The sequence below is a fragment of the Ascidiella aspersa genome, chromosome 1 (genome assembly GCF_963924565.1).
Source record: "Ascidiella aspersa chromosome 1, kaAscAspe10.2, whole genome shotgun sequence".
Lineage (NCBI taxonomy): Eukaryota > Metazoa > Chordata > Ascidiacea > Phlebobranchia > Ascidiidae > Ascidiella > Ascidiella aspersa.
In genome coordinates this window covers 20,589,931-20,734,109 of record NC_139447.1, presented here as the reverse complement: position 1 = coordinate 20,734,109, position 144,179 = coordinate 20,589,931, and the positions used below count along the sequence as shown (strand labels likewise).

The 144,179-nt window shown below is 38.1% G+C and overlaps 1 protein-coding gene and 5 pseudogenes across 3 annotated transcripts; 2 read left to right on the top strand and 4 right to left on the bottom strand.

Annotated features, from left to right (window-relative positions):
- Window positions 1-47,960: 47,960 nt before the first annotated feature.
- Window positions 47,961-48,860, bottom strand: LOC146168228 (uncharacterized; annotated as a pseudogene).
- A 5,577-nt stretch (window positions 48,861-54,437) lies between these two features.
- Window positions 54,438-102,038, top strand: LOC146168224 (RNA-binding motif, single-stranded-interacting protein 1-like). 3 transcript variants are annotated; one of them, XM_083380356.1, is made up of 15 exons: window positions 54,438-54,517; window positions 68,119-68,275; window positions 93,753-93,944; window positions 94,090-94,232; window positions 95,320-95,378; window positions 95,510-95,616; window positions 95,862-96,019; window positions 96,195-96,271; window positions 97,655-97,799; window positions 97,905-97,959; window positions 98,035-98,097; window positions 98,564-98,695; window positions 99,571-99,639; window positions 99,817-99,911; window positions 100,186-102,038. In XM_083380356.1, the coding sequence occupies exons 2-14, from the start codon at window positions 68,129-68,131 to the stop codon at window positions 99,898-99,900; spliced, it is 1,431 nt and encodes a 476-aa protein (XP_083236482.1). In that variant the 5' UTR covers window positions 54,438-54,517; window positions 68,119-68,128; the 3' UTR covers window positions 99,901-99,911; window positions 100,186-102,038. The 3 variants fall into 3 exon arrangements, with proteins under 3 accessions (XP_083236482.1, XP_083254134.1, XP_083236473.1); XM_083398008.1 differs by lacking the exons at window positions 99,571-99,639; window positions 99,817-99,911; window positions 100,186-102,038 and having other exon boundaries at window positions 95,510-95,601; window positions 98,564-99,559; XM_083380347.1 differs by lacking the exons at window positions 54,438-54,517; window positions 68,119-68,275; window positions 99,571-99,639; window positions 99,817-99,911; window positions 100,186-102,038 and adding an exon at window positions 92,340-93,441 and having other exon boundaries at window positions 95,510-95,601; window positions 98,564-99,559.
- On the top strand, window positions 56,570-57,461 carry LOC146168227 (uncharacterized; annotated as a pseudogene).
- On the bottom strand, window positions 61,003-62,220 carry LOC146168226 (uncharacterized; annotated as a pseudogene).
- On the bottom strand, window positions 81,624-84,137 carry LOC146168225 (uncharacterized; annotated as a pseudogene).
- A 10,212-nt stretch (window positions 102,039-112,250) lies between the features above and the next one.
- Window positions 112,251-112,458, bottom strand: LOC146168223 (U2 spliceosomal RNA; annotated as a pseudogene).
- Between the last annotated feature and the right edge of the window lie 31,721 nt (window positions 112,459-144,179).

The following is a 144,179-nucleotide window of genomic DNA, read 5'->3' as shown; positions in this document are numbered from 1 at the left end:
TGAACATCGTAATTTGCAACGTCTAATCTACGTCGTCTGGAATAGACACTTCTACGTAAAAACAACGTTCATGATAAACGTATAAATAACGTAGTTGCACAACGTCGCATCTAGGTCGTAAAGTGTCGACACTTCTACGTAGAAATAACGTTGGCTGCAACGTCGTATCGACCAAACTTAAACCAAAAATCTACGTCGCTGCGACGTCAAATTGTTAGCTGGGGTAATACTAGACGGGGTTGCGGTTGTTCTATATTTTGTCAGGGGATATTTTTCAGGGACTTATTTTTATGGGTGGTTTAATAATTGGGTCATTATAAATAACGTTATTTACCAGGTTAATTTTTTTAATATTATATATTAGTCTTTGGTTTATTCGTTTTACGGTTTACATTAAGTTGTGGGCTACTTTTTCTTGACTTGTTTCTGCAAGCAAAAACAGATATGGGCCGAAAAATTTCTTGCCTTCGCCTATGACTTTACAGATGCACTTTTGATGCTTTTGATGGACATATACAAATCCCAAACTTTTCCTTGACTTGTTTCTGCAAGCAAAAACAGATATGGGCCGAAAATTGGGCCCCCCTGGCTACGCCTATGTGTGTAGTGGGGATGCACACGAATTGGATTGGTTAAAACATGTAAAAAAGTGTATAGATTTCCCTGCGGAAAATACCCATATATTATGGCCGAGCTTTTATGCGAAACAAAGGCGATCTACTAATCTTAAAACATGTCTTACCGGATTATTACCCCTTTTGCCTGATAAGTCAAACAAATTGTCGACCATCAAACACTGCATGGATATTGTCAAACGCACCACATCGTTTTTACATCCTGGTCAAACACCTGTCATTGTCTTAGATCAGTGGCACTTTTTGGACCGCGACCCAAATCTGAGTTTTATGAGCATCTCACGACCCAAGCCTCAAACATCAAAAAATGTATTTTTTCTGTTATGCATGAAACAGAAAAGGACATAGACAGCCAGATGTAGTACACAGTATTGAAGAAACAATGATTATTACATACAAATGTTTGATTTATTTTAGTGTGATTGATGAAACTGAACTTTTCCCTTCATAATATCTTCGACGCACGGCTCTATTTTAGAGAGCGCAATGCGAAGATCGTCACCAGGATCGAGGCGATTGCGAGCCTTGGTTTTGGTAACCGTCAGTGCTGAAAATCCTTGCTCGCACAGATACGTGGTCGCAAACGGAAGCAGGAAAGCCATTGTTTTCGTTGCCAATTATTGGCTTTTCCTTTTAAACCGAAGTCCAGTATTCTCCCAGTGACGCTGTGGAAAAAAAGTTGTCGATGGAAATGATCGGGATGCAGTTCGATAAACTCTTTCTGTAGTCCTGCAATATCCTCTGATAGGTCGACAACTTTCGCCATAAACGGATTTCTGAGCCACACCTGAGAGCCAAATTTATATTCGGGATGTAGCGATCGAACTCCTTAAAAAGGTTTTCTAAATGCTCCAATAAGATTGGTTTGATGACATCAAATCTGCTAATTGCAATTTGATTCCATTCCTCCAGATACTCGTTCATGATGGAAACGCTGTTGTTCGTCCAAATTCCATTTTTTTCTGCCAGAGTTGAAGTTTTTCTTTGGAGGCAGACAGCTTCTTAGAGAGAATGATAATATTTTGACTTCTACCTTTGATGTGTTAAGATCGTTCACTGCGGTGAAGATGTCGTTTAAGTAACATACTTTTAACATCCACTCCTTATCTTGGAACCGAATGACATGGCGTTTTTTTTTTTTTTTATTAAGAAATGTTTGCAGCCCTGTTCGTAGATCAACTACCCGACGCAAGAGCCTACCTCGAGAAAGCCATCTCACATTTGAATAGAATAAGAGGTGTTGGAATTGAGATCCGAAGTCGACACACATTTGCTCGAACAGACGAGAGTTAAGAGCACTCGATTTAATAAAGTTGACAACACAAACCACCTCCTGCACCACCGCCTCAAGTTCTGAAGACAAATTTTGTGTTAGTTGTGCAAGGTTTAGACGGTGCAGAAAACAGTGGACTGCTTGGACATTAGTATTGACTTGTTTGGCTCGTGCAGTAAACCCATGTCGAGCACCAAGCATCGCGGGAGCACCGTCAGTGCACAGGCTTACACAGTTTTCCCAATTAATGCCTTATTTTTGTTGGAAATTGTTTATAACGTTGAAAATGTCGGCACGAGTTGCCGTTGTTGTCAGTTGTGTGCAAAACAGAAATTCTTCTTCGAGGTCCATGTCAGCCTCGTCGAGTTGATAGCTCTACTTTCCCATCGAGTTGATAGCTCTACTATCCCGCCTTCTTCATTCGGGAGACCACTTGATATTTTATATTCAGTGAAAGGTCTGTGATTCGACTTTCCACTGTGCTGTTCGATAGCGAGACGGACTGCAATTTTGAGGCCACGTCGTCGCCGCACAGGAGTCTGGCCATGTCAATGGCTGCAGGCTTAACAAGCTCTTCTCCGGACGTATGTCCTCGTAAATATTTAGATTACGGCACTTCCTTTTTTCATGAAAGTGCATATTTCCGCCCATCTTTGTTGATTGACGACCAAATAAGAGTTTGGACAAAGTCTAATTTAAAACGTATTATGATAGACTGTCTAGGAAATCAAAGTTTTTCCAATCCACATTCTCCTTGTGTTATTTTTTTTATAACATATCAAGCTGGTTACGTTTGGGGGCAGTCCTTATCTCCTCAGCAAATTTTACCAGACGCTACTCAATGGGATTGGTGTTGGAAAAGCAATCAGTTGGTTCCATTTTGGACTGAATTGCCTCCAGCACATAAAACAAAACACATGATCACTTGTGGCTGCATCAAGGGCTGCTCAATAAATTGCTCGTGTAGAAAGGCAAAATTAAGTTGTTCGCCTTTGTGCAAATATAAAAAGTCTTGTTTAACCTGAAAACCAGTGTAATAATTACACATTTTTTATTAACTAAAATGTTGTTTTTTAGATAAATAATATATCGTTTTTAGCGCAATTTCTTGTTTTACTATTTTTCTAATTTTATTTACTGACTTTATCATAAATGTATTGTTCTTTATTTACCAATATACATATATCGTTACAATTGTATTTTGCCCGGCATGCTGTTGATTTATCATTAATTGATATCTTATTTACACAGTTTTTTCATGTTTTGATTATTAAATTATACGAAATTGTGAGACCTTGATGTATCATTTATTGTTGCTTTAGTTACAGCCTACATGCGACTAACTCGAGCGTTTTTTAAATAATATAGTCTGCATTTATTGAACATATATTTTTGTCTATGTTTAAACCGTAAGACGAAAATTTTAACGTCTGCTGTGAAGTAATTTTGAAAATATGTGCAATTTCGACAACTGATGACGTCACTAATACGTCATAATTCAACTGGAGATGTAAAAAGAATTCCAGAAAACAAAAACGCGAAATCAAATCTTTAAAAGTGATAAGAATGAGGGGATATCTTGATTAATAAGACGAAATTCCTATTCTAGCGATGACGTCATCAAAACGTAAAATAGCCATAACTTTAAAATTATACGTCATAAAATTAAAAAAAATATATTTTTAAAAATAATTTTATATTCTCGTTTGTTTGAGACCAATCGCAGATAATTTTGCTGAAGCTAAAATTTAGGGGTTTAGGGGGTCATACGGGGGGGAAGTACACCGAAATCAAGTTGGTTTCAGGCAAAAATCAAAATAAAACGCCAAAATGAACATCTGTGCAAAAAATCTCACGTCTACATATCGTTTGCATGCCAGAAGGTTTTTTTGACACATAGCTCCCCCACTGCGGGTTCCAACCGGGTTATGGCCAGGGTCGTGCAGTCAGGGGAGGCAGGTGAGGCAGTACTTGCCCCCCCCCCCTGGAATTTCAAAATGTGATTATTAGTATTATTTGTAAGTGTACTATGTTATTACTTATAAAGGTTAAAAATAATATAAACTATCCATTGCCCCCAGTGGCGCATCCAGTGGGGGCGGGAGTTCTTACCACCCATTTTCGTAAGTGATATTATCGCTTTTGCTTCGTTTTTGTCATAGTTTGGGTCACGCGTCTTAATCTAATGCGAAGCCAAAATCGAGCGCAAAACGCCGTTTTCGTCTTTAGTTTGGTCGACCGTAAACGCTGGATAGTTTTTCTCTTTCGTTATTTGTTTAGGTCAGTGGTTCTCAACCTTTTTTCTTTCGTGGCCCATTTACCTTGCAAAAAAATTCTGTGGCCCAATAGAATTTGTATGAAAGAAAAAACTTTAAAATAGGTAGAACAAAACACAGCAGAACATATTTCAAAACAGATTATTTAATCAACCGTGCATTAGTGAGATACTTGCGGCTGAACAAAAAATTTACATTTCTTTTTAATTTCTCCCAAACCATTATTATTATTTAAAATGAAATATAATGACGCAAATGAAACTAAATCTAGCTTTTCAAATTGGTCTGTGGCCCACCTTAAATGTTCTTATGACCCCCACTGGTTGAGAAGCGCTGGTTTAGGTTGACTGATTAGTGATTAGCAAGTATTCGACAATTGACAACGCTAAGTCAAACCTTATTTATTTTTTTCTCGCTAAAAAACGTCAAGTTATACGCAGTATGTTTCTCGCTGTTTGGTCTCTGCGCTTATATCCGATGTTGGTGTAACATCGACATTTGTTTAAATGAAGCAGATTCTTAAAAGGAGGTATAATGGTGACTGTCGTGCGCGTTTTAAAGTATAAATTTTTAAGTAATGATAGTTAACGCAAAATTATGCTCTTTATGCATACTCTAAGACCACGTGCTAAGGTGCAATGGACACGACTTATTTCCCCTCAGCCAAAGCCTGTAATTTAGCTGACTTGGCACACAGCTCGGCGCAGATGTTGCGCCAATCGTGGCATAATAACAGCCGGTAAAAACGATCTTCGTTTAGTATTGCACGTGGTGAAAGACGTGCTTGTAATTTAGCGCTTGTTCCGTTCATGGAACTTGAAAACTGCGCTGCTGATAGTCGAATTATGTATGATTCTACCACAATTAAACACTCATATTTCACGGTCTTGGTTTGTTTTTTGCCTAAAGTTAACAATTGTACACCGTGATTTCGCAGCTGGCGCCTGACAGGATTGTCGACGACGCACGTGCTCGCTTTTGCTGGACGTATTTGGTGTTTCTGGGTTTTTTCTATCACGTCTTGCAATCACCATTCTATGACGTCATACTTTCACGGTTTTAATGACGTCATTATTCATTAACATCAGGCGAAAAATAGGGGAATTCCCTTAGTTGAAAATTCAGGTTCTGCGGGCGCCCCTGCCTGCCAACATCTGGCAAAGCAAAAGTTATATTAGTTGATCTCTACCGCAAATTTTACGTTTCTATACCTAAAGCGTACTTTATTTTTTTCTTTTAATTCTGCTGCGTTATTAATATCAAGCGTTCACGCGGTAAAAATCGTTGAATAAAAGTGAGGCAGTGCCAAGCCGTGACTCTCTTCAGATCACAAAACTTCAATACACTGCATTATGCGTGCTTTTTTCTTTCGCTAATTCTCTCGGAAAACATGATGAACGATTTAGCTATGAAACCTTTCTTTGTCCAGCTTAAATGCCGGCATAGTGCGTGTACATTGACTTCTTGTAGTGTAAAGCTCTAAAGTTGAAGTCATAAATAAAGGACACCTATTGCAAATTTATAAGTTTTCTTAAGCTAATGCGAAACCAAAATCAAGCGCAAAACGCCGTTTTTCGCCTTTTGTTTGGTCGACCGTAAACGCCGGATAGTTTTTCTCTTTCGTTAATCGTTATTTGTTTAGGTTGACTGATTAGCAAGTGTGTATTCGACAATTGACAACGCTAAGTCAAACCTTCTTTCTTCTTTTCTCGCTAAAAACGTCGAGTTAGGCGCAGTTAATGTTCCTCGCTATTACATGACGTCATACAGTCACTATCGTATGACGTCATTAGCCAAATATGGCTAATTTATTACACCACTTGAGTAGTGTGACGTCACGATATTGACATGCTATATGACATTAACTGTCAGGAACACAAACACATAAAGTAGAATATGTTCCAACGCCATTTGGACGTCTTACGCCACACAATATGTTCGGTAGATAAATTCGCCCGTATATGCGACATTATGCGAACGCCCGTATATGCGACCTTGCTAAATATGGGTAATTTACTACACGACTTGATTAGTGTGACATCACGATGATGGCATGATATGACGTCATACCTGTCAGGCAACACAAACACTTTATAATGGCAAACTAAAATATGTTCGAACTTCATTCCAACGCCTTACACCACACATTATGTTCGGTAGAGAAATTCGCACGTATATGCGACCTAGCCAAATATGGACAATTTACTACAAAACTTGATTAGTGTGACGTCACGATGATGACATGTTATGACGTCATACCTGTCAGGCGACCCAAACACTTTATAATGGCCAACTAAAATATATTCCAACGCCAATCCGACGCTCTACACCAGTGGTCTCCAACCTTTTTGATAAGTGACCCCAATTTAAATAAAATGTAATCAGAATTTACAGTGCGACCCCATTTCGTTTTCAGGCACGAATAAAAATGTTATTGCGCCTGTCTAGTATCCACTAGTTTTCGCATCCCCTTTGCATAAGCATAACCACATGTCATATTGTCATGCTTTACTTCCAAGCGATTACGATGTTTCGTTGTTAGTATGCTTATTGCGCTGAATTCCTCTTTACAAACCATGACTTTAGAAACGGAATGACGGTTTAATGACAAAATTTGATAGAGTCGGGTACTGTGATTGCATCGAAGTCCAAACGCAAATATTTGCTGAAAGTATATTTCACTTTTAACGAGTTTTAAGAAATGCGGTTTGCTTTATCCGCTGTCATAATTAAGAATATAAAGCCTAGTCCTTATATCTGCAACCACGTTGCCCAAGTTAGATAACAAAAAGTTGACGTTTTGAAAAAACAGTCCATTTATACCTTATGAAAAGAATGTCGCAATGAAACCATTTGAGAAAGTGCGACATTCGCTGCGCTAAATCAAAGAAACCTAATTTTGTCAAATGTCACTTGATTCAGCAGCTCTTAAGAGCTATAGCAGTAATTTTATGTAGAAGATACACTCGAGTTATGGCGACCGCACAAACAAATTAGGCGACCCCACTTGGGGTCGTGACCCACAGGTTGGAGTCCACTGCCTTACACCACCCAGTATGTTCGGTAGAGAAATTTGCCCGTATATGCCACATCACCGCCCGTATATGCAGTGTTTTTTTAAGGTGTTTTGTCCAGCGGTTTCCCAAATTTTGGACTTTTTGGTATTTAAATGAAACACTTGCGGTCTCTTAAAACTACTTAGCGGTCACCCAAACCAAACCTTAAAAAAACCCTGCGTATATGCGACCTACAGCCGCCCGTATGTGCCACATAAACGCCCGTATATGCGACATCGGCTACCAACCCTGCTGGAAAAACAAGCAACTAAAAGCATTTTGTTTATCGCTGTAAAACATAAAGGGTGGCAATCCTTTTAAGTTTAAAGAAATTAACAGCTCGCACTAAAAATTCTAAAAACCCTGCTGGTTAAACCATGCTAAAAAGCTTTCTGCGGAACTCCTATAATTCCATAAAAGATGCTGTAGCATTATTCGTGAGAATCCGCTTTTAAAAATCGTTTAAGAACCAGGCCAGACAATAACACTTAAAACAACGTATAGCAGCAAAATTTCGCATACAATTAACAAATAATTGAATATATGGCCCACTTGTGCATTTTGTGAGGATTTAGGTCGTGTTTGTCACCCGCGCGATGAAAAGGTTCGCCATCCCTGCACTTGGGGTACATCAGGGCAATTGTTGGCGCTCCACATTTCCGCAGGGGGGTTAAATCGTTTACATTATTTGGGCTAGGGTGCACCTCGCCATTATAACATAAGGTAAAACCTGGTGTATATTCATGTTCTAGGGGTACAGAGGCATGTTGAAGGTATACTAAACTTTCCATAGTGGGATTTTGGGATTTGGGACAACAAATCAAATTTATTTTTTAGATTTTAGCCCATGAATACAAAAAGAGGACATTTGGGCATTTTTGAGCGTTCTCGGAGGACTATTCACTTTTCTTGAGAAAAGAGGACAAATCCTCCTAAAAGAGGACTTATGGTAGGTTATTATTATAATTATTGTCCCATACTAATTTCGGCGCTCTTGGATAATATATTTTTGATACCTTTTAATTTTGTATTTTTTGTGATCTCTATGAAACCTGGATAGCGAAACTATAGTACGGTAAACATTTTATGCCAGTCAATAAAAAAAAGGTAGTTGTCGTAGACCCTTTTGCTTAGAAATGCGCTAATTCCTAACGGATCGGGTGAATAAAACAGATGATATACAATTTCCGTAGCCTTTTTGCAGAAGGTATACGTTAGATCAGTGGTCGGCAAACTGTGGGCCGCACAGCCATTTTTAGTGGGCCGCAAGCTACTTTTTAATAGTTTAGTTTTATCATGTAGTTGTGGGCCGCGTGAATGCTGTACATATATTATTGTATTTTAAAAGCTGGTAAGAAATTTTATATTGTCTCAGCGTGTGGCCCGCGTGCTAAATGTGGCCCTGTGAGTGCCTATCAAAGTCAACTTTAACTATTTAAAGATAACGCACATTTTTTTCGCGCTCCGCGTATACTTGGTACATTTGAAATAGTGGTGTGTTTCGGCATCGAGGCGCCGTTTAATATTTCACTATTTCTTCGTGTATACAACTTCTACAAACATATATATAGTTAGGGCCGAATGCACCAACATGGATCAGATCAAACTAAGATCAACTGATTCAAGTTTGATCCTTTGAGGCACTGGGTATGCACCAAATTACGATCAGTTGAGCCGCGCTTGATCCGATCAAAGTGAATTATGGAAACGAGATTTCGGTGCTTTCCCCGTTTAATTTTTTTCTTACATCTTGTCAGCTAACAAAGTTAAAGTAAATATGCCCCGGCAAATTTTAACGACTTCGAAAAGAATTTACTCGTCCAACTAATGGACAATTATAAAAATGTTATAGACAGCAAAAAAACTGAATGTGTAACAGCTGCTGCGAAAACTAAGGCGTGGGAAAAACTTAGCGAGGTCTTTAATGCCGAATCAACCAATACAAAACGGAACATAGGGCAGCTTCAGGTCCTCTGGAAAAACTTTAAATTGAGGGCTAAAAAGGAATCGGCTTTTGTCAGAAGAGAGCGATTCCTCACAGGTGGAGGGCCACCGCCCGCTGAAGATGCTCAGTTGCAAAAAGTTGAAGGTATGGTGATATTTTATATTAAAAGGCAACTTCAACAAAACACACCATTATACTATTTGTAGTGTTAAAGTTAGCGTATCTTATGATATAAAAACTTTCTGTTCAAATTAGGAAACTCTAAGCAAGATACATAATACTTTGTTGTAACTAGGGATGTTCAAAGTAGAATCCCAAGGTATTCTAGAATAATAGGTTTCGAATCTAGAATAACGAATCCAGAATAGCGAATCCTAGTATATTTTTATTAAATTATTTAACCTCGATTTTGTTTGGGGAAGGGATTAATCTTAATCCACCCTACAGGGCCCACAATCACCGCAATAAATCGCCCAAACAATTTTCTAGCATGTGTACATATTATAATAAAAAAATCTCCCATATGTTTAACATTCTTAACAATTGTCATTTGAAGCAGTTGTGTAAACTGTAATATGTCAACTGTCCAGGTTTTTGCCAAAACTTATATTTTTGCCAATAGTGAGTACAATGCAACACTGCACACAGAAGGGCGCTGGTCTAGAATCCTACCACTTTTTTTTAGCGGCAGAAGGTACAGTAGCAAAATTTAGTTTAAAATTTAAATTCCAAAGGTTACAATAAAGCTGGTTAGGCTGGGCACATTTTCCCCAAAGGTGACAGCATTTTCCCAATAAATTTGTACAAGGGGGTATTATCTTGCAAGTGACGACACCTGGCGTATTTTATTGCAGGTTCACGGTCATTTATGTTTGCATTTTGCCCGAATTTAGAATTGTGTAGTTGCCCTTGTGTTGGGTCTACCCTAATGATGAACACACCGTCAGAAAGAGCCAACCCTCTTCTGTACAGCGAGAGCAAAAATAAACCCCTATATGCTTGGTGCGACGCTTAGCGTACCCTATATTATAAAATACTTGTCACTAGGTGGCAGCACAGAGACTCTGGTCTAGTCTTGGGGTAGCCTTATTCTATTCCTAAAACGTAACTATGAGTGCTTAGTGCATTAGCCATTCTTTACAGAGTCCATCCTTTGAGGGTAATTTTGCTGGAATATATACGGCCGCCTAGCATACGAAATTGCATTGACGTGCGCAAGTCTAGAATCCTACCACAATATTTCGGCTTTTTGCCCGAAGTTAGAATTGTGTAGTTGCCCTTGTGCTGGGTCTACCCTAATGATGAACACACCGTCAGAAAGAGCCAACCCTCTTCTGTACAGCGAGCAAAAATAAACCCCTATATGCATGGTTCGACGCCTAGCGGAACTCTTAGCGTACCCTATATTATAAAATACTTGTCACTAGGTGGCAGCACAGAAACTCTGGTCGAGTCTTGGGGTAGCCTTATTCTATTCCCAAAACGTAACTATGAGTGCTTAGTGCATTAGCCATTCTTTACAGAGTCCATTCTTTGAGGGTATTTGACAAACCATCTGGTTGCAAATTTCTGGTTGAAGCAGTTGCTGAATTAAGCGTTCCGCCAGTAACGACAAAGGAACGGCGAGCACAACAAAAATGACCTGATTTGGTAGCAGCAAATTGAAACACTATCCGCACATACGGCACACGTGTTGTTTCCCTCAAGCTGGTTTCAGGCACACTTTGTTGGAAATTCATTTTAGCGAATGGCTCCCGCCCCCTCTTTGTCGTTGATTTTCTCAGAGCACACTCATTATTGGGGGAACTGCGGCGCCGACGCCTTGTAAATGCTATGTTGTCGCTACAATGACATAAACATGGAGTTTCCTCAGATTTCCTGTACAAGCTTTTTGCAAACCTTGACGAAACATGGTGTGGACTTTATATTCTTACCGCAGGACCTTCGATTTACGCAAGAGCACGAAGACTGCCACCAGAAAAATTGCAACTTGCAAAAGCTGAATTCAGCAAAATGTTGGAAATGGATGTTATTCGGCGTTCCGCAAGCTGTTGGTTATTCATCACCCTTGACCTTGTGGCGATTATCGTCGACTTAATGCAGTAACAGAACCAGATCGCTACGCAATTCCTCATATACAAGATTTTTCTGCGCTCCTGTCTGACGCAAATGTATTTTCAAAAGTTGATCTAGTACGCCAGTATCACCAGGTTGGAGTGGTGGCACAGAAAGATATTTCCAAGACCGCAAACATAAGCCCATTTGGCTTATTTGAATTCATACGAATGCTTTTCGGGATCAAGAACGCAGCGCAGGCATTTCAGCGTCTTATGAATACGGTTTGCCAAGAACTGACATTTGTCTTCGTCTACATTGATGATATACTTGTGGCCAGCTCATCTGTCCAAGAGCACAGGCAGAATTTGCGACAACTGTTTCGCCGTTTAGTTCAACATGGGTTAGGTATTAACGCAAGCAATGGCACATTCGGAGTCGCAGAAAATGACTTTTTAAGGCATCATATCAACAAGAATGGAGCAGCACCACTTACCAGTTTTATCATCGCTTTATCCAGTTTTATCATCGCTTTATACCGTCTGCAGCCAAAGTTATGAAACCAATTTATGAAGCTCTGGCTGGAAAACCATAAACAGCATTTTTCAATCGGCATTTTCCGCAGCCAAACACGCTCTCGCCAATGCTTGTTTTTTTTTGCAAATGCTTGTTTGCTAACCTACCTGAGGCAAATGCGCGCACAGCACTTACAGTGGATACTTCGGATAAAGCTATTGGAGGCGTTTTGGAACAGTAAATTGATGGTGTTTGGAAACCGTTAGCATTTTCAGTCGTTATTTGTGGCCACCAGAAACGAGGTACAGCCTGTTCGACAGGGAACTATACTTGCCCTTAACCAGGCGGTCCGATATTTTCGGTACTTTTTAGAAGGGCGTAGGTTTGCCGCATTTACCGGCAACAAAAATTTAACATTCGCGATTGCATAAGCACCATATCTATGGTCTGCGCGGCAACAACGACATATTTCTGTAATTGCTGAGTTTACTACGGATGTAGGCCTACAGCATATTTGTAAAAACAACTGTGTGGCCGATTCACTTTCTCGCTTGTCGTCCATAAATCTTCGTCAAAATGATGTACTTAACATCGATTACGCATATTTAGCTGCGGCAAAACAATGTCCGTAAGTTACCATTTGCACCAAGCTCCGCGCCTTGCAGCTATTCAGAGGCAGTACGTCACTTGAAGCCAACACCCGTGGCATGACATAAGGTGCGCTATAAGTGAACTTGCTTTACCAAAGCGTTGATAAACGTGACTAGTTGCTAGAAAGGGGTCAAATGGTTAACGAAAGCATAACAGAATACGATTGCGAACCGATGGCGAACAAGCGTACCCAGGCGGCGGCGACAAGCCTACAGTAAAACATGAGGTTATGTATGGTTCTACTGCGCGGCTTGAGCGACAGAACACTCGCCACTGCAATTAGTAAGGTCGCGTCAAAAAGCGCGACTTTACTAAATCCGTAAAGATGGCTACGCCCAGCATTGCGTGCCAGCCCTCACAGAATGTAGGCCAAATTAGCAATAATGCTACGACGGAGAGTGTTGCTGCAGACCCCGTCTTATCAGCTTTCCGAAAGGAATTCCAACGTCAAACAGGGGATTTTATGGAAACGATCGACCATTTAGGACAAGAGGTAGCCGACCTTCGCTCCGGCCAATACCAGCCACTGGACCAGGACGCTAGCAGGTTTGACCTCGGTGATTTACCTAAACAGTCTATCGTACAAATTGCATCTGGTCAAAGGCCTCATTCCTTCGTTAATATTATGATAGATAACCTGTCAGTGCGCGCCCTTGTTGATACGGGCTTAGCAGTTACCATCATACGAGAAAGGTATGGAACTGTTTGAAGGCTAAAGTTAAACGTAACCTGTCGAATTGTCCCGAAATCCTGTCATTTGCCCATGCCACAAAAGGCAACAAACTAAATATGGATGGTTTACTTCCAGTATCTGCTAAAGAGTTACGTATGAATGTTTTTGTTTGTGATTCTATTTCATTCGATTGCATTCATGAGATAGATTTCCTAGAAACGCTGGAGTGCGCCGTTTGTTACTGCAACAACAACAGCTTCGCACCTCTATTCGATATGCTATTCGTTAACACACCTATGTTATTTTAATGACCAGGGATGCGTGGACTTTTCTTGTTCAGAGAGCGTCAGCTCCGTATACCCAAGTGAAGAAAACCGCAAGGATTTTACAGACGAAATTGAAATTGGTGGCGGTCTTACAACAAGCTAGCTCGCACGGATACAGACCTTTTGCAACAGGGTCACAGATCGTTCGCAACCCACTCTGCAGAAATAGGACGAACTGATCTCGTCGAACATGTGATTAACACCAGAGATGCTCGCCCAGTGCGACAACCCTTTCGTCGGATGGCACCACCTGAGAAGAAGAAAGTGCAAGAAATCGTCCATGGTCGAGCCCGATCGTACTAGAGAGGAAAAGTCAGATGAAACTCGTTTTTGCATTGATTATCAGGGCCTAAATGAGGTGACAAAGAAAAACAGCTACAGTAGACCGAAGCCTCGATATTTTCTCTAACTACACCTATTTTAGTAGCCTACATTATTTAAAATCTGGGTATCGGCAAATTACCATGGATAAGACTTCCCGCAAAAAGGACCGCTTTCGCGAGCCACATAGGTATGTTCGAGTTCAATGTGATGCCAATGGGTCTTTGCAATTCCGCTGCTGGTTTCCAGCGACTAATGCGTATCGTTTTGAATGACATAGAACGGCAAGAAGTACTCGCTTATTTTTGATTATATCATTGTGTATGGGCGCACCATTCAGGAGCATATGGAGAGACTGGAGGGCGTGTTACAACGATCGACTCGGGCCTGACACTCAAGCCCAAGAAGTGCGCTATTTTCAAGAAAGAGGTAAAGTTTTTAGGCCGCATATATATCAAAAACAGCTCCTCTGGTAAATTTATTTTTAGGCCACATTGTTTCTGCCGAATGGTGTTTTGTGTGACCCCGAAAAAATTGCTGCAGTAAAATCATGGCCGGCCTCGAAGAATACAAAGCAAGTACGACAGTTCGTTGGTTTAACGTCTTATTACCGCAAGTTCATACGTGATTATGCCAACATAGCTGCGCCGCTTCATCGTCTAAAACAGGGGTCGGCAACCTACGGCCCACGGGCCGGATCCGGCCCGCCAGTGTAATTCATCCGGCCCGCCGCCTCTTTGAAAAACTAGATACGAGTCCATTTCACATACTTTTTGACAATTTTAACTAACTTGTGAGAAAAATTTTCGAGCTTTGCGCGAATGATCTTTATACATCCCGTTTGTTTAGTTTTGATGCTGTCTTTTAAACTATACGTTCACGCTTTACGTTGCGGCGTGAAAGCCTGAAAGACAAGGGCGGCGCGGACAAACGGAAAACGTATTCAAAAATATTGCACATATATTTTTAACATTTTACTCTTATCAGCATTGTAATAAAAACATGTAAGAAATTTAAAAGAAATGCCAGTATACCAAAAAAAACTCGCTCGCTTCGCTCGTCAGGTGCGACCAAACTTAACAAACACTAAACAAGTTTACCCATTAAAGTTATCGCGTTTTCTCAAAGTAGTTTTATTACACTTTTCATTAGTAGTATGGATGACGACGTGTGAACTTGAATTTTAAACCAAACAAACGCTTTTTTCGCGCTTTGCGTCAACACTTTACTGCCGCCTTAAATATAATTAAACACATTTTTAAGCGCAAAACAATCCGAGGCTCGCTAGATTCACGGTTGTTCTAACACTTTAATAACACAATTCTTCGTTAAGATTTTGTGCGGCCCACAGAGATCTTTCTGAGGTTGTTTTTGGCCCGCGACTAGAAAAAGGTTGCCGACCCCTGGTCTAAAAGAAAAGTTGAGGCCATTTGCATTGTCGGACGAGTGTCAGACAAGCTTTGCCAAACTGAAATCATTTTTGATAAGATCACCAGTCCTTCGCTACCCTGATTTCCAGAAGTCTTTCGTATTAGACACCGATGCGTCTTATTTTGCCATTGGATACGTGTTAGCGTAGTGAAAAGAGGGAAAAGAACACGTTATAGCCTATGGCAGCAGAACTAAAAGAGGACGAAATTATTCCACCACGCGCAAAAAATTGTTAGCGGTCGTTTATGCTACCAAGTTATTTCGCTGCTATCTCCTAAGACAAGGTTTTACTTTGCGGACTGACCACGCTTCTCTTAATTGGCTATATCAGTCCAAGGACCTCTATGACCAGTATGCGTGATCGGTCCAGCACCTGTCGCAACACGATTTTAATCTAATACATCGTCCGGGTGTCAAACATAAAAATGCAGATGGTCTTTGCGCACGTCAATGCAATTCTAAATTCGGGCAAAAAGTCGAAATATTGTGGTAGGATTCTAGACTTGCGCACGTCAATGCAATTTCGTATGCTAGGCGGCCGTATATATTCCAGCAAAATTAGACTCAAAGAATGGACTCTGTAAAGAATGGCTAATGCACTAAGCACTCATAGTTACGTTTTAGGAATAGAATAAGGCTACCCCAAGACTCGACCAGAGTTTATGTGCTGCCACCTAGTGACAAGTATTTTATAATATAGGGTACGCTAAGAGTTCCGCTAGGCGTCGCACCATGTATATAGGGGTTTATTTTTGCTCTCGCTGTACAGAAGAGGGTTGGCTCTTTCTGACGGTGTGTTCATCATTAGGGTAGACCCAGCACAAGGGCAACTACACAATTCTAAATTCGGGCAAAAAGCCGAAATATTGTGGTAGGATTCTAGACTTGCGCACGTCAATGCAATTTCGTATGCTAGGCGGCCGTATATATTCCAGCAAAATTAGACTCAAAGAATGGACTCTGTAAAGAATGGCTAATGCACTAAGCACTCATAGTTACGTTTTAGGAATAGAATAAGGCTACCCCAAGACTCGACCAGAGTCTCTGTGCTGCCACCTAGTGACAAGTATTTTATAATATAGGGTACGCTAAGTGTTCCGCTAGGCGTCGCACCATGTATATAGGGGTTTATTTTTGCTCTCGCTGTACATAAGAGGGTTGGCTCTTTCTGACGGTGTGTTCATCATTAGGGTAGACCCAGCACAAGGACAACTACACAATTCTAATTCGGGCAAAATGCAAACATAAATGACCGTGAACCTGCAATAAAATACGCCAGGTGTCGTCACTTGCAAGATAATACCCCTGTTACGTGCTTAATTAGCACTACAAAATTATCATCGGTTGCTAATTACGCCGACTGTAAATTCTAACATTCATTATTATTTAGCGCCTTTGCTTTTAAATGTAGGGCTAGGAATTAGGTTTTCGCATTTCGAGACATGTATAATTGTATATTAACATAATATTTTTGTGCGCTCTGGTGTTCGCCGTTAATTGGACTCTAGACATGTTTTTTCCTGTCTCTAAACAATTCTGCAAATCTCGCTTGTTTTCCGGCGCGGTTTAACTTCTCACGAAAAGGTCCTCCCAATGTTATCTTTCCACGAAACGGCCGCCCTGTAAGGCAGGCCTGGGGTTTCCGGGAGCGTGTCGGTTCCCGTGAAAAGGAGTTTTGTTTTAGCGTATATTACGAGCGGCTGACCGCCTACAGCTCAATAGACGTCTGGGTGTAGCCTTGTGAAATTATCGAGTAAAACGTTAAGTGTCATTATGCTCTGTCTGTCGGTTTGTTGTAAGTAATTGTGTGTGTCTAAGTGTCATTATTGTTTGTGGTGTGGTAATATTCTACTCTTGCAACCAATACACCTGTACATTGGGTTTTCTTGCTGTGGTCTTTAATATAAGTTCTCTTTGGTAGGTTATTTAATGCCCGAAAATAAGGACTCACTAACGGCTTTACAGGAGGCCTAGGTAATTTTCTAGAATTACTAGGTAAAGTCGTAACAACCCCCTAGTAAAAATTTATTGGGAAAATGCTGTCACCTTTGGGAAAAATGTGGCCAGCCTAACCAGCTTTATTGTAACCTTTGGAATTTAAATTTTAAAAAACTAAATTTTGCTACTGTACCTTCTGCCGCTAAAAAAAAAAAAAAAAAAAAAAGTGGTAGGATTCTAGACCAGCGCCCACAGAAGTCTTAAGCAATTCAGTCCTGTTTTTTCAAGCATTGTTGGGTCTTAGTGCTTATTTTTTTACTAATGTGATCTGTTATGCAGTCAAATAATGTACCTAAAAGTTACTATTGACTTAACGAATTCTTGACAATTACACTGCGCATAACTGCATAACCTCGCTGAATATTGGCCTAAAGTTGACCTTAAGTAACCCTATAGCGCATTTTGTGGACGGCCAGCACGTTTTACAACGTAATGTTACTTTTGCAACTTAACGCATTTAGCGAATTGCGAACTCCACACCAGACATTACACGTTTGATCGCTCGCCCAATAACGCTTGATTGACACTTAATTATTAGATGATCGTTATCGCGAGACGCCGTAATTGGTCGCCCGAAAAAACGCTGACGCTGCATTACCAGGTTACATTTAAAGCAAGCACTGTAAATTGGTCGCCGCAGCGAGAGGCCAACTTACCACACGCGTTTGTGCAATTAGGCGCAACAATCCGCGGTAAAACATTAAATTATATCGGTTCCAATTACCCGAAATAAACGGCAGAATTGGACAAGGATTCGATATTCTACTTTAAACATCCCTAGTTGTAACAATATTGTTTAACTAAACAATATTTGAACTATTGGCCAACAATGAAGTATATACTTACTTTACAAATAAAATTAACTATCAATTTGTTTTGTATTTGGCAGCAATGATATCAGGTCAAATTAGTCCTTTAAAAAAACAATTGGATGATGATTCAATACTCGATCTTACAGCGACAGACACTGGAGAACCATTAACTGTTCTTTACGTAGATCAAGGTATAAACTGCTTCACGAATTTTAGTTTGATATATTTTAGCTACAAGTCATAAATACAAATTTCAGTGAGTTGTTAAGTTTTATTTTATTGCTAATAATGATTAGCTTTGTTTTGGATTAGATATACAACAGCAAAGCAGTTCAACATCAGTACAAGGCAGTCCACCAATAAAAAGAGTAAAACAGTCAAAAAATATTATCACCCAGAATGATATCAATGCACTAAAAAAGGGATTTTTAGAAACAGTTCTAAAACAAAAACAATAAAGGCATACGATGAAGATGAAAATTTTACAGCTAAAACTTGAAAGGGAACTCAGAAATCAAGCAGATGAGACTAAAGACGGAAGAGAATTCGTTTAACTTTGGAAGTAAATCATTTTGGCATAGTAACCGGGACAACACTGATTATAAAGGTTAAAATGGGGATAATGATGGTCTTGATAATTGCATGTTGTGGAGCGAGAGACCCCTTGCGGACCAGATATTTGATAGTATTTGAATTTTTTCAGCAGTGGTGTGATTTTTTCTCAATTAGATCGGCATCGTTACTCGGGCTAGTGGGAATTTCAACGTCTATGTACTTAATAGTGGCTGATGGTCATAGAAAACTACTTTGTTCCATTGGTTTGTGACTGTTTTTACGATTTTTCCCAATGAAAAACGCTTTGGTTTGGACATAATTACTTTGCAGCCTGATATTTTGCCGAAGTTATCGATTATCCGAAAGACTTCTGTAAAATCCTGATCACCACCCGATAGAAGTATCGTAGTGTCGTCAGCAAAGAGGGACACTTTAAATTCCTTGCCATTTAGGCCTATCGTGATCCTGTTCAAACGGCCTTATCTTAAGGCAGCGACAAGGCATTCAATGCACAGGACGAATAAAGTTGGAAAGAGAGAATCTCCCTGGCGTACGCCACGTTCAACGTTCAACGATTGTGATAAAAAGTTATTGATCATTACGCACGACGGATTGTGAAAAAAACATTCGATTAATTTAATAATCTCATCAACGAGCTTGAAAACAGCTAATGCTGCATATATGAAGTCCCAGTTTACCGTGTCAAAGGCCTTGAACATATCTACGGACAGTATCGCGCCGTATCATAATAGTCGGCGCAGTCAATGATATCCAACAAAAGACGAATATTAGTGCCTATATATAGGCTACTAGACGAAATACCCGGCGTTGCCCAGGTTAAATAGAATATTTACCGATTAATTATTCGTAAGATCTTCGTAAATGACATAAATAATGCAAACATATTTTTTTAAATGTCATAACAAATTTGCTTATGCCTAAACGTTTGAACTAAGTGTCACTAAATAGAAATTTCAAATCATGTGATGTGAAGTCGGTTAACTATAGCGCACAACACTTGGCTACGAAAACCCGTGACGTTTGTCAATTGAGAATAACTCCCAAACGTAAAACTTTAGGTTGCAGCAGCAATTGCTTAGACTTGCTTGATAGCGTCATGTTTAGGCAAATACGTAATCCGGGTGCTAAACTGCGTCAAACGTGAGAAAAATCCTCATTGAAAAAACAAATGCTTACTGTTAACTAGTGCAATAAACGCAATATTTCGCGAACTCTGCTAAGTATTGCGTGGGTAAACAAATTGTAAGAAATCATTAGGCTTTGGCCTCAATCACTATCGCTAACAAACGGCTTAAAAATAAAAATTCAATTCTTCGTAAATTTGCGAACTCTACCTAAATTTTACGCGTAAACAGGCCTCAATAAGTTCCTAAGCATAATAGTCTTAGTTGGAAACATTAAAATTTTACTTTATGAAGGAAATGTACTAAGTTTTATTTTTTTATTTCCCGGCAGGTAAATTAAACTTGGACTATCTTTTACTCACTGCCATTTACTTGGAACGTTGCACACGTTTGTTAGCATAGTTTATAACAGTGGTTCTCAACCGGGAGTCCACAAAAACTTCTAAATATATTAAATTCACTAACGCTGGGGCTTGGGATACATGCTTAAACACAATCTTGGTAACATTGTACCATATTGTAAATCGCATTGAGTGTGACGTAACATTTCGATTGTGATGTAACACAAATATATTGTAAAATGACCGGGCGAACATGTTGCCACACACACACACACACACATCTCACAAATCTTCTCTTTTATTATGTAGATGTATCGTTTTGGAATAAAACCATTTTGCGCAGGCGAGATAATGTCGTTTAGTACACTTCGGACGCGGGTGTTAACTACTTTTGATACAATTTTGTAGTCTACATTCAATAGCGTTATTGGAATTTTTCTGGTTGAAGATATTGGTCTAAAATTTTTCGGTTGAGCTGACAGCCTCCCCGTAGGCTGTTTACTGTATGTCGCCAAAGCTGCTTTATAGACGCATTTGATTGATATTGTCCCAAAAAGTAATATAGTACTCTGCTGGAAAACAGTCTAGCCCAGCGGTTTATTTTTTACCCATGTTGCAGAGAGCAGTGAAGAATTCCGCTTCTGTTGTTTCCGCTTCAACATTTTTGATTTTTCTGTCTTAATTTTTGGAAGATCTAGTGTTTTTAATTTTGAAGCGTTTGAGGTTTTGTTCAATAGATTTTCGCTTTGTTTATAGATTTGCTAAAATGTTGTTTTGGTCAGTTATTATTTTATCATCGACCAACAGCCTGTTAATACCCTTTTTTTCGCTATGTCTTTTTTCCAAGTTTAAAAAGTAGGCTATTTTGTATTTTTCTTGCTCTCCTTTGCCCAGCGAGCCCTACTATGCGTTACGGCGCTTTTGGTTTGGCGCAGCATTAGTTGGTCAAGTTCCGATTTAAGTTTGGACAATTTTTTGTGCAAGGGGCCAATTTCTGTTTCAGATTTATTTAAAACAGCGTCTTATGTCTCCCCGATCAGTTTTTCCAAATCGTTTTGCTTAATATATAGGCTTCGTTTTAGTTCGGCCGCGTATCTAATAGTTTCTCCCCGAACCACTGCTTTCAAGGCATCCCATCTAACGTGAGGGTCGGTTGCGCCTGCTGGGTTAATGTCAGCCCCTATAGTCTAGATCAGGGGTCGGCAGCCTTTTTCTAGTCGCGGGCCAAAACCAAACTCAGAAAGATCTCTGCAGGCCGTACAAAATGATAACTAAGAATTGTGTTATTTTTTCGTGAATCAGGCGGGACTCGGATCGTTTTTGCACTTAAAAACGTGTTAAATTACATTTTAGGAGGCAGTAAAGTGTTGGCGCAAAGTGCGAAAAAAATGTTTGTTTGGTATAAAGTTCGAGTTCACACGTCGTCATCCATACTACTAATGAAAAAAGTGTAATAAAATACTTTGAGGGAACGCGATAACATTTAAAGTTAATCTAGCTCAGTGTTTGTTAACCTTTTTAAGTCAAGACAGAACTGGCGAGCGAAGCGAGCGCGATTTTTTTTTTGGTATACCGGCATTTCTTTCAAATTTCTTGAAAGTTTTATTACATTGCCGCAAATAAAAAAAATTGTTAAAAATATATGTCCAACATTTTGAATACGTTTTCCGTGACGTACTTGGCAGCCTTCCACGGCGCAAAGGTAAAGAAGCGCTGATCAACTTAAAAATACCGAATCAAAACGTAAACAAACCGCACGTAGAATGATGATTTGAAAATTTTTTGCACTTACGTAGTTAAAATAGTAAAATAGTATGTGAAATGGACTCGTGTCTAATTTGTCAAAGAAGCGGCGGGCCGGATGAATTAGGCTACATCGGCGGGCCGGATCCGGTCCGCAGGTTGCCGACCCCTGGTCTAGATCTAACTCTAGAGCAGTGTTTCCCAACCTTTTTTACACTAGTGCCCCTTGGGCTCAATATTATTTTATATCGCCCCCCTCATTTTGCTTTACAGTAAAGTATTATATTAATCGTTGCCTTACATCAGGGGTCGGCAACCTTTTTGTAGTCGCGGGCCAAAACCAACCTCAGAAACGTCTCTGCGGGCCGCACAAAATGTTAACTAAGAATTATGTTATTAAAATGTTAAAACTACCGTGAATCAGGCGGACCTCGGATCTTTTTTGCGCCTAAAAACGTGTTTAATTACATTTAAGGAGGCAGTAATAAAGTATTGGCGCAAAGCGCGAATAAAATGCGTTTGTTTGGTTTGAAATCCGAGTCCACACATCGTCATCCATACTAGTAATGAAAAGTGTAATAAAACTACTTTGAGGAAACGAAATAACATTAGTTAATCTAGTTGAGTGTTTGTCAACCTTTTAAAGTCCGGGCACGCGATTTTATTTTGGTATAACGCCATTTCTTTTTTCCACTTTTGTAAGTTTTCATTAGCCTACACTGCCGACAATAAAAAATAAAAAAATGCTAAAAAATATATATCCAATATTTGTGAATACGTTTTCCCTTTGTCCGCGACGCACTTGGCAGCCTTCCACGGCACAACGGTAAAGAAGCACTGATCAAAAGACAGCGTCAAAACGTAAACAAACCGAATGTAGAAGGATCATTCGCGCGAAGCGCGAAAATTTTTCGCACTTACGTAGTTAAAATAGTTAAAAAGTATTTGAAATGGAATCGTGCCTAGTTTGTCAAAGAGGCGGCGGGCCGGATGAATTTCATCGGCGGGCCGGATCCGGCCCGCGGGCCGTAGGTTGCCGACCCCTGCCTTACATCATAGTGTCTTCACTTTCGTTTCGATAAGCTATCAGTCATATTTTAGGTTGTCTAACATACATTCACTAAAGGAATTTATAGATTACCAGGAAATATTCAACTTTCTGCACCAAGACTTTGAATCAGGTGTCGGCAACCTTATCTAGTCGCGGGCACCAACCAAACTCAAAAAGGTCTCTCTGGGCCGCACAAAATGTTAACTAAAATTGTGTTATTGAAATGTTAGAACAAATGTGAGTTAGGCGGGCCTCGGATTTTTTTCATCCATACTACTGATAAAAAGTGTAATAAAGCTACTTTGGGAAAACGCGATAACCTTAATAGATAGTGTAAATCAGTGTTTGTTAAGCTTTTTAAGTCCGGGCGCAGCTGGCGAGCGAATCGAGCGCAATTTTTTTGGGATTTACCGGCATTTCTTTTAAGTTTCCTGCTAGTTTTTATTATATTGCCGAAAAAAAATCAAAAGATGTTAAAAAATATATATGTCTAATATTTTTAAATACGTTTTCCGTTTGTCCGCGGCGCACTTGGCAGCCTTCCACGGCGCAACGGTAAAGAAGCGCTGATCTAGTCCAAAGACTGCATCAAAACGTAAACAAACTGGACGGAAAACGATTGCCCCTACTAGGTTAAAATAGTTGAAAAGTATTTGAAATGGACTCGTGTCTATGTTGTCAAAGAGGCGTCGGGCCGTAGGTTGGCGACCATTGCTTCTAATATACAAATATTTTGCCGCGTATAAAACTGTAAAACGCAACAACAGCCAACAAAATTACATAGAAAACCAATTATTACGTAACAATGGTCGGTAAACTACTACAAGTTCGCAGTACGGAAGTTGTTATTTGGGGTAAAAGTTACCTACAGTGATGTTTGTTACTATTTTTAAGTGAAGTTTTTATAAAATTTTTCCATAAGTACTTTTATGTAACGCCCCCTTATGTGCGTTCAGCGCCCCCCCCCCCCCAAATTAGAAAAAGACCCAAAACGCCCTCTTGTAACTCGCCAACACACACAAGGGGGCGGTACCGCCCACGTTGGGAACCTCTGCTCTAGAGTTACCGTATTATCATTCCAAGTCTGGCGCTCGTGAGTGCGGAGCGAAAAATGGCAAGCAGAGCAAGTTACGCTCAGGCAGTGAATAAAAATGCAGCCAGCTTTAAGAGGCCGAATTGCTTAAGTATGAGGACAGTTAATTTATTGAAAAGAGACGAAATTCTGAATCTTATAAAAAGTATGGATTATCCGCTGAAGAAATTAGTTGGGATTGCAGAAATGCGAGGCCAAAACGTCGACATAACTTGCACCAATAGACAAAATGTTTTGGAACTTTACACAAAGCTATGCGTAGCAGAATCAGTGAAATTTGTTAAACTATACGAAAATGACAAGATTAACATCGCAGTTGGCTGGGTTCCTATCCCTTCCCCAGTGAACTCATAGCAGAGGAAATAACGGCAAAATATGGAAAAGTTAAAAAGGTGACACACAGGAAGGACAAGGTTGGGTTGCTAACCGGAATGAGAATCTTGACAATGAATTCAACGGACGTGGAAGAAAACCCTTTACCAAGTTATATTAGGATGGCGGACTGTGAATTTTACGTAACATATCATGGGCAAGTGTTCACTTGCAAGTATTGTGCCGAGAAAGGTCACAAACAAGCAAACTGTCCCAAACGCCAAAAAGATTTTCCTCGGCTAGTAAAAAGACAAGAAGAGCACAAGCAAGCCAAAGCACACGGAGAGACAAACGATAACGCAGTTGCCCCCCAATCTAGCGCTGGCGTCAACAACGCTGATAACAATCCACACTCTACAACAGCCGTAAGCAGCATTCTAAACGATGCTGATAAGAACTCCCCGGACTTCAACTCTGAAAACAACGCCAACATCAAGTCAAGCACACCGAAGCTTACTAACAACTGGTCAAGGAAAAGTCTGCAACGAAGCCCAGACGAGCTTCCTAACAGCAAATCTATTAGCCTATGTGCGACCAGAATTTCGCTGACATGCCCTGGCTGCCAAGCTGAAGCTGTGGTTTCGGCTCAGTCAAAAACTTTCGTTTGCTGGAGTTGTTCCAACAAGTATTCCGTAGCAATGAAGTGCTGCACGGACGAGTTATTTCTGGTCGAAGAGGGTAAAGAAACTTGTCAATGTCCTTCATGCGAAGGGACATTAAGACGTATGCCGTGTAGCGATGAGCTCCAGCCAGAATACAAGACGAAGGAAGATGTGCTTGAGTGCATACAGTGCGAAAGGTACTCTGTTGTCTGTAATTGTTTTACTGTTAACTCGCTACCTAAGGTTACCATGTGTAAAGCGTGTAGTAATACCCACTGCAAGTATAAGATAGTCAACTGTACTGGCGGGAAAAAGCATTCCTGTCTTATGGGTCCCAATAAAGCGTTTAGATGTGAATGTGGTATGGAGTACGAATGGGACATAGATATTGGTGTCCAACGCGTTTAAATACTATTTTTATGTCTTTAAATATTATTTCACACAACGTTCGAGGTTTAAACATCGCTATGAAAAGAAAATCGATTTTAAATTTTTTACGTTGTAAAAAGTGTCACGTTTCCCTTTTGCAGGAAACCCATGGTAGTGCTAAGCACGAAAAGTTATGGGGTATGGAATGGGGAGGGGAATCGTTTTGGGCGCACGGCACCTCAAGCAGTAGAGGGGTGGCCATACTAATCGACAAAAACTTATCCTATTCCGTTTCAGGCACACGGGTAGACCAAGAAGGTCGATACTTAATGGTTGAAATTACAATAAATGCAACCCCAATAGTAATTGTTAATGTTTACGCGCCGAATAAGGACGATCCAGAATTTGTCATCAATTTATTCGCCGTACTTGACAGCTTTTCCGATGCCCCAATAATCATGGGAGGGGACTTTAATCTAGTTCTGGACAATGTCTTAGATCAAAATGGAAATAAAAAACATCGTAACCGAAAAGCAAGAGATATTCTTTTGCAATATATGACACATTACAAACTAACAGATATTTTTCGCCACAAATTTCCAACCGTTAAAAAGTTCTCAAGGCTTCAGAAACTGCCAGCGGCATCATCGCGTTTAGATTTATTTTTAATTGACGGATCACTCGTCGAAAACGTTAAAAATGTAGACATAGTCCCCGGTATAATGTCCGACCATAATATGGCAACTCTAGGGGCTGACATTAACCCAGCACCACGCGGTAGACGCTACTGGAAATTTAATACATCACTATTAAATGACCAGCGTTACAAGGATAAAATAAGAAAGGTAATCACTAGGGCCATTTTTATTTTAACCTAAAAAAAATTTTTTTTAACTTTATTTTTATCAAATTTTAACTTTGTTTTAACCTAACGAAATTGCTTGTTTGTAGAGGCCACAGTTCTTCTTTGAATTGATGCCAGTTACCCAAGCATATTATTTTGTCGATTTCAGACCCAAACGTAATATTTTGTCGCAAAGTCAAGGTGTTTTATGGATTATAAAAGTGCATCAGTGTTTTTTGGCGATAGATTTAGCTTGCTCAGGCATTTTTGTATTACAGAATGTCAGTAGGCTATTCCTAAAATCCAAACGGTTGATCTTCGAAAAGACCACGTTTATCAAGATAAAGTGTTTTATAAGAATTATGTAACAAACGTAACAATAAATAAAAAATGGACAATTTGCGATAAAAGTTACTGCTGATCCAAGTGGGCATTGTGACATTTTTCCTGCTTTTATGGGTTAATATGGTTTAATTGTGTCGCAGTTCCTGATTTACAATGCTACCACGAAGATTTTTACAAAAAATACTCTTAAGAAACACAAAAACTTTGTCAAAAGCCATAATTTGACAAATATTTACTTTATTGAAAAATTTTAACTTTATTGTAAATTTTAACTTTATTTTAACCTATAAACTTCTTAGAAACAGTTCCCTTGTTAGCCTTACATACGAAATGGATCTCTAAACTACTTGACAAAAACGCGGAAGCTGATGGAAACAAATCGAAGGCCCCTTTATCCAAGGTAACAGATTAGAAGCGCTTCTTAATCGGAACATAGGAACAAACAATGCAATCACAAGGCGTATACTTCCTATGCGAACGTTACATTGCGCAATAACGCGCACAAACAACTCTTGGAAATTATAGATCCAAAGTCAAACAGTCGTCCGCTTTGGCTAAACCAAAAAGTGCAAACAACTCTTGGAAATTATAGATCCAAAGTCAAACAGCCGTCCGCTTTGGCTAAACCAAAAAGTAAAATTCCGCTCAAATGTTTTTTTATGCCATCACTTATAGATTCCAATATAATTTTTCACCAGGATTTATTGAATAGAAACGGCGAGTATCTACAATATGACACATTAGTAAATAAATTTAACTTTACACCTAACAACACAGATTTTGTCCAATTCATAAAATTAATATCGAGTCTCCCAGAATACTGGGATTCGGGTAGCGCAGCGGTTCCCAAACTTTTCTAAAAATTTTGCCTGGTGGACCCCTTGCAATTATTTTGATATTTCGCGGCCCTATAAAAATTCAAGGGTCAGTTCAACCATGTTTCTTGTAGTCCGCTAGTGTAGTCTCGATTCTTTCCAAATCTAATGTAACACTTTTCTAAATAATGCGAACGTTCGCTGATAGCAGGTAGTACAGCATATTAGATGCTTTATGATGTCACAATAGACATCAGAAAACACGCTATATGATGATAATAAAGCATGTAACTAAAGACGATAATGATAACAGATAATGTTTAAAAACATTCGCCGAAGCCTAATGTTGAAATACTTAAATACTAATTCTCCTTGCGGACCCTCTGAAACTGCTGTACGGACCCAGTTTGGGGACCGCTGGGGTAGCGCAACAACGTTCCGATCGTATAGAACCCAAACATTAAAATTATTTTCCAGCAGTATAACTCCACCAAATCGGTTTACGAAAAAATACAAACAACAATTCTCTTTCCTCCAAAAGCTCAATTAAAATGGCACTGGACCTTAAATTGCGGGAGTGCACGTCTGCCATGGTAGAAAATTTACCGCAACCTCTGCAATTCACCAATCGAAAACAAACTAAGAAGCTTTCAGATAAAGTTTAACTTGGGCGCAATTGTTACAAATGACTCCCTTTATTCGTTTGGTAAAACCGAATCTAACCAATGTACTTTTTGCAAAAAGGCCACGGGAACCCTGTACCACTTGTTTTATTTGTGTCCTGTTACGTGTCTATACTGGGAAAACGTGAGTGCGTGTTTAAGTACTAAACTACGAATATCGTGTATTTTTTCCCGCGATCAATTACTTTTTGGAGTGCACAAAAACGAACCGTGCAAAACATTTGTGAATTGTGTCCTTTTATGCGTGCGATATGTTATTTATCAATGTAAATATGCCGACACTGTCCCGACTATGTTACGCTTTTTACTGTTGCTATCTTCTGTGCGAACTTCCGAGCGATAGTCGGCTTTAAAAAGAGGAAGTATGACGATACACAAAATTAAATGGTTGTTAGCTGCTTGAGAGCTTTACTGTTTTGATTTGTTTTTCTTGTCCGTTTTTTTTCGCCATTTATTTTATTAATAAAAAAAAAAAAAAAAAGTTACCGTATTATGGTCGGACACTATACCGGAAACTATGTCTACATTTGTAACGTTTTCGACGAGAGTTAAATTTAATGAGGGGGTTGTTGTTGCCTTTCCTGAACTGAACAACCAAACTGTGGTTGAGTTTTTGACAATGCAACACGCATGTCATCTTCAACGTCCAGGCGATTTCGATGTTTAGTTTTTATTGTAACAAGAGCTGAGAATCCTGCCTCGCACAGGTTTAAATGGTAACAAAACCATAATCGCTTGCTTTACCAAGAATGGTTATGTTTGCAGTAGCAAGCACCAAAATTCTTGCCCAATTTTTGAATGAAATTCAATGCGTAATAACTCTTGATCTCAAATCAATTAGGTCATCTTTTTTTTCTGTTCAAGTAAAAAAAAAAGGATTTCGAATCCATGTTTCAGCTTGCCAATCCTGATTTGATCGACATGCGTTGTGGTAGATGTAGTATTGTAGTGTAAGGTCAATGTACACACTGTAGGCAGCAGCCTAGATTTATTTTAATGCATACCGGTACAGTTTATTCTTGAGCTTGACACATGTGCATTTAAAGAGAGAAATCTCGCAGGTGCACTGCCGAAAAAAATCCGGGCGACCGGGTGCAACAAACGTCAAAAAAGTACACCTCGGGTGCAGTTTATGATTTTCCAAAACTCTCTGTATTGCATACATTGCACTGTAAACGTATGCTCCACAAGCGTTTTACGTATGTGGGTTGCAGTTTCGATTATCTTCGGAGTGCACTTTTGAAAGGTTGAAAAAAACTTGTGGGTGCACTTGCCATAATTTCCACAGTTGCCTGAGTATATTGTATTTACAAAGTTGTATTGAACTGCAAAAGCAAGCTAAATATTAGAGTGACAGCTGGCTGATAAAAGTTTTTGTTTACCTGTCACTACAGAATATTGTAGTTACAAAGTTGTATTAAACTGCAAAAGCAAGCGAAATATTGTCGTGACAGTATTACTTGAAGTTTTTCGTTGTTTAACCTACCATTGCACAATATCAAAGTTTAAAACACAATTTTTTGACTGAAATAGGCTAAGTTGCATTACACAACAACAGGAAGCTAAATTCATAGTGACAGGCTGTTAAAAGTTGTTCACATCGGCTGAACTGTCACTGCGAGAGTTTACTACCTTCCTAACGGATAGTATTCACCTTTTTCGTACTGATGTGATCTGGGATGCGATTATCAATACTATTCCTTGGAAGTTTCGTTTTACTATAAAAAACTGTAATATTGTAGTGACAGGACGTTAACAAATTTCACCTGTCACTGCAGAACATTTACCTGTCACTAATCTCAAAACAGACGCATAAAAACTCTTTGGTCGTAGTGACAGTTTGCGCTCAAACTGTCAGTAGTTTACTGACACCTGTCACTGACAGGTAGTAGTGACAGGTGTCACTAAAAAAGTCACAATCCCTGTTGGGAGAGTTACGTCAATTAAAAAGAAATCTAAACGCGATGATGCCGCTGGTAGTTTCTGAATTTTTGAGAACTTTTTAACGGTTGGAAATTTGTAGCGAAAAATGTCTGTATGTTTGTAATATGTCATGTATGCGACATCGGCTACCAACCCTGATGCCGATTTAGGCTGTGTTTAATCGGAACAGTATGATATGGTTGATGAAGAATCAAGTTGTGCAAAGGGTTTGGGCACTATGACACCCTTTCCGCAAATTATTATAACAAAACTGCCAAAAAGCGCAAACCTGTCATTAATATATCACTAACTGGGGAAAACGTGGATGTTTTTCGCGCGAATTTGTATTATTATTATTTGCAGTATGATGCCTTTGCATTATGTGTCACCACACCTTTTGAAACACGATTAACGCAATGTTTAATTAGGGCGACATTTTTACGTGGTTTCTATGCAGCCCTATATCTATGGATATAGAGTCAATGCCTTAACAACATGTTTTTCAAAATCAGCTTGATAAAAAACAGCATATGGAGCACGAGCAATTTTTTGTGTGTCTCCCGGATTAACGTTTAGCCTATTTAAACCTAATAAATGCCATTTTTTCGTGCTTCCCTCGAGTAAGAGTCAACTTTTGTATTTTTATGTTGTCGCACTGATATGTCATATCTCAGGGGGGCGCAAGGCACACGACAATTACCAAAGGGGGCGCCATAGAAAAAGGTTAAGAACAACTGGGCGCTGGTCTAGCAGTTTTAGTTAATTATATATATTTACTGTTAAACTTTTGAGCTGCTAGATCTGAATGTTTTGTTGTATGCCAGATCTACATTTAAAACTAGGTTGCTAATCCAATTACCTAACTTGTGCTTATTTCTGGTATTTGGGAGAATAAACATCTAATACTATTTTGTTTAGCGCTTTAAATCTGCATGGAATCAATCATGGAGCCAAAAAAAGTGTCAAATCAAGAGTTGTTAAAAGAGATTAAGCTTTTGCGACAAGACATAAAGGATATGAATCAGCACTTCCTATTTAAAGTTAATCAGCAATTTATAAATTTGCAAAATCAAATACAAGCATTACGACAACCTAACTCTACACAAAACCAAAACAAAAGTGTAGATTTTCTGTTTGCCAAAGGTAAATCTCCAGGAACATTGATATATGATGAAGATGAGGACAGTGCCACAGTATGGACTGAAGAAACCAACCTTATTCAAGAGCAGATGTCAAGTAATTATATCATAAATGACGATAAAATTGTTGAATCTTTTTGTGATGAAACACAACAAAACACTCCACCAGTTGTACTTGAAGTTACTACTTCAGATAATCAGCTGGACAATATAAATATTAATGATAACCAAATAGAGTTATCAACAAACGTTAAACTCAATGCACTGCATGAAAATATGAACCCATACAGTTCCTTATCTCAAAGTATGTATGATGAGTCCACACACATTGCGAACTGCACAGATCGACACTGTCTGTTGTGCAAAAGTTTGTGTGTTACCAAATATTCTGATACAATACAGGATTCGAAAAGTCAGTGGAAATGTGCAGTTTGTCAAAGATATTTCAGAAGAAAATATAATTTAAAAAATCACATGCGGTGTCATACTGGTGAAAAACCCTACCAATGCAGAGTTTGTAAACATTATTTTCGGTCCAAGCAAGCATTAAATTACCATGCACATAAACATGATAAAAACTATCCACACAAAACAAAAGATTTAGAAAAAGAGGTAAGATTTATATATTAATATTTAAATAATAACTTATAATAGCAAAAATGTTGTTGATTTGGATTTCATTATAGTATGCACTGCTGTAATGAAAAGACGTTAAATTCATGAACTTGTAATTTAAAGCATTTCATGCTGCTTATTATGTTACCTTGATAGACAGAATATCCCAGTATAGCAGTGGTTCCCAACCTTTTTGTTTTTGCAACCCCCTTTTCAGGTTTCAAAAACCTATGCGACCCCCCAATATTTGTATTACACAAACCATATTACAATCATACGCGATTCGGTAAAATGTTTACATTTCTTGACAAATTGTTTTCAAATTAGGCACGAATGTCCCGATTTAACAAAAGTAAGTAGAAAATTAATTTTGCGGTTTCGTAATAATGGAAAATTAACATCCCATCGGTAGGTTTGTAAAGAAACTATTTGTATTATCTCGCTTTTCCCTGAATTGGGTCAAGTAAGAAAACCTGTTGTTACAAGAAAATTTGATTTTGTATAAATGTTGTTACATGGAGTTTTGAAGTGTCATGAAATGGGTCCTCAATTGTATCTAACCGTTCCTGTTTATATTAGACAAAATGTTTTTGTCAATTATGCGTTTAGCAAATAGCACACGGTGATCCCCAAACAACCTCTTGTGACCATCTTAGGGGTTGAGAACCACTGCCCTATAGCAAGCTTTAAATAAAAGAAGGACTTACAACAAAACTATTTCTAAGCAACAAATACATCCTAATTTACAAAGGTAGTGTCTAAAAGGCGGTGGACTAACAATTAGATACATGCTTAAATTGATGAAAATCTTAAACAATTAGATAATTACTGTTATTTTATTACAACAAAAATACTGATTTAAGTATAGGCTTTAACATGCAAACAATCTCAGTATTTTAGACAAATCATACGCGGTGTATCCATGGGATCCAAATGATGTAAATATTTGTGAAAGATATAATATATAAATTTAAAAGGACGTTTAAAAAAATGAAAATATATTCAACAGTTTTTGCGACTAGGGATGTTTAAAGTAGAATCCCAAGTTATTCTAGAATAATAGGTTTAGAATCTAGAATAACGAATCCAGAATATCGAATCCTAATAAATATTGATTTAGTTTACTTTTATTTTTGTGGGGATGGCTGTAACACGTTAAGGCAATACATGTTAGCGGCTTGCCCAATAAAAGACTAGGCAGAGGTTATCGCAAAGTAATTGGCTGCCCAAAAAAACAGTTGCGCTGCAATGCATGAATTTTAACGATAAACAAATAAATTATATCAGTTTCAATCACCTGATATAAACGCCAGAATTGGATATGGATCCCATTTGACTTCAAATCTAGAAATCCGATATTCTACTTTAACTTACAAAGCTCAAGTTATTTCACTGAAATTTTAACAGAAGCCAATTCCTATACTGGTTTAATTCAGAAAATCCTTCAATCGCTGCCGTGTTTTAGTAACAAACGGCTTGAATGTACATGTCAGAGTATCCTAAAATATTTACTTGATCACTATTTTGTATGAATTATAAAAAATAATACCCTCAGTACCCCATGTTTACTTTATCTTAGTTTCAAAGAGGTGCTCAAATTAGTTTTATTTGAGCTACATTTGAATAATAAACTGCCTGGATTACTTTTGTGTAAGTTACCTATGAACAAAAAAGTGTCCAAATTAGTTTTATTCAAGCTACAGACACAAATAATTATTTTTTGAGCTAGGTGCAAATTAAAAAGTGCTCCGATTACTTTGTATTTGAGTAACATACAACCAAAAAAATTGAAGATCAATATATATTCATACTTTGTATAGGCCTAATAACCCTATTGGCAAGTTTTGGTAAGTTTTATTTAGTCCAGGCGAGTGCTGATTGGTACCCAACTGGTGAGTGCTAATTTTAATTCAACTCTAACCCCTTTGTATCACTTACTATTTGATACAGCCCTTTATATTGTGGTCGCCAAGACTAAAGAAATCTCTAAGGGGGGTTGGGGAAATAAGGTTGAGAACAACTGATGTAAATCAATTACCTGCAAACTCGGTACACCGGCTGGATGCTGGAAAAATGGTTGTTGCAAGAGAGAGATAAAGCAATGTGCGCAATTGGAAAGAGAGTAATTTTCTCTATACAGTAATGCACTATCAAAATAAGAGAATTTTTGCACAATATGTATAGTACACTAGACCAGTGGTTCTCAACCGCCACTGTCCGCGTCAACTTTTCTGCCTGTCTGCCAAATATATTACAATTTTATATCTCAATTGCAAAATGCAAGATGAACTTTGCCAGTTCCGTAATTTGCAGCATTGTGACGTAACATAGTTAATTGTCTAATTTGGACTTCCCGTACGTTACAATGCGCAGTGTTGTGCCCAACTGTTTATAACTTTATAAGTAGGCTACACGTCGTTGAAGTCTTCTACTTTAAGATAGTTGTATGTGAAAAACTTTCGTATACCACATATGAAACTAATTTAATTGAAGTTTCCAGTCTTTGCTTTTAAGTTGCATGCTTACTTACATCTTGGGTTGTATTTTTAAGGGTCCACCGGTCCGCAAAATTTGTTTTAAAATTTCACCGGCCCGTAAGCTAAAATGGTTGAAAACCACTTCACTAGACGTTATACCCGGCGTTGCCCGAGGTTAAATAGGGTATTGCAATAAGCATGATATATTATGTGCATTCGGCCAATGCCCCGATTTTGCGTGGTTAAAAATGTATGAAGCCATCAAGCTGTTGATTGTTTATCACCATCGCATATTATGGTGAATCATTTCCATGTAAGTGTAAATGAATGTGTATTATAACATGTAACCGAAAGTAATGTTCTGTATTGTGTATAAAATGGGTCGAGTAAATACTTTCTCACAAATAAAGTAGGATGAAGCCCTTATGAAAGCAACAACAATATTAGGTCCCACATATTGCCAAAGGCACTGTGTCCATACCAAATGCGTATTCTTCCCCAGGTCAAATCATTCTCGAGTATAGGTTAAACAAAATGTAAGATTCCATTAGGCTGTGGTCTATTAATAACTATATAACATATTATGTCAAACCCTGCGTCACTTGCTTGAGTTGTGTGTTATTGCCAGTGATTTAAAAATGCCAATTTACCAACTGTTAAAACTTAACAGAGAATCGCACAGCGCCGTTAATATTTCTAATCTCACAACTTTAGCAAAACAGCAGCAACTACCAAACAAAACTTTATTTAGTTTTAAGTACTTAACCAAACAGCGTTTGCTTTGCAGCCTAACACATTTAACTGGTTATGTGTATTTACTCAGATTTATTTTTTTACCTCATTTGATACTGCATGTTGTAAGTTGTTCAATTTATCTGTTAAAGAAAACTCTATAGCCTCAAGATCATTTTTGTTTTTTGACAGGCTTGTTTTGACAAAGGTGTTGATTTCAGATTACTATGTGTTGATTTCAGATTAATGATGTCACAATTACTAATGAGAAGAAGTATGACATTACCTTAAACATAAGTGATCAACAACCAATCAACAAAAGTGTAAAGAACTTTGACAATATTGGCAAACAAGGTATCACATCAACTTACAAACCGGAATATTCCACATTTGCTGGTTGTAAAGCCTGGACATGTCCTATCTGTGGAAAATATTTTCAACGCAAGGCCAATGTAAAAAATCACATTCGAATTCATACTGGTGAAAAACCTTACAGATGTGATGACTGTGGAAGAGAGTTTTCTGTTTTATATAGTTTGAAAATTCACCAAAAAACTCATTCAAAAATGGATATCTTTACTTTAAAGTAACATTTCATAAAGACTGGATTTTTTTATTTTAACTAAAAGAATATTTTTAATCATTATATTGTGACAAAGTCAAACACTGTTGCCTGTTAAAAGGCTCCATATTTATGAAAGTTAAAGAATGGCAGCATTAACTTGTTCCTGGTAATTGTATTAGGACATATATGTCCCATTTTTACAGAAATATGTGCCTTCGTTTCTTTTACAATTAAGGTGTGCCAGTCGTTTTGCTGTATTGCATAAAAAAGTTGCACGAATTTGCGATTTTATGGGCTACTGTTTTTTTTTTTCAGTCCTGCATTGTTTGGGTTGTTTTTGATTTAAAAACAATCCACCACAGACAAAGAGTTTATACTTTTTAACAAATTATAAAACAGCCAGGACCATCCGACAGTTATTCAATATTCATAGCGGATTAATATTTGCTCAAAATTATCATCATTAAAATATCTTATACGGTATACCATCCATATTCAATGTGGTAAAACGAGGTAGGATTTAAAGAAACGTACACTAGATAAAATAATTGAAAACGAAATGAGATCTACGAAGTAACAACGGATCTGTCATTCAACCGGTAAGCCAACGGCGACAGTAACAATACGACAAAATGTTCATGCACAAATAGGTTACCAATTCAACCAAAATCGTATGTGGGGTGAAGAGTAGGTCGTAACTTCAAAAACGAGGACGTAATCTGGTCTTCGGTTTAGGGTTAATGGAGACGGTGATAGCGTTTCGACTGTTTAGTTGAGATATTCGGAATCAAAGCGGTATATACCCAATACAAGTGCTACTTTTAATAGTCGCTGTGCGGCTGTAGATCTAGAAAAAAAAATTATTAATGTTTTTTATAGGAGTTCGATTGCTGGCTAAGTTAAATTGCTTTAACACTAGAATTATCGCGAGCGGTCAAAATTAGCGTTTTTCCAATAAAAAAAACACAGATCATTTTATCTTAATTTTCATTATAAGTTTATTTTAATGAGAGGCTTGAATCTTCGTAGGTATGAGGTTAATATACCTTGTTAGACTCCATTATAATATCATTTTCTGCACCCGATCCGTTAGAAATCAGTGCATTTCTAAGCAAAAAGGTCTACGACAATCAGGGCATCCAATGGCAGAAAAGTCTAGACTTTTAGACCTTGAGGTCCTGGCAATGCACTGATTTGGACCTTTAGGTAAACTCCCGGCGTAGATAAATTAAAAATATTCATTAAAAGTTCAGAAAAGATAACAAAAAATGTGAGATAGGATTAATAACACTTGACCCACCTAAACCCTAACGCTAACCCGAATCCTAACCCAAATAATGTGCGTTATTTTAATAATTCTTTAAATCCTGAGGAAAAAAGCCCAAACTCGGATGGTTTCTCGTCCATTGTATTTAAGATTATTACGTCACAAATTGAGGTATTGGGGCCTGAAGCGTTATAATTATTAAATTATCGCACATTATTTGGGTTAGGGCGCTGGTTAGCGTTTGGGTTTGATTGGGTCAAGTATTGTTAAACTTAATCTTCTTATGCACATTTGTTAATGCAAATTAGTGCATTGTCCAAAGACCTCAAAGTCTAAAAGTAGGACTTTTTGATCCTTTGAATGCACTGATTGTCGTAGACCTTTTTGCTTAGAACTGCACTGATTTTTGACGGATCGGGTGTTTTCTGGAATATACGCCATATCAACCAATGGGATGGTTTCCACCACTAGAGGCGTTGCGTGAGTCAGATGAACAGTTGCGAGCGCCTATCTTTTCCAATGGTTATTCGCTGTTTTCAGTTACGTGTTTTCGCGCTTTGTTTTTGTAGAATCTATTGTGAAGCTGATTATTCGTTTTAAGTAAACTTTAATTAATATATATAATCATTTTTATTCGCAATTTCTTCAAATACTGGTAGCGAGAAGTTGTGAAACATGTACTGTTACAACTTTGATTTTGTACTTAAAATAGGGTTTCGGTTTAAACCAGGAAGCATTTGCGTCAACTTTAAATTATAAATAAAATGTAATTAGAATATTAAGGTCAGCTAGTTGCAAACAAAGTTGAAATAAGCATTTTTATGAGGGAATATTGTAGTTTTTGTGGTACTGCTGTTTTTTAACCATAACTTTGCATTTTGCAGGTTGTTTCATTCACACTTTTTAACAGACATTTATAATTCAAAAATATATCTTCTATATGGTATTCTAAACGACATTGTATTGCTTGTGCACTTAAAATTTTCACCAGATATTTATTTTGTACTCAACATTGATTTAACACCTTTTAATACAAGATACCTCACATCTTAGGAAAATATTCGAGTGATCCACATCCTTTTAAAACAACTAACTATTTGTACTGTTATACTGTTTTGAAATAGGTGTAATTTTGTAAATGTTATCTTATTATAGTGACCCCATGTGGTTTTACAAAAGTTGAATAAATATAGCCTGGAGCCCTAGAGCAGACACTATCATGCAAGCTTGTGCATTTGGCTGAAAAAATCAGGCACTTGCTGAATTCCAAAGAATATTTTAGAGTCACAAAGAAACCGTATATTTGTGGAACAACGCCAGGACAATGAAAGAAGTTTGTCAGTTTCCAATGTTACAAACAAGTCACAACTACAATGAATCTTATCATTCTTCAAACAGTAGTCAAATCTCTGGAATAATATTGTACTGATTTTAATATGAAATTCAGTAGAATGTTTTTTACTTGTGGTTTTGCAAGCATCAATTTAATTTGCAGCGTTTAGATCAACTGTTTCATTTCGTATCATACAAAAAATAAATGCATATTATGAAGTTTAATAAAACAAGCAAAACTGTTGACTTTTTGTTAAGTGTGAAATGTAGTATATGACATCAAGAACATGATTAAAAGTGTTTTTTAATGCAGGCTTGTTTGAAACTTCCCTCGTAGAAATTATATTTCCAGATTAGTCTGTTTTGATTCCAAACCTATAAAAAAGGTATAAATAATTTTTATAAGGTAATGATTATTATTTATTTCAACTAAATCAAACGCTGTTAAAGAATCCCACAACTTAATAAAAACTGCATATAACAAACTAATTCAAGAGCACTAGAGGTAGAAAATAAACTTTTACCTGTTACATCACTTGGAAAGCAGCATCTGCTTAAATTGCATTCCAGTATCAGTTTCTTTAGTTCCATAAATTGTTAACCCAGGGAGAGAATGCATAGCAGGTTTAATATTACCAAACAAGTATTTTCTAGAAGTTTACACAAAATTCTCACTAACTTCAGAAAATTATAAACAACATTATTAGTAAAAATTGACCAATATATCTAACTTCATTATGGTAAACCCTTTCACTTTGTAAATGCATGTTAGTTTAATGCACTTTCTGGATCAATAACTAGAAGCTTACCCCAAAACATACCACAGCTACCTTGCCAACCAAATTTCTCGTGAAACATTTTCTGAGTGTGACAACAAGCTAAAATCGTGAACTAACTTAAATAACAATCTAGTCTTTGGTTCGGGGAATGGAAAGAGCGTAAATTACAACAATTTATTGCCAGGACAATTTGATGACTGGAAAAAGCAATTGCGATAAAAAAAAAAAAAAAAAAAAAAAAAAATTGTCTGATAGTGATACAGGGATAAACTTACTAGTTAAACCGGTCAAAATGTCGCAAACGGCCCTGATAACTGAATTATCGACCAAATAGTGCCAGTCTCAGACCTATCGCCATTGTAAAAAAATGCGACTTCATCTGAGTCGGTCCGCGCGACCCCTAGTGGTGGAAACCATCCCATTGTATGGTAGTCCCCAACTTTTTAGCGGCGTAAAGGGAATTTATTTTTTTGTTTTATTTGCAACTAACATAAACATTGCACCCAGCCGTTAGAAATCAGTGCAGTTCTGAGAAAAAAGTACTACGACAATTAGGGCAGAAAAGTCTGGCCCTTTTGCTTAGAACTGCACTAATTTCTAACGGATCGGGTGAACAGTGAGAAAAACAATTTATTTTTAAAGCTAAAAATATCAAAAGCATACAAAGAACAAAAAATTAGCAGCGCTCAGCGCAATCCACATAAATCAACTTTACACAACTTGTAGGCCTACACTTTCCGCAACCTCGCCCCCCTCCCCCCAAAAAAATTAATATAAAAAAATAAACACAAAATCATGAAAATATGCCGCATAAAATATTTATGATTCTACACCCCTAGGGGCCTTTGATTGGGGGACAAAAAAACAATAGTGTGACGTCATCTTTTAGTTCTTCACAGCTATCTACCCCTATTTAGTGGTAGCAATATTTCTAATGCGAGATTCGTTCATATAGCCTATGCGTGTTTGTTCTGCTGGCGAAGCGACTGCATGGACGCCTGCTGCGCTTTATAGGCCCGCGGTGCGACTTTCGTGATGCGCAGTGGCTCGTCTTATCGCAAAAATATAGTATACCATAGGCGTTAAACCATTTTAAGAGAATGCTTAGATTTGCCTTTTAAACATGTTAGCTCAGTCAGCAACCGCTGGTCCGTAGCAGGGTTGCCAGGTTAAAATTTTGATGTAAACCCAAACCGTTCGTAAAAAGACGGAAAAAGCTAGGAAAAAGTAAAAAACAAATAACTGCACTTTGTATTTAAACCTTTCGTTTAAATATACTCCGTGGTTAATTGGTATGATATAAATCACAATTAGTATCAAGCAGTCGTGAGGTTAAAATCAAACCAGTATATGCTGTGGCCATACGAGTTATACATAGCACGTGCACAACATACTAAAATGCTTTTTCTCCTCCTCGTATAGACAATATATCGAAAAAGGTCAATAAATAATGGTTTTTCGATGTTCAAGCATGCTCACCCTAAATTGCAATCAAATTAAATAATAAAAACAATGTTTATAAAGAATGTTCCATAATAAAATGATTTATTATTTTGATGTTCAGGTAGGAAAGTTTTCGAAAAAACGTATGAATTTGAATTAGTTTATTGAAAAAAAAACGCGTCAAGCTAGGCAATTCTTCTTGATTTTTATATTTTTTGGGGGAGGGGAGGGGGGTAGTTGACCGTTATGAATAGCGTTACTTAGCAGGGTAGCTTTTAAATATTATTAATTTGACTTTGGTTTGTGGTTTAGTATGAATGTTGCATGTTCTATATAGTTTCCTTAACTTGTTTCTGCAAGCAAAAACAGATATGGGCCGAACAGGGTTTCATTTTCTTATACCTTAGTTTGGTAAAGACTAATATTTTTGCAATCAAAATATTTTATTTATTTATTTTATCCTTGCCGTTACAAAGCAAAAATCCTATTTCCAGAGACAGTGGCACACTAACACTTGTCGCCTTAACGCTTTACGTTCAAGAATTTTTTCAGGCTACCCGCTTGTTAGTTTTGTAGCGTCATAAGTAATAATTAGTGGATAATTTGGAATTTATGGTATTGTGTATTTTCTGATGTGTTGCTGTGTACGTTGTTTGGCGCTGTTATGTCCCTTTGATTTGACGTCACGGAAAATTTTAAAAACTTTTTAGCATGCAGAAATCCTTTCGCTGTCACTCTGAGAACAAAGCTTCGGCTGTTTTCACACATGACAAATGTTTTTGTGTAACACATATTTCCGTTACAGATAAAAGTATTTCACCTGTGTGAACACGTTGCTGTCACAGTTCCCGGCTGCCAAAAAGGCTTCGGGTTATAAAACATTTCCGCTTTTCCGTGTCGCCTTTCTTTTTCATGCAAATTCTCAACTTGTATGCGGGAGCGTTATATGATTATAGCCCAGTTGGTCGCCAGTCCATAAACAGAACGGTGTGGCTCGCTGGCTGCTTTGCCTGCTGGCTTTGAGCCATTGAAAACCGAGTCAATTTATATCAGAATAAACAATGGCTGAATGAACAATTTTCCACAACTTCTCTACCTTGAAGGAGTGAGGTTGATTCATCGGGCAAAAGACACTAATGAGAACTCATAATCAACCACTTGCTTCAGTTTGTCTTAAGCCAAAGTCTAGTTAGTTTGGACTTAGCCAAGTTTAGCGCGATTTAACCACCCAATGGTTAAGGCAATTATCGCGCGTATTACAGCGGTTTAAATAGTACGCAATTTTCACCTTTGGAAAGGTTACGGATTTTTCTTATGTTGATAACTTTCAATGAAATGAGTTTTTTTTTCTTGTTTATAATAACAAAAATTCCTGCTGGTCATTTAGTTGATCCATGTAGGACACAACACACAACATTGCATTTTTTACGTACCCTGACAAAATATTTTGGGAACTCGATATCTTTTGTCCGTACGGAGCTCAAACAAACTAATTTGGGCATATTTTTGTCGTATGTATTAAATAAAACTAATGCGGGCACTTTTTTGGTCGTACGTAGCTCGAATAAAACTAATTTGGGCTCTTTTTCGAAACTTTGGTGAAGTTAGGTAGTTAAGGTAGCCTACTATATTTAATAATCCTTGCAAAATAGTAATAATGTGGGCTTCAGGAGACGACTGGAGATCGAATTTTAGTAAAGAAATAACTTTTAATTCTGTTTGCTTGCGCAGTTCCGTGTAAAAAAGCGCAAGTGCCCCCCAAAAATGAGTTTATCGGGGGAATCCTGCATCTAAGCTATAAGCAAAGGCGGGAAATTTTCGGCACATATCTGTTTTTGCTTGCGTGAGCAAGTTAAGGTAACTATATAGACATTCAACGTAGGCTATATACTAAACCAGTGGTCGGCAACCTTTTTTGCTCTGCGGACCGGTTTAAAACTGAAATTTTGTCGCGGTGGCCTTAAAAACAACAACAAATGTTCAGTAAAGGAAATATATTACAATTTTTTTAATGCGAATTGTATGCTTGCAAAGAGAGGCATCCATCTAGAAATTATTTAATTTACTGAAACCCGCGGGTGGCATCCGGCCCGCCAAGCAATTGGATTTAACCCAGCCTGCAGCTCATTTCAATAAAACCTTTTAGGCTACGTTTTTTTTCTAAGGCCTTCGTTTTTTTTCTAAGACGTTTTTCTTAGATTACACTTGTATGCCATTAAATTATACTTGTATACCATTATTTCCAATTCCTACTCTTACCAGCTTGTCAAAATAAGGATATTTAAAGCATTCTTTTAAAAGAAGTTACACTTTGTAGCCTATAACATATAAAAATGTAGCCTATTTCAGATCCAATTTTTAACTATTCTTTAGTTACGTGATATAAATACTAAAAAAAATAAAGGCAATATGAAAAAGTACGAACCACAGACCGACACCTAAAAAGCAGCCTATAGAACAGGGGCGGGCAACTTACGGCCCGCGGGCCGGATCCGGCCCGCGACGGGATTTTGAGCGGCCCGCAGACAGTTTCCCGTTTTACATAATAATGTGGCCCGCGGCAACAGTCTGCCGCAATCCCCCACTAAGCCTACTTGCTTACTACGTCAAATAATAGTGATTGTTAGCTATTCTTTAGGTCTTTGTCTTGGGTTAAAATTATAGGACTCTAGCCATAATATCGAAATAAGAACAACATTAACGTCGGAATAACACACGGTTCGGAATAAGACCTAAATGGCCACAATTAGGCCTATAAAACATTTTAACTAACCCTAAACCTCCCCGTAAGTAAATCACAAACTCCACTAATAATTTCAACCCTAACTCCACCCATTACACACCAATAACCCCAAAGAGGGCTAGAAAATCAGGTGCCAAAACAGCGGCGCCATAACGGCGCCCTTTAAATTAAAGTAAAGCGCCCAAAATTCGACACCAAAACGGACAATGCCATTATGCCTATGGCCTCCGGTCGTCCCATACCTCTCTCCCTACAGTTTCAGGCGTTGTTTTGGGCATTTAGGCCTTATTCCTAAGAATTTAGGACTTATTCCGACAGATTTATGTCTTATTTAGACGATGCAGTTCTTATTCTGTCGTAGATATTACTGCGTGTTTGGCTTTATCATGTCGTTGGTCTTAATACCATGGTTTTATTGATTGTTCTGCTTCAGGTCTTGGTCCTTTTTAGGTCTTATCGTGTGTTCCCAAATTAGATTTAGAATTTACAATCAATATTTTCCATTGGATTTTGCCAAGAAACGTAAAGTAGCAAATTTAACAAGGATTGGATGCCTAAGTACTTTTTCACTCAAATCGGCAAGAAAACAGTATGTTTGCTGTGCAATGAAAGTGTTGCCGCCAGTATGCGGCAAAACATGTATGCTATGGCAGTACAATTAATTTATCGATTAGGAATCCGGCCCGCCAAGAACTTTATTTTCCCATGTCAGGCCCGCCGACAGGAGAAGTTGCCCGCCCCTGTTATAGAACCAACCAAAATAAAATGAAATAAATTAAAATAACTATTTTTTTTTTCTTTTTTTTATTAATAAAATAAATAGCGAAATAAAAACGGACAAGAAAAACAAATCAAAACAGTAAAGCTCTCAACCAGCTAACGACCATTTAATTTTGTGTATCGTCATACTTCCTGTTTTCAAAGCCGAATATCGCTCGGAAGTTCGCACAGAAGATAGCAACAGTTAAAAAGCGTAACATAGTCGGGACAGTGTCGGCATATTTACATTGATAAATAACATATCGCGCGCATAAAAGAACACAATTAACAAATGTTTTGCACGGTTCGTTTTTATGCACTCCAAAAAGTAATTGATCGCGGGAAAAAATACACAATATTCGTAGTTTAGTACATAACCACGTACTCACGTTTTCCCAGTATAGACACGTAACAGGACACAAATAAAACAAGTGGTACCGGGTTTCCGTGGCCTTTTTGCAAAAAGTACATTGGTTAGATTCGGTTTTACCAAACGAATAAAGGGAGTGATTTGTAACAATTGCGCCCAAGTTAAACTTTATCTAAAAGCTTCTTAGTTTGTTTTCGATTGTTGAATTGTAGAGGTTGCGGTAAATTTTCTCCCATGGCAGACGTGCACTCCCGCAATTTAAGGTCCAGTGCCATTTTAATTGAGCTTTTGGAGGAAAGAGAATTGTTGTTTGTATTTTTTCGTAAACCGATTTGGTGGAGTTATACTGCTGGATAAATAATTTTAATGTTTGGGTTCTATACGATCGGAACGTTGTTGCGCTACCCGAATCCCAGTCATCTGGGAGACTCGATATTAATTTTATGAATTGGACACAATGTGTGTTGTTAGGTGTAAAGTTAAATTTATTTACTAATGTGTCATATTGTAGATACTCGCCGTTTATATTCAATAAATCCTGGTGAAAAATTATATTGGAATCTATAAGTGATGGCATAAAAAAAAAACATTTGAGCGGAATTTCACTTTTTTGTTTAGCCAAAGCGGACGGCTGTTTGACTTTGGATCTATAATTTCCAAGAGTTGTTTCCACGCCGTTATTGCGCAACGTAACGTTCGCATTGGAAGTATACGCCTTGTGATTGCATTGTTTGTTCCTATATGTTCCCATTAAGAAGCGCTTCTAATCTGTTACCTTGGATAAAGGGGCCTTCGATTTGTTTCCAATCAGCTTCCGCGTTTTTGTCAAGTAGTTTAGAGATCCATTTCGTATGTAAGGCTAACAAGTAATTATCTATATTGATCATTCCTGCCCCCCCATTTGCAATACTCGCACTCAAAGTCTCTCTTTTCACCCTCTCCCATTTTGACCCCCATAAAAATGTAAAGAGGATTCGTTTAACTTTTGAGATAAAGCATTTGGGTATATTAACCGGGACAACACTCATTTTAAAGGTTAAGATTGGTATCATGAGGGTCTTGATAACAGTTATTTTTCCGAGAAGAGAGAGACCCCTCGCGGACCAAATATTTGATACTATTTTAATTTTTTTCAGAAGTGGTGTGAAGTTTTTTTCAATTAGATCGGCGTCGTTACTCGAGCTAGTGGGAATTTCAACGCCTAAGTATTTGATAGTACCTGATGGCCATAGAAGGCCACTTTGTTCCATGGGTTTGTAACAGTTTTCACGATTTGTTCCGATAAAAAGGCGTTTGATTTGGACATGTTGACCTTGCAGCCTGACATTTCGCCGAAGTCGTCGATAATCCGAAAGACTTCTGTAAAATCCTGATCACTACCCGATAGAAATATTGTAGTGTCGTCAGCAAATAGGGACACTTTAAATTATTTGCCATTTATTGTGATGCCGTTTTGGCGGCCCTGTTTTAACGCAGCGGCAAGGCATTCAATGCACAGGACAAATAAAGTTAGAGAGAGAGGGTCTCCCTGGCGTACGCCACGTTCAACGTTAAACGATTTTGATAAAAAGTTGTTGTTAACAATTACGCACGAAGGATTTTGATAAAAACATTCGATCAATTTAATAATCTTGTCCCCGAACCCGAAAGCAGCTAAGGCTTTATATATGAAGTCCCAGTTTACTCAAAGGCCTTGAACATGTCTAAAGACAGTATCGCGCCAGGTATATCGTAATAGTCGGCGCAGTCAATGATATCGAATAAAAGACGAATATTGGGGCCTATGTATCGTTTTGGAATAAAACCATTTTGCGCAGGCGAGATAATGTCGTTTAGTACCCCTCGGATCCTGGTGTTAACTACTTTTGAAGCAATTTTGTAGTCTACATTCAAAAGCGTTATCGGTCTAAAATTTCCCGGTTGAAGATGATCTTTATAAGCTTTTGGAAGTAGAGTTACCACTGCTTCTGACTGAGAAGCTGATAGCCTACCTGTATTTACTGTATGTCGCCAAACTTCCATATAGCCGCATTTGATGTTGTCCCAAAAGGTGATATAAAACTCTGCTGGAAAACCGTCTAGCCCAGGGGATTTATTTTTACCCATGTTGCAGAGAGCAGTGAATAATTCCGCTTCTGTTGTTTCCGCTTCTAATAGATTTGATTGTTATGCCTTAATTTTGGGGAGATTTAGTGTTTTTAATTTTGAGGCGATTAAGGTTTTGTTCAATAGATCTCCGTTTTGTTTGTAGAGTTGCTTGTAAAAGTCCAAAAAATGTTGTTTTGGTCAGTTATTATTTTATCATCTACAAAAAGTCTGGTAATACCCTTTTTTTCGCGATGTCTTTTTTCCAAATTTAAAAAGTATTTTGTATTTTTCTCGCCCTCCTCTGCCCAGAGAGCCCTACTTCGCGTTATGGCGCATTTAGTTTGGCGCAGTATTAGTTGGTCGAGTTCCGATTTAAGTTTGAACAATTTTTCGTGCAAGGGGCCTAATTCTGTTTCAGAGTTCTTTAAAATAGCGTCTTGCGTCTCGCCAATCAGTTTTTCCAAATCGATTTGCTTAATATTTAGCCTTCGTTTTAGTTCGGCCGCATATCTAGTAGTTTCTCCCCGAACAACTGCTTTCAAGGCGTCCCATCTTACATGTGGGTCGGTTCCGCCTATATAGTTTTCTGCTTTATAATAAGTGATTACCTTTCTTATTTTACCCTTGTAACGCTAGTGATGTATTAAATTTCCAGTAGCCTCTACCGCGTGGTGCTAGGTTAATGTCAGCACCTAGAGTTGCTATATTATGGTCGGACATTATACCGGGGACTATGTCTACATTTTTAACGTTTTCGACGAGAGATCCGTCAATTAAAAAAGAAATCTAAACGCGATGATGCCGCTGGTAGTTTCTGAAGCCTTGAGAACTTTTTAACGGTTGGAAATTTGTGGCGAAAAATATCTGTTAGTTTGTAATGTGTCATATATTGCAAAAGACTTTCTCTTGCTTTTCGGTTACGATGTTTTTCACTTCCATTTTGATCTAAGACATTGTCCAGAACTAGATTAAAGTCCCCTCCCCCATAATTATTGGGGCATCGGAAAAGCTGTCAAGTACGGCGAATGAATTGATGAAAAATTCTGGATCGTCCTTATTCGGCGCGTAAACATTAACAATTACTTTTGGGGTTATATTTATTGTAATTTCAACCATTAAGTATCGACCTTATTGGTCTACCCGTGTGCCTGAGACGGAATAGGATAAGTTTTTGTCGATTAGTATTGCCACCCCTCTACTGCTTGAGGTGTCGTGCGCCCAAAACGCTTCCCCTCCCCATTCCATACCCCATAACTTTTCGTGCTTAGCACTACCATGGGTTTCCTGCAAAAGGGAAACGTGACACTTTTAACGACGTAAAAAATTAAAATTCGATTTTCTTTTCATAGCTATGTTTAAACCTCGAACGTTGTGTGAAATAATATTTAAAGACATAAAAATAGTATTTAAACTCGTTCGACACCAATATCTATGTCCCATTCGTACTCCATGCCACATTCACATCTAAACCCTTTATTGGGACCCATAAGACAGGAATGCTTTTTCACGCAACTACAGTTGACTATCTTATACTTGCAGTGGGTATTACTACATTTCGCACTGTATGCACTCAAGCACATCTTCCTTTGTCTTGTATTCTGGCTGGAGTTCATCGCAGCACGGCATACGTTTCAATGTCCCTTCGCATGAAGGACATTGACATGTTTTTTTACCCTCTTCGACCAGAAATAACTCGTCCGTGCAGCACTTCATTGCTACGGAATACTTGTTGGAACAACTCCAACAAACGAAAGTTTACGACTGAGCCGAAACCACAGCTTCAGCTTGGCAGCCAGGGCATGTCATCGAAATTCTGGTCGCACATAGGCTAATAGATTTGCTGTTAGGAAGCTCGTCTGGGCTTCGTTGCAGCCTTTTCCTTGACCAGTTGTTGGTAAGCTTCGGTGTGCTTGACTTGATGTTGTCGTTGTTTTCAGAGTTGAAGTCCGGGAGTTCTTATCAGCATCGTTTAGAATGCTGCTTACGGCTGTTGTAGAGTGTGGATTGTTATCAGCGTTGTTGACGCCAGCGCTAGATTGGGGGGCAACTGCGTTATCGTTTGTCTCTCCGTGTGCTTTGGCTTGCTTGTGCTCTTCTTGTCTTTTTACTAGCCGAGGAAAATCATTTTGACGTTTGGACAGTTTGCTTGTTTATGACCTTTCTCGTCACAATACTTGCAAGTGAACACTTGCCCATGATATGTTACGTAAAATTCACAGTTCGCCATCCTAATATAACTTGGTAAAGGGTTTTCTTCCACGTCCGTTGAATTCATTGTCAAGATTCTCATTCCGGTTAGCAATCCAACCTTGTCCTTCCTGTGTGTCACCTTTTCAACTTTTCCATATTTTGCCGATATTTCCTCTGCTATGAGTTCACTGAGGAAAGGGATAGGCATCCAGCCAACTGCGATGTTTATCTTGTCATTTGGATAGTTTAAAAAATTTCACTGATTCTGCTGCGCATAGCTTTGTGTAAAGTTCCAAAACATTTTGTCTATTGGTGCAAGTTATGTCGACGTTTTGGCCTCGCATTTCTGCAATCCCAACTAATTTCTTCAGCGGATAATCCATACTTTTTATAAGATTCAGAATTTCGTCTCTTTTCAATAAATTAACTGTCCTCATACTTAAACAATTCGGCCTCTTAAAGCTGGCCGCATTTTTATTCACTGCCTGAGCGTAACTTGCTCTGCTTGCCATTTTTCGCTCCGTACTCCACGAGCGCCAAACTTGGAATGAAAATTGAAATAACTAAGCCCCGAAAATATATCTGTAACTATCGACTCCCATCTAGCGGTAAAAATGTCAATACAGAATTCGGTCATATTGTCTTGCTTTGTTTAGCTCGCGAAGCGACTTGACACCATGCTGTCTGTTTTATTGTCACTGGGGGAATATGCCGCGCGTGCGACTTGTGCTGTATAGAAAGAGGCTTCTCTTACTATAAAAGCTTATTGCTTTTACAACACAACATATCCACTGGCGAATTTAAATGTGAAATCTGGAGGCAGTGTACACCTCTCTGTTAGCACCTGTTGCGCATGTTGCTCCAAACAAATATCAACACCAGGCCTAAACAAATATAAATTGTACAACGGCCTCAAGTTGAATGCATTTTTAGGGTCGACGTTATAAAGCTACGTCACTACATGGCGTCATACAAGAATAAATCTTCGAAACAAATGCGGTCCACTACTCTCGAAAAAGTTTCCCTTTTTTAACTTTGCAAGATGCCGGTAGTCAAGTTTTGTGATTCTTTGTTGTTTTGCTATGATGTCATAAAATAAATTTGCATAGATGTTCCGGAAAGATAATAATTTCTATCATTGATAAAGCATAAAATATTTAACTATACAATCATTACGATGAATGTATAGTTTATTAGTAATTGAAAAAAATGCCTAACCTTTTGGTAAAACTGTAATTTTACTCAAAAACATACTGCGTACCACCCAAAATGACTAGTGCGTACTCGTACCACAGGTTAAGAACCTCTGTTCTAAACATAGGAGAAGATCTATAAGAATGACCACTCTCACTTCCGGGCATTGTGGGCAATGCGGCTTTATTCTTCGTTTTGGCTTTTAATGATTTACCGTTAGTTCAAAACGTTTACAAAAAACGTTTCGAAAACTTCGAATGTAGCGTCTATACTTCTGCGCCCAGGCTTGCGCAGACGCCCAATCGGATACTTCAGGTTTAACTATTCGAAAACGCGCTCTTCTACACGGTTTTCTACCCCGAAATTCACAAAGGTATCTGAACAAAATGTATTATTGGTGTCACGTTTTAAATGCTTCAATTGGCAGGACGACCAAGTATAAGTAGGCGAGTGAGCGGTTTCCTTAAATGGCTCTTTTTATTAAGAATATTGCATTTTTTGTTTGCATGCACAAAAATATAGAAAAATTGTTGATATCAGTTAAGACCCGGTACATTTAGCACTATAAAATACAACGACGTGTTCGAAATTGCCCTTGGATTTCGTCTCTACGAGCAAAAATACTGCCATTTTTTGACTAATATAAAGCTTCGAAAAAGTCATTTCGTTGTAAATTGTTTAATTAGGTGAGTGGGACCAATCTAAATTTGTTTCATGTGTTCTATAGTAGCAGCATAGAGATTTTTTATAAACTTCCTCAAAGAGGGTAGTTTTCAAAATCGCCCTTGATTTCTTTTCTATACGAGTAAAAGACTGACATTTTTTGGCGATAATTTTTTTTTTTATATAAGTTCTTCACAGAGAATAGTTTTTAATATGGTCCATGATTTCTTCTTTATACGAGTTCCGTAAAAATATTACATTTTTTGATGATAATTAGGCTTCGAAAAAGTCATTTCGTTGAAAATTTCCCAGTTAGGTGAGTGGAAGACCAATCTTATTTTGTTTTATGTGTTCTGTAGTAGCAGACCAGAGATTTTTATAAACTTCCTCAGAAGAGATAGTTTTCAAAATCGCCCTTGATTTCTTTACTGCAAATAAAAATACTGCCATTTTTTTACGAATGTGACTTCGAAAAAGTCATATCGAAGTAATTTTTTAATTAGGTAAGTGGGAGACCAATCTTATTTTGTTTCACGTGTCCGATACAAAGAGATTATAACATTATAATCTCTTTGGTTCTATATTAACAGCATAGCGATATTTATAAACTTCCTCAGAGAGGATAGAACTTTTCAAAATCGCTCTTGTTTACCCCTTTAAACAATAATTAGCTTTAAAAAAATATTAAGAGAATAATAACTAATTTTAATATGTTTAAAGCTTTGTTATATTGAGTATCAAGGTTTATTCTAAGCATTAATGAATTGTCAGACCGTTTTGCCCAAAGAGATTATAAAAGGTTTAAATCTCTTTGGTTTTGCCTAACAAGTTTTCTATGTGGTAAACAGTCGAAATATATTTTGAAAAGAAAGGCATGCAAAAATACAAAACAAAAATACCGCATACCACAACACACCCTATTTGGGATAGGGTGCGAGTTAGCGTTTGGGTGAGGGTGGTTCAAATGTTATTAAAGCAACCGGCGCTGGTCTAGAATCCTACCACAGTTCTAAAATCAACGCACAAAATTTGAGTTAGGTTGCGGGTTAGCGTTTGGGTGTGGGTGGGTCAAGTATTATTATATTCTTTATTTAATAATAATACTTGACCCACCTTTACCCAAACGCTAACCCGCACCCTAACCCAAAAGGTGTTTCGTTGTGGTAGGATTCTAGACCAGCGCCAAGCAACCTAACTTAGCAAGCAATCAGATCTAAAAAAATCTATATTACAATTTTAATTTTCATATTTATGATTATTAATATTCAGGGGTAACACTAATTTACGGAATGATGAATGGTCGGAATTGTCGGAACGGTCGGAACGCTCACTAATTTACGGAATAGTCGGAATTGTCGGACTGGAATAAATAGGGCCAAAACTAATTTGATGAATGATCGGAACGGAATGAACTGTCGGAATATAATAAACTGTCGGAATGGAATGAATGACGCTGTAGGAGCAGAATGAACTGTCGGAATAGGTTTTATGCACACCTGAGGTTTACAAACAACTTAACTTATTTCAAATTGCGCGCTGGTCTAGAATCCTACCACAACGAGCATTATTTGGGTTAGCGTTTGGGTTAAGGTGGGTCAAGTATTATTATTAAATAAAGAATATAATAATACTTGACCCACCCACACCCAAACGCTAACCCGCAACCTAACTCAATTTTGTGCGTTGATTTCATAACTGTGGTAGGATTCTAGACCAGCGCCCAAAATTGGAATTTGCAATTAACTAATTCAGGTTCATTTCATTCCGACAGTTCATTGTGTTCATACAGCTTCGTTCATTTCATTCCGACAGTTCATTGTGTTCATACAGCTTCGTTCATTCTATTCCGACCATTCATCAAATAAGTTTCGGCCCTATTCATTCCATTCCGACCATTCCGTAAATTAGTGAGCGTTCTGACCATTCATCATTCCGTAAATTAGTGTTACCCATATTCAGGCATATTCGACCTTAAAATCAAAATGTGTCCTAGCCCCTAAGTGACTTACATGCACTGCTGGAAAGTATGGCTGATCTCGACGAGATCTCGCGGGTGCCGGCCGAAAAAATACGGGTGACCGGGTGCAACAAAGGGCAAAAAGGTGCACCTCGGGTGATTTCCAAATGTATACTGTTTTGCATACATTGCACTGTTAACGTATGCTGCACAAGCGTTTTACATATTTCGGGTGCACTTTTAAAAGGTTAAAAAAATCTTGCGGGTGCACTTGCCATACTTTCCGCAGTGGCTTACATGGGGTGATAGCTACGAGGCTACTCTTCAAAATAAGATATGACTCAACCGCTAATAAAAATATGAAAAATTTCTAACTGCGTTCTTCTGGTGTTAGGGGGGGTGGTACTAAATACTGAATGGTACCGAACGGTACAGAACGGTACCGAATGGCACCGAATGGAATTGGGATCGAATGCTAACGAATGTCAACCAAACTAAACGTCTGCTTTACTCCTAAATCTGATTTAATTTTACACTGAAGCATATCTTGTCGCATGAGAGTATTTTAAAACGTACGAGGCCTAAGGAGGGTTGCAACGAACATGGTACCGAATGAAACCCAAAATAACCCATTGTAACTCGTAGAATAGTCACGAAATACCGAATGGAACCCAAAAGATTCCAATAGGACCTAATGTAGCTCGTTCAACCCAATGTAACTCGTGAAGATTTACCGTACTAAATACTGAACGGTACCAAATGGTATTGAATGGTACCGAGTGGAACCCAATGGAGCCCAATATGACCTACGAAACTCGTAGGATTATCACTAAATACCGAATGGTACCGAATAGAACCCAATGCAACTCATAGACGAATCACTTAATACCGAATGGTACCGAATAGAACCTAATGGAATCCAAATGAACCCAATAGAAGTCATAGGAGAATCACTAAATATCAAATGGTAACAAATGGTACCGAATGGAACCCAGTGGAACCGAATGATATCCATTGGAACCCAATTGAACCCAATAGTACTCATAGAAGAATCACTGAATACCGAATGGAGCCCAGTGGAACCCAATTATCTCGTAGGATTATCGCTAAATACCGAATGGAACCCTATAGAACTGTTTAGTGATTCTCCTACGAGTTACAATTGGTTCTATTATGTTCAATTCGGTATTTAGTGTTCCTATTATGAGTTACAATGGGTTCTATTCGGTACCATTCTGTATTTAGTGTTTCTATTACAAGTTACAATGGGTTCTATTGGGTTCCATTCGCTCCCATTCGGTATTTAGTGTTTCTATTACGAGTTACAATGGGTTCCATTCGGTTCTATTCGGTACCATTCAATATTTAGTGTTTCTATTATGAATCACAATGGGTTCCATTCGCTACCATTCGGTATTTAGTGTTTCTATTACGAGTTACAATGGGTTCCATTCGGTATTTAGTGTTTCTATTACGAGTTACAATGGGTTCTATTTGGTATTTAGTGTTTCTAGTATGAGTTACAATGGGTTCTATTGGGTTCCGTTCAGTTCCATTTGCTACCATTCGGTATTTAGTGTTTCTATTACGATTTACAATGGGTTATTTTGAGTTTCATTGGGTTTCATTCGGTACCATGTTCATTGCAACCCTCCTTAGGCCTCATACGTTTTAAAATACTCTCATGCGACATGATATCCTTTGTGTAAAATTAAATCAGATTTAGGAGTAAAACAGACGTTTAGTTTGGTTGGCATTCGTTAGCATTCGATCCCATGTGGTTCCATTCAGTGCCATTCGGTGCAGTTCGGTGCCATTCGGTATTTAGTACCACCTGTGTTAGGGTGCGGCTTAGAGTTTAGGTTTGGGTAGGTTAAGCAATATCGTTTAGGTAGGTTAAGCAATACCCTAACCCAAATATTCTACCTTGCTTTAATAATTGTTTCAATGCTGTGGTAGGATTCTACACCAGCGCAAATCTAGGCCTAATTTTATGTAAAATAAGATTTCTATAATTAGATAACATAAAGTGAATGTAATATGCATTATATGTTCAAAAAACAATTGGCATAACGCATAACTTTATCTCTGGAAAAAGGTATATATCTCCGTTATATTAAAAAATTGGGTTATCGATTGACAAAAACAAAGAATTTGTAATCTGTATCCTGGTATGATTCCAAAAGAGTGTTATCAGTTGATCACCACCAATAATAAGTGTAAAAGCTTGTTTGTGAAAAATCTTGGGTATCACACGTCCCTAATTTGTCTTTGCAGGGGTGGAAAGTATTCCTAAGTTGGTAAATTGTGTTGCTTCTGCTGTCAAACGACTGATTTACCTACCTGGCTTTAAAGGTTTGTGCAAAATGTTAAGTTGTATAAAGATAAGTTGTATGTTAATTAGGGATGTTCAAAGTAGAATATCCAATCCCATCTGAATTCGAATCCAATTCTGCCGTTTATTTTGGGTAATTGGAATAATTAAAGTTTTTACCGCCGATTGTTGCTCCTAATTGTAAAACTGCGAGTGGCAAGTTTGGATTAAGGCCTATCTCTGCGGTGACACATTTATAGTGCTTGCTTTAAATGTAGCGATGTAGTGTAGTGTCAGCCCAGATTGGAAACTTTGGATATTGCGCGGGGGAGATGTTTTGCAGCTAAAAAAATGCGCGGCTGAAAATAAAATTTCGACTTGAACTTGCGCGGCTGAAAATAAACCACCAGACTACCGAACGTTGCGACATTATAATAAACTTACAAGTTGCGACATTATAATAAACTTACAGGTTTACAGCGTTCATGGAATACTTTGAAGCACTGAGGTTAGTGTGCGGGCGCAGCTAAATATTAAAAAAGTTTGATAGTGTAGCATTTAATATGCAATATTACTCGATATTGCCTAATTTGATGTCACTAAACACGTGACCGTTGTCCACTGATGCGTGACCAAAACGCTGAACTGCGTTTTTAGCATTTCGCAGGGGATTCTATATGATGCATTATATTATATACTTCTTATAGACTAGCGTTTAAAAATGTTATGCAACTTCAGTATGCGGCCTGCCAATTTTTTTTGTGCTTGTTGTGGCCCTTGTACCATTTTAGTTGTGCAGGCCTGATGTGATGAGTGAATAAATGTGACGTCAGTAATGCAGGAGCCATACTAACGTTTGTATTACGTTGATATACTTCTTGTAAATAGTAAATTTTGTTAAAGCCTGTATTTATATTTTAGTAGTATTACTTATTTTTAGGTAATTTAGTTCCATACAGAAGTTTGCGTGTCTGAAGCTTTGCGCGTTTGCTCGAGTCAGATTTGCGCGGCTGAACACATTTTCTACAAAATGGGCACTTGCCCCCCCTGGAATTTCAAAATGCGATTATTAGTAATATTTGTAAGTGTGATATGTATTTATTATGAAGGTTAAATATATTATACTTTATTATCCGTTGCCCCCAGCGGCGTACCAGGGGGGTTGGGGCTCTTGCCACTTGCAGGTGGCGAAAGGCGTGCTTGTAATTTAGCGCTAGTTCCGTTCATGGAACTTAGGAAAATACGCTGCTGATAGTCGAATTATGTATGTTTCTACCACAATTAATCACACATATTTCACGGTCTTCGTTTCTTTTTTCGCTTGAAGTTAACGATTGCACACTGTGATGTCGCAGCTGGTGCCTGACAGGATTGTCGACGACGCACGTGTTCGCCCTGCGTCTAAAGGTTTGCTTTTGCTGGTCGTTCTTTGGCTGTTTCTGATTAGTTTTTTTGTGACGTCTTGCAACCACCATTCTATGACGTCATACTGTCACTGTTTTATGACATCATTATTCATGAACGTCAGACGGAAGATAGGGGAATTCCCTAAGTTGAAAATTTGGGACCCCCCTTTTTGATTTTCTGGTACGACCCTGATAAAAAACTTAATTCAGATCAACTCAAGAAAATCCTGGAAGCTCTAGTAGTGGAAAGTGGTAGTATCATTTTTTGTATAGGTGATAATTGTAATTCAAATGCAGGTAATGGTAAATTACATGGCCCTGGTACAGTCTTCATTGACGCTATAAATTCTTATGCTTTCCTCGTTTTTGACTACGTTTATTCTTTTAAAAATATAAGAATTAACTTGATAACGGTGCATGTTAAGGAACTTTCTTTCACAAAAGATGGAAACACGTATATTGCACCATGGAAGGACATAGAAGCACTGTACAATAAAGCCCCCCCCCCCCCCCCCCTGTCTTACCAAGATCACATACACAGCTTTGTACCCAAAATCTTTGCAAAGACAAAGCGCGCCTTTTGTATGCCAGATATTCAATGACAAGACAGTTGCTGCTCTTTCAACTCAAGGATAAACTTGGCATTAACTAGGGCACCATCATTTTTGTCATCATCACTGGTTTCAAATGATGAATGTGAAAGGTCGATATTCCGGTATTAACATGCGTGATGACTGTAGTTAGCCATGGACCACGAACTGCACTAGTTTCAAAAAACTTAATGAAACTTGTGACATTATAGCCTCTCATGCATGGCCAGGTGGTCGGTGTCGGACGCAGAAGCTTATCAATCAAACTGCAGAAGCATTTGTACTGTCTCCAAGAGCCGTCGAGGCCGCAGAGTTGCTACTGACTCAACACAACTTCATCTACGTTCTACCTGGTGTGTTTGCTGGTGAGGCCCTTGAAAAGTTCTTTGGTCAAGCTAGACAACGAAATGGAAGTAATTTCTATGGTGAAATTGTAGATCAAGACAGCTGCAAAAACCAAAAACCTCCATGCGTTTTTCAAATATGAGTCAACTCCGTGCGAGTCTCATGATGCGCCTTGCACCTCTAACATTTGCATTGATGATGATCAATTTTACATCACCATTGCTGACACTGAAGACCTAGTGCAATCTAATGACAGTGTCAAACATAAATGTATTTTTGTAGCTGGATATTTGGAACATAAATATTGAGCTAATATCTTGCGTATCGAAACTGAAAATGACGACGACCATCGGATTAATTCGGAGTTTCTCACAAACTTAAATAGAGGTGGACTAACTGTACCTCTACTCTGAACAGTGCATTTCGTACACTCAGCCTATAAACTGCTTAGTAAGTGCAACTTGCATTGCTGCCGAGCTCATCGCCATGCTTTGCTTCTTATCGATATTCCAATGGTTGTAATTCAAGGAGCATGTCTTACTTTATCAAACATTCTTTTAAAAGCATTTGTGCTTGACAACAGTGACAAAGAAAGACAACTCGGCTGTTTAAGAAGAAAATAAAAAGCCTCTACTAAAAACTGAACAAGTATCTTTAGAATGCCAACAAGTAGTTTGATTACTCATTTCTACAAATTTCATTATGCTGAGTCCCTTGAAATAACATTGTCCTAGGAATTTTTACCTAAAAATGTTAAATATATATTGTAGAAAAATTAACTTTCAATTGTGTTATTTCATAATTAACTAAGTTGTTCGTCTAAGATATATTTCTGTTGAACTATCCAGGCTAAACTGTCCATGTATAAATTTTTTTTAATTCAGTCACAGGGTAACATACTGTGTGTTTCAGTTGCTTAAAGGAGAAAATATGCAATATTTTGAGTGATTTTGCGCTATTTTTATGTGATTTGACCTTTAAATGACCTTCATATGACCTCGTAGAAGGTTAAAAGTATGAAAAAGTAATTCCTCACCCTTCAAAACCCCCCAAGAGTCACCAGAATGAAGGTTCTACCATGTATTTGACACAAATTATGGGGGGACCCAAGTTACAACTTGGCTGGGACCCAAGTTTCAGATACCGAGCATAGAAGATACCAGTCCTTCTATTTAAAGTGTCTATGATTTCGCGTGACAATTTTAGTCGCGCTCAAAGTAAGACGGCTCTCTTGTATACAATTCAGTGTACTAATGGAAACAATTCGAAAACTTAAAATATAGGCCTCTATTATTAAGGCTTTCGCGACCCAAACTGAATGGTCCCGCGACCCAAATTGGGGTCGCGACCCCGTATTTGCAGACCCCTGCCCTACAGGGCCCACAATCACAGCAATAAATCGCCCAAACAATTTTCTAACATGTGTACATTATACTAAAAAAAATCTCCCATATGTTTAACATTCTTAACAACTGTCATTTGAAGCAGTTGTGTAAACTGTAATATGTCAAATGTCCAGGTTGTTGCCAAAACTTATATTTTTGCCAATAGTGAGTACAATGCAACACTGCACACAGAAGTCTTAAGCAATTCGGTCCTGTTTTTTCAAGCATTGTTGGGTCTTAGGGCTTATTTTTTTTACTAACGTGATCTGTAATGCAGTCAAACAATGTACCGGTACTGCAAAGAATACAAAGTTACTATTGACTTAACGAATTCTTGACAATTACACTGTGCATAACTGCATAACCTCGCTGAATATTGGCCTAAAGTTGACCTTAAGTAAGTAACCCTTTAGCGCATTTTGTGGACGGCCAGCACGTTTTACAACGTAATGTTATACTTTTGAAACTTAACGCATTTAGGGAAATTGCGAACTCCACACCAGACATTACACGTTGATCGCTCGCCCAATAACGCTTGATTGACACTTAATTATTAGACGAACGTTATCGCGAGACGCGGTAATTGGTTGCCTGGAAAAAGGTTACATTTAAAGCAAGCACTGTAAATTGGTCGCCGCAGCGACAGGCCAACTTAACACACGCGTTTGTGCAATTAGGCGCAACAATCCGCGATAAAACATTAAATTATATCGGTTCCAATTACCCGAAATAAACGGCAGAATTGGATTCGAATCCCATCTGGATTCAAATCCAAGGATTCGATATTCTTCTTTGGACATCCCTATTCGTCATCAATTTTTGATATGTCTATTTTTGTAATCACGTCCCTAAGGATACTTAATATGCAGTACTATTTTCTCTAAACCTAATTTAAATTGTGTGGAAACGATAACTGTCTTAATATTACGATTATTCTTTTCTGCAAATAATATTATCAACACCCAGTAAGTAATGTGTCGATATACCGGGAACACACAATAAAATCTAAAAAGCAACAATACCTAAAGCAGAAACATCTATAAAACTGTAGTGTTAGGACCAACGTAAAAATAATCCCAAATACGCAGTAAAATCCAGTATAGCATAAGAGCTTTCCGGCGCCGTCAGGGTGCCGCTGTTTTTATCCGCTACTGTCGTCATCAGCTCTGGGTCAAATATTGTCACTTTGTTTAACTTCCGATGAGTGTTGGGTGTCTGTCAAGTTCTTGCCGTAACTCACGTCGTCCACAGTTCCTTTCTCGGAAAATGAACACAGCTCCAGTAAATCGTCATCATTTTCTACTTCATCTCATCTGTCAGCATTGCCGAACACGCATCAATATTTTTTGGCTTATTAGTTGGGTCGTCAATTGCGCGATGTATTGCTTCAACAAATAAAGTCCGGTCCTCTTTTCAACAAATTGACCTTTCCGCTGCATAAGCAGTTTGTTGTTATCCATTGGCAACAACACGAGAGCCTTATCGCCTTCTTCCAAACTTCTGAGCTTTGATTTTTTTGTCAAAGTACTTTTTATACCGCTCGTGTGATTTTTCCAGCTCCGTCCGAGCGATTTTCAGTGTGTCCTCCATACGCTGCTTTAAATCAAAAACATACCTGTAGATGCTTCGCAGATTTGGTTCCGTTGACTCGTTCGTCCACAATTCCTCCAGAATAGACATAGGTCCACGGACAGTCCTCCCATACAGCAATTCAAACAGCGCTAAACCTGTAGATTCTTGCGGCACCTCACGCTAAGCAAATAACAGCGCGTTTATGTATCAATGCCACTGCTTAGGATGGTCGCAGCACAGGCGCCTAAGCATTCTCTTCAATGTTCCATTAAACTTTTCCACCAGCCCGTTACACATCGGGTGGTACGGAGTCGTTGTCAGATGATGTATTCTTAACAGTCTTTCCACCTCGTTCATGCAGTCCGATATGAACTGAGTTCCCAAGTCGCTTAAAATCTCATCGGGTATTCCGAGGCGACTGTACATATCAACTAAAGCTTCCGCCACCGCTTCGGTTGTGATCGCTTTCAATGGAACCGCTTCTGGATAGCGAGTCGCTTAGTCCACTAGAGTAAGTATAAAGCAGTGACCGTCCTCACTCGCTAGGTAGATTGGACCAATCAAATCAACTGCCACACGTTTGAAAGGTCAATCAGGGGCATCTTTTCCATCGGCACCCTTGGAACGTTACCTTTGCTCACTGTCCGTTGGCATATGTCACACGACCTGCAGAACCGCTTGGCGTCGTCCTTGAGACCAGGCAAATAGAAGTCGGAAAGGATGTTATCAGCCGTCTTTTTAATGCCCATGTGTCCTCCCATCATGGCGTCTTGAACGAGCTCCATTATTTTCCGGCGCAAGCTACTTGGTACAACCAGTTGTCGGATCCACCTTCCACCATTACTTTTTGGGTGCTGATAATTCCTATACAGTAACCTGTTCACCTTTGACCCTTTCTTCATCCATTTCTTTCAAAGCTCGCAAAGTTGTGTTGTCGTTTTATGCGGACTCGAACCCGGCCCTATCAATAACAGACCACTCTTCACAACTTGGCACTTTTAATGGTTTGCCCTCCCGCTGCGCTTTCTGTAAACGAGTCTTTGCGGCACAACCTTCGTTCCACATTGGATAGGGATCGTCAGGGTCCCTGGCACCCGGTACGTTTCCTATTATCAAATCGCGCAAAGCGTCTGGCAAGCACAACGCATCCAAATCTCCTTTAAGGTATGGACCACATCTGCTTTAACCGTACTAGAGTCCAACAGCGTAACAAAACCACTGTGTCCTGTCAGTTGACCGTCTTCAACAAATTTCCGTTTAACCACAACTCCAGTGCAGCCCATATCATGCAAGTGTCAACCATATGATCTCCCACAAGTCCTTTACGCACTGATAGCGGCCCGACTTGCCCGGGTATTTCTTGCGGCGTCACAAACGGCTGTACACCTCCTTCCGAGCTTAATTTGCTAATATCAGGTTGAACCAGCTCCTCCACTTTGCTTAACTGGCCGCGACGGCGCCACACATGATCTGCAGTCTCTCGCCAAATGCCCAGTTCTATCACAAATAAAACATTTTCTTGAATTACGGGAATCCCCTTTCAACCGTGGACACTCTCTCGCCAAATGCCCATGTTGTTTACAATTAAAGCATACGTCATAACCCTGCTGATCAGCTTGCGTTAAATTTCTTCCAGCCGAAATTGACAAGTTTTTCCCGTGTGCAGCAAGAAACTGATACGCTACTGTGGCTAGCAATTTCAACGATTTTGGCGCCTGCTCACGCAAATAAACTGAAAGTTCCTTAGAACGCGATTTTATAAACTGTTCTTTTATAAACAAATCGCGAACTTCCTTCCATTACGTAGAGAAACCAGACATTTCAACCCATTTTTGCAGGTAATTTTGTAAGCGCACGCAATTAATCGGACTTTAATCGGACTGAGGTTTCGCAGAACGGAATTTTGACCGATAACCCTCCTCTGTGAGGTCATATTTATTTAACAATGCCTGCTTCAGCACCTTATAATCAATGGCTTCAATATCTGTCAATCGAGAATACACGTCTAGCGCTCTACCTGATAACAAAGCACTGAGAGACATTGCCCACTCGCGTTTGTCCCAATTACTACTAGCAGCAAATCGTTTATACCTCAGAAAGTAGCTGTCCAATTCATCTTTTCCGTCGACGAACGGTGGTAACTTTGGAGCCTTAGCCTTACTTACTGCTGCCACATCCTTAGCGTTATTTGCTTCGGCTAGTTTAACTCCAATCTTTTCATTTCCAGTTGAAATTCACGCTCCGCCTGAGCGTCAGCTATTTTCTTTTCTTAAAGCCTGTTGGCTTCAGCTATTTTTAGTTCCTCATTTCGCTTAGCCTCAGCCTCGAAGTCACGTTTCTCTTTTCGTTCCTCGCGCTCAATCGCTTGCTGTTCGTTTACCCACTTTAGCAAGTTTTCACCAGTTAGGCCCATGGGTTTACCAGCTTCTGCTAACTTTTCCATGGCTAACAATCTTTGTCTGTTGGTGCTGAAAATCTGAAGAGAAGCAATCCCGGACGAGCCCCCAGTTGTCACGACCACAAATATTGTGCGCGTTATTTTGAGAAATACTTCAACGTTTTTTCACGTCTGAATTACTCAAGTGTTACCTTGGAGTTAGATTTCTGAAGCACTCAAAAACACATGTTTTCACTGCCACATTTAACCGGTTTTAACCGGTAAACATCACGCCAGTTTTGGGGCATTATGACATAACATGAAGGCAATTCGTAAACAACATAACAAAGTTTAACGCATAAGGAAAGGTTACATGTTTAGATATTAATTTGTAACACCCTGTTGAAGCACTGCCATAATCTATATTTTTTGTTTGTATTACCTATATGTAAATGCAAACAATTCATCGCTTTTGCAGGAACTTTTGACCAGTTTTGCTATGCTTGTGTCTATGTGTTACGCAAATCTAACAAAAAAAGTTGTGCTATAGTGCTGTTATTTTGAACACAATGTCTCATTAATTTTTTTGAATATTTTTTTTTAATTTAATATTTTTGTTTTAATGTTTTTTTTTTAAAACTGAGATCAACATTTAACTTGTTTATCGCCTATACATGGCAAGATTACACATTTGTTTGACAAACACACTATTCAACTTTGGAGGCCAAGCCCCCCAAAAACGAAAAAATTTCAACAGAAGCCTGGCAAAGTCTTGTTGCGAAGTAAAAAAAACAACCTTAGTTTACTTGAAGACTGCTATGCTTCAAATTAAATTGACAGAGTTTATAAGGTTTTGTTGTACCATTTAATAGAATTTTAAAGCATGCCTAACATAAGCGACTTGGCAGACTGTCTGTTAAAAGGAGTTACAGAAAACCAATTCTTAGTATTTAAGTGATACTTTTCCTGCATTTTAAAGCTAAAATTTAGGTAAGTCAACTTGGTAAGTGAGTCACTGTCTGTAAGCATCATAAGCTAAAACGGAAAACGCGATACATTTAATCCATCCACTTATGGTTTGATCTTAACCATTTTATATTTTACCATGGCACTAATAATATTATACTTTTTTCTATTATGCACTCCCTGCAAAGACAACATTGCATGCAAAAGTTTTTTTTTTGTGGTCATTTAATATACCCTTAGTTGCCAACATAATGCAAAAAATCTGAAGAATAGGATTTTTTAGGGTGGACCATAAAGTTTAAGGGATGACATCACAAAGTTAATAAAATGCATTTATTAATTTAGTTAAATCAGCAAAACAAATCAATTTAAAAAAATGCATGATGCTGAGGTACATAAAAATTTTTAGCCTCTTTTAAATACTAAAATGGAAGTTATTTTCGCGATTCGCTTGAATCCCGAAGTATATTCCGTCTCGAATGTATTATGTCTTTAAATTATAAACTAAATACCAGCCGTTTTCTAAACTCTGAAACATGTTTATTTCTATGTTGTCAACCTAATTTAGTTAATGAACCCGATTTATACCTTTTTTGCAATATGGCCGTTGTACCACAAGTAACACATCGGTAACTTTAGATTGAGTTTTTTGTAAGAAATTATTTCGTTTTTAATCTTAACTTTTAGGTCAACACGCCCCACAACTTGATAAATGCCAATATATCAACAAGATATATAGTCTATATTTTTTATCTGTTCTCAATGCGTCACATCCCCCTATAAATCTAAATCAAAGTTGGCAAATATAGTCGCAATTATTTCGCGCTTCGCACGACTTCTTTTTCAAGTTAGACTTAAATTGCATATTTTAGCACAACTACAAACATAATAACAAGTTCGTTAGCTAATTTGTTTTATCCCGTCAGAGTATGACGTCATATTGCGTGTTTTTGAGATCTTATTTTTGACCTGGCCCGCCACAGCATTTTAAGTTTCTCATGCGGCCCGCGGATAAAAATAATTGCCCACTCCTGGGTTAGGGTCTTTACAGAATTTAACTTATGAAATTAGGTTGATGTCAGATCATTCGTGAATTAGCAGATCACAGCAGGGCTGCGGAGTCGGACTCGGAACTCGAGTAAGACTGTGTGTGCATGCACAGTACAAATTTCGAAACTGATGGTGGCATATTTTCCATGAGCCCTACGAAGGATTGCTGAATATCAATCTTATTTTAGTTAGGTAAATCGGTTAAATACAGGCTGTAGAGTCTGAGCTGGACAGGGGACTTGATGAAATTATGTTTTTAATAGCACATTAAGCAGTGGCATCCCTTCTTCGACCTGTACGACAAATTATGGTGAATGCTTGGTCACCTCAAAATCTTTATATTCATCTACCCAGTCAGGCACAGTTGATGTTCCTTGCCATTTGCGCTGATATCTGATTTTGTTGTAACAACGGCCTTTTTTGTGTTTCCATTTTTACTGTATAAATTGTTTTGAATTTAAGCAAATTTTAATACCATGTGATTTATGAGCTTGAATTTAAACTGATGTTACAAAAATTATTGCATAAGTTAACTGTTAACACCAGGGTCATTCCATCCTTAATTTAAAGTTTTCAGAAATTTGTCCACCCATGTTTTCAGATTTTCTTTAAATTTTAGGTAATTGAAGATTTTAATAAAAAAATAAGAATGCAAAAAATTTGAGCGTTCTGTGATAAGCGGTTTTAAAGATATGACATTTTGAAATATTTTACCACTAGGTGGAAATGGGTATTTTTTGGTTCCGCTTGAGCGCTTTTTGCTCTGTTGTGGCTTAATTTTGCAGTAGAAGCCTGCAGTAAAATGCTATTCCACCATTTATGAGGTTGCTAATTTCAAAAATGATAATAAAAACAATATGTGACAAATTCTTCTACATGTAATTTACATTTAAAGTTTTCTGACTTCCGAAGACTTTTCCGAAGCTCTCTGCAATTTTTTTTTAATTTTCATGCTGGAAAAGTAATCTTGAGACATCATAGTATTTGGAATTTTTAAAGTGATTCTTGGTTATTTGCAATTAGTAGTTGGTTATTAAGTTTCAAATTCATGCAAATTGTGGAACAAATTAAAATGCAACAATAAAAAATGGTGACACTTTAAATCAATTGATACGCTACACTGTCACAACTTTGCGTTCAACTATTGTACTGACATACAATATACATTGGCAAAAATATTTACATTTAACATTCTTTACAGGATTCTAGAAAAAAATAATAGTTACAATTCTATTCAGAAGAAAAAGTATGAAATTTAAAAGAGATTTTGTCCTGATGCTGATACAGTAATACATTGTTTTGGTTGAAGGCTATAAAACATGGATGAACGTAGTTTGAAAGAGGGATGTTTTTGTCTAAACAATACATATAGTTCATCAATATTACACAGTAAAAGGCGTTTTTGCTCATGTATGTTCGGTCTTATGCTAACAAAATCCTTTTGGCCAGGCAGGATTCTAAAAAATGAATGGTTAATATCCAAATAAAAATCTTTAATCAGCTGTTTTGTTTCATCTGTTAGTTTATATTTAGCTCCAAAGGGGTCTGATTTTGCCAAAATTCCTTTCTCCAGTTTTAAATTAGCGGATTGCAAAACATAATAATAAGACACTTCAAAAAATTTACCAGTTTTTTCAAAATGCCAGGAGTGCGGCTTTAATGTCAAAATGGAAATTTTTTTGTCACGATTAGCAGTTACTATTTTTTCTTTAAGCTCGTTCATTAAAATATCCAAATCATTTGCTTTAATTGCATTTTCCTCTTGTTGTTTTTTTTACTGTGAAGTTGATGCTTGTTCTTCATCTTCTGTTGGTATTGCAAGTGACAAATTTTCTTGGAAGTTCCGGACTACATTAGATACCGTGTTTTGAACATAAGATAGGCGTTGTCGTTTTTTGAGGGAATGTAGTTTAACTGGTGATTTTCCCAATAGCTTTAGTACTTCATTTGACCTTTTTAATAAATTAGATTCGTTAAAAGAGTCCTCTATACTTTCTGTTGTACTTGAATCTGATGACTTACCAGAAGGATCTTTTTCAACCTGCATATTTTTGAACAACAAGCCCCAGCAATTTCGACACAATTTGTCTCCTGGTATGCTGTTAATTTCCCGTGATTTCAGGTAGAGTGCCATATCCAAACTGATAATTTGGCTACCTGAAGGCTTTTTTTTCTTACGTCTTCCATACACATCAGTGCACTTTATCTTCCTAGATAAAAAGTAGTCCACTAACTGCTTTTTGTGGTGGTTGCAAATTTTGCTATCTCTTCCACAAATTGCTGTGCAAAGTCCAGCTCGCCATAAATAAATAATTCTTTCCTCATCGCTTATTGTATTGAAATTAGTCATGCCTTGTTTACTAATTCTTAAGTTGCTGTGACACTCTTTTACTGCCTCTTTTAAAATGCCTATAGTACACGGTTCCATAATTTACAAATCTGTGTAGTTATAAAGCTCAAAAACAGATACTACTAGGCAAGGCTAAATGTACACTTAGAGATTGCACAAATTTACTAAATCCTGAAAAAGGCACTGAGAAATTAAATACACTATTGAGCTGTAGGCTAAAAACTACCCGGAGCTCTTAAGATCTTAACATTGGCTGACCATAGAAGTTATAACTCTGATCTAACTGACTGTACTAGCTGACCTATGGCAAGTGTTTATAATATTCAACACTGTGTGTTGCAAAACAATGTGTCAAGATGATGTCACAATGTAAATTGTAATCAAACAGTAAGCATTAAAGAACAGAAAACAATGAAAATCATGCTTTAAATGCTTCATGAAATTCAGCATGAGAACTCTCATTGCAATACTTCTAGAGGGGACTGCTTTAACTTTATCTACAAAATTACTAGGACCAAATCTTTAAAGTTTTAAGTAAAATCAATAGGTCATATTTTATGACCTAAAACATAGAATATGACCTTAAACCTTCTTACATGAAGCTCATAACAATATTTTTTTTATTTTACATCAAAAAAGTATGACTTTTACTGCCTCTAGTTATCAGTTATAACTTTTTAGTGTTTTAAATTTGTTATAACTAACACAAATTTAAAACATAAAAAACAATTACTAATTGCAAATAACCAAGAATCACTTTAAAAATTCCAAATACTATGATGTCTCAAGATTATTTTTCCAGCATAAAAATTAAAAAAAAATTGCAGAGAGCTTCGGAAAAGTCTTCGGAAGTCAGAAAACTTTAAATGTAAATTACATATAGAAGAATTGATCACATATAGTTTTAATCGTCATTTTTGAAATTAGCAACCCAATAAATGGTGGAATAGCATTTTACTGCAGGCTTCTACTGCAAAATTAAGCCACAACAGAGCAAAAAGCGCTCAAGCGGAACCAAAAAATACCCATTTCCACCTAGTGGTAAAATATTTTAAACTGTCATATCTTTGAAACCGCTTATCACAGAACGCTCAAATTTTTTGCATTCTTATTTTTTAAAAGAGATCTTCAATTGTACTAAGTTTAAAGAAAATCTAAGAACATGGGTTCCGGGCCTTTAAATTAAGGATGGAATGACCCACCATCAAAATATGATCTTTCTATTGCAGGTGTGTCACATGTTTTCACCTCAAATTGGGAACGATTGTATATTTAGTAGTTTGGCACTTAGTAGTAGAATTAATGATGCACATGTTCGCTTTGCATCCAACGGTTAGCTTTCACTGTAAGTTAACTGGCTGCTTCCCAATTAGGCTGCTTTTTTACTTCCAGACGTCATGAAAGTCTGATAATAGGGATTTCCCTTGGTCAGATAAATAGGAATTCCGTGGAAAACCCTTTTAAATTTGGATTTCAGTATTTGCCCTGCTCAGGTATCTCTAACACTACAATTTCTTGGACCCTTTTGTTTTTGACAAATAATCAGTGATTATTTAGCTCTACCAATCGTTTATTACATTTGCATTAATTCTGTTTGACAGACTATCAAGAATGCCAAGTGTTCACACCAGGATCTCTGGAAACCCACAGGTGCAACTACTCCATCCTCACCAGAGTATCATCTCTGCATCATTTCCTGTAAACCAGAATCATTATAATATCCCATTCAACATGCCAGCTACAATTGCGGCTCCTAAGGTAATTTTAAACAAATTTTTGTGCCATTCTGAAAAAGTATGAAGCCTCAGGGTTGTTCCGAAGAAAAATTTGCACTCGCCAGTCGGCAAGCGGTTATCAATCAGCACTCGCCCGGACCAAATAACACTCGCCAAATTTGTTGGCACGCAGTGTGCAAATTTTCGTCCTAGCGCGGTCATTTCTTGGGTTATAGTTAAGCTGTCTTAAAGTTTCTGTACGTAAACATTAGTTTTTTATAAAAGTCTGATCGTTTATTTCAAAAACAATGTTTTTTAGCCGGAATATTTTTTACAATCGTTAGTGAAAATAAAACACTAATAACTTAGTAGCCACGGCCAGCCTGTTTTGCATTTTTCTAAAAATCCTGGCGCTCTCTTTTTTTCGTATTCTGTTTTTTTCTGTGCTTGAAGGAAGTTTTAACGCAGGTTGCTTCGCGCCACAAACAAAGTGACACATTTCGCCTAACACTATAGTTACTGGTTGAGCAGCTAATAATGACTAAATAAAATAAAAATTTACAACGTTTAAGGTAAACAATCAACCTCATAAGTAGGGATGTTCAAAGTAGAATCCCAAGGTATTCTAGAATAATAGGTTTCAAATCTAGAATAACGAATCCAGAATATCGAATCCTAGTATATTTTTATTAAATTATCTAACCTTGGTTTTGTTTGGGGAAGGGATTAATCTTAATCTACCCCACAGGGCCCACAATCACAGCAATAAAACGCCAAACAATTTGCTAACATGTGAACATTATAATAAAAAAATCCCCCATATGTTTAACATTCTTAACAACTGTCATTTGAAGCAGTTCTATAAACTGTATTATATCAACTGTCCAGGTTGTTGCCAAAACTTATATTTTTGCCAATAGTGAGTACAATGAAACATTGCACACAGAAGTCTTAAGCAATTCGGTCGAAGTCTTAAGCAATTCGGTCCTGTTTTTTAAAGCATTGTTGGGTTTTAGTGCTTCTTTTTTTACTAACATGATATGTTATGCAGTCAAATAATGTACTGCAAAGAATACAAAGTTACTATTGACATAACGAATTCTTGACAATTACGCTGTTCATAACTGCATAACCTCGCTGAATATTAGCCTAAAGTTGACCTTAAGTGACCCTATAGCGCATTTTGTAGACGGCCAGCACGTTTTACAACGTAATATTACTTTTGCAACTTAACGCATTTAGGGCAATTGCGAACTCCACACCAGACATTACACGTTAGTCGCTCGCCCAATAATGCTTGATTGACACTTAATTATTAGACGAACGTTATCGCGAGACGCGGTAATTGGTCGCCCGAAAAAAACGCTGACACTGCACTACCAGGTTACATTTAAAGCAAGCACTGTAAATTGGTCGCCGCAGCGACAGGCCAACTTACCACACGCGTTTGTACAATTAGGCGCAACAATCTGCGGTAAAACATTAAATTATATCGGTTCCAATTACCCGAAATAAACGGCAGAATTGGATTCGAATCCAAGGATTCGATATTCTACTTTGAACATCCCTACTCATAAGTCATAACTCTTTAACACTGCACGTCTTTTGATTGTTTGCCGGTAAGTGATTTTTTAACGGGACAAAGAATCTTTATTACGAGCTTCGAACGTGACTTCGATTAACCTTATTATTTGTGTAGTGTTGAAGGTTTTTGCGCCTTAGTGTTTAACGAAATAACTAGCGCTAAGTAACATTTCGCTTAGTAGTTGTGCTTAACACAAGTTGTCCTTCACCAACTAATTAAATTTTTCGCCAAATCCACTCGAAAAATTTTGCGCTTACTTCTTAATAGTTTTGTTTATTGTCTAAACATGACAAGGTTGATACATTCCTTTGACGAACACATCATTTAAGTTTTGGTGTATGACCAAAAAAACGAAGAATTTACGTCAAAAATGCTTGTCACCAGAAGGCTGGCAAAATTCTGGTTCATGAGCTATTTTTAGGCCTCTATTTGTTGACCAACGCAAAATAGGAGGGATGTTCAACTTAATTAAAATTAGTATTTTAGGGGCTTAGCCAAGTGTATGCATTAGAAAATATGTCTGACACACTAAGTTTAGAACACAATAGCCATTCAATCGTTAAACCAATTTTTTTTCACTTTTAAAGGTCACACATTCTTGTAAGTTGGAGACCTTAATCGCAAACCTAATCTGGGATGTAGTATTCTTGATAATTGCATTTTTCAAAGTTATGTAGAATGTAGGGCACTCTTTTTATAGAAGTGTCAAAATAAAATTATATTGATATGTTTTTTTTACAGATTTTAAACCGTATGTGTCTCCTGTAGCTAACACAATTACAATTTTTTCGATTATAATACCATTAGTGTTAAAAGCTGCATTCGTCCTGAATCGTTAATTCACTTTGCGCCTTTTACAATTCAACTTAAGAAATCATATTTAACATAAATATAATGGGAAATAAAGTTAACTGACACATCAGATATGTAAAATTATTATAACACAAACTGAATATAAACTTTAAGTAACGTCATGTAGTATTTTAAGAGGCAAAGTCATTTCTAAGTGAGTTTTGCCTTGTTAGCTCCCTATTTTTATAACGGACATTTACGGCGTGGCCGCTTTTCAGATTATGCTGTGTGCTTGTCTGTAGGCTAACATGCATTTCTGAAACATGCCAAACCATGGTCAAAACATGTTATATGCGTCGTGCCACAAGCCGTTTGGCGATGTCTATCTCTATTAATCCAGTTAATATATGCTATGTAGTAGAAATAAAAATGCTACAATGAGTTAGGATGTTCAAAGAAGGGTGTCCCGAATTTTCAACTATAAAACATTGATGGGTGTGACGTCATAAAACATTGTAATCATAAACAACTAACGTCCAGCAAATGTGAACGCGTGCGTCATCGACACTCCTGCCAGGCGAAAAACTAAACCAAGACTGTAAAATATGTGTGATTGATTTTGGAAGAATCGTAAACTATCAGCAGCGCAGTTTCTAAGGTCCATGTATGGGACTAGCAATAAATTACAGGCACACCTTTCGTCACCTGCAATACTAAACGAAGATCATTTTTCCCAGGTCTTATTATGCCACATTTAGCGAAACATCTGCGCCGAGCAGTGTGCCAAGTCAGCAAAATACAAGCTCGGTTGAGTGAAAATAAGTTGTGTCAATTGCACACTAAACACATGACCTTAGAATATTCTTATAGAGAATAATTTTGTGTTAACTATCATAACTTAAAAAAGGCGACTTTGAAATGCGTACGACAGTCATCATTATTCCACCTTTTAAGAATCTGCTTCAGTTAAAAAAAAAAACGGTTTTAGCTGCACCTAACTTAAACGTTTTAGCGAGAAAAAAGAAAGACGTCTGTCTTAGCGTGTTTAATTGTCGAATTTATGCTTGATAATATAACCAACCTCAACAAACAACTGTGTTTTACGGTCAACCAAAAAAGACAAAAACGGAGTTTTGTGTTAGATTTTGGTTTACGCATTAGCTTAAAACGCATGACTCAATCACATTAAAAACATTGCCGCTTCGGACAGTTTGCTAAACCCTGACAAAAACACGATAATATCACTCACAAAAAGGGGGGTCACAAACCCCAGCCTCACTGGATACGCCACTGTGTCACATGATCAGTAACCCGAATCACCTAGGGCAGGGGTGGGCAACCTTTTTAACAGGGGCCAGTTAGGAAATGTAATGCTTACAGGAGGGCCGCACATCAAACAAACACTACTTGTGGATTCGGAAATAATTTTTTCTGCAATTCCAATGACGCCTTTCTCGTATGGATCGGCTCAGTACAATTTAATTAATAGCCTTAATTCAAAACCAGCTGTTAAACATAACATCTGAGTCAATATGCATGGCAAAAGTCTGTTACACCTTGACCGTACCAGACAAGTGTAATTCTTGCAAAACAATTTTTCATCATAACAATTTGACACAAGTAAAACTTTATGAATGAAGATTGTTTTGTAATAGATGCTTTCCATTTGAGTTCAACTACATTAGTGTAGTGGTGTAGCCTATGGGTTACATCGCACTTCAAACAGGAAACTGATAGAGCAAAAGTTCCAACATGGTACACGCTTATAGCCTTAGGAAAAACTAGCTGGAAGAAGGTAAAGGGCCGCTCAAAAAATAAAAAATGGGCTGCATGTTGCTCAACCCTGACGGTCCCGAAAATGTTTACGTGTTGTGTATTCTAGACCAGTGGTTCTCAACCTTTACTAGCTTATGGACCGGTAAAATTTCAAAACAAATTTTGCGGACCGGTGGACCTTCAAAAATCAAAATCAACCCAAAATGCAAATATGACAAAAGTATGCAACTTAAAAGCAAATAATGGAAACTTAAATTCAATGAGCAATTTGCTGCTGTCTCTTTGATATCATACGTGTTATACGTGGTTCTTTTGAAGTTTTTGACATACAACTGGTCCTAAAAAAAGACTACAACAGTTGGGCACAACACTTGCATTGTGTCGTACGATAAAGTCCAAAGTAGACTATTAACTCTATTTTACGTCACAATGTTGCAAATTACAAAGCTGGCGAAGTTTTAAATTTGATGGACAAGCCTTCAGCATCTTGCATTTTGTAGTTGAGATTTAAGATTGTAATATATTTGGCGGACCGGCATGAGGTTGACGCGGACAGGCGGTTGAGAACCACTGTTCTAGACGCTAAAAACAGCGATTATTAGAAGCTTATGGCTGTTTAAAGTCGTCTATTTGACGTTAGAAAAATTACAACACCTAGTATTCAAATCCGGTTGTCTTATTCACATCCCATTGTCAAGTGATTTCAATTGCGTATCAATCACAAACATATCAATCACAAACTGTTGCACTTCGTTGTCAGCAAAATTAACGATGCTTATCAACAAATTTGGTGATATTTGTAGTAGTGGCTTCAAAATCGCCCTTTTTTAACTCTGTATAATTATTAAATTATTCAGCTGAAACTGTGCAAGAAAAACACAAACATGGCTTATTACTGAGGTTAAGAGGGTCATTTATTATCAGTTTAGCGGGAACCTATAGTTCGTCGACGTTTTAATCTTTTTCAAAAGGCGACGGTCAAGCGCTCCTTTTCGAGATTGAGGCCAATAAAAACATTCAATAGAACGTCCTGCGGTGAAGATGTTTGCTGTAGCTTACACGCCCGTTTTCTACGTTGTTGAGAAAGTTTGTTTCAACAATAAAATATATTGACTTTGAGATTACTTGAGTCGGTGCCAGGCGACTGCTAAATGAAACAACGATATTGAGCGGTGATTAGGCGTTGGCGGCGATAAATAACGATGACCGACGTGTTTTCAATGCCAGGTGCAATGTTGCCGATGTAACGTTGCAGCAATCGCGGTTTTAGTTTTGTGATAATTGTTTACTGAGATTTCAAGGGGGGGGGGAGGTGTCAAGACTCCTAGATACCCCCCCCCCCCACACACACACACACTACGCCCCTGATTGAAACCTTAGATTCAAATTGGATGCATATTCAATTATACCATTTATATCGGGTAATTGGAACCAATATAATTGCTTTGTTTTACTGCAAATTGTTGTGCCTAATTTACATATACCTGAGTGACCAGTTTTTATAAAGGCCTGTAGCGAACTAGCGGTTGAGCAACAATTACTGTTCTTTTTAAAGTAGCCATGTAATGTTGCTTTGGTTAATTACAGGCCCCCAATTACCTGCCGATAACCTTTGCCTAATTATTAAGTGTTAACAAAATGTTATTGGGCAACCCACTAATGTGTAATGCCAGGTGCAGAGTTCGCAATTTCCTTCAATGTGTTAAGTTGCAGAAGTAACATTCCATCGTAAAACGCATAACTACGTTATGGTGTTACTTAAGGTCAACTTTAGGCCAATATTCACCAAGGTTATGCACAGCATAATTGTCAAGTATTGGTTGTGTACTATTGGCAATAGTAATTATGTTTTCTGGGTAGCACATTATTTGACTGCATGTTATCTCTTGTTTGTAGTAAAAGATAGCTGATACACAACAATGTTTTATAAAATGGGACTGTATTACTGAAGAGTTTATTGTTCGCAATGTACTCAATATTTATGCAAAATATTAAGGTATAACTGCTTCAAATGGTTGTATGTTTAGAAAGTTAAATTTGGGAGAGTGTTTGTTCATTATAGTATACAAGTGTTTTGCGATTAATTGCTGTCACTCTAGGCTTTGTAGGGACCCCCCAAACAAAATACAAGTTGAATAAATCATACAAAAATACTCAATATTCTGAATTCGCTATTCTAGATTCGAAACCCCCTTTTTTCAAAAGATCCATTTCACAAAAAAATTGTAGTTGTATCGACACATGCCATCTGAAAAAAAGTTAAGTGCATTAGCCCATTTTTTTCGTGCTATTCAATCTGCTCTGTGTAAGCTGCATGTTTGTACATAGGTATCTGTAAGAAAAGCAAGCATGTGCACCACTAGGTTGTACTTTTTCATCCAAGTATTTCTTAATATTACAAAAGTGTAACTCTTCAGTCATTAGTTTCCTTGTTAATAGCCTTGTTAGGCAAACACAGCATTACTTCAAAGACCAGACCAAAAAACCTGAAAAATTTGGGCCAAGAATTTTTGTCTCAAGAAGGCTGGCAAGATTCTGCGGGCATGCTAAATCATAGATCCTACTTTTATAATATTCGACAGCTATTGAAGCACAACAGCTATTGATGTACATTACATTATTAAATTAATTAAATACTGTTTTTTGTCTCTACGCTTTAAACTTGTTTACATTAAATACAAGTTAGACATCCGGCCGTACTTCATTTTCCCATTTGGGTCCGCCTACTGGAAAAGTTGCCCGCCCCTGTTATATAGCAAGAGAAAGGCAGAGCAATGTCACTTTTGCAACATGATACTCTTATATAGAAAGAAAGTTGTTTTCCCAGCATAGTTTGCAAAAAAATTTTGCATAGTTTGCAAAATATTGTGTTCATTGCAGCAGTTTGAACAGCAAGCCATTTTCACTTTCAATTAGGTAACTGACTTTTCTTACGTTTGACACCGTTTGGTACCGGGATAACGTGTTTAGTTTGATATTCTGGAAGTCAAACAATTACTGTTATCACATGCATGGGTCATGCCATAACATAATTTGATTAGGCATTGGGACACTTACACGGATATCGTACAACAAACCCACTTTTTGCAACAAACCCACGAACAATTTGACTGTAATAAATTTAATGGCTTCCTACATTGGCGTTTAACAACGCATTAGTTAGGCAGAGTTCAAAAAGTATTATGTTCATTGCAGCAGTTAAAACAATAGGCAGTTTTTATTTTTAAAGGGTTTTTCTTAGTTTGATGCTGGGATTTTATATTTGCTTGTAATATCTCCAAGTCTAAAATTGTCCCCATAGCCGCCGAACATGGCCAAACTAATATGTCAAACTTGCAGCGTCAGGTGTCTGTTCGCACCTAAAGATATAATGACTGAAGTACCGGAACTCGCAATATACTGCCTGCAATGTGGGCTAAGTCATCCGGCCTTTAACTTTTTACAAACTGGTGACAAAGCTGTTCCCCATATCTGTGTAAATGTGTTTTTTTCACCCTAATCAAGTCACCATAATTACCCTAATACTACAAACAATCATAGTTTTGTCAAGTTAGTATATCGTCAAATTTTAATTGTAAACAAAATTGATCCAATTTTAGTTGTAAACAAAATTGATCCAATTTTAGTTGTAAACAAAATTGATGTCAGTTACATTTTATTATGGGCCCGCCCAGACATTTCAAGTTTGACTTTGACAACCCTGTAGTATGTCAAGCTGATTTAACTGTCAACCTGTTTTTTTTAACTTTCATACGCACACTGCTTCGTGTGACATAACATTTTCCTAATCTTAAAACAGCGTTCGGTTGCTTACTACGATAAGAAAACTTTAATCCAAAACATAAGCTTTCAGTAGCAATAAATATAAAACATGTCGTTCAGTACTTTAAAGAAAACAAAACAATGAGTCATATGTAGGGCGATTATTTTTTGACCTGAAAAATTGAAATTTTAACCTAAAAATATATTTTTTTGACAAAATTTTGACCTATAGTAATAAATTGATGTAAACAACATAAGTACTGCATTAGAGGCCTTGAAGTCGTCTCCACTCATTTTGCTTTTTACTGACTACTGGTGAAACAAAATTCAGTCATCTTTTTTTTCGGGTTTATGTAATACTCTTGGGAACGCGTAATTGATATTTTTGTCATTGAAAAAAAATACCAAAGAAAAACAAGACGCTGGTTATTTTAGAAAATGCTGTGTAAACAATTTAAATACAAGGTATAAAAATACTTATGATCAATGCATTTGTCCAAATCAAAACAAGTTCATGCTCAACCTAGTGCGATAAACTAGGTCTGGGTGGTTATTTCTACCAGCTCCCGTATACCGTGCATTGCTATAGTGAATGTTACCGTTAAAATGTTGTTTAAAAAAATTCAAAACTAATTTTTTATGATAAAATGTTAACTAAACGACAAATATTTTTTTAAAGTGTGACTAAAGTTTTTTTTTTTAATTTTGTAAACGATGTATGTGCATTTTTAATTGATTATTACTTGAAAGAACTTTGACAAATTTTGATTCAACGTGTAAATTTGACAAAATTTTGACTTTTTTTGACAAGTCAAAAAATAATCACCCTAGTCATATGTAATAAAAACTTGTGAACAAAAACATACTTGCTTGCTTTACTCGCTAGTCTTAATATATACTGCCATTTGTCAGCAAGTATGCATTTGTTATGACCAGAAGAGATTGCCACTATATGTTTTCCTTCATCGTATTAGAGTGAGCATTTGTAATTTGTTACTAGAAAATTATGAAAGACATAACAACGCTTCATTACAATGATATACGGAAGCACTAAATGTGTTTCCCAACTACTGTTACATTTTGTTGATGATTAATTATAACTTGTTAAGTAAGCATCTTGTATACTGATTAACAAAAAACTCCCTGAAATTTTAAAAGTTAGCGCCTATGATTGTCGCTACAACTTTTGTTATTGATCGGGAATCCTTGTCACAGGTTAACATCACTTAAAAGATGTGCTACATGCTTAGCTGTGTGCTATAGTCAAGTATTTAGTACCACCACTTCAGAAAAATAAGCAACATAACAATTTGGTTTTTGCACGCTAAATTGCCGCAATCTGTTTTTAAGTCATTAGCTGTAACCAGGGATGTTTAAAGTAGAATATTGAATCCTTGGATTCGAATCTAAGTGGGATTCGTATCAAATCCTGCTGTTTATTTTGGGTATTTCAAATTGATATCATTTAAAGTTTTTCCGCCATGGTTGCATCTAATTGTACATATGCGAGTGGCAAGTTAAGAAGATAAAGCCTGTCGCTGCAGGGACATATTTATAGTGCTTGCTTTAAATGTAACCTAGTAATGCAGTGTCAGCGTTTTTCGAAGGACCAATTACTTCGCATCTCGCAATAACATTCGCCTAATAATTAAGTGTCAATCAAGCGTTATTGGGTGAGCGACTATTGTGTAATGCAGGTACAGAGTTCGCAATTTCCTTACTGCATAAGTTGCAAAAGTATCATTCCTCATAAAACGTGCGGGCCTTGAACAAAATGCGCTACAGGGTTACTTAAGGTCAACTTTAGGCCAATCTTCAGCGAGGTTATTCATAGCGTAATCCAGGTATTAGTTATTGCAATAGTAACATTGTTTCTTTGAAGTTATTTTGACTGCATAACAGATCAACTTAGTCAAAAAACTTAGAACTGACACACAACAATGTTTTAAAAAAACAGGACCAAATTGCTAAGAGCTGAAAAGAGTTAATTGTGTAGTATTGCATTGTACTCACTATGTTGGCAAAAAAATTAGTTTTGGCAACAACCTGGGTAGACGCGTAGCGTGAGAATTTCAATGGGGTTGTCCCGAAATTTCAACTTAGGGAATTCCCATATTTTCTGTCTGACTTTAATAAATAATGACATCATAAAATAGTGATTTTAATGGCGTCATAAAAAACTAACCAGAAACAATTAACGTCTAGCAAAAGCGAACATGCGCGTAGTTGACAACATGTTTCGCGCCAGCTGCGAAACCGCTTAGTGTGCAATCTTTAACTTCCGGCGAAAAACTAAACAAAGACCGTGAAATATGTGTGAATGATTTTGGAAGAATCATAATTCGACTATCAGCAGCGCAGTGTCCTAAGTTTCATATACAGGACTACGCTAAGTTACAAGCACGCCTTTCGCCACATGCAAACGAAGATCGTTTTTCCCGGGTGTTATTATGCCACGATTAGCGCAACATCTGCGCCGAGGTATGTGCCAAGTCAGCAAATTACAAGCTGCTGTTGAGGGAAAAAAAGTTGCGTCAATTGTACACTAAAGTAAAGACGTGGTCTTGGAATATACTTACAATATTTCGCGGTAACTATCATAACACAAAAATGTCGACTTTGAAACGCGCAAGACAGTCGCAGTTCACCTTTTAAGAAACTGCTTCAGTTAAAAAAATGCCATTGTTACACCAACATCGGATATTAGCGCAGACAGCGAACAGCGAGGAACATTAGCTGCCTAACCCGACGTTTTAGCAAGAAAAAAAGAACGAAGACTTGTCTTAGCATTGTCAATTGTTGAAAACGCACTCGCTTATCCAACCTGAACGAATAACGAAAGAGAAAAAATAACCTGCGTTTACAATCTACCACACAAAAGACGAAAAACAGCGTTTTGCGTTTCATTTTGGTTTTGCAATATTAGCTTAAGACACGTGACCTAATTATATTAAAAACATTGCTGCTTCGGACAGTTTGTAAACCCTGACACAAACGAACAACAAACGATAATAGCATTTGCAAAAAGAGAGGTCCCGACCCCCCTGAATACGCCAGTGATTATCAGCAACCCAAATATTTTTTTGGTTTTTTGGTTTTTATAGCAAAATATATGTATTGATAAGAGATAATTATTACGCGATAATCAGTTCCCGGCGGAAGAAAATGACGCACGAGAGATAAAAGATGGATAGCACTTAATAAGAAGCGACAGGTATACGTTTACAGACTGGACCATTTAACTCGAAAAGCAGCAAGATTCTTATTTCCTAGCGCAATATGGTATTCTGATTTTTTTACTGCTTGAACATTAATAAAGAAGGAAAAGTTTTGGCGTATTTACATCGATAAATCACAAAGCGAGCACAAATCAGTAAACAGTTTAGCAAATCATCCTCATTTACAGTACCAAACAGCACAGTTTCTGGAATGGTTTGTAGGGATATAAAAAGTTTTGCTGAAATCCAAGCAGTGACTTCTTCCCAAAACTTTACAACATGTTCGCAATAGAAAAACACATGAGAAATTGTTTCAACATTTAAATTGCAAAAAACACACCGGTTGGTTTCAGTTATATCAAAAAAGAGAATAGCGCATCATTGGTCACAATCGCACGAAGATTAAGTTTAATTTGAAAGGATCGCAGTTTAGTTTCAATTGTGGCTTTACAAGTGTTTTTATATAACCTGTCCCAAGGAGTTGTGTTCGGTACCAGATTTAAATCCCGTTCCCACTTGCGTTGTTCTTTATGGGGACGATCAGTAGTGTATGTTTTTATCTCATTGTATAAAGTTTTTGATGAGTTATGTACCTGAAGTATCTGCCTTAAAGTGGTGACTAGTTCAGTATCGGCTGGGGAGCCTACCGTGGAGTGGTCCCACTCGGGTGGGAGAGCAGCGATCATTTTAATAAAGGTTTTAAAATCTATATTGTTTGGGTGGAACTTGTACTTATCTGCCAGTTGGTCATAGGTCATATAGTGTCCCGAGTCGTTTAGTAGATCATTGTGATCAAAAACTCCCGCATTGATAAGTGGCTTTGCATAAAACGTTTCTGTCTTGAGTCGGACGTTTTTGTTTACCCATAAAGGACGGGCCTTGAGTGTTGGCAATTGTGTTATTGTTATATACTTCCTACAGTCTGATATTGCCTTTCTAGTAGTGCGTAAAGGTATTAGTTTAGCACATTGCCTCGATGTGACAGATAAGTCTCCTCGCAGCCAACATTCGAGTTCTTTGTCTGTTAGAACGCCTTTTTCAAGCGTTTTCCACGGTGACCCCCATATAAACTGAAATAATTTCGTTTTTAGTTTACGCATCCATGCTTCGGGCAGGTTGACCGGAAGAACACTAATTTTGTAAATTAGTGTGGGAATCACTAAGCTTTTTAGGGTACAAATTCGTCCCAGAAGAGTTAGCCCCCGAGCGGACCAAATGTTTAAGACTGCGCTAATTTTATTTATAACTTCACCAAAGAAACAGTTCCTTTGGATTTTTAGTGGAATTTTTACACCTAAGTAATTAAATGAGTGTTCTGACCACTCGAGGCCTTTGTTCGCGTAAGGTTTTTCTGTCGAAGAGCGATTGGCTCCTACATGGAATGCAAGCGATTTTTGCATTTTGCATTTCGCATATTGATTTTACATCCGGACATGTCTCCAAATTTATCTAGCACACCAAATATTCGTTTGAAATCTTTCTGTTCGCCGCTTAAAAAGACTAACGTATCATCAGCAAGTAGAGATACTTTAAATTCGTCGTTATTCAGTTGTATTCCTACAAATTCGTCTTTTCGCAACGCCGTTGCTAGACATTCGATACATAGCAAAAAATGCGTCGGAGATAATGGGTCTCCTTGCCGGACACCTCTTTCGATTTTAAATTCGCGCTATAAAAAGTTGTTGTTGGTTATTTTACAGGTAGGTTCCGCATAACAACATTTTATCCAGTTTATTAGGTTATGTCCGAAGCCAAAATTTTCTAATGCTGCGTAAATAAAATCCCAACCAACAGTGTCAAACGCTTTGTAAATGTCCAAAGATAGTATGGAAACCGGAATTTTATAAAAATCGGAGGAATCGATGATATCAAAGAGCAGGCGAAGATTATCCCCAATATATCTACCCTTCATAAAGCCATTTTGGTCTCCACTGATTAGGAACTCGTTATTGGATTTTAACCTGTTGTTTATAACTTTTGACACAATTTTATAGTCCACATTAAGCAAAGAGATGGGGCGGTGATTAGTTATCTCGGTCGATTCTTTCTGCATTGCGTCTAACCTCGGCAGATTTAATGTCGATAAGTGTACGTTAATTTGTGTCTTATTTTAGCATCGCATCGTTTGTATAGATTTTCAAAAAAATGGCCAGTTCTTTCAGAATGTTCTTTCGATCTGTTCTTTCGATCTGTTTGGATTTGATCACCCACTTTTAGGCGGTTGATTGATTATTTTTGGACGTGGCGTTTCTCTAAGTTTAGAAAGTACTTTGTGTGTTTTTTTCACCTATCTCTACCCGGCGCGCTCTGCTTCTAATAATAGCACCTTGTGTACGTCTTTCAATCAAGTTATCTAACTCCAGTTTTAATTTGGCCAACTTATCGCTTTGAACCGTGTTGGGTTGATTTGTCAGCGTTAATTCTCGTTCAATGTCTTCTATCGCCCGTTCTAGATAATGCTGTTGACTGCGGTTTGCTCGTTTTATTTTGGCGCTGTGTTTAATGGACTCCGCACGGATTACTGCTTTAAGAGCATCCCAGCGAATGTGTGGATTCATCTCATGTTTAGGATTGTTGGCCACATAATCACGTATTGTGCGCCTCGTGTTTATTATGTATTCGTTGTTGAGCAAGAAATTTGTGTTTAGCTTCCAGTATCCTTTGCCACGAGGAGAACTCGAGACTGTCATCGAAAGGGTTACTATTTTATGATCTGATTTAATGCCTGGTGTGATATTTGCGGAATTTAGGTAATTTAATAATGACTCCGATATTAAAAAGAAATCAATACGCGTCGCGGTCAAGGGGTTCACCTGAAACCTTGAGTATTGGCGGGCTGCTGGGTGCAAATATCGAAACGCATCACTTAACTTGTAGGATTGCATGTGCGATACAACTCTGGCACGAGAGTTTCGGTTAGAATGAGAGGGACCCTGGTTTTTATCTAAGTTACCCTGCAAAATGTATTAAAATCACCCCCCAAAATTAACTCTGAGTTGTCAATAGATGCCAGTTTCGCAAATAGTCGATCAAAAAACTTAGGATCGTCGTTGTTTGGGGCGTAAACGTTGCACAATTTAAACTCTTTGCCTTCAACCGTTAACGAGGCAACTAGATACCTCCCTTCGGGGTCTATTTCTAGCTCCTTAATCGACATCGAGGTATTTTTTGTCAATAGAATGGCAACTCCTTTACTGCGAGTAGAGCCATGTGCCCATAATATTTTATCCCCATTCCATTTCCCATAATTTTTCGTCCCTTACTGAGGAGTGTGTTTCCTGCAAAAGGACAATATTAAAGTTTTTTTCTCTAAGAAAGTTAAATATTGGCTTTCGTTTGCGCGGATTTCGAATACCCCCCATTAAATGATGCAATATTGAAGCTCATTATACAACAACAACAAATATACACCAAAATAGTTACCATAATACATCTAATTGTTCATCTGTACTCCTAGTTCGATATCCCATTCACATTGGAACCCGTAACTGCAGTTATATGGCCGGCTCGGTTCAATAACCTCGGCGGACTTTTTCCCGCAACTGCAGTGTATCACTTTATATTTGCATAGATGATTTACACATTCCTTGGACATGGTAATGTTTGGAAGGGCATTTACAGTGTTACACACACAAGTTATTGCGTACCTTTTGCATTGGATGCACTCGAACATATCGCCGTCCTTTCGGAACTCCGGTTGTATTTCCTCACAGCAGGGCATAAGTCTCATTTTGGCCTGGCACTTGGGGCAGTTGGCCACTGTTTCCTCCAAGGGCACCAAAATCAAGACGGTGTCATCACAGCATGCGTTTGTAACTCTATATTCTTGTTTGCATTTGCAGCAGTAAAAATGACGGCATTGGGGATCCAGAAGACTGTCCGTGTGACAATTTGGGCAATCCAGTGAGACGGTAACTTCGCTCATGCTTCTTGATTAACTGTCAGGGAGAAAAGGTGGACTGGTGCGGAATCGCTTTCGGGATGTTTGTAGTTGTAAGCTCGGAGATTCTGCGTTGTTTTGGTTATCAACGGGGACTGCATCAACCCCGGGCAGTGATTCGTTTCTATTCTCGAGCGTTTGCACTGCAGTTTTGTCACCCGCTTTTGAGCGCACAGGCGTTGATGAGCTGGTAATCTGGCCTGGCGCAATTGCTGATTGGTTTGCTTTACTGTGAAGCTGTGGGTAATCAGCTTTCCCGCTTCGCGCAATCAGCTTGTTTGTGGCCAGTTTCGCCACAATACTTGCAAGTAATCTTTTGTCCGTGGTAGGTTACATAAAATTCACAACCGTTCATTCTTATATAGCTTGGTATTGGATTTTTTTCTACATCCGTTTTGTTCATTGTTGCAATTCGCATTCCTGTTAATAACCCTTCCTTCTTTGTCTTTTCTGTGTGTCATTTTTTTGACTTCTTCAAACTGTTCTTCAATCCGGCTTTCAATAGCTTCATTCGGGAGTGGGATTGGTACCCAACCAATTCCCACATTAATCACATCGGACTCGTAAAGACGAACATTACGAATGTATGACACATTCAGTAGTCTTCTATGAAGGTCAAGTACATTTTCCCTGGTCGTACACGTCACGTCTACTAGCGTCCCTTTCATTTCAGCAATTCCTATAATTTTTTTCAGAGGAAAATCAACCTCTTTCATTAAATTCCATAAGTCTTTTAAAGCTGCATAGCTCTAAAGCTTAAACAGTTAGGCCTTTTCAGTGCACTCACTGCACTTTCGCCTGCCACTTGTGCATAACTAGCTTTTTCGCTCATTTTGCTCCGTGCTCTAGGAGCGCCAATCTCGTATGTCAGCAACCCAAATAACCTAGGGGGTCTCGGGTTATGGTATAAACACCCCTAGCGGGTACGGGCTGAGCCAAAATAAATTTTTCGTTTTGTGTATTCTAGGCGCTGAAAATGGTGATTATATTAGGAGCTTGTGGCTGTTTAAAATGGTCTATTCGACGCTAGAAAAACGCATCACCTTGTTGACACATCCATGTCCGAATGTCACGTGATTTCAATTGTGTGCGAAAAACTATAGAATTGTGGTGTCAACCAGGGTTGCCAGATTGGCCTTTTCAAGGCCAAATTGCTTGAATTTGGCTTTGTTTAGAATCGGTTGGCCTTAGAAATTATACATTTGGCCTTTTTATAGATTTGGCCTTAAATTTGGCTTTTTTTTTTTAAATCCACTACAAGTAATGAAATATCGATAAATATGAATATTATAGACATCATTTTACAATTATAGTGTCAACGCTCAAAACTTAGTATACAGAAACGCAACGTGTTCACTTTTTAATCTATACGCTTTCAAAAATTCAGTTGCTGAGCAATACCTTTTAAATTACCGTTATTGTGATGCTTTGTAATGGGTAAATAACATTAATGATCATAGACTTGTTACAAAAGAATCTTTTGTTGACATAGCAGTGTCTATCATCTTCTTGGACACACCAACAGTGCGAAAAATCCTTTTTGGTTTTTCACAAAGGAATCTCGTTTGTGACAAGTATATTAATTAAGGTGGTAATAGGCTACTCACATAGTCCTAAATACAATGATGAATTTAGCTTGATTTATTGATGACGTTTTAATATCGATTGCTTTCATATTTGGCGTTCTTATAAAAAGTGTTCAGCTCTGTTCAACACAAGGACTCTTTCCTGTTGGACCTTGCTAAGATATTGCCTCCTAAGATAATTCCCACCGCATTTTTTTATTTTCCTTTTTTTTGGAATTTAACTAGGATAACAACCGTAATAATAAATATTAGAACTATGTAGATGCAGGTTAAGTTATCTAGTTCTATTATTTTAACCTAACCTATTTAATAGGCTACATTTAAAAGGCACAATTTTTATTTATTATTGTGGTTATTCTAGTTAACTTCAAGCTTGCACAAGAACTAGAAATTTACTATAATTTAAATTTGTAACTGGCGTCAGTGTATTATATTTACTTATTATTATATTTTACCCCGTTATGTTGAATACAAACGGGTAAATATTCATTTGGCCTTTTTTTTTGTATTATTTTGGCCTTAAAACCTTTTCATAATCTGGCAACCCTGGTCAGAACAGCCTCTGTGACGTATCAATCACAAACTGTTGCACTTCGTTGTCTGCAAAATTAACAATGCTTATCAACAAATTTGGTTATTTGTAGTTTGATTTCGCCAGTTATATAAAGCATGCAATGACTCTGTTACAACTGCAACGGCCGAGCGCTCTTTTTCAAGATTGAAGCTAATAGAAACATTCAATAGAGCACCCTGCGGCGAAGAGCGTGACCGGCTTACACTAATGCACGGTTGAATAAACAATCTGTTTTGAAATATGTTCTGCTGTGTTTTGTTCTAAACCTATTTTGCATTTTTTTCTTTTCATAAAACGGGCCTCAGAATTTTTTTGCAACGTTAATGGGCCACGATAATAAAAAGGTTGAGAACCACTGCTCTAGCGAATCTTGGGCTTCAGCTGCTTTGAAGCATGTGGTGCTTTACCATTTGGCAACAGTTGATGCTATTTGATTAGCTGTGATGTTGCAGTGCTGTTCATTCGGCTTGTTTCATTTCGGCTTTTATCATTATTCAGCTTTTTAATAAGGCTCCAGGCTTTCTGACCATATCACGGTTCTCCACAAGTGCTTACCAGGCACTTTGCCGTTGTTGCGATATGGCAGTGATCAATTCCTCCCTAGTAGTTTCGACAGCAAAGGGGTTTGCTTTTGTACAGATCGATGTACTTGGAGTACCGATCATTACCGTGCGATGTAATGCCTGGTATGTAATTAGTGCAGCAGCCTCTAGGAATGTTTCGGCGGGCTGACTTATACAATATTTCAGTAAACGTGTGTAGTTATCGGGGAGGGGAGCAATTCTTTGTATTTGGTGTTCGATCTCATTGGTGAATTCTTCCCAATTGGCCTCCCTGAAATTAAAACGACGACGAAATTAAATTGTCGCTGGACGAATGGCGGCATTTCACAATTCCGATCGGGCGATGTTGCGTCTTAGAAATGGGATCAAGGACCATCTTCGTGCTGAACCAGGCGAGATTGTGGCTAACAAAGGCTAGGGTTATTATAGCCGTTCTTCCACCTCCCACTATCGAAGGATTTTGGCAGCTTTGCATCGTGAACAAGACTTACCTGGCTTGTTTCAGCCCATGACTCCACTACATCACCATCAGGGTTTGATTCGTTATAGCCCCAGGTTACACTGTGGCTATTGAAATCTCCAATAACTACTTGTGGATGGAGGCAAGTAGAGTTGGCATCGGGAAACAACTTCCCGGCGGTCTGTAGACGGATGTAATCGCTACTCCACTAAGCTTGATCGCCAGAGCCACAATGTTATTGTCATCGGTGAGCGATATGGATTCGATGATAGTTCCAGCTTTGACAAATATAACGCTTCCGTACTTCTCATGTGGGCGTTCAACTGCCAGTGTCATACCACATATTTTTGGTCGGTTGTTACTGGAACCGCGGTGTGTTTCTTGTAAACACAGGATGTCACAATTGGTGTTCTTGCAGATATTGGCGAGAAGATGTTCCTCCTTTAACATTCGCAGATATAACTGTTAGCGCCGGCCTTAACAAAGAATTCCTGGTGTTCGCCGCGGGTCTCTGGAATCGGCGGAGCAAAGACAATAACATGCGGAAGGTCGACGGGTCGTCGTTTTATCAGATGAGATTGCTATAAGTTGCGTTGCAATTAGTTGCTCAAGAGCGATAACAGTTGGTACCACGTGAAGGTTTGCAACATACCACCCTCGCTGATAAATAAAGGTGATACTCGTTGTTGCGTTATTCAATATAAGAATCGTCCAGTGGACGTGGAACGTTTACCTTATTTAAAAACATCTTACAGATGGCGTCGGCAATTTCAACTTGGCTTTTCGATATGTTTGCTTGCACTTAATTTGTGATTAGCGTTTTATTGACAATGCGTTATTTGCCAATATTATAAATTTACCGCACGGTGACGCTACCGTTTCAGCAAACTAAACGGCGTTGTAGTGCTTGACTTAGACGAATTTGTCCAGACCAGTGCTTCAAAACCTTTCTTACCTCGCGGGCCACTATTTAAAAAATATTACAGGTCCTCCCCAAAATAAACACCAAGAACCCTGCCAATATAATTTTATTCGAAAACAGTACACGGTAGTCGACATTAGACAATGATGTAACAGACTTTTGTTATTTAGGTCCAAATATCACAATAGGGGAGATTTGTCACGCCAAGCTTCTATTACCTAATTGAATTGTACATCAGGTCATAAAATCTGTCTAGAGACTTACAAAAACTTGACTTTAGGATTTTGCGACTGACCCTCTTAGGCGAGTTATACTATACGTATACACTGTACATCCTAAAACCACCCATTACAATATGGAAATAAAATAATCCTGTTGGCCAACCAACCCCTTTTGAATCGAATGTTTGCACCTCCTTGTGAACATATTAATTCTAACACCTCGTCGTTAACATGTACGTGGACAGACGGTTTCTTATACATTCACGTTTAGTTTCTCTTGGTAAAACTAATGTTCTATGTTCATCTTTTAGTGGGACTATTTTTTTTTTCAGCCATTAAACAAAAGTTCGGATAACTAATTTACGCAACTAGATTAAAATCTAAAGCAGCGTCCATAAACTGTAGTCGAACTACGTAGAGATAGACCCAAAAACAAAAATGGCTATACCTGGAAGGCGCAGAACATGTGTGCCAGAGCCAGGAATAGTTTTCGCGTTCGTGTATCGTTTAGGTGAGCAACAATTAAGTTAAAGAAAGGTTCAACGATTGCTAACGAAAACTATAGCGCAAAAAGGTGATCACAACGGCAATAAACAAGTTTTACGCGAAAAATGACAAATAAATAATTATTTCACCCCAATTTTCTTTCGACAAAGCATTTAACCTCATTACTGCGTGATCTGAATTTTACGCAACGTTTAGGTAACCAAGTTTATGTTCAGGCTGATGGTTGTGCATCAATCGTTTTTGCGAGACAAGTTTATTCCTATGATAAGTCGAAGGTGTCGACTGGTATGCTGCTGTTTACCGCACAACGTTTTGCCTGTGTTTGAGATACTGGTACTCTGGTAGTATCTTAATTCTCGCTCCCATAGTTTAAATTGTATGACACTGTGAAATACCTTTGTTTGACTTCATGCTTGCGTTGCTGCAGCGCGTCCGGTGTAGACGGTTAATGTTCTCAGGATGCGATGTGTATCCTCTTTGTTGCAATTAATGATTTTAAAATTCAGTAAGCTGTGGTACGCCTCGGCCAAGCTTTGTTGGCAAAATGGGTGGATGGCAAACACGACTTCTTTTGTTTGCATGGCTGCACTCGGCGGATATTTATACAAGAAAACACAAACCATCCAAACCATTTGCTGTCAGCTCTACTGCTGTATTGAGAGCACCCCTTCTGTGCATTTAAATATATTTATCGTTATTGATTTGCTAGTAAGAAGCTTAGTTATCATTCTGCTGAGCTAATTGATAAAAGCAGCGCCTACAGCCCACGTGGAAAGTCTTTATACGGCCGTCGGCCGTGTATAGAAGTTATTGCTGTTCTAAATAGAAAAAAACTCTTTACCGACTGACTATGAGAGTAATTGATACGATGGTTTACAAACTTTGGTAGATAAAGTAATTATTAAATTTTACTTTATCGCTTCATCATACTTTTTGTTTGTGTAAAATATGTTTGATTTACGGACAACAGTTGGTAAATGAAGTCTGTAAAGCGTCCATAGTAGCGAAAAGATTGAGTATCTTGATCGTAAGTCTTAATATTGAGCTGATAACTGGTTTTGAATTATATATGAAATATTTCCCATACCTATATTCCTGACAATATACGTAAAACGCATTTTGGTTATATTGAGTTCAAATATTGTATTTTTATGCGACGACGCGGCTGAGGCAAAGCCAACAAATTATTTAAAGCGCCGACGATGAGTGCTAACTATTTACGTCATACTAAGATTCTTTCATAGGCGAAACGACCGTTGACGCTGTATTTGTCTTCCCGGCAGTTGCTCGGTAACGTTTTGTATAACGAATCGCGGTTTGTAGCCTGTAGTAGTTATCTCGCTTTTATCTCTGGTGTGGTAATTTAATGCTTTGGTGGCCATGCTTTCAAAATTCCTACTCTACCCAGTCTTTTAGAAATTATAAGTTGTTTTAAAATATAACGTTTAACATTAGTTAAATAAAGTGCTAATTTTTTCAGAATACGTTTTAAGATAAGTGAGATAAATGAAAGGTTTAATATCGTTGATTCACTATGTTATCATTTGTCTTTGCAACTGTTCACAGTGCTGCGTTTAGACCCATTAGTTTGATATTTTGCGATTTCCCGAACAGTAGTAGGAATAAACTTTGCTATTGTTTTGTGATATGGTTAGACACAAAACAAAAGCACGCCCCTGTCCATTTAAAGAAGCGAACGAACTCAAAATAGCCTAAAAATGACAGTTAATCTTCAAACTGAATTAAAACCTATTCAAGTTTTTTTTTTAAAGATGATCAGAGTTAAGTATATTTTGATTGAAATAGCAATGTTTGTGCCAGGGTCATTAACCTGCTAGCTGACAACTTGTCATGTTTTTTATTTCCAACGAAGTACTCTAACTTGTGCGTGCACTGCGCCTACTAAATGAGATTTTTTGTGTAGTGTTAAGCTGGCGTTTATATAGAGATCCAAGTGAAGCCATGCAGCATTTGCCAGTTACATCTCTATTCTTAAAAAGTGGGTTAGCAGCTTTGTGATTTCACACCAATAGATTTGTGCATTTAGTGTTAACGGCATTTTTCTTGCTAGTTCATTCATATGATCGCCTTGATCCATCACATCGCATGCGCTACTCCTAGCTGTGTTAGGTAACAATTAAAATTTTATCTGGAGATTCGCTGTACAGTGCGTAGACCGATATGCCTAGTTGTATTATTTTTTTGAAAAATCGACCGGTATTTCTGCTGTGCTGTTGTTTTTCTGTTATATTTTGAGATCGCCGCGGTTGTTTAACTAATTTCTGTACTTTATATTACTGTGTTTTTGCGGTTTAGTTTGGCATAGTTGATCATGGCAACACTTGCAATTCGTGCTGAGCACGCCGTGAACGGTGCTTATTTTTTTGGCCCACCCTCAGCAGACATGTTTCGCGCAAAGGTAAGTGTATCCCATTGATCCATTTAATGCTAGTATACTATTAACAGTGTTATTTAACGAATTTAAAATACAAATAGGTCTGGTCCGTAGCTTAGCAGTCGTTGCTATGCGTTTGTTTGAACAAATTTGTAAACAACAATATCACACAAAGCCTTACGATAAAGAGTTATGAAACATAAGTGGACTAATTAATCTGTGGACAACACGCACAATGGAATTTAACTATGCTGTTTATTATATGTACACACACACACAAACATATATATTATATATATATATGCCCGCCACCGAAAACATTAATGAAATGATTACCTTATGACTTCCCCTTTTTTATTCGATACCGACAGTGTAATGCAATAAGGAACGATTTTTTTGCGCACGAGTAATAGCTAAGTGCAGCTCTAAAACCATGATCGATTTTGGTAACTTCTAAATCTTCTTTGATTTGTACAGCCGACCTTAGGGAATCTTTTGAATTGTTTATTTTTTTAATAAAGTTTTACAGTTTTATGACTGGTGAAAGTTGTGTCCACCCTATACCTATGTACATAACGCAGCGATGTCTTCCTTGAAAGGCAGATTTATTGAAAAATAGTAGGTTAAACAACTGGAGGTAAATATTTTATTAGGACTAGTAGAGCAATTTTTTGCCTAAGAACCCGAAAAAATTGCCTTTGAACGATTCATTTCATGTGCAATGTGCATGTTTGATCCTGCGAATGACGTCATTTGGTGCTTTTTTGTCAAAACGTTGGGAATCGATATCAGAAAGACTTTATCGCGTCCAAAACGTTATTTGCGAAAATTGTTTCCTACCTATTCACATGCTGGCGTTTGCCTGTATCCGGAAATAGCGTTCTGTTCATGTGCTGCTGTTACCTCTTGTTGCAATTGGGCTCCAATTGCGTTCGAATGCATGACAAGCAGCTTCCGTCTTGCTTCTCTTACCATTGGAAGCGTTTTGGTGCCAGTCGGTGCAACTGTTTAAATAATCCTGTGAATCCTAACCATTCAGTGTTTGTAGGCCGATGTTTATGCGTTTTAGGTGCAGTGAACTATTATTTAAATTGACACATATTTATTGAAAAACTGCAAAATTATTATCAAGGCTTTTGTTAAAAACTGTATCTTGACACGTTGTTCATATTGTGTAGAAAAGGTGTCGTTATATAGTGACTATGTGCTGCACGCCATTTCCTTGCATACATGAAGACTTCCTTTTCCACGCTAAAGAGCATAATCGAGTAACACGATATTCAATAATTTTGTAAGAAACAGCGGAAACCGGCCGGTTTGGTGTCAGTTGTATCGATTTGTATTCTGGAGACTGGCTCGGTTTGTTGCAAAGCTGGTTGTCAGTTATCATTATTATGTATTATTAGTTTAGTAGTTGTCATCGGTCATTTTTATTTAAGTTTGCTTTTTTTTTGTCTTTGGTCGTTGTGTTCTAAACAAAGTTGCGTTGACGTGTCACACAGTTAGATTAAAGTCAACAAACGGTGTTAGGTCTTCATCGCGAAAAAGAACAAATTCAAATCAATTTTAATCGATTGAAACGCCTCAAGATTTCCGTTCATTGAAATATTGGAAAATACTAAGTCCATTGCGCATTGGGGTAAGTAGATGCGGCACAACAGCCGATACAGCCAGTACAGGTTTTATTGCCACCGCCTAATTAAGTGATACCTTCAAACATAGAGAATAATTAAGCTTAAAACCCTCGGGGTGTTTGTCGGAGCTGCTGCTTGTTGTTTAAAATATTCAGGGAGTGAATTTTTTTCTTTTATTGCGTTGGTTTCGTTTGGAGTGGTTAAGTGATTTTCGCATTACGTTTAGTTGTGGAAACGTCTCTCATAAAGTTAATTGCATTGGTCAATATACCAATTTACCAGAGACCTTTGAAATGTTTGTGTTTACATTTGGTATATTGATTCACACCAGGACAGCATTTAATGGTACAAGGGTCGCGTACTAACGTTAGTTTGACTGATACGTTATAGTCATATATGATATATCGAGTTGGAAAAAACAAAATAATTGCGTCAAATGTCACCTTTGGAGTTAACGTTCAATCAATCTCATCCCATACACAAGCCAGTGGTTAACCGAAAGTTTGGGTGAGGGTCGTATTTCTACATGCCTGCCCTAGATAGTTGTGAAAACGTAATAAGTATGAAAACGATATTGTTAAAAGGACAATAAAAATAACATAAATTGCGCGTAAAAGTCGTTCATTTAATCTAAGTTTAACTTTCAAGCCGTCTACCCTTCATTGCCAAGAAGTTGGGAGTAATACGCATGACGTAATAATGGTACTGCCTTCTTCTCGTGCCGGTTGGAAGCAATGCGTAAAGCTAGATTCGTCCAGTCGCCCATTTCTTTACTGTCTTAGTTGGAGATACCGGTTAGATAGTTGAAACCACTATGTGGAAGAAAAGAAACCTTCGGGCAATTTGTAGAGCACATTAGTCTCCACCTTAAACTTGATGTTATTTATAATTTCTTTTGGAGGTTAAACGTGAAGCAAACTATATAGGGTGTTTTAGCAGCTTTATTAATATTCTGTCGCATTTGCTGAAAACGTTTGTATGCTATTTTTCATGTATGCTATTCTTTGGTTGTTGTGTACGATACAGCAATTTCTATATTTAAACTTATATTTTTTACAGTGTATATTTATAAGAAATTATTATCTTTGTATCTGTATAACTCTATATATACGTATATACCTATTTATATATATCAATAAATACCCACCTAATTCAGTAGTTATCACATGTAACTGCATTGAATTAATCACATGAACATTTGAGATCGTTCTTGTAGTGCCAAAGCCAATAAAAACAACATGTACATCTGGGCCACTAATCCTGTACCTTATTGGGTAAGCTATGGCCTCAGTGGTTTGTAAAATTTCAATTTTGGTATTATTCTGTTATTACAAGTAGGTGTCACATATTTGACAGCACTTGTTACCTAACCAACTCTACAAAGTAGTAAAAGGTTGTGTTGTTGGACCTTTCCACAACTGCCCAGCCATTGTCTTTCCCGATTTGATAAAAGGAAAACGTACTTAGTTTAACCTATCTATCCATTCATGTGGTAGTTTCTGTTTTGTCATTGTCATTTTGTATCTCCCTAACAGTGTGGTAAAGATGTTTCTATGATATATGTGATGGTATATTTGTGTTGTAGCCATACTCTCATCCAACGGCGGCTTCTTCTACCCACACGCGAAATATGCCTCCTCCAAGTCCATCATCGGCGAGCAACACATCCTCAAATCAATCAAGCAGCACTGGCAGTCCTGCAAGCGGTGCTGACAGTCCACACTACTTGCCCAACTTGCCTCTTAACCAGCAACAACAACAGCACATCATACCTCAGGTTATACAGGATTACTTGCAGATAACTGGCGTCCATATAAGGCGTGAACACTTGTGCGTCTTTCTCGCCGGCTAAGTCGTGCTTGTAGTGGACAAAACGCCCTTCTGGTATACAATTACATGATTTGATTAAATTATACTTGCAGGGAATAAAGCATCTTCCTCTACCCCAATCTAACGGCCATGTTCATAGCACACTGAATAACGATCAGCTTAGCAAAACGAACTTGTACATTCGTGGATTATCAGCCAATACTTGCGATGAAGATTTACATAACCTTTGCAAGCAGTAAGTATTTTTTTTTGTTGTGATGTTACTGCGGTTGTAGTTGTTGTCCATGTAAATATATTATCCTTGTGCTTTAAAAAATAACACTGTAGTGTTATGTGATATATTTTAAACTAGCGATATATTCCCGGAAGGCCGGAGTTGCCTCGAGGCAAGTCGTACATAAAGTGTTTTAAATTAAAGTGACATGTTACTATGGATGGACACCTACATTTTGAAATATGTCTTCTTGAAATCCACATTTCTTTTTGCACCTGAACATGTTATAACTAGCATTGTGTATGACGCTATAGTTTGTAACATATTTTAGTTGGACTTGCCGCCGGGATAAGCAATTTCCCTAATGTAGTGTGCCCTAATATCGCATGACCGGCCAACCGTTTAATGGGATTTTACGCTGTGAAAACAGAGTTTGCCAAAATATGGTTCAATGACTTTGCTTCCACTGCGTGTGTACACAGATATAGACATATTGTGAATATTGATCGTTTCAAATTATTGCGTAAATTGGAAATACTTGCTGATATTGCCTATTAATGCTTCACCCTACTGTAAACAATACGTGATGTGATTTTTTCCGGACGTGATGCTTTGGACCAGTGTCACAAGCGCCCGACAGTTTTTGTTGGTTGGCAGAGTTGTTGCGTTTAGTTGTAAATGAATTGGCAACGCGGCCTTTTTATGCATTATGCTTATAATGTACACACATGGTCCTGTGTTTAAAAAAACCTAAAACTAAAACTATTTAATTTTATTATAGATTTGTTTAAACTATTTACAACGAAAAAATCACAAAGCTATAAAATAAGTGCATGTTTATTTATATTGTCAATGGTATGCCTAATACCAGCTTCCTTGTTGAATGGTAACCCGTGATAAACCTGCCATGGCAAAACTAGAAGGGCCACTATACTTTTTTTTTATTTTTGAAAATATCCATTTTGTTTTTAAAAAATAATACAGAACCTTTGTTACTTTTCAAAGTAAACACGTCATTAAAATTTACGAATTTAAATAAAAAACTATCTGATCGTAAAGTGTTATAGTTTTGTAAAGCGATATTCATTCCTTTATATTTGTGACCTAGATTTGGAAAAATTGTTTCTACCAAAGCAATCATTGACCCAGCAACCAATCTGTGTAAAGGTAAACTTTACAATTATGTTTAAAAAAATACTATTTAACAAAGTGTAAGTCATAAGATTTTCGTAAAAAATCTCTTCGCACTTGATATATTTGAAAAGTAAATGGAAATTAATCCACCGGTATTTGCGCAGGATACGGCTTTGTTGATTTTGATCGTTTCGACTCGGCCCACTTTGCCGTTCAACAATTGAAAAACAAGGGAATTCAGGCTCAGATGGCCAAGGTAAAAATGCGCCTCGTCCATTTGTGTGCTAAACAACCTTCTAGGCTTTGAGGTCTTAATGTTAAAGAAACGCGACACTGCATATCTAGGTATACTAGTAGTGTATTGTCTGAATAACCTGCGGCATTCCATGGGTTTACGAATAAATTCTAGTTTTGGTAAGAAACTGTTGTATAGCCTTTGTTTAATTCAGGCGTTTTTTGTAACAACGTGCTCACAACTGTAATGATTTGTTTAAAGGATGTGTTATACTTTTTTAGCAACAAGAACAGGATCCAACCAACTTGTATATTTCCAACTTGCCGAAAAATATTAATGAACACGAACTTGAAAATATGTTGTCTCCTTATGGTCAAGTTATTTCCACTCGAATCTTGCGCGACAACGCAGGCATGAGTAAAGGCGTAGGGTTTGCAAGGCGAGTTATATTTATTTGCCAGTGTTACAAAATCGTTTTTTTTATCAACTTCTCGTAATAATATAAACTTTTATATCAAACAAATTTGAATAAACCAGGTTTTTATACTTTTGTTCGGTTCCCATCGTAACAACAGCATTATAAAGCTATTTAAATTTACTTAAACTTAATACAGAATGGAATCCAAAGAAAAATGTGAGCAAATTATTTTAAAGTTCAATGGCAAATATCTCCATTCAGTCTCTGGCGGAAGTAAGTTTGCGTTGTCTATTTTTTGTACCATCTTTGCCTGCTGTAAAAAAATATTTGCTGTATATATATATATATATATTTTTACTTTTTTTAAATTTGGGATTATAAATTTCATACCAATTCTTTTCAACCTATTTTTTTATATAACTTTTTTGTTTTGCAACATGCACGATTTTTTCTTTAACTCTTAGCGTTGTGTTGCCATCTGATCATATATAGGGATGTTCATGGTAGTTGGTAGAATTTAAGATCTCAAGGTATTTGCATCTAAATAAATGTGTTACTATTAAGTTCGCGCTGAACTCGGGTAAAGTACGGGCTTATCTACTCGAAGCCAACATAAAGCGAGGTTGCACGTTGAGTAACTGTCAAGCAGTATTAACATGAGACTGGAAGGCGTACCTTGAATTTTTGCAGCATACTCTTTAACTGCCCAACAGATCACGTTTGTAGACAAGTCAAGACATTCAATGAAAAGTTTAAACCATCTGGTCGACCGTCTACCAATTAGCACAAAAAAATACGCTTGCCAAAAATGTCGCACCCATCTGCGAATTTCCGTCCTACCAAAAATCGTTTGTTTTTTTACCAATGATTAGACCCCGTTTTATAGTTCGAGGTGTATTGTGTATACATCTGACGTATATTTTCAACAGTTTGTCTTATTACTTTTAAGCAATTTGCGGGTTTTTTTTCGTCGGGAGCTGTTTGCCTTGTCACCTCTGTACTAAACCTAACTGAGAACGATTTCAGTCCGGGAATACAATTTTTTTATTTTAAAATCTTTCTAGGTAGGCCTATAGGCCGTAATGTAATTTTACTAAAAAAACAGGAACTGCCCTATGGTACTACATGCAGCAAATAAATCTTATATTTTATTTCGCGGCGAGAAATCTATCCTGAGAAAATATTATAAAATAAAACTGGTGCTCTGCAATATGACAAGTCTCGCTTTGCTAAAATGGACAAGTGTAAAATCTCAAGCCTGCAAGTACAACTAAAACGCAACAGTTTTTATAGAAATTTTAAAATAATGGTTAAAATTTACTTTTCATTTGTGTTACCATAGAGTTTATTTAGGAAAACCTGTTTTTTTTTATATTTAGGTTTGTTTGTTTATTTTTAAGTAAAGCAGGAAGATTAATTATAAAATGGCTTCAATCTACAAATTGTAATTTTATTTTGTGTTACAATATACATTTGCTAGCAGTTTATTTGGCCAATACTGATGTTTTATTCACCAAAGGGAACATAACAATTCCCTCATAAAATAAAGCCCTCATAAAACAAAGATATACTAGTATCTGTTATTATAGATTCAAAACCTACTATTCTCTAAATTGTTATTTTAGTTACAATATCCGTATACGTTTATTATCGCAGACCAGCCGGCTGAGCCACTACTGTGCAAGTTCGCCGATGGTGGCCCTAAAAAAAACAAACAGCACCAAAAATTTATTGCTAACGGCCGAACTTGGCGTGACGGTGAAGTGCAATATGCTTATGACCTGCCAGCCATTCACAACGGGTCAGTACTAAATATTGTACCATAAAGTTACAAAATATTATTGTTACGTACTAATATAGACAACCTTATGATGAATCTTTACGACTGATTAAATTAAATTATTAGAATTGCTCAAAACAGACTGATGGTGCAGCCACTTCCGAACACACCTTATCACCAAGTAAGTATTTTATTTTTAAATGTTGCAACCTTCCAACAATGTGCAAGATAGATGTTAAATTAGTTTTTTTTTTAGATGCCTGGCGCACCAATGTGGGTTCCGCATCATTCCTACGTCTTGCAACCACCATTGGCACCGGTAAAAAAAACTGTATGGTATTCTTTAACAGCAGCACCTCAAACTGCTAAAAAGCAAGCATAAATTGTACAAAGTGTTACCTTTGGAGCGTTACTTTGATTTCCTGTTAATCATTTCCTGTTAATTATACCATAGAAGTTACTCATTGGGCCAAGTTAAATTTGCCGAATACCTATTCTCAAAGCCAACGATTTAGGTTTATGTCAACCTAAAATGTTGCGTGACTTTAGTTACATTAACTGCAAAAAAATGGGGCACGTAGTTACCAATTACTGAAATTTTATATTTAATTATCTTAATGGGTTGGCTAATGTAAGATTTGTTTAAACTTAAAACGACTTTAAGATTTGCTATCGGCCTAACTCTGCACAAAATACTTTATTTAAAAAAAGTGAGGCACTGCATTCAGCTTTTTGCTCAACTTGGTTGTTAGTACTATATTAATTAATAAAAAAAATGTATGTAGAGTGGGGTTTTACCGTCCGTGGATCCTAACCTGCATCCAGTACATCCCGGAGTTCTTCCGCAACTCAATCAAAGTCAGCTTGCTGCTCATATGAATCAACTTCATTTAACTCATCCACCTGCTACAGCTCCGGTAAATTTGTCAGCGTCCTTTGATAGCGGTTTTGGAAGTATTCCGGCAACTCCACGCCATATTACCGTACAAGGACAGACTTCGCCTACTGCAGTTTCAGCGGAAAAATCAGACACACTAGCAACTGTATTAGATTTTTCCCTACAGGAAGAGTATCAGCAACGACATGAGCAGAAACAGCATGACACTTACATGGTGATAGATAATATTTCAGGGGCAGTAATGTCAATTCAGCAGTCTAATACATTCAGTCCTGTAGTTGGCCTCAGCATATGCAATAACAGTAATTGTTTTGATTTGGCAGGTTTTGTCCCAGGTGAAAATCTTCCAATTTCTGTGCAAAGTGATAGGCAGAGCCAACTTATTTCACAGTTAATGGTCCTTCCACCGAACGCCCCCATTTGTAGCACAAGTTACTTACCTGTGCTGCCTTCCACGTGTAGTTGTAGCACTAGTATGGTTATAAATTCTCCTAACTTCTCTCATAATTTTCTTGAATGACATTTTTAAAGCGAGGTGTACAGAACCTGTTTTTTATTTCAGTTATAATTTTCGTTATTTTGGGTTGTCAGTTATTCGTTTTCAGCAATGAAATTTACCTAGTTTTAAAATGAAATTAAAGTTTTTATATTTATTTGTTTGAGAATTGCATTTTCGCAGATGATGTTGTTTGTTTGAAGGCAGTACCTAAACCTACGCCAGAAGCAGTTGTTCAAAATTAAACTTTAACGATCTATAGAAATTAGCGTTCAGAATGGTCGAGGTATGGATTCAATTAACACTGATAAGTTTTAAATATTTTCAACAAAATCATTACTATTTAAATGTTTCTACTTTAAGTGTTTGTATTTTAAATTCTTAAATTAACATTTCAGTATGTACCCAGCACCATCGGTCCGCCCATGATACCTCAGTACACAACTTCACCGAATCTTCCTAATCCGGTGAGTCACGTACACTCCCTAAGTCCCTAAGTATATGGGTAATCCAAACTTCACTAGTTTACCAAAATATCAAGATAGTCAACAAATACTTGTAATTAATGTTATGCATATATTGCGCTCATATGGAACCAGATAGCCTACTATATTGTTTAAATTTGTTATTTATTGTATCATTAGTCCCAAATTGATGCACTTCCTCTAAACGAGATTTCAAGCGAAAGTGATCCAGCCGCCAACGATGAAGCGACCGTTGACCAATAAACGTTATAAAAGTATGTATGATGGACTGGTGGTTTTAAAAACATCGAAAATAAACAAAATCGTATTACAATAATAATTCATTTTATTTTAAGCTATCAAGTTTACCAGGCGCACGGTTAAACTATCCGGATTTGTAAAACGACATGGTTTTAACCTAATGTCTTTTAAAACAATTGTTTGCCTATACAAAGTGGCCCAAAAAATAGTAACAACTTTCGGCCGCTTATTAAATCATATTCTTGGCTGTAAACAAACAGTGTTTTACCATTACAACCTTGTTTTTAGATTTCCTGCATTTAGCGGCTTGATTGAATGGACGTCTTGTTAATACCAATTTGCTCAGCCTGGCAGAAGTACTTAAGTTCGTTCCTCTTTGCAAGATAAACATGATTTATTTTGTTATGGTGTATCGCTAATTGGACGATGCCTTGCTAATAAACACACTGCACAAATTTTGTCGACGGCGACCCACAGTTATTCTCAAGTGACTTTTTACTGGGACTTTGTTTTCAATTTTTTTCTTCTGTGATACTTGTTTTACGATGTTCAGGATGCTGTGTGGCTTCTTCAAGGTCTTGTTCGAAGCCCAACCAGCTTTTGAAAGAAGTGCAATGCTTAATTATTCGGAAATTTTTAACATGTTTATTCTTGTCACCTACTCACTGTGTTTTAATGATAGGTGAATCGGCCACAGGCATTTTATTGTAAAGTTTGATTGTACAGTTATTAAAAAATATAACCTTTAATGCAATTTCTTGCCTTCAAATACATGGCATCATTTTAATTGTAAAGTTTTTAAGTAAATTATCAAATATTGTAATTTTGCTATTGTAGGTTATTATTTTTTTAACCCTTAATGTTTATCACCAAAACTTTAATTTAATGTAATAGTGATTTGTAAATTGACATTTCAAACACCATTCGTGTGTAGTGACTTGAAGTGTCCACTTTTAGCACGTTTTATTGTTGTTTGTATTACGAAACATATCACTTCGTTTTTTGTTTTTTTTGCTTTTCACATTGGTATGATATCTTGGGGCATTCCCAAATTCCACTAATGTTTTAGATTTACTTTAAAATCCTATAGATCTATTTTATTTTGCTACATAGCGCTATTTATGTAACTGTGCAAGAGACTGCGTTTTCGTCATCTTGTTAATAATGCAATGAATAGAACCTTTCGACATGTTAAGATCTCCGAACATTTATCATGAGATTCGTGTAAGTTGTCGTGAACAGTTTTTAAAACAGGGCAAGTTTATTTAGTAATATTTGTGTAATTTTCACACATTATAGTCTTTAAAAAGTATGCGTGTTGAGTTTGTTTTGTTACGAGTGTATATGTCACAGTACGCACTCAAGTCACGAAGCAATTTCGTTTTCGCAATATTGCACACATGCATCCCAGTATTGTCGTCCTTTGCTAAAGTCAAAACAAATTCTATTGTGTTTTGTGCGCACGTTTAGCGCGTTGCGAGTGCCTTTTATATGTACAGATTCGTCACAAAGTCGTTTGCAGTCCGTGTTTGCGCCTGAACAAAAACAAGCAGTCGAGTTTATTATTTCCGTCCTTTCGCGCACAGCTTTATTTGAACAACTTTTGTTACCGTGTCAATGCTGTTACTCCATGTCGGCATATTTGCCCAATTGTGTTCAGAAATGTCACAACGTTTTACAAATAGTCAATTTTAAAGTGGTGCAAATGCATGCGTGTTATGGATTATTTACTTTTAGGCCGTTTTTTCTGCATTGTTCTAAAGATTTTTAATGTTGTATTGTACAAAATCGTCGCTTTTTGCCCTTTAGGTTTTACTGGATAACAAAAACATCGCTATGTTCCCGGTTTACTATGCATTTCCGCGTAAATGTTATTTAAATGTTGTGAATAACATTCTTTCTAAAGGATCACAAGTGTCTCGAATATGCAACACACATTTTAAAAACAAGTACGCAATGAGCTAAGTATTCGACTGTTGCAAGTCACAAAACGAATAAAAGATTGACTTCGGCCTTAATCTTTCTCCGTGTTATCCCTCTTGCTTCACAACAGGGACCAACTCTATCACCCAGGGACTTGTATAAAGCCATTGTGTGTATATTCTACGTTTTGTTTGTAAATAAAGAGATGCTTCCTTCCAATCCTGTATCGTTTTGTGATTTTTTTAAAGTAAAGGACTTTGGCTGCAAATTCAATGAAAAAATATTTTGGTCATAAGTTGCTTATCTCATTGGTTAAAACGTCCATCCGTAAATCATTTGTTATAAAAACAGTTTTTAACTCCAATGGTTCTTGCTCATTTTTTTTTTAATTACACCGTGGCCCCCAAGATTATGGAATGTAAAACGATATATTTTGCTTTACTTCTTTTTAAACGGCTATCATCCAAGGCTCTTCAACGTTTTTCTCCATTGTACACTACCAACTTCTTCGTATACCACACAACTTAAAATGCACAAAGGCATGACAAATATCGAGATGACGTCACAAATTTACGTCATAACGCGACGCCATGATACAAGTAAGCTTAAGAACTTTTTGATACTATGTTAATTAATAAAAAAAACTCTTGCGCGCTACAAAGATTGAATCTAAAAACACCAAATGACCGATATTGTGAAGAAAATCCGTTTATAAGGTTATTAAAACTTTCAAATGTTTTATTTAGAGTAGATGTGAAAACTGTAAAGTATTGATCAAATGGCAAACAGGGTATAATGCCTTCAAATTTGTATAATGCCTTCAAATTTGTCAAAATCATTCGCAAAAAGCACAAAACCTATAGTTAGGCTTGCCATACGTCCCGGTTTTAAGGCCTTGTCCTGGTGTCCCACCCGGTCAACTAATTTGTCCCGGATTTTTCAATTTTAGATTTACAAAAAAAATAACAAAAAAATGTTAAAACGTAATACTTTTTAATTTTTGGTTGGTAAGGCTGTCAAACAATTTTTTTAACATAAATTAATTATTTTTCCAGCGGGTTTTAAGAAATATTTTACTGGGGGTGAGGTTGCTGGGGCTAGTTTATTTTTGTGTGTGGTGAGTAAATAAATATAAATGGATATTATCCGGCGGGTGCTGGGAGATATCTTTTTGAGGAAAGTAAGCGAGCGCCGTCGCCACCCGGTCACCGTTAAACAATTTTTTATTTTCAAGGATTTTTTTTCACGTATGACGCAGTTAGGTGCCGGTATTTTGCTGTTACAACTAAAAGTTTAACATTTGTTAGTAATTCTATATCGATAAATGTCGCGGGTTTTCAGCATTACAAATCAAATTAAAGTCATCACATACTGAGTGCCTTAATAAAAATAAGTTTTAATGTTTCCAACTTAAGACTTATATGTTTAAAAACTTATTGATGTCTGTTACCGCACAAAATTTAGGTAGAGTTTGTAAAATTTCGCATTTAATGCGGCGGTTTTAATAGTAGGCCTAACCAATTTTCAGTTTCAAACGAGATTTTACTCACGTTGGACGCAATATGGTACAGGGATTACGCATCTGCTAAAAGGTTTTACGTTTCTAAGTGATTCCAAAATTGCTTTTTGGTTACATACTTTGTTGCATTGTTACCGCGCAAAATTTAGGTAAAGTTCGCAAAATTTCGCATTTAATTCGGCGCTTTTAATCGTAATCAATTTTCAGTTTCAAACGAGATTACGTCGGACGCAGTATGGTACCAGGATTAAGTATTTGCTGAATATCACGCAATATGAACCATGGATGCTATACAACTTAAAATTTTACGTTAGTGAGTGGTTATTTTTTTTTTGATATATGTCAAAAGATGTTTGACGTGCTTAGTCGTATTTAGCCGTTTCATTTCAAATAAGCAGAAATTATTTGCAATTTTGCTTCAACAAACTGTAAAATGTTAGTTTGCGAAGACGAACAATTATATGTTTTACAGTCACGCAGATAAATGCGATAATTTATAACACGCCATCCGATTGAATGCTGTTTCCACACAGGCTGCATATATGCCGTATAACAATTAACGAATAGAGAAACTAAAATGTTTTAGTTCGAAAAAAATTAAAATGTTTACCGCACTTTACACACTATTTAGCACTTAAGCCAGGATATTACGCTATCCGTAACATTACTTTTTAGTAATTAACATGGTAAATTACGTTTTTAAATCATCGGCAATAACATGCGGCTTAAGCAAATGACGCAAAGTACAACATAATATGTAATAATTTTTAGAGGCCAGCTTGATGGAATCTTACATTTTGTTTAACCTATTGTTGAGAATGATTTGGTCCGGGGAATACGAATTTGTTATGGACACAGCGCCTTTGCCAACATGTACAGCCTAATATTGTTGCTGCTTTCACGAGGGCCGCATCCCACTTTAATTGTAGAAAGTAGGTATTTACCCGACTCATTTTTTCACAATACAGAAAATTACTTTCGATTACAATTTAAATTACTTAGACAAACCACCCCTAAAAATAGGGCCCTAAGAATACCCCCTGACAAAATATAAAACAACCGCAACACCGTTGGTAGTTATATCTAATTATTTTGTATTAGGTCTACATTAAGTTTATTATTTATTTACAGTTTTCAATATGCGTCCCGGATTCACTTTTCTAAAAAATGGCAAGCCTACCTATAGTGAGCTTTTTAGAAACGGTCGTTCACTTAAATTTTTATCTTGAATTGCAGCTAACGACATTTTAACTGAATAACATTATGGAAAACGCTTCCCGGCAGAATTAACCACGTAGGCCTGGTTTGTAGCATAATCACAAACTTCGTTTTTGCTTCAATTCATATCTCATTTGACAATGTATCGAACAGTATTGACTGTGTCTTTTTTCGATGGTAATTTGCAATTATCCCACATACTATTTCGATAATATAAAACGTCTTATTAAGTTTTCGAAATTATCTTTGCCTAGTATTTTAACTAAACTGTTTACTGAGCAATTTTATAAAACAACAACGACTTGTTTCTCTCAGGTCTTTTATAGTTATTTGTCGTTTTGATAAATAGGCCTATCAACTAAGCATTTTCAATAATTTAAGTTGAAAAAATAACTGAATTTTGTTCCACTGTTAAAACATTAAAAACAAGTGACCAAGAAACTAATGCGATACTTTCATTGCGTTGTTTTAATCAATTTATTCCTAAAAGGTCAAAACTTTGTGAAAATAAATTATTTTTTAAGTTAAAGTTTCTTAGTTGTAGGTAAGAAAATAATCGCCCTAGCTATTATATATATGGCAACGAAAACAGGGCGATTTTACATAGATCAGCACCGTGCCTTCCTGAAAAAGAATACACCACACACAGTTGCAAAAAAATGCACTTATGCTGACCTAATTTGTTTACCTACCCTTGGTATACCTTTAGCCAGTTGTAGGCTATACGTTAACCATACTCTTGGCCCTCTTGGGTATGCACAGTAGGCCTATACCCGGTTAAAGAGCACTGCTTTATGGTCCCGACAAATGGTTTGTATTAGTGGAAAGTACGTACGCCTTCTAATTTCGCAGGGCACTGAGTATAGTGGATACAGCAGGTGTTAAAATGTATTGACCCGTTTTTTAAATAAATTCTGTGATTATAAACCGTTTTTTTTTTCTAATTTGAAGACGCCAAATAAGTAAATTTATTTTGTCGTGATGTGTTTCAGCTAACTTTAATGTAATTATGTTTATCCTATAAAAGCGTCACGGTTGGTAAATTCTATGCCTACGGTACTGAAACTATATAAGTGCCTTCTTAGTAGGCCTAATGTTTGCTGTTGCGCAGCATCTTTTAATAAATTGACTGACACACTATATTCGCTGTAGCTCATTCTGGGAATCTAGATAATAAATCATTTGACAGATTGTGTTTAGCAAGTGTTAAAATGAGTTGGTTCGAATATCAAACAAAGTGTTAAATTAAAGTATAACGACCAAAATATCATTGTTATAAAGTTTATAATATAAACTATATAGGCCTAAACGCCATTTATCCGGATTACTGAAAGCTTTTTATTTGAGAGACCAACATTCTAACCAAGTTAAGGTGTTTACGGGTAAGTCTATCTACAACAGGGGTTCTTAACCTTTTTTGTATGATTTACCCTTTTAACAAAGATGAAAATCAAATTTACCCCCAATATATAAAATAGTGCTCATCTATTGAAAAACGAAAGTACAAATTACGTACATGAGGTATAATCCAGGGGTCGGCAAACTTTGTCTAGTCGCGGGCCAAAACCAAACTCAAATAGGTCTCTGCGGGCCGCACTAAATGTTAACTAAGAATTGAGTTATTTTCATGTTAAAACGGCTGTGAATCAGCCGGACCTCGGATCGTTTTTGCACCAAAAAACGTGTTTAATTTCATTTAAGGAGACAGAAAAGTGTTGGCGCAAAGCGAATTTTTTTCGCATTTACGTAGTTAAAATAAAAAGTACTTAAAATGGACTATATGATCAATGCGGCGGCTACCCTTGCTTTTTGGCAGCGAGTTGTTGTGATTCCAGTTTGGTCTTATTTTTTTTCTTTTCAGACGGGAAAATTTTGACTCAAAAGAGTTTTTGCTCATCATATTTGGATGAGCATTTGTTATAAGGTTGTTTTAAAGGAGCAGGTTTCATGGTACAGTTGAAAATGTTTCCATGCACAAAACACACTGGATACTTAAGACCATTCCCAATAAGATATGTGAATCCAAAATTCAAATAATTTTTGTGGTACTTTCTCTTCTTTTGGGGCATTTTTGAGGTTAACTTTTTGGTTACCTTTAACGAATATTTATCAGTCAGTGAGTTATTTTTACCACTGAAACGCCTTAATCACTGGGCTAAAAAGATCAACAATAAACCAAATCAGTTAAGCCGTACCCAGTGAACAAAAGTAGGCCATCACATACATAACTAGCAATTTTAAGGTGTTTTAAAGCTTACAGGTATCGCTAGTCTACTAATTAATAAAGCACTTAAAACCCGCTAACGCCAAACTTTCTGGGCCTAAACTGCACAAAATTAAACTTAGTTCACACTGTCTGCTCGGAAACACGTTACCTAAATCTATGCCGTGACTGTTGAAGAAGGTGATAAATTTAAACAGCAAATGAACCAAGATAAGGATATTGCAAATAAACAAGAATCATTATCCAATCCATTAGAGAAGCATAACGTTACTGAAACAAGACGATAAAAATCAATAGGCTACCAGACAAGGTTTGAATGAGCAGTTCTAGCTACCAATACCTACAGCTGGCACAATTTGCTGTCCTGTCAGCTGATGTGGATATTTTGATTGATAGCTAATTTACCCCCTAAAACGATAAAATTTACCCCCAGGGGTAAATTTACCCCAGGTTAAGAAAGGCTGATCTACAACGTCATAGCAATAAGACGTTTTATCGAACTAAAAATGCACGACGTTCACCTCTTACCAGGCACGGGACGTTTCTAAAATGTTCTTGTATTATTATGCCAAGTTATGACGTCATCTGTAATCTTCCCCGAGCAAACATCCTGGGTCTGCCCTGGTTCCTTGCCAACCCCTTCAATTAATACTTACATGTTAAACAAGTCTGCTTTCATTTAAAGCATTGGATCATATTCCTGTAAATATTAACTTTTTAACTTCCCTACGTTCACATTTGTAATATTACAATAGGCATAATCAGCAAATCGGTAATCGATATTGTCGATTCAAAGAGCACTGTTTATCACTTTTTAACTTGAATAATGCTGCAAATTTTCTGTTTTGTCTATACCAGGATTAATTAGACAAAATTATTGAATATTGGATTTCATACAAAATTACGTAAATCTACAAAACACGGCTGTTATATAGTTAAAAATTGCGAAAAATCAGTTGTGTTCAGGGGAACACACAGTACAACCTATAAACTAGGGGGCACGAGCCGATTGCTCATAATTTTGGCTATTTAACTACGACGTAAATGTGAAAAATTTTCGCGCTTTTCACAAATCTTTTTCCTGCTTCTGGTATGTTAACGTTTGAGAAAATCTTTTCAGCCTCAAAGCGTCACGCCTACGCTGGATTTTAACTATCAACTGTTGTAGTTTCGACAACTTATTATTTCTATGTGCATTTTATTGCGCTTTACATGAATCCATTGCGGTTTTTAAAATCAACATACCGGTAACACCAAGAGTTTACCGGCCCTATTGCAATTATAAAATAAACCATTTTACCGATCACATTTATATTGTTTTTCTAAATAAACACCTTTTATTATGATGGTTGTACTCAAATTTCAAACCAAATAAACGAATTATTTTCGCAAAAATTTCACTGCCTTCTTCATAAATGTGAAATGGCTATACTTCTATCTATCGGTAAATTTATCTGCCAAACCAAATTCCTCCTATAGCCTATTGTATAAATCTCATTTCGTCTGGTGTCCCCTCGTTTACCTTGTTTTTACTATTTTCTATATAGGAAACAGCCTTCGTCTTTCGGCCAGGCCAGAAGAATCACCTCTGCTCTCCTTATTTTTTCCTTTTACCCTGAGACATTTTAGGTAGGGGCTTTTATGACATATGGTACCCTAATACAAACTGCAAAAAAGGATTTTCAACTGATTTGATCAGTATTGGATACATTGACCATAACTCGGTCATTATATGACAAAAACATGTAGTTTTGGTGTCTATGTCTTGGTTTTTATACCCTGTGAAGTCAATGAGCGTATTCTAAGAATTGTTGACTTATCTGATAGTCTATAAATTCAATAAGGCAAGATGGATGCCAAAACAATTAAAATGAACAATAACAATGTATTGGTTATCAAAAAAAAGGTGAATTATTATATATTTTGGGGTAAACTAAGCGTAAAGAGTTCATACAATGTGGTCATGTAGACTCGTGACATAATCCGCGTAAATAAAGCACATGGATCAAGTATTTCTAAAGCTCCTCGCTATCACTCTCGATGTCATCGTTTCGTCATCATGGCTTAACAACGGTGGTCTTTGATAGATATGGCGGTCCTTCTATCAAAGACAATACCCATTAAAGACGCGGCATGAACGTCCATTCGGTTGTGCACTTTACTGCATACACCGAGATTACCGTTTATTTGGCAACGATGACAGTAGTAGGCCTAACCTTGAAACACTGCGCTACAATACATTGGCCAAGAAAATTACACCAGCCAAGTACTTTTGTTCACCCTGATCGTTTGCCACCTATAACATCATCTACCAAATTCCACTGCCTCGGAGTTTACTACCAGATTATGGTCTGGATGAGTACTAAAAATGGTATGAATGCCCTAGACTGGGGATGGAAAGTAGATAATAATCAGATGGTTCAAATCATGACGGACATAAAAACTGCCACGGACAACCTACTAAAAATGATACACTGCAATCATATCCTGCACCTTCATTCAGTCGAAAATCAATCCTCACAAACCTTTATTTTATTATCTACCAAGGAGCCTAGAGTGTCAAATCTGTTACCTCAAATGACACTTTAAAATACGTGAATCGCATCATTTCGTACATTCGTGCCATTGCTCTTTATTATCGGTAATTTCGAGAACGTCTGCAGAAGACGTTCTGTATCATACCACAGTTTGTTGGTTGTCTCAAGGAGAAACATCTCGCCGCGTTTTGCAGTTGCGTAAAGAAATACTGAAATAGTATTCCACAAGAAATAAAGATCGCCCTTTACAAAAATAAGAGCTTTCTCACATTTCTGGCGTTTCTAATGGATTTTCCATCCTATGCCAACAATTTCAACCAAAGCCTGCAAGGAGATACAACAATATGTATCATGTACACAAAAATATCGATTAAGTGTTTTCTCCTTAATAGTGTATTTTTCTATTTTACACAATTTACGGCTCTCGTCGAAAGCTGCGAAAGACAGGTCGACAACATTCCAATCACTCTTTTTTAGGTGTTGTTGATACCGGTACTGTGTTGCGGGTTTTTGCTGAAAGTTTTCAAGATCTTTAAAAATTTTCGCAAACATTACGACTCGTTGCTTTTCCACAACTGGTTGAAACCGGAAGTACTCCGTTACATATTCAGATGGAACTGTTGGGATTATAAGATATTGAGCAGTTTCTGACTAAGTTCAAGTGCAAAGAAAATTTTCTTGACACGTGGAAAAATGCACTTGATTATCCAATGTTGAAGAATCTGCACGAGAAACTCTTGTTCTTTTTGGACACTCTTACGTGTGAGAGTCTGCCTTTTCACAAATGAAGTACCAGAAAAAAGAGTACCGAACGCGATTGTTGGACAGAAACCTGGACTCTCAACTAAAACCGATGGTATCTCACGAGCAAAATCAAAGGAGTCACTAGTTTGTCACAGACTTTTATTGAACAAATTCATTTAAAAAAAGTTTGTTATTTCATGTTACTATTAGGTACAAGTATGTTAAGTTTAGCAGATATTAACGAATAAATTCTTCTCTTAGATAACGCAAATTAAAAAATCATTTAAAACTCATGTTTTATATAGAGTTAATCGTGTTTTATATAGAATTAATCTGAGTGCGGCCGGGAATAGCAAAATGCTTGAGCATCCCTGTTCTAGAACAATCATTGAAGGCAGAGAAAACATGAAGGACAAAGACAAATTGGGTACAAAGATACTATTAAAATATTTCGAAAATATAAAAATACTAGATAAAATACCCGGCGTTTCCCGATTTAAATAGATTTTCTAACTGATAAAGGACTATGTGGAGTTGTACCTGCTGTTGTATTTTTCTTTTTTTTAGGGCTCAGGTACCTCAGGGGTGGTTTGCTAACTCCCCCTCTCGGTTCGGGCTCATCATTGCCCCGTTTTTGTTTTTTTTTATTTTATTTAAAGCTCTGGCATGTAAAACAGGCCTAAAGGGAAACAAAACGACGTCCTTAAAACAGGCGAACGGGCTACATTTCCCAGTATTTAAATAAGGTTACATGTAAGAATTAAAAGAGAAGGACAACGAAAAAGACAAATTAAACCATAATAAACAAAAGAGATATTATATACAAGGAGGTAGGAGGAATAACCTAAGGTTTTGGATTGACACGGGGTTGGGACGATTTAACTTGGTAGTAGAGGAAAGGTCAGTTGGTACTAAAGGAGGGAGGTTAGTTTAACGACCAGGTCGACGTGGGGCGAGTTGGGTTTGGCCTGTTCAATTTGGCACCGGGATCGAATAGAGTTATTAAAAATAATATTAGGCGTTGGGGTGGGGTGGGTTGCGGGTCTGGGGTGAGGACTTTTTTGATACGGGTTTTCCAGATGGTGTGGTGAAGGATGGTGTTAAGGAGGGTGATAAGGTCGTTATTGGGGAGCGGGGTCGGGCGACAAAATAAATATGGGAGTGGTTATCAAAAAAGGTTGTGGGTAGAGAGGTAAAATTAAAGTAGAGGTTCTTGACGTGGGTCAGGAAGGGTTGAATTTGTGTGCAATGGTGGAAAAGGTGGGCGTCAGATTCATATCGGGAGTGGCAGAGCGGACAGTTGGGGTCCAGGGAGAGGATGTTTGGGGTGGTGTGGGATTTAACAAGCATTGCATTGTGGGCAAGTTTATAATTAAAGGTTTGGAGCTATGAGGAGCATAGGGTGATGAATTTGGGTCCAGTTGGGGGGTTTGCAGCTGGGGTTTGGGTTGGAGTATCGCTGGGGGGTATTGAGGCGGAGGTAGAGAGGTTTGATTTTGGGACAAGTTAATTCAGTGAGGGTGGGGTTATACCGGTTTATGAGAGTCCAAATTTGTTGATAATATTGCTAAGGACAGGCTGTATGGGGGAGCGTATTTTTAATCCGGAAGTCATATTTTTTGGAGAGCTGTATTCCGAGGCTATATTCAATGATTTGGGTTTGGGTGTCTGCGGGGGAGTCCAGGATACGGTGGTTAAGGTAGGGGCCTATGATACGGATAAGAAAGAGATCGAGGTAGAGGGGGATGTTGGCGACCGAGTAGCCCCCGTGGGAGCGACTGGCCGCCAGGGTGTCAGGCGGGATGAGGGGGTTATGGGGGCCGATAAAGTATTGAAGTGATTTTTGGTTAATTTTATTTCTTAGCGGGTTTGGGAGAGGATAGACGGCAGCCAGTTGTGTAAAATTTGGTAGGAGGAGGGTTTTAGAGAGAATGGATTTAGAATCAAAGGTGAGAAATGGGTGTGTGATTTTTTGTTTTTTTAAAGTTTGTGTATGAAGTCTGCCATGCTTGGGTAATTTGGGTGGGGTTTTCAATGGGGGTGTTAAGGGGGGATATGGATAGGGGATTCCATTTTATGGTAGGTAGGGTGTAGTAGGAAGAGGGTACGGATTTGGAGTAGGTAGCCTTCGTCTTGAGAGGGTTGAGGGCCAAACCGGAGACTGTTTCAATTTTTTTTATTTATTTTTTATTAGTGGGCCGTGCCTGGAGGTACTGCAATACCAGGACAACCCGTGAGCAGGGCGAAGCAAGCTTCGGAACCGTGCTCCCTGTCCAAAAATCAGGTTAATACAAAGAGCAAGCGAATCGCTTGCGTCCCAGGTATTAAACTGAGAAGAACAGACTTTTTTGACTGTACACCGGTTTATTAGCAACAAGTTAATTACGCAGCGAAATACGATAAACGGAAAATACGCATACGTAAAAAACGATAATAAACAGGCTTCGCCGGCAGGAATACTGTGCGTTGCACGCGCGGCCTCCGTCGCCGTGAAGGCTGACGGGTGACATACTTTGGCTTGGGGTTTGGGGTACGGGCGCTTAGGAGGTCCACGGGAAAACTGAAAATAAATGAGATTAAATGCGATGCGATTAGACTGCGGGTTTAGTTAAATTGAAAAATGAAAATATGGGGCCATGCCGATGTTCGGGCTTACAAGGGATTGTCGCAGGAGGCAGGGGGATTTGCGCAGACTGGCTCGAATATGTGGCAATGATGTTATTTAAATAAAATATATGATTTCCTATTGTGAAGTGACAAAAAAGTGGGTGCGTGTAAAAAGTGGCGGAAAGGGTGAGTGTAAATTAACTTGATTGATAGTAAGGCACAATATTAAAAGGGTAAAAAGGTAAGTGCATTTTATAAAAATTTAAAAGTTTCAAGTGCGGTTAAAAATTATAAAAGTTAAAATTTGAAAAAGTACCAGATGGTCTAAGTGCGTTTTACATAATGATAATTAATATGGTGAGTGGGGGTGGCGCAAAAATTACAATGATAAATGATAAACCGCGGCGGAGCTAAGTGCAATAAAACAATGATAAACTTTGGTAAAAGAAAATACGTAGCGCTCCGCCGCGGGTGTGGTGTAGTGTGGTGCGAATCCGGGTGCGAATTTAAAATGGGCCGTATTTTAATCCATGGCACCGGCTGTTGAAGTCCGGCCAGCCGGCCTCCCAATGGTGCGGAACTGATGGGCTGGGGACCGAAGAGCATCTTGTGGAACCTGGGGCTGTGCCAAGTCGGCCCCATTGGCGTGGGTTAAATTTGAAGTACTCCGCGCGGCCTCCGCCCCTGTCGCCGTTGTACTTGAAGTAGTTGACGTGTTGTCGGGGCGGAGATGTTGAAGTGACGAGCCGGGGACATCGTATATGACATGTCATCTGGCTGTCCCCCGCGAAAGCGTTCCCGGACCTTCTTAACAGGAAGGAGGTTGAGGCGTGCTTTTATCGCGAAAGAGTGCTCTGGGATACCCAGAGCCCCGGGTTTCTTCAACCAGTGGTTCGAATAACCGTATTGGGTGTGAGCCCCTACCGTCTTCCCCTGATCGGGATGACTGGCCCACACCTCCCTCCAACGCTTTGATTGTAAGGCGCGGAGGGTCCTGGTAAGTACTCCCCGGTTGCCGGGGGCCAACGTCTTGCCGCCAGACGTTGCAGAGAACTGCCCGTCAGCATCGGCCTCGAACCGTACGTTAATTCGAAGAGAGGCCTTGCGCTGAGACGGGGGAGCTCGAATCGCTTCAGAGCGAGCAGCTTCTGGTGCGGGGTGAGGGGCGACGTGAAAAGCCGCGTGATTAGCTCGACTGACAACTCGAGGATCTTACTCGATCGAGTGTCGGGGAGGTATACTTGCCGCACTCCCAGGTAGCGGTAGAACTCGTCGGTTTCGATCACCTCCACCTTCTCGCCCGAGAGCTCGAAAGGTTCGGGGTCACGGAGACGACGACCTCCGACCACCACCTGGGACATGACGCGACACTTTTTGGGGTTAAATCGGATACCCGCCCAGTCGGCGAATTCCTCACACACCTTTAACTGCTCGAACGTCTGCGACCGCGAGCTCGAAACGAGGCACCCGTCGTCAGCGTAAGCCAGAACTTGGGTAAAGACTCCTGGGGCGCAGTCGAACCTGTACCCGCATCCTGTCCGAGCCTTGACCCCGCGCACAAGAACCTCCGCCACCAGGTTAAATACGAGACCGGACAGGAGGCAGCCTTGGCGAACCCCCCGCCCTACCGGTATCCCGCCTGTCACACCTGCGCTCGTTCTCACGACGCAAGTGTTACAGACGTCTATATCGGCCACGCACTCAGCCAGGTAGCGAGGAACTTGAAGCTCGTCCATGATGCTTCGGATACAGTCGTGTCGGATACTGCCGAAGGCGTTTTTGATGTCTAGCCAGGCGACGAAGACATCCTTCTTCGCCTTGCGAGCATCCGCCAGCGCACTATCCAACACGAAAACGTGCTCAAACGTACCCTCGACCGGCATAAAACCCTTTTGTTCGGGGGAGATGACTCCGCCCTCAATTGCCCAACGCTGAAGACGACGCGCCAAAACCGCCGCGTACAACTTGTACAAGTTGCGGCAGATGGAGATGGGTCTCCAGTTGGATACGTCGTCGAGGTCGCCGCCCGGATCCTTGCAGATCAGGGTGACCCTCGATTCGCGCCACTGAGCTGGCACCCGACGAGCGATCCTACAGCGTTCGAGGAGCTCCGCAAGGACGGTGCCCTTGGGGTCTAGAGCCCTCCAAAAACCGTAAGACAACCCGTCGGATCCAGCTGCCGATGCAGTGTTAACCGATTGGAGAACCAGTTCCACTTCCTGCGGAGAGATTGGCACCGCATCCACCTCGTCAGGAATAGAAGGCGGCGTAACTCCTCGTCACGCCTGGGTTCCCATCCAGTCGGGGATCTGACCGAGAACGTCGTCCGCTGCTGGAGCCTTGAGTTCGGCGCGGAACTTGTCCTCGATTACTCGAGGACTGATTCCGCATTTGACCTCCCCTTTCAACCCATCCGTGATACGTCGGACAGTCGCCCGCTGGTCCCGCCAAAAAGCGTCGCGTAAAGATTTGCCCTTCGCGGCCACACCCTTGGTCGGTGGTTTAGGGTTGTTCTGGTGGCCGCGTTCCCGGTTAACCGTGGACCGGCGCTGAGCACCGCGGTTATACCGGGGTTTACGCGAACGAGTTTTGGTGGTGGAACCAGCGAGGACTGTCCACTCCTCCAGTGAGCGCTCGAGCTCGCCAAATTTATCGGGGTGTAAATAGGCTGATGCTAACTGCGCTAGGCGAGCTCGTAAATCGACAAAAGTGAGGTCAGACGATGGTGCCTTTAAATCAACTCTATCGTCGGGTGTAAAAGTGCCTCTTTCACTGGAGGAGGTCGCATTACGGTTCCGGTCAGCGTCACAAATTGCCCCGGGTAAAGGGGACCGCCCAGGCACGGCAGGTTCGCTCGGCAACGAAGCTTTGCTTCTTTCGTGTGTCAAACACGGAGCTCTGTTGACGAGAGCCATTTCAGAGTGTCATTGTCGAGGTCTCTGAGGCCTCGTTCCCCATGGGGTGGACGGTAGGTGGTACATTCCTCCACGATGTGATCCGCAGTTTGGTGTTTGCTCGGCAACGAAGCTTTGCGATCGAACCGTCTCGGAGCGGTCGGTCGCTCTGGCGCGCCCGGAACGGGTTTGGGCGACGGGCAGTTCCCTGCCGCCAACACCTCCCCCGTCCCCGCAACGTTAGCCTCGGCAACGCGCGGCTCCACCACCCCGAGAGATGGTGGAGCCTGGTCCGGCCCTCCAACGGGAGAGGCGGCCGACGCAATCGGAGTTTCCACGTTAAGGCTGCCGAACAATCTGGCCTCCTTACGGGAGATGGTGGATAGACCACAGGACGCGTCCAACACAACATCTGCCAAGTCGTGAACAGAGGCCAAATGACGCCTGACAGATTGGAGCGTGGCCGACACCATCGAGCAGCCGGAAACCCTACACCAAGACACCGAGCCCTCTAGCCCACTAAACGATACCTTCAGGGGAGGTGCTTCCTCCTGCGACGGAGCATCCGTAGTGGTGGGAGGTGGCAGTGACGAGGATGCAGTCCCCTGAGCCGCGCGTGCATTAGGTACTCCTGGGCGAAGCCTGCGTCGCGGTGGTGAGGCCATTACCGGTGTACAGTCGCGTAGGTCTTGGTTAAAAATTGTTAAGTTAGGTTAGTTGATGATTAGTTGCGTTGATAAAAAGTCGGTCCAGTTAAAAAACGCGAACGGGTGGGTATTAAAAGAAAAAATAAAACAAACAAAAACAACTAAAACTAGGAGAGGGACCAGAGAAATACAATTTAGGCCGGCAGCAGGCACTTATTAAAAATTAGTTAGTTTTAGGGGTGTAGTGATGTAGTACTCTAAGGGTAAATTAAAAAATATAAATTAAGTATTTCTCGGCCAGAAGGATAGAGGGTATGTATTTAAAACTACTGAAAAAAATAGAAGAATGCCGGCACAAGGGCCAAACTGGGGGTTAAGAGGTGTCGCTTCTCGGCCAACCGTTTTTCTAAATTTGTAAAACTGAACAGTTGGCAATCGACCTAAGTGTTCAAATTTATTTTGGGTTGGCTGTTTGTCTAGTTAGTTACACCAAAAATAGAGTTGATTGTCCAATAGTACAATTATTTGTGAAAGTTTGTAGTTGCTTTGACCAATATAGTTAATTTGATAGATGTCGAGAATATTTAGATTCAATACAACCAGAAACCAGGAATGAAAATTTGTCTAAGTCTAATTTTAGATTGCCAACTGTCTCCTTAGTCTAATCATTGTGGCAACTGTCGAGTCGGTCGATATTAAATCAATAAGAATTCTGGGAAACAATGCCCGAGGTGTCGAACCAAGGGGTTCGGAACGGTCCAATAATCCAATATAATCAAGGGAGATAAATAAAATTCCAAATTGTTAAATACCAAATCGCTGAAGGTTGGTGGTCACTTGCCAAGTGTAAAAATACTCGATAAGAAAATTACAGGTGAGTGATGTTCCTAATTGTCCAGTAAAGGTAGGTAGGGTTTTTAATCAAATGTTGCAATTGTGTATTTATGTGAGTTAACAAAGACAATATTCCAAGCAAACTGTTGTTATGGTTTCAACTTGTGTTTGTTAAATAGCCCTATTACCAAGGAAGCAAGAGACAGCCTTCCAGATATTTCAAGTGTTAAATTGTTCAACTAAGTTAATCAGGGGCCAAGTATTAAATTCCGAATGTCAAAGGTTTAAGTTAATGTGGTCTAGTGAATTTTAACTAATAAAATGCTGAGGTCTAGAGAACCGAAAATAAACTGTCCAAGCAACCTAACTGAATTCAATGGTCTAGGCCAGCGTTTCTCAACCGGTGCGCCGCGGCGCACTGGTGCGCCATGGAAGGCTGCCAAGTGCGCCGCGAGCGAGGAAAAAGTATGTCGAAATAATCCAAGATTATTCACAATAAGACTTTAATGGACAAAATAACGTTTTAGTCTCAAAGGCTGGGAGTCCCTTTAAAGATAGGCAACTATAAAACCCATATAATAAAAAAGCAGCCAATTTAAGAGAAATATCGGTACATCTTAAATATTTCGCGCTCGCATTGCTCGCAAGGTGCGCCGCCACGTTTTCATACGTCTCAAGGTGCGCCCAAAATTAAAAAAGGTTAAGAAACACTGGTCTAGGCACTAAATGTGTCTAGGTTTTCTACAATTGTTAAAAGGAACTGTTAAGGTATCTTGTATTCAAATGATCAACTATTAAAATTAATCAGTACTCCAACTTTAAGAGTTTAAGTTGACAGAGTCTAGTGTTAGGTTTTATTGAATGAATACTCGACTCACTCCAATAATCCGAAATCCAAATGTTAAAAGTGTTTAAGGAATCCAAAAACCAATTGATTGTTGCCAATTTGAAGAGTTGGCGGACTTAATTTTGTTAAGTAACAAGGGAACCTAGAGCCAATATTCAAAATGTAGTAGAATAAATCGTCCAAGTGTGACAAATAGATCCAACAATCCTATAAGCAAATGTAGAACCTATCCAGATCAATCAACTAATTAAATATTCCAATAAAGGCAGTATTACCCAGGTCCAATAATTTGAATGACAAGGTTTGTGTTGTCAGAGACCAGCAATCAATTTTAGCAATCAACACCTAGGTTTAACAATCCAAACACAAACTTATTACGGTAATTCAAGCAGGCCAACCAATCTATTGGTTTTATCCAATTTGAATTAAGGAAACACCTAATTTACAATCTAAACCCAAACGTTAAAACTGTCCAAATTGGTTAATTAATAGCAATTATAGGTAAACTAAATGTTAAAGTAGACAACTGTTGAATTCTTAAATTGACTGATAGCAATATAGACCAGATCCGGATCCAATTATCGACGGTGAAAATTGCTAATTCTAGAAATTGTATGTCGCAAGGTTGATAATATCCAAATACTGTAATCTTATTCTCCAATTGTTAAAGTTTCCAATACTCAGTACGATCAATAGTTGAAGTTTAATGTAGTAGTCTAAATTCGAAATTGTCAGGAATGAAATTGCCGGAAATTGCGCTTGCTCGAGTCAAGACCTGGAGGCTCTAATAGCCAGAAGGCCGCAAAAGCCAGGTGCAGGCAACAACAACAGACTCCAGTTGGCACAGGCCAGACAAGGCTCAAAGGCTCTATTAGCCAAAGGCCGCAAAATCCAATGTAGGCAACTATAACAGAATAGGCACCGGTCAGACAAGACCTTAAAGGCTCTATTAGCCAAGAGGCCGCAAAAGCCGGCGCACAAGCAAGGCAACAGGAGCAGACTAAAAAAAAAGCAGACAAAAAGCTACTTGAAAACAAATCAGACCAAAAGCTACTTGAAATGACCAGGTACTAAAAGGCAGACTTGGGCCGAAATTTAACCAGGCCAAAAACCGACTGAGGCGAGACCAGACCAAGGCAAACTGAACCGAATAGCACGAGTAAACTAAATGAAACAGAGGCTAACTTGAACGGACCACAAACGAGACGAACCTAGGACTTGAACCGAAAAACCAAAAGCTGACTAATTGTTGCCAACCACAAATGAAAAGCAGATGCTTAGTGAACAAGATGCCCAAAAAATATGTTATCGCTTGTTGCAAAACAACGTGGTCACAGCTTTGAAGAGCCAAAGTATCAAATAGTGGGGGGAGTTGTATTGTTTGCTCGAAGAGTAAAATAGAATGGGCGTAACGAATAAATGAAACAAGCCTTTATAGCTTGGATAATTGGCAATCTACATAACACAGACAAATAGTAATCACCACAGGCAAAACAGTAAAGAAATGCGGTACAATCAACGAAACAGGTGACTGTGAAATGCGCGTACGCGATTACTGCCTTAAGGAAAGTACACAGAGCGGGACCACAACACCTGCAATGTAAATAAATTACACCTGCAATACGCGCGATAATTTGCGAAATCAACCTGAATTTTGCGTGGTTAAACAAAAATGAAAGAATCCCTTTATCGTGTGAGGTCTTCGTCACTATTGCATACCCCTGGCTCACCCACATCCTCACCACCCGCAACTTCCCCCCACCCTTCATAAATTACATCCAAACCACCCAAACTTCAGCTACCTCCGCCATTTTATTTCCTGCGTTCCCACTTACCCCTTTAGACATTTTCTCAGATCTCACCGGCAAAATTATATCCTTTAATATTAACACTCTAACCCATACCATACATTTAACCAATATATATGCCCCGTCCGGTAAAATCAATTATTTAGCCAACAACAAATTTTTCGACAACCTTTACCCCTACGTAACCTCCCCCCACCCCACCATCCTGGCTGGAGACTTTAATTGCGTTCTCCAGCCCCACCTTGATAAATATCCCCCAGAACCATCCCGTCACCCCAACAAACCCTTAATTACCCTATTAGATACCCTTACCCTCACCGACACCTTCCGTACCCTTAACCCTTACGCCAAAACCTTTTCCCGCCGCACCCATAACTCCCAATCCCGCCTTGACCGTTTTTATGTTACCCCCAATGTTACCCCCGTTAATCACACCTTCACCCCAACCCCCTTTTCAGACCACGACCTAGTTACCCTCACCCTTGACATCCCCATTTCTCCCCCCAGAGGCTACGGCCTCTGGAAAAACGACAACCGCACCCTTACCCACCCCTACTTCCAAATACCACTTTTCATCAAATTAAACCGGCTTAAATCAATACAACAGGACTATGACCCCCTTAATTTTTGGATTCTAGTCAAAACCCAAATTGCTCACCTCCATAAAGAAATAGCTAAAAAACTTAACGTAGAAAAATCCCGGGAAATAGCCCAGAAACATTCGACCCTTGCCAAATTACGGGAACAAATGAATCCCCTTAACTACCCCCAAACCTTTGCTACTTTCCAAACATTAAAACGTGAACTTAACCAATACTATATGGAAAAATCCAAACAAGACCTTCTAAAGGCAAAGGTTGATAATATGGAAAATAAAAATATATGTAATAAAGCCCTCTACACCCGAGTATTGCCACAAAGAAAACGAACCCATATTAAAGAATTACTGGACGAATTTCACCTCCCACATACCACCCCCTCAGAACTCTGCCACCTAGCGGAAAACTTTTACCAAAACTTGTACGACTCCCCCCCGATCCCCCAGACCCAATACGACCCCTTCATCCACAATCACACCCCAATTCCCGACCAACTTCACCACTCACTCACCCAACCATTCACCCGCAACGAAATTAGAAACATCATTAAGACCTTCCCCACCGGTAAAACCCCCGGGCCCGACGGTCTCAGCATCGAGTTTTACACGGAATGCTGGGACCTCATCGGGCACTATCTCACCCTTGCCCTCAATCATGCTTACCTTGCCCCAATCCTCCCCGCCGATTTCACCCACGGAGCCATAACCCTTATCCCCAAAACCCCCGCTGCCAACACCCTTGCCAACTATCGCCCCATTTCTCTTCTAAACACAGATCTCAAAATCCTAAACAAAATTTTAAACCAACGTATTAAACCGCATTTAAAACACTTTCTCTCACCCTTACAACACGCACAACCCGGGAAAAATACATCAACTGCATCAACCCTCATCCGTGACCTCTACCACCATGCCACCCAGAACATCCCCCCCTCCTATTTTATATCCCTTGATTTTAAAAAAGCCTTCGATTCAATCACCCATCCCTGGCTCACCCACATCCTCACCACCCGCAACTTCCCCCCACCCTTCATAAATTACATCCAAACAACCCAAACTTCAGCTACCTCCGCCATTTTAACAAATGGCTTCCCTACTAACCCCGTGGCGATCAGAAGAGGTGTGAGGCAAGGCGACCCGCTGAGCCTCACCCTCTTCCTGATCGCCCTCGACCCCCTCCTCAAAATCATCCAGGACAACCCCTCCATTTCCCCCTCCCCCGCCCCTACCCGCATCCCACCCAAACTCGTCGCGTACGCGGACGATGTTACCCTCACCCTTGCCCACCCCCACTCCCTCCCCCCGCTATTCGACACCTTGGCCAAATTTACAACCCTATCCGGCTTGACCCTCAACCCCCTCAAAACGAAGGCTACCTATACCAAATCCCTCCCCTCCACCTCCATGATATACCTCAAATCGATTGGAACCCCCTATCCATATCCCCCCTAAATATACCCATCGGAGACCCCACCCAAATTACTCAAGCTTGGCAATCTTCATACACAAACTTTAAAAACAATATCTCACAAATTACACATCCGTTTCTAACCTTTGACTCCAAATCCATTCTCTCTAAGACCATCCTTCTCCCCAATTTTACTCAACTGGCATCCGTTTACCCAGCCCCAAACCTTATAAAAATAAAATTAATTCCAAATTATCACAGTATTTCATCGGCCCCCGCAACCCCCCCATTCCCCTCGACACCCTGACGGCCAGTCGCCAACATCCCCCTCTACCTCGACCTCTTCCTTACCCGCATAATAGGCCCCTACCTCAACCACCGCACCCTTGATTCCCCCGCTGATACTCAAAATCAAATTATAAAATACAACCTTGGAATTCCTCTAGCAAAGAAATACGATTTTAGAATTAAAAATAATCTGCCACACACTATGTTTCCCACACCATATTATCAACAAATTTGGACTTTAATAAATAAATATAATCCGACATTGACCGAACTCACGTGCCCCAAAATAAAACCCCTCTACCTCCGCCTCACCATCCCCCAGCAATACTCTAATCCCAACCCCAGCTACAACCCCCCCCCCCCCAATTGGACCCAAGTTCACCACCCCATGCTCCCCACCTACCTCCGTACCTTCAACTACAAACTCGCCCGCAACGCAATACCGGTAAAATCCCACACCACCCCCAATATACTTTCCCTTGACCCCAACTGCCCCCTTTGCCACACAAGATATGAGTCCGATGCCCACCTCTTCCACAACTGCACCCAAATTCAACCCCTCCTCACCCACGTCAAAAACCTTTATTTTAATTTTACCTCCCAACCCACTACCTTTTTTGACTATCATTCCCATATTTATTTTGTCACCCCACCCCACTCCCCACTCCCCAACAACGACCTCATCACCCTCCTAAATACAATCCTACACCACACCATCTGGAAAACCCGAATTAGAAAAATAATCACCCCAGACCCGCAACCCACCCCACCCCAAAGCCTAATACTATTCTTTAATAACTCTATTCGATCCCGGTGCCAAATTGAACAGGCCAGACCCTCCTCTCCCCACATTGACCTGTTCGTAAAGCTAACCTCCCTCCTTTAATGACCAACTGACCCCTCCTCTCCCCACCAAACTAAATTGTCCAAACCCCATGTCAACCCAAAACCTTAGGTATCCTTTCCTACCCCCTTAAATTTTAAATCTCTTGGCTTGTTATTGTTTACGTCTGCCTTTTTCTTTTTCAATTCTCTCGCTTTTAACACTCAGTTATCTTTCGAAATGTAAAACGTAGCCCTGAACCATTTGTGCCCCGTAGGACGCCACTTTGTTTTTTTCACCACCATTTTGTTTTTTATCCGCCATTTTGTTTTTGAAATTTTTCAATTCATGTACATTGAGCCTGTTTTAAGGCTTCTATACCACCCCCACCTAAATGTTAGGCTTTAACAAGCCTCGAATCCTCACATCCTAAAGCCAATATGCACATCCTGGGATAGGGGAGCATCTAGCGTTCCTCTCAAAACGAAAGACCTGCCGCATGCATACTCCTCCTTGTAGGGGGAGTGAAGGGCAGGTCCCGTCTAACTTCCATACTGTTACACAAACTGGTATATATTTCACCATCTTCACTCGCTTTTTCTTTTCCGTTATGCAATAAATTCAAATAAAACAAACTACACGGGGCAATGATGAGCCCAAACCAAAGGGGGGGCACCCCCTGAGGTACCTGAGCCCACAAGAAAAAAAAATATATATATATCAAATAGTGGGGGGAGTTGTATTGTTTGCTCGAAGAGTAAAATAGAATGGGCGTAACGAATAAATGAAACAAGCCTTTATAGCTTGGATAATTGGCAATCTACATAACACAGACAAATAGTAATCACCACAGGCAAAACAGTAAAGAAATGCGGTACAATCAACGAAACAGGTGACTGTGAAATGCGCGTACGCGATTACTGCCTTAAGGAAAGTACATGGAGCGGGACCACAACACCTGCAATGTAAATAAATTACACCTGCAATACGCGCGATAATTTGCGAAATCAACCTGAATTTTGCGTGGTTAAAGAAAAATGAAAGAATCCCTTTATCGTGTGAGGTCTTCATCACTATTGCATATATATATTTCAACAGGTGAGACATGACCACCGTGCTATCTGACTACACTAAATCGAAACTAAAACAAACTGCCATTGTAATTTAAGGAGCATACTGTCAGGTCGCTTATAGATTTATTGTACATTCACATAATTTAGCATAGCTCGCTTTCAATAAAAGAGTTTACAGCGCAGTAAAAACACGTGTTGCCAGTAAGGCGTGCATTGTTGACTGTCGTGTTTTATCCAGCAGTAGCGTGACACTATATAGCACAAGAGCGACTGCGATGGGGATTAATTGAGTTGAAATGCCGGCTAGATTTGCCAGAACGGCCACGAAAGGAAATGAGTATCGAGGTGAAATATTTAACACTTTACCAGGCGAACACGCTATAATTACAAGCACAAACAGACATGCGTCGTTCCTCTACATCATTTCCCTCCTCCCTGGAAAACGAAAAAGGTCTCGAGCAGTTCGTTGGGCCGCGCTTCTTTAAAATCTTCCCAGGATCCGATCACGAATCGACCAGCAACCGCAGAACGTCGGAAATTCGTTTAATATGGAAGCAGCACGAGTTGGGAATCGTGGCGTTCAATAGAGCGAAAAAGGTTCATGAATTCCTTGTCTTGGCGGCAAACGGACAATTCCAGGGGAAGCTGATTGTACGACACGACGTAACGTCTGAAATAGTACTTGCAAGGCACAATAAACAAACAATGCAAAACACTTTTAAATAGCCTATAATGCAGAAACTGATCGTCTCAAAACGCAGTTCGAATTTCAAATCGCAAAACTGTAGTTAATTGTTTAGAGTCTTTTGCTCTAGAATACCAATTAAAAGGGGGTAAGGTGCTAATCTCAGAAACGCGAAAACAAATTACATCGCCTAGCTAGTCCACATTTGATGGGTTCCCTAAATAGCAGACATAATAACCTTGGCGCAAAAGGTCATTCTAGAAAGTTGCTCTCTGCATGTTAGTAAGTCATTCATGTGTACTACATGACGGTTTTATCACACCGTCTGAAAGGTAAATGAGGCATCAAAGGCCTTAAAAATCATGGGTTTATAATACCCAGAGCTTGCTCGCTTGCAGTCACAAATGAGATAAATCTCGTGTTATGTTGGGAATTGGCAACAAGGTTTGGCCTTCTGCTCTGTTTTCCTTCTTATAAATCATAAAGGTTAAATGACGCAGGAATTTCAGACAAAGTGATCAGGTTATTTTGGGTGAGATATAAAAGATCAATCACCATAACACGTGACCAGAGACAGTACCCATCTAAATTCTAAGCTAAGCAGATCATCAACACGGACCAGAAAATAATGCAATTTGCATTTTCTAAAAAGTTAGCACACAGTCAAAATACAAGCCAAGCGCGTAATTTAACCTTTTTACATTGTGCATCTTTTGGAATTTTACTAATATTTTGTTCCGTCAAGATTCCTATCGTTTTGCTTATCTCAGTAGTGAAAACTTTTTGTAGAGGAATGCTAAACATAGAACCCCACTTTTCTATTACTAGAGCGAAAAGATTTTCTAAGGGGCGTAACGTTTGTTATATCAGATTAGACACTTACAGTTCATTATAGGCTTATAGTCTCTTAGTGATGCAGTTGGTAGCACCCAAAGAGATTATAACCATGAGGACAAACTGTGACGTAGCCCATTGTTCTACTTTCGACAGCGTTCCGCTCTAGTGCATAATAGTATAACGTAAACAACTGGGCTTGACTCGCATGTTGGTGAGCTAAAATTTTGGAGCAGCCAGCTTATTAAGGTGCGACATTTCTGACAGGTTAACAGTTATGTTTGAATTAGGTGTCAAACTTTCATTGCCGAGTTTCGTGTAAACACACTTAAAAAAGCCTGTAGGACATACAATATCAGCTGATCATAAGTACTATATAATATGGTAACACACTCGTTAGCGCGCCGACGTCGTCTAGTTAATGACTGCGGAAGCGTACAACGCGTTGCTATAGAGTAGACCAGTGGTTCCAAGCCGCGGTGCCGGAGAGGAATTTACATTTTTTTCTTATTACTAGTAAGCCTTTTGATATAACTTTTTGTGTTCGCTTATATAGTACAATAAACAAAATATTACAATATTGTTTAAAGTTATTTTTATTGCCCCAGTTTCGTTTATTTTAGCATTACAGTAAAACACTTAAAGAAAATTAGAGTAGGGATCTTGTATTATATTCAATTATTCTTTAGTTTTGGTGTTAAGAAATATTAACATTACACATTTTGGTACCAGTTTACTGGATAGGGTTCTGTGAACACAAACTTAGTGTGTAGTATTGTTCATTTGAAAAAGGAAAGCACCAGATTATGCAGCTTTGTAATCTGTTGAAATTAAATGTAATAATAACCTTTATTATTTTACAACCAGTTATCCAATCAAGTTTAAACTGAATAAAGATATATATATTTAAGCTGTTTACAAGATGTCACCTACTTCTATATATACATGGGCTTTGATATTCATTCAACTACAACCTCCAGCAGTTAAGCTTCAAACTTTTGTTATCGCCTATTAGGAAGAAAAGATGAGAAGCACTCGAGGTAAAAAATACTTTTCGCAAACTTACATTGAAAATGACAAAAATATCTAATTCAAACAGGACTGCGGAGTCGGTAAAAATAACCAGAGTCCGACTCCGGTTAAATGTGTCATTTCGTCGAGTCCCGAGTCCGGCCCTGACTAAACTGCCTTTATTCCGCCATTACGTAACCAAAATAACATGGATATTCAGCTATTCACTTACAGGGGTGTCCTATAACTCATTCATAATACATGGTTGGAAAATATTCCACCATATACTATTCCACCTTTACAATTTTCAGTTGGCGGTGGCGGTCATATTAGTTTGCTGCGCATGTCAGACTCGGGACTCGGGTAGTTTTACATGGTCTTACTCGAGTCCAGAGTCTGACTCCAGCAAAACGAACGGACTCCTCGAGGCCGACTCACCAGTCCTGATTTCAAACCTGTACAATATGCTGCCTAGTTCTATGTAGATTTTTTTATTTACTTTAAATTAAGCCACTATACTTTCAGAGTCTATAATTTATTTCCTGAAATTTATTCAGAATAAGTAATAACTCAACAACTCTTTTGACGACAAAGTAAAAATTTATAAATATTTTATTCATATAAAACAAAACGTTTACTTTGTAATACACACTTTGAAATTTAAATATAATAAATCAGTGCAAAGAGATAATTTAATAAAATTATAAAAACATTTGTAATATATTGGTCGATAAATTGTGTTCATACAGACGCTGTTGACCAGGTACTACACAAACGAATACAATACTGAAGTGGCCTCTGGAATCTGGTGTCAATAAAGAATATTTATTCTTAAAATTGATTGATTCTTACCATGTTTAACCAAATAAATTTTAAATAAACATTATTTTGTTTTGCTTGCCTGAGTTTGCATATAAGGTGTACCAAGAAGTAGGAAAATAATGACATTTTTAACAAAAATTTATTACTTAAGGCAGGGTGGTCCAAAACCAAGGCCCGACATCTTTGTTTGTGGCCAGCGAAGCACTGTTGAATTATTGTAATGCGTACAGGGTTTATTTTAAAGTAACATAAGTGGCCAACAATCAGCGAGCATACTGCAATGGTTTGGTTAGGGTTACATTTTTCCGATTACACCATTAAATAAACCAGTTTACTATGACTTGGCAAAAAAGACCAATTTTTTGTATGTGTCAGACAGGTTTGAAAGTCGCAGTGCGTCCTATATGGAACTTTCTAAAGCTATTTGTGTTCACTTATAAATGCAGTCTTTTTCGAAATTAAGTGTTGTCAAATATGCAATTTTGTGTGTTTGGAGCGCACCATTCTGCAAGTCTGATTATTATCGCTCGATTTTATTTGTGCACAATTTGGCGATAGCAGAAAGTTTTTGCAGTTTATATATCTTTCGACAGTTACCTTTTGACAATGCTTTGTGCCACATCTTTAAACACTTCATGCTCCGACCTAACGAAAATCGTTTATCTGCTCCTGGCACGCATGTAGTCTGCTTTGTGGCCCGTAAAGAATATGTAAGAAATATTGTGCAACCTTGGACAACCCTGACTTAAGAAATCAAAATCACTGAAAAGCCCAAACAATTACCAGTAGGAATTTGTGTAAAGCAGTGTCATATGTTATCTACAAAAGAATAAAGTTTCACATTAATTAATAGGCTTCTTACAGCACAACAAATGGTAAAAGGGGGAAAAATTTGAAGGAATTTATTGTGTTTTACTCTTTAAATAATCTGCTCATTCTGTGACCAGAACATTTTAAGTGGAGGTTCCCAATCAGTTTTCTAACCTGTATAATAAAAACACAGTGTAACATACTAAATTAAAAAAAATATTTTAAATAAATAAATACTTAAAATCTGCCAGCAAGTCACAAACATAACATTGGTAAAATTACTCGGAAGTTTTGTATAACTAGACCAGGGCTTTCCAAACTAGGGGTTGCTCATGGAGTTAAATTTTATACAAAGTGCTACATTTATAAAATTGTTATTTTTTCTGTTTGGTATGTTAATGGCAAATTATGTAACGCACATTACTTCAATAAATGCATGTCAAAGCAGACATCGAGAAATGTTATTTTTTAAACTGTTAAACCTAGTGGGTCAAAAAGTTTAATATAATTAAAGAGGTCACAGCCTGAAAACTTTGGGTAGCCCTAAACTAGATAAACTTTACCCATGGACAGTTAGAAGTTTAAAGTTTTTTTTTTTTAAGTAAAATAAATACTCTATAATGGTTTGCATTACACTATGATCTCATTGTCACAATAATCTTACCCAGAGGTTCGTTGTATCCTTGAGGGATAGACTGACTATTTTTTTATTTTCCCAGTGTACTGTTGATATGTCTTTAAGCAATGTCCAACATAATCCCAGAATGGCCGAATCACCGACGAATATGTGTTCTTATTATAGTTCAACTAGTAAATGTGAGCAAGTTCTATAAAAATAAACCAAGTGGAGAAGTTTAACATTATTATAACATACTCCAATACTGAGCAATCAAATATAATATAATTTGCAAAATTATTAACAGAATTAAGTGACATTTGGTAACTACTGATTCCAAATGTAACTACCTTACAAATGCTAATTGCTTGCTTCACTCGCACAAACATCACACCACCAATAATATTTGCTAAATATTACACAACAGCAAACTGAGGTTAATATTACACACAGCAAACTGAGGTGCAAAAAATTTTCGCTTGAACGATGTTTTCAAAGAATTTGGTATTAATTTTCAGTTTATGGTATCAATTTCAATGTGTCTTAATTTGTAACACTGGAACAAGTATATAGAAGACTATTTAGAGTAGCAGTATGGCATAAATTTAATTTGCGCACTGAACACTGGCATACTAAAGAAAAATTACTGTATGGAAAGTATTCTTTAGGATAAGGATATATTTGAGTAAAGAACACTTCCTAAATGAGCAATGGCTGTTACCATTTACCAAGCACAGCAAATTTGTTTATTTAAATTAAATTGGTATACAACCAAATATTATTCCAACTTACTTATGTAAGAAAAGCTGGCAAATTACTAATTTTTAAGCTTAATTACCACCAAGGGGCAGACAAAATTTGCACTTTAAAAAATTTTTCGCAAGCTGCATAGCACCACTGCGCCCCACCGCTAAATTTGGGATCTTAAACAGTAGTATAGAAATAGATACATTTGTATTGCAATAGTAATGCAAGGCAGTGGTTCGCATACTTTTTTGCGACGCCCTCGAAAAAGAATTTTAATTTGCAGCACACTCATCAAATTTGGAATTCAACAATTTTTACTAAAATTTGTACACTAAAGCCAATTCATTTATGGGTTTGGTTTACCAAAAGTTGCTTTTTCTGTAATAGGCTCTGTACAGTGTACAATGCAAAATACCTATATCATTTACATTAAGAAGTTAACAATTAACACCGCCATACAGTTAAGTTTAATGAGTTTGGCACCTTGAGATTTACAACAAACTAAGTGGTATTAATTTAATTTATTAGGCAATTCCTCTTATAAATCTTAACGCCTAGAAGTGGAAACCAAGGCGCTTCATCGATTTGGTACGTTATGTGGCATTTGTAAACCGTTTTTTGCGTTACTTTCTACGTACCAAATGGAAAGGGCCCCGAAATCAACGACATAGCTCAATCGCGTACATTTTAACAGTATTACACCTTTCAAAAATGTACAGTAGGGTCCTAAGAAAGTGTCACGCAATTTGTGATAACCTTGCCTGTCCTACCAAGTCAATTTTGTAAACAGTAAACGGTTTAAATTAGGACTAGGGGTCATTAAACAACAAATTACGCCAAAGGCGTACATTTTTATAACAGGCTTAAATGGAAAAGATGATGTTTTTCTTGTTGTAAATCAGACCGTGACGGCTGTCGAAAGTAGAATGCATTGCTTAAAGGCAAAATAAAAAAGGCAAAAGTGAGAGTTTGTCCTCATGGTTATAATCTCTTTGGTAGCACCACTGTTGTACCCAAAAAAAACGACCATCTACTGTAGGTTGTCTAAGTTTTATTTCTGTTGTGTCTTAATACTACATCAATCTCAAGCAAGTGGTTTTATTTTAATCCTAATACAAGCAGTTGTGACTTTTATTTTGAAAAACATGCATCTATAGTAAGACTGTTTAAATCTGTCTGGAAAACATAATTGGTTTTGAACTTATGTTTTGTTCTTATTAACTTCATTCACCAACATCTTCAACTTTATCAGGGAAAATTAAAGACTTTCATGAGAAGGAAGTGAAACGCGCATTGGGGCATTGTGTGGTACAGGTCTTCTTGCTAAATCTGACAGCTTATGTACAATTGTCCAACTTATTGATATCTGAAGGGATTTGTTGCTTGTCTTTGGTCACACAAATTTAAAAAGGATAAGCAACAAAATTGCTGATTAAAATCTGGCATAACCGAACGTTTATTCGTTTTGTTTTTGTTCTGCTGTAGTGCTATGATAACTTGTTTAAACAACATTTATACTCCGCTCAGGAGATCATTTTACATCTGGAAATTAATTACTTAATTACAAAAACGTTAATAAAAGATCTTTCCTTTATACTGTTTTTTAGAGATATCAGTAAAAAAACAGATAGAACGGTGTGTGAGTTACATTATAGTTTGATAAGGTCACAGTGCGCAATGTGCCTATATTAAGAATACAGCAAAACATCGAAAGAATTAAAATGCAAATATTTTAAGAACCTTATGTGCTAGAAAAAAAGAAGGCATTTTCAGACTAGCAAATTCTTAGTGGGGCGCGAGCTCCAAGTTTATATTTAATTTTTTTGCCATTATTCTAATGGTATTCACACCAGACGGCGTCATGCCGTGACGGCGTGATTTTTTCGCTTGAAACGGTTGACGGCTAAGTTAAATCAGATTTAACTTTTCCGTCAGCCGCACTACTTGCAGACTGAAGAGAGTTTGCTTGAGGATAAAAGGTTTATGTAATATTTATTTATGGTAAGGGTACAGTTTGTCTTTCCCTAATATTTTTTTTTTGAAAAAGTGTCGCAAAAAGAATGAAAGACACGATGAAAGGTGCAATAATGTTGGTTTGATTTAATTATTTTGGTGTTGTGTTGTAGACTTTAGTTTAGATAAACTTTTAAGAGTTTGAGAGACCGCTTTGCTAAAAAAAAAGAGGAAGAATAAAAATGCACAAAAAAGTGGTGCTGCTGCTGCAAATCTACCAGTGTGGGAGCACTATGAGGCTCTTAAATTTTTGCAAGAGCATTTGAGGCATAAAGTGTGAGTGATTTTTAAAATTAATAGAAATTTTTTAAATGTGCTCTGTTAACAACTGTGGTTTCTCATAGGACTGTTAGTGTTGGCAACTTTCCCCAAACCTCCAGTCCAATTATTGATTTCACACACGATGAAGCTACACCAGAAGATGATATTTTTATATTTGTTTGGTTTCAATCAATTCAACTTAACATATACAACCATGGGAGAAATCAGAGGGGAAATCCGAGCAGCAAATACAGGGCAACAAAATGAGGAGTTCACTTTGGACAATTCGTGGCATCAAGCCTTAGAAAATTGCCTGAAGAAAAAGCTTATGCTTCAATTGCCTTGCACTTTTTGTATGCTTATGTGCACTTTTGTACAGTCTAGTTGTTTTCAATTTCATATACTCCTGGTGTTTTGTCACCTCTTTGTATTTTCTCTTTTCTATCCTGTATCAAACATTTTTGTGCAATGTATAGTGTCTTGTATTTTTATATGCTTTTTTGTACTTTTTTATATTCCAAGTGTTAATGGTGTGTACTCATGGTGTTCTGTTACCTCATTATATTTTTTGTTCTGTATTATTAGCCAATGTTTATGCTGTTTCTGGCTTATCAAACATGAAAATGTGCAAAAGCTTTGTTTGTTTTATTGAATAAGTACAAAAACAAATTTAACAAAACAGTGAATGAAAAGAACTAGGTTCATATGTAGCAAAGATAATGCAGAAAAAGAAAAATATAACACAAACATTATGCATCATTTACATTCTGTGGATAACAGCATTTTGCCTTTGGCAAAGCCTGTTTTCAGTACAAGATGATCCATTTCCTATCCCGCTGTGTTTGCAAGATAAAAACACTTCTTCGTCGCCGCGTTGGCGCCAAACGCACAGCTGGTGTGAACGCCGTTTTTGCGTCAAACGTCGCGCGGAAGAAACGCGATCAACCGTTGCCGCCGCTTATCGCCAGCCGTCACCGTCAACCGTTATGTGTGAACTGGACGGCGTTATAGACGCCAGACGCTAACGCTAACGCTAGACGTTAACGCGTCTAGTGTGAACCAGCCTTTACAGCAGCATTTAGTAGTAAGGATTAACTGAAGGGGGGGCTCTTTTAATCACGATTGCCAGATTGCCAAAAAAAAGCCAAACGTATCTAAAAAAATCCAAAAAATGCCATAAATGGCAATGCCAGTAAATTGAATTTCTTTTTTTGTGTCTCTTTCACATAACATTCATGGAATTTTTAGATAAAACCAAAAAAGCCTAAATTTTCAAATTTGGCTTTAAAAAATCCTAACTGGCAACCAGGGCTGCGGAGTCGGTTAAAAATAACCCGAGTCCGACTCCGGCCGAAAAAATAAACCCGAGTCTGACTCACGAGTCCCGAGTCCGACACTGGTCAAATGTGCTGTTTTGTCGAGTCCCGAGTCCGGCCCTGACTCTACAGCCTGTATCCGACAATTTACGTAACTAAAATAACGTTATTCAGCAATTCACTTATAGGTGTGTCGTATAATTCATTCACTTGTAGCAGCACATTAAGCGTCACATTGTTTTATCACAAAGAATTCGTTTTTATCGCCGTTAAGTGTCGTCATGGAAAAAATATATTAAACACCCATTGCCGATTTTCAAGCAAATTTTGCATAATAATCTTTTCAAAACACAAATCTTCGCTTAGCGAGAGCTGTGCGAACTCTGACGCACATATCTAACACAAATTTTCGCTTAGCGAGAGCTGTGCGGTTTCTGACACATATCCGTTTAAATGAAAAACATATGTTTTAAAGCGCTAGTGTGGTAAACACGGCATATTTTTAGTACCAGATATTGCTTTGGATGTGTAGAAGCCATTTTGTCATATTGTGTTTACACAGAGAATTTTTGTTTTTAATCGATGTGTCGTAACGGAAAATTTTCAGTAAAAATCTATGGCCTAAATTCTTTGCAACCACATTGTAATGTTTGCGTTACTCCTTGCAGCCAATGTGCAAACGATAAGCGGAAAGTTTTCGGTAAAATTCCGTTACGTAGATTTCTTGCAACCACATTGTAATATTTGCAGCGAATTTGCAAAAATTCAAATTGCTGACACCAATTTTTATGCGTCAAGGTATTTACATCCGTTTTTTTGTATATGTTTCAAAACACCGCGGTCTGAACATTAGTCGGTTTCCCCGGTTGTGTGATTTTCAAACTGTTGACATTTAACTGGAGTCAGAGGCTGTTTCGCAATCGCATTTTGACGTAAAATTTGTATGTTTCGCGTCAGAAATAAGTGTAAAAAAGGTTTAGACCACGCCTTGTTATCACGTGATATTTTGTTAAGTATTATAAGAATTAATGACGTAAATCTTTCTTTATCGCAGAAATTTTCTTAACTGATTCTCGTCTATAAATAGCGTGTTCAATCAATATAAAATAGAGAGGCTTTTACAGCTTTGACTGAAGACAGCAAAAATTGACTGTTCATGTATCTGAACTAAAGGAAAGAATTGGACCTGAATGGCCTCACGAAGACAGGCCATCTCAAATCTTGTAGGAGTGTGGTCGATTCATCTTGGCAATTATATAATTGAAGACTCATTAATCGGATCCACACCTCCTCAGATGTTTACGTTACATTGTTGTCATTTGTATAAATTTCAGGATTTTATTATTGTCTAAACCAGACCTGGGCAACATACGGCCCGCCAAGCGATGTAATCCGGCCCGCGGCTTATTTTTGCTAAATGCATATAAGAAAAAACAAGGGAGATTTACGGTATCTTGAACACTCTTTCCCGCAAAACTCGCTTTGCGCGACGTCTTCTTTAAATTAGACATAAATTGCAAATTTTAGCACTACTAACTACAAACGTAATAAAAAATTCGTTAGCTTATTTGTTTTATCCCGTCAGAGTAAATGACGTCATATTGCGTGGATTTGGGATCTTATTTTTGACCTGGCCCGCCCCAGCATTTTAAGTTTCTCATGCGGCCCGCGGTTAAAAATAATTGCCCACCCCTGGTCTAAACATTGCGCAAAGTTTATATTTTCGCGTCAAAAAAAGTCTAGAAGAAGGCAGAACGGGTGATGCCCTTTGTCACGTGTTATATAATCAAATATGAAAGAATCGATTACGTATCTTCCTTTTTCTCTTTCGCAGAAATTTTCCTACTGATTTCGTTATAAAACAGAGTGGTGAATCAATAAAAATGCCTAATAGCCCAGAAGCAAATACGAGTGTTTCAGAACTAAGGCTTTCATGCCAACGAATCAGTGTGGAAACATATCAGGAATAGGCAACAGCCTAATGACCAATACTCGGCAACTTCTCCAAATGAAGAAGTATAGGGAAGATTCATCAGGCAAAGACATTAATGAGAACTCATTATCAACCCACTTCTACAAATTGGTGCCCCGAGTGAGGAACGAAGCTCAGAAAAGTTGTGCCTTACTCCGTACGAATCACCTGCAAACTATTTTCCCAAGAAGACTGAGGACGAACTCTTATTTCCGCGTATCTTATGTACAAGAAGGTCGTCGAAATTAGTAAGTGCATGTTTGTAATTATAGTGCATGTCGCGCAACGTAGCATCATTTTCTGTTGGAAAAGCAAAAAGCTACGTTGAAATTGCCCAATAAAAGGAAAGATAAAACGCTAAAGCCCACGCCTAGAATTACGCGCAGCCAAACTAAAGCTCAAATGGCCTCCACTGAACAACCAGAAAGATCCACCCTGGCACAGAGGTTTTAACTAATACCCAAAATCCAACTGATTCTACAGAAAGTCAAAATGCGAATATATTACAAAATGAACCCCCGACCGCAAATGATAACATACCATCTACTTCAGGTTTATGCCCACAAAATGATGATTCAAGTTCCAATTCCAGTAGAAATGACGAACTTAGCATTGGTAGTTTAAGGAATTCGCTTTTAAAAATTCCTGCAGTTTGGTCCAGTACTAACATTAAATCATATTTTGTGTTTTTGGATAAGTTTGATGACTCGAATGAAATTGCTAATGAAAACACCCGGTTCGCCTTGCTCGCTGCTTCGTTTAAGGCAGAGCAGTCTAGCAAATACGCTATACAACTTGCAGAAGCAAGTCTTGCTGAAAATCCTTATACCACGTTAAAAAAGGCTATTTTAAGCCACGTCTTCGGAACCCGCTCCACTGAATGGCTTCGCAGAATTAACGCTCTTAGCGCAGAACCAAACGAGCGCCCCTCTACACTGTTATGTAGATTAATGTGCCTTTGCCCTTTAGATCCCGAAAGAGACGCAATGGCGAAAGCTATATTACACAGCAGATTTATAGACTTATGACCAGAAATAATCCGGCCTACTATACAGGCTCAAAAAGGCAAATCATTGCGTGAATTAGGAAAATATGCAGACGAATTCCATGATATATCTAAGAAAAACAGCGCCTTGCCCAAAAAGATCCCAGAACCAGACACAATTGCATCTTTAACCGCTAAGGTAAATGAACTTACGACTGCTCATCGATCAACAACCAGTGATAGGATTAACCGCGCGCCGCAAAACAATTATCGGCCGCCTTGGAGATCGTATCATCCGTTTAATAATACACAGAGAACGCGTCCTATCAAACCGCTAGGCGAGATTACCCAGCAGGTAATGAACGATTCGGTGATGCACGCCCCAATACTAGCTATTAACTCCACAATGAAAATCTATTATACTTTTAAAATATAAAAAAAAATATATATATATATAATAAGTAAAATATCGACGGAAAGGTCTGTAAATTGTTTATGCTACTTTTTCTTCACCATTTAAATGTGTTGAATTTTTGCAAAGCATGCATATATCTAAAATATTTGATTTGTTGTGCACGAAATAATTTTGTGTAATGTCCAAATTGTTTTAAACATTTGGTACGTTCGGGTTTCAGTTCAGGAAACTCTGTATCATATACGCAGCACGTGTTAAGTCACGCGAGTCGAAAATACCTCGTAAAAAGCAAACTGATTCATTCACAAGCGAAAAATATGCTTCAATCCGTGTAACTCTATAAACACGACTTTAGGGATAAACCCTACTCACGTTCGTAATGTGTTAAATGTTTTATGTTAATAGTTTCAATGCCTCACTTATTTTCATGCTTCCCGAATGCAACCCCAATTAAAAAAAAGGGCGTAAATCAAGCAATTTCCTTAACGGCACTCTACATGGGAACTAACCTCGTTTCCAACCGCATTTTCCCTCCCTAAAACAAACAGCGTTTCTGGAAAGGGATTCGCAGATACTTTTAAAACGCAAGCCAGTCAAATTGATTATCTCGAGTGTACACTGTAACGTCTGATATTCTTTGATCTCATGAACCAATTCTGCGAAAAGCCCTCGCAAAAACTTTCTAATTAACAGGATTACAAAAGTATGCGATTAAGGACAGCTTACACTGTCTCTAAGATAGCTTGTTCGTCTGTAATCTTACGCCGAAGGCGTGCCTGGCTTACAAGGTTTAGTGCCACTCGATCTCTTTTGGAAAAAGTCGGAAAGCGTGCATCCGACCAACCCCATTAGCGGTGTTTCAGTAAGCCAGCGTATTTCGACGCCAGTACTAAATCCGACCCCTCGAAACGTATAGCAGAATTCTACGTTTCAAGATAAATATAACATTTTATCTTTTCTAAAGTATACATGGCACAGCATCAACCGATGTAAACAAAACTGTCAATGACTTTAGTGCCCATCGATGTATTCCACGTTACGAAATTTTGCGGTAACGTTAAATATCCTGTATTGCTTGCTTGTCACAAGCTCCATCGCTAGCATGATGTTCTTGCTACGTTGACCCTAATAACTTTTTATGGGGATTAATTCTACCATTCCACGATAAGAAAATTTGTCTTATCCGCCTAGGCCTATATGCGGCCACAATTACAAAATACTTGGGGAAATTGAGTTGCCGCGACAAAATCAAGTTATGAAACCAATTTCAATAAAAATGGACGTTGCTCGAGCACTGAAAAATGTTCACTTGTTGTAAATTGTTATAACCTTTAATCATTGTATTTATCGTCAATACAGTAAAAGAAGTGTAATCGCTATGAAATATAAGTCGCTACATTAATCGTAAATATAATAAAATTGAGAAAATGTATTATTGCTATAAAGAATATGTCTAAATGTATCGCCAATGTAATAATAAGTGAAAATTTTGTGATTGAAATTAGTAAAATATATATGTATCTATAACCAAAATATTAATAACCTGAATACCGAGTGTTGTAACAACATACTCCCGCTATATTTTGGACAACATTTCTGCTGGTGGACAATTTTACATTTCAGAAAATTTGACAACAAAACGTTGGACGGCGAGCGGTCGCAACCAATGATTTCCGGTGACATCAGCATTGTTGAGCACCGAACAGGGGATTCCCCACCCGATTCACAAATTCCTGGATACAAAAAAGCGAAAGAAATACTGCTGTGGCACGTTTCAACCAGCGAACGCTCACTTCAAAATCCTTGTTGCCAGACGAAAGAAACTCGTGCCAACAGAGCACACAAGAGAAAATTTCTCAACGAAACAAGAATCAAAAACAAAGCACAAATACGCAAGTGATCGGATAATTCTCGCAATTTCGCGTCCAACGTTCCACAAATATTCCACAACAACAAAACATAACTAACACAGACAAAAACGATAAAAACAATCAAAAGCCGTGCTTATATATACAGCCCGGCGTCTCTTTTTGAGTGGGAGTAATTTGTAGCAGCACATCACGTCACATTATTATGATCACAGAGAATTCGTTTTTTATCGCTGTTATCGATGTTAAAATGTTGTCATGGAAATTTTCGATATAAAGCCCATTGTCGAAATTTCTAGCGAGATTTGCAAAGTAGGCCTTCTAACACAAATTTCCGCTAAGCGAGAGCTGTGCGAGTCTGACGTACATCCGTTTAATGTTAACGCATGTTTTGAAATCGCCTTATTGTCAACACATCGGTATTTTTAGAATCGAAAATGCGTTTGGCCAGTTACGTGGCTTTGTTGATTGTTGATATGGAGTCAGGGCTTTTGTTTAAGCCATATTGGGACAACAATATTATTTCCGTGTATAAAAGAGTCGAGAGAAAAAGCTTAGCTGATAACGCCCTTTATCACGTGTATGCCTACGCATTATATTATAACAAATAACTATTTGATTACGTATGTTACGTGTTGCCTTCTTTATGCAGATCTCTTCTGAAATTCCTTTATATGCAAGCGCTTTACATTCAATAAACAGTTTTGCAGTTAACAACCTTTACAGTTTTGGCTTAATGCGCCAGCAGCAAACCATGAGATATTTTATCAGAATCAGATAATCCCAATTGTAGAAGAAAGGTTAATTGACCGAGGCAAAATACATTAATGATTCTTATAATTAAACCCACTTCTACACACTCACAATACATGGTTGGAAAATGATCCACCATATGCTATTCCACCTTTACAATTTCCAGTTGGCGGCCATATCAGTTTTAAAATTTGATACTGCGCATGTCGGATTCGGGACTCGGGTAGTTTTACGCAGTTTTACTCGAGTCCCGAGTTGTTTTAAGAAAAGAAAATGGTGTTTTAAGTGCTTAATTGACTTATCTATAATACAAAAACTCTGCAAATAATTACTATTTTTCACACAAGCAGCAACTCTGTTACCGGTATATCACAAGTTTAATTCGTAAAAAGTTTATATGTTGCGTTTTATATAAAGTAGGGGAGATGTGGGACCAGTGGCTCGGGAGCTTTTTCCCCTTTCTATTTAAAACAGTGGCTCTTAACCATCATTGAACCGCGCTTATCGTTTAATTATAAGTTAGCCAAACTATAGTTTGAATAGGGCCGTTATATCTTCGAAAAAACATGCAATGGTACTCACAGAGAATCTGTGCTAAACTTTTTTACAATTTAAATGTTAAAGTTGGGCAAAAAATAATGCATGTTCACCACTTACCCAAGTGGCCAACCTATGTGCCCAACTTACATATATACCATATTGTTCTGACTAAACTTAGCCCCAAATCAACCGGTAAAAGTTGCTATTATAGTCCAGCAACCCAAAAACTATTAAAAATTAGTATCGAAGCTCGCAAATCGCAAATTCATGGACTATTTTTTCAGTCACTTAACTACACGACACGTGTAATTTTAATGTAAAGTATAGGACATCATAAAAACAGAATGAACGCCAAACGAAATCATTAAAACACAACATAAAGTTGAATATTGAATTAGAGCTCCCCCCCTAAGAATTGCTTGGCGCCGCCCGGTTAAGAACCACTGATTTAAAATGTAAATTTGAAATTTTGTCAGTGGTATCGAGATGCAACGCCATCTTAGTCTACGAGTTTTTGAACAAGACGGAAATCTGTAAGATTTTAGACAATAAAACGATTTTTGAGGAAATAAAGTAAAATGTTCGCATTTTAAAGAATTTTGTACTCGACTAGAGCAAAATACTTATGTAATGTGGTTTATTTGTAAAAACTCAGGCCATGCCAAGTGCAAATGGCCGCCATGGGGACGAGTGGTTCACAACCCAGTGGGGACCAGTGGATCAGTGAATCAGCAACATTTTTCTCCTACCGAGTAAACAAATCACACAGATAAGTAAATTTCTCAAGATCTTATACAACATCTCTAAACTTTAAGTTTGGTGGTAGCCTTAAACGTTTTAACAGACCACCATGCAATTGTGGGGCACGAGTTTAAGGTAGTTGAACTTATATTAGTTTATTCAACAAAGAGTATTCTAATTGACACTTTTGTTCTGACTCCAACTTTAAGGTGCGTATCTAACTCGCGAGCCGTCACAAGACGTTCTGGTGATTAGAATTGTATTAGCTGATAAACGACAACCAGTTTCAAACTATAGAGCGGCCAAACAATCAACGCTGTAAAAAGCACAAGTCGATAGGTAAGAAGAGTTAGTTTTCCAGCGGATAGCGGTCTTAAGTACACAAATCCAATTGCTGACCGCACAGAGAAAATGCGGAACAGACCATTAAGCACTTCACACTTTGGTGCGAGTAGACGTAGACAATAATTCTGTCACATAAGCCGATACAGCGTACATTGAACCGTAAACACAAAAGCTCTTAGTCCAGGGATGTTCAACCTGCGGCCCGCGGGCCACATTGCGGCCCGCCTGAATTTTTTGTGCAGCCCGCTAGTCATTTTCACTCCCAAGTAGTAATACTTCTAAAGGCCAATACTAAGCCAATACCCGTTATAACTCTAAAAGCCAATACTTAATCTTGAAACTTAATAGGTTCTGCGGCCCATTAAATTATTTCAAGTGTCAATGCGGCCCACTATAATAAAATGTTGGACATCCCTGTCTTAGTCGGTAATAAATCATGCCCTCTACACAATCATTAACTCGATGGTAATGACGTCATAATTGCTTCTAAGGGACATAGTAATTTCCTAATATACTTTGGTTGCTAGAAATATCAATTAAACTGCAAGACCATGTAAATAGTAATAAAAATAAATAAGTAAATAATGCAAATGAAAATTAAAGTTGTATTGGACGTGTTGGCTTCAGTTCTTCTTCAACAAGATGTTGTAAACCAACGGTCAATAACCCTTGAACCAATTTGTTGGGTGACAAATATTGATTCAAACAATGTAAAAATATAACAAATTCACATTTATTTAAATTTAAAATTTATGTTTTTTTCTTGGTACCGGTAGTTCTGATTACATATTCCAAGAGCCAAAAGTGGTACGGTACACAATGTATGAATAAATATGTTGCTTGCATTGATTCTTCCCCTTTCTTTCCCCTTAATATAAAGAATGTACCACTTCGCTTCTGTGGTTACATGTTTTTTTGCAGGTTTTGTTTTTTATTTTTCACAGTACAGATGTCTTGGAAATATTTACAGGTCAACACACACCAATATCATTAAATCTGAGTAATCTAAGATACACAAATCAACCAGTTACGTACAAAAAAAAAAAACTTGCACTGTTATTCATGAATAATAATATTTGTCATAAATTCTGCGTATGTTGTTAAAATGCTGATATTTATTTAAAAATAACTAGGCTACACTGGGCAGCTTAAGTGGAATTACTTGCAGGCTTCACTCGAAAATTTTGTTGTAAACCGTTAGTTCCAAATATCTAGGTGTGTGTCTCTGCAATCAAAATTATTTGACTAAACCTAATAACAGCCACAGAGGCAGAGCTACCTAAACCACTTTAAACCTTATCTATCATCAGCGGGGCGATTGTTTTTTGAGCTAAAAAAATGAGAAAGTTTGACCTAATATTCTTTTGACGAAAATGTGACCTATTAGAAATACATTGATTTAAACGACAAATTGTTGTTTGAAGTACTGCATTAGTGCCTTGGCGTCGTCACCCACACATTTTTGATGTTTTACTGACTACCTGTCAAACACAAATCAATTATTTTTTCGGGTTATGCAAAACTCATGAAAATGCTTCCAAGGTTGATATTTTTGTCGATTTAAAAAAACAAACAACTATATAAATGCCAAAGAAAACAAGAAATGCCGTACTTATTTGTCCATATCAGAGATAAAAACTATGCACAGCAAAAACGAAGTTCGAGCTAAACCTAATGTGACTAGGCCTGGGTGGTTAATTATGTCGGCTCGCGTATACCGTATATTGCTCTAATGAAGATAAAATGTTGTTATATATCACTCGAAACTATTTTTTTATAAAATTTCAACTGAACGTCAATTTAAAAAAACTAACTATTTATTTCTTTTAATTTTGTAAACGATTTATGTGCAGTTTTAATCGATTTTGATTAGAATAAATTTTGACAAAATTTTGACTTTTTTTTTTAAGTCAAAAAATAATCGCCTTAATCATCAGTAATAAGCTAAACCATAAAAAGCCACCAAAAATCTGCAGCCAGGCACTTTCCAAAAAAAACAATGAAGAAAATGGCCAATCTAGTCACCTTGGGCCAGAAGTTGCTCTTTTTTAAATAACTTGTGGTCGGTAACTATAATATTCAAAGTTCTAGCAGCAGTTTTTTTATCAAAAACAACGCTTGCTATCTTTATAAAGTTTGGTGGGATTACAGTGGGGAATTTTTATACTTGTTTAATCCTGTCCTTAAAATGCAGATTGTTGCGCTAACTAGACGATTTCAAGTTATTTCCTTTTCCAAATGATATGGTTGGCAAATGTCAAATCCATCATGTTTAGGTAATATATGTTCATAAATAGTCGGAAAACGATGTTACTAACACCTTTCTCCAGAAGCCGTAATGCTAATCTTACGCACTTTTGGTCCTCTCCAAGATGACGGACGCGCTTTCTAACTGACTTCAATTGTCAGGTAGATACTTAAACGTCCATTGTGAGGTTCAAAATCCAAGAATTATTGAAAAAAAACTTTACCTTTAATTACAAGAGAAGCTGTTTGAATTTTGTAATAGCCTAATTGTTGCACCTCAAGTGTGAATACATAAACTACATAATTAGCCTACTTAGAATTGCTAGTTAGGCTATCGACTACCGTACTTGAATTTAAAAAATAAAGAAGGGAAGACACAATAAAACCTATAGGCCTATAACAACACTAGCCACAGGGTAAGCTAATCATCTATAACGCCTGGTTATTCCGATATAGCCTACCACTTATTAAAAACTAGTACGCAATATCATCTATGATGGAATAAAACCTAAACTAATTAGAATAAAAACAAACCCTGTGATAAAACTAAAAAGGCAGCTTCAGTCTTAGTTAAATGTAAGTCTTATAACGACTTAGTAAGCTGTAGGCCAGTGGTTCTCAACCTTTTATGCTTAAGTCGTGGCCTCCTTTGATAGGTTCTCCCTAGTGGCCCCTTGCTTATAAAAATACCTAGCACTGTATTTACGTGTTTTCACTAGTTTTACTTCCTCACGTTAGTAACAAATACAGCCATTAAACTAATGGGATGGTTTCCACCACTAGGGGTTGCGCGGACCGACTCAGATGAAGTCGCATTTTTCACAATGGCGATAGGTCTGCGACTGGCACTATTTGTTCGATAATTCCGTTAGTAAGGCCGTTTGCGACATTTTGACCGTTTTAACTTTTAAGTTTATCCCTGTAGTCACTATCAGACCATTTTTTTTAATTTTATCGCAAAGACAAGTATGTGAATATTGCTTTTTCCAGTCATCAAACTGTTCTGGCAAAAAATTGTTGTAATTTACGCCTTTTCCATTCCCCAAATCAAAGACTGGATTGTTATTTAAGTTAGTTCACGATTTTAGCTTGTTGTCACACTCAGAAAATCTTTCTCGAGAAATTTGGTTGTCAAGGTGGCTGTGGTATGTTTTGGGGTAAGCATCTAGTCATTGATCCAGTAGTGCATTGAACGGCGCTGGTCTAGAATCTTACCACAACGTTTAAATAATTATTTAGCAATGCACAATATTTGGGTCAGGGTGTTGGTTAGCGTTTGGGTGAGTCAAGTGTTATTATTTAACACTAT

Bases quoted from the DNA above. Each gene is read 5' to 3' on its own strand.
- LOC146168224 (XM_083398008.1), top strand. From the start codon at position 68,129: ATGCCAAGTGTTCACACCAGGATCTCTGGAAACCCACAGGTGCAACTA. The intron at 95,379-95,509 runs GTAAACTTTACA...GTATTTGCGCAG, and splicing joins AGCAACCAATCTGTGTAAAG to GATACGGCTTTGTTGATTTT. The intron at 97,960-98,034 runs GTAAGTATTTTA...TTTTTTTTTTAG, and splicing joins CGAACACACCTTATCACCAA to ATGCCTGGCGCACCAATGTG.